The sequence below is a fragment of the Pomacea canaliculata genome, linkage group LG3, assembly GCF_003073045.1.
Source record: "Pomacea canaliculata isolate SZHN2017 linkage group LG3, ASM307304v1, whole genome shotgun sequence".
Classification (NCBI taxonomy): domain Eukaryota; kingdom Metazoa; phylum Mollusca; class Gastropoda; order Architaenioglossa; family Ampullariidae; genus Pomacea; species Pomacea canaliculata.
Genome location: NC_037592.1, coordinates 17,599,772 through 17,732,729, shown reverse-complemented (window position 1 = coordinate 17,732,729; position 132,958 = coordinate 17,599,772). Strand labels below are relative to the sequence as shown.

The following is a 132,958-nucleotide window of genomic DNA, read 5'->3' as shown; positions in this document are numbered from 1 at the left end:
CCTGGTTATCTCCCCACTTCAGCCTGTGATGGGAAGAGGGGGTGCACTGAACACAGTTGCAGGAGGCAGAATCCAGGCCCGTACCTTCTTGTGATCAAAGAATTTAAGAGTTTGAAGTCAGGTAAAACCTTTCTCGGAACAGCTCGATATTTTTAGCCAGCGTACGGTGCGCGCGAACTTGCGCGAAATCGTAGAAATGTGTTGAGACTATTATTTTTGTGTGAATTTTTTTTATTGCTTCTAAAGCTTAGTGTAGTTACAATGCTATTTGATAAAATTTAGGAGTTTTCGATTCAGCGTTTTGAATTTATTATTATTTTTTTTTTGGTCGCGATAATGCTGGCCTTAACCTTTGTCCCAGAATCTCTCACGAAGGTTGTCCTGGTCTCGCAAGAGTAGTAGAGTAGGAAGATGGTCGGCTTTGAGGCGAGGATGGGTGGATGGGTGTGTGGGGGTCAGGGTGCAAAGTCTTTGCTGACAATAAACGACTGTTCACATTCTTACCTCCTTAGTATCTTTTTTAAGGGGCAGCTTCCCCTCTTGCCTTCCACCCGTCCCCTGGTTCCTACCCCATTGAAGTGATGTAAGCTCGTGGAGTATGTGGTTCAGACGAGCATCGTCATAGTCGCACATATCTGCTGGGTCTAATTTAGTTTCTGTCCTAGTTACCACGAGTTGCATAAGAGGTAGGGCTTGGTTTCATATCGAGACGCATTTAAATGAATAAAATAATTGGCCTCCCCCAACCACCTCACACACTTAGTCTCTCTCTCTCGCACACACACACAAGGGCGCGTGTGCACGCACGCACTCAAACTCCAAAACGCACTTGCAGCTTTTTAAAATGTTAAACAAAGTCCTTTTTAACCACCAAGATCCTAAAATAAACCAGAGTTTGCGTGACCCAGGATCAACAGCCACCCGCACCTCTGGGGGTGGACACTGCAGAAACACTGCTTATGTAGTAATGTAGACAACTGTATCTACACCCACTGCTCTTCATCTCACGTTTAAGCAGCATTGTAACCTCCAGCCCCTCGAAAGGTGGCTCCCTCAACCCAGACGAGGAGAACGGAGCCCAAGAGAATGGACTTTATTGAGCCGGCGACAGGTCCAGCGTGGGCGTCCAGAAGGCAAAGAGCGGCACTTCACGCGCGTGCGTGGAAAAAAAGCTATTATCAAAAATCGACATTGGGGATCGAAGTCTACAAGTTCAAGCACAGGGTACTCCTTTCAAAAAATTTATTGCGCTTTTCCTCCCTAAGTGATAGCCTCATACACTCGTTCAATGTTGCTCTCCGCGAAAGTTCTCTCTTTTTTTTTTTTTTTGGAAGCAAAGGACAATAGTCTTTCGCAGATTGAAGAGGGATTAAGGTTAAACAACTGCTGCACTTTGTGAACATTTAACGTTAGTTACCTCCTTAAATTATTATATTGAAATTATTGAAATGCACGTACCCCCACCCCGTTTTATTATGTGTAATGAGACATAAGAGAGATACTTCAGTAAAAGGATTAAACAAAGAAATCCCTTCAATGACAATGAATACCAACAGTGGATGCAAAGTTCAGCTACTCATGCAATCACTCCAATAACCTCTGTGATAATTCAGTAAGTAAATACCCCATTGTGTTAATTGTGTAACTGTAAACCTAATGTTTACAATGGATCGTTTTATTGTATTCTCTTCAGATTATAAGAGAAGAATATAAAATTTTATTAAAGATTGTCTTGTGAAAATGTTCTTGCTCACATTTTTCCCTCTCAGTCCACGTGGACGCTGTTGTGTTGCTAGGTAGTGCTGTTGTTCTAGTAGGTTTGTGTTGATACAGTCATCCATTTATTTTCATTGCGAGTTACTCAATTACATATTGAGGAAATAATACATCACTTTTAAAATTTCACGCATGGATACTTGCCACTCACTGACAGGCCACACCTGCATGATCACGTGCTCACACATCAACCCTCAGAATGTTTCGATTACATTTATTTATCAGCAAGGCTGTCCGAATAAAATAAGTTTATTTGAATTTGTACAGTATTCACAGTCGTTTTCAGTACTTCTGCATCTGTAAGGTTAACACAACTTCGCAAACTTTGTTCTCTACGAAGCAGAGATAATAATTCATCAATAACATACTCGGTCATTGAACGTTACATGCACATCCACTTGTGACGTCATCTGGAAAACAGTCGTCGCCTCGGACGATGATAGCTGCGTCTTGTAGACACCATCTCCTGCAGCGACAACACTCGCCTTCCTAGGAGAGAGCATCGCCCTTCAGGCAGCACTATTCGCCTGGAGATAGCACTAGTCGCCTGGAGATAGCACTACCTTGTACTTAGCACTAGTTGCCTTGAGATAGCGCTAGTCGCCTTAAGATAGCACTAGTCGCCTGGAGATAGCACTACCTTGTACACAGCACTACCTTCTACTACTAGTCGCCTTGAGATAGCACTACCCTCTAGATAGCACTAGTTGCCTTGAGGTAGCACTACCTTGTACATAGCACTAGTCGCCTTTGTACCAGATAGCACTATATTAGAGGCGGTACTGCTAGCCTTGGAAGGAGAGACTATCCCCTGTAGGTTGCACTAGACACCCTAGAACGAGATAGCAGGATGCTATTCATGTTGGAAGGAAAGAGCAGGAAACACTACTCGCCTTGGAAAGAGAAAGCAGCACTTTATAGACGGCACTACCAGTGGACTAGCCTCAAGTAGTCAAGTAACTAGTCTCAAGTAGTCAAGTAACTAGTCTCAAGTAGTCAAGTAACTAGTCTCAAGTAGTCAAGTAACTAGTCTCAAGTAGTCAAGTAACTAGTCTCAAGTAGTCAAGTAACTAGCCTCAAGTAGTCAAGTAACTAGCTTCAAGTAGTCAAGTAACTAGCCTCAAGTAGTCAAGTAACTAGCTTCAAGTAGTCAAGTAACTAGTCTCAAGTAGTCAAGTAACTAGTCTCAAGTAGTCAAGTAACTAGTCTCAAGTAGTCTCTCACAGACAGCGCTACTCGCCTGGGAACAAGACACAGTGTCTTCAAGACAACACTATCCGTTCGGACAAAAAACATGGGATAGCGTGTGTTGTTGTTTTTTTTTTTTTTGACAGCTACAACCATCTTAACGGTGACATAATGGAATGTTGTAACGGCAAGGAATGTTGTCGTTGGGGGCTAAAGGCTACAGTACACGAGCGCCTCTACTGCAGCACAACATCGACACCGTCAGTCTGCTGGTGTCTGTGTCAGAGAGGTGTAGCTTTGTTGTGTTCAGTACAGGTAGGTATGTACACTTTGCCAACACTACAGTTCACGTAGCAACTGAAGGGTTGGGAGCAGCAGTTACCATGGTAACCATTGAATGATCCTGCATGCGACTCACAGCGATTTCGGCAGAGTTTTGCCCCCCTTTGTTGCCTTTTTTGTTTGCCTCGGGCTGACAACAGGAGCGGGACAAGGGAAGTGGTAGATAACTGGAGTAGAGAACAGCAGCGATGAGTCGTTACTTTGGAGGAAAACCAGGAGAAGCTTACATCAGCCGCGAGGATAGCTCCTACTGTAATGTCCGCCATTACCACCCGCACGAGCGTAATGTCACGTCACGTGACGTAAGCTGACAGCCGTGAGTGTAACACAATGCGACGTAACAGGCGACGGGGGAGTAACACAAGGTGTTTGTGAAGGGAAGTGTAAGGGACTCCGGGCTCTTGTCCGACTGGAGCTGTGGGGGAGCACGGCAATAACAAGTCCACGTGGACATTCCACAAACGTTCGCTTTGACTCGCTGAGCAGCAGCAGCAGCAGCAGTAGCCTCATATTCAAAGCAGGAAGGCACACAGGCCAGATGCGCATGACATGAAAATGTAATAACTGAGAAATAAAAGACTGGAAGAAAGACAAAACACAAAGAAATTCCTCAAAGCTTGCTTTGCAACACCGAGGCAAAGAGCGACAAGTCTGAAAAAAAGAGAAACAAAACATCACGTGCTCAGAAACCAGACAGCAGACAGAAGATCTTCTTTCAGATACCAGACAGAGTTGAGTCGCTAGATATCAGAATCATCACACCTTAGACCACAGAGGCCACATGATCTTTGTGCACTGTCTACAGGTGTACAAATAAACAGTTTATGAGTTGTCGACCTTTGAAGGTAGGTGTCAGATGATAACATGTCGGCATGTATTTTTTTAATCTTCTTAACTTAAAGGAACAAGGGGTGTGAAGGGTAGTCATGCTCAGTGAGTAGCAGTAAATTCCAACACCTAAACATTCATCACTGAAAATATTGAAAATCTCGACAGGAAACAAGATATATCACCAGAGTGGCAAGGTGCGGGATTCTATTGTTAGATGGACCGAGGGGATGACAGGTAACAGTTAATATTAAACGGGTTTTAAAGCAGAAGGTTTTAATGTTAAAGCAGAAGGAACACAACACCTTTGAACATTTAAGAAAAACCGCTAATTGGACCACAAACATTATTCAAGTGAACAAGTTCACTTGACTCAGAAAGAGTCTATAAAGAAAAGTATTGGTTTACCCTGCTAGGATAAGAGTTGGTGAGCCAGCAAGACTGACCAGTGGACTGTAGACACCAAGTAGAAATATCTAAGTTATGCCACCGGACTTTCTCACTACCAGCAGACATCTTGTCCCTCAGTTCAAAGTCTAACAAACCCTTCTTTAGGCATTGAGCTCCTTGTTGTTTGTAAGATCTGTTTGTAATCGAACTTTCTCGCATCTTTCTAAACATGTAGCTATATGTGGGTCCAAGAAAAGTTTTCATTCCGTTCTTGACGACTAATCTTCCAGAAAGAAAAGTTGCAAAGATTTTCTTTGCTGTCTACAAAGGGGACAACGAGTTGCTGGTGGACATTGTGGACTGTATTGCTGACTTCACAGATTCTAAATAACTATAGAAATTCGCCAGGGGTATGAGATTCCTTTGTAAAGAAAGTGGTTGAGCATAGTATGATTCCTATTGTTTAATTGTTATGAATCTTTGTTTACTGTTGGCTATGGTTGTTTGTGGCGCTCTCAGAGCACGGAGACTACAGTCATGGCGAGCTGGACACAAAACAGGGAAACAACTATTACATCGAGTTGACTGGATGAGGACAGCTTGAAGAAGATTGGCAACAGGTTTAACACATAAAAGTATGAGCCTCACAAGGAGCATTGATAGGACGAAGAAAGAAAGAAAACGAAGAAAAACGACTATATAAAGATTGTGAAGTTATTTGAGATCAATGGTCTTGCAGATTGTAGAAGTACAAGACAAAAGGATGTGGCCATCTTAGAGATGATGCGGGCAATTGTGTTCACAGAAGACAGTGGATGTAGACATTGATGATGTGCCGGGTTCTGGACATACAACACCGAGGCTACAACCCACTTAGAAGCTAATGGGGTGGAAGAGTGCAGCGACAGAAGAAACAGGTTGTTAGGAGTTCATGGGCCGGCAATTAGAAATGGCAGAAGACACAGTCTGTGGGGTTCTTAAAAGGTTAATGGTCTTGCAGATTGTGCTGAAGGACACACATGCAGACAGGAGTGATAGATGACAATGGTGAGACATTTTGTGGGTGAAATAAGACAAAGGTTGTCATGCTGGTGAAGGTTAATAGTCTAAGAGAGTGTCGGGATACGAAGGCTGGCTAAGGTTTGTGAAGCTGTTAGTGGTTAATAATTTGTCAAATGTCGGTAATTTTAGACAGAGTAATGCGTTAGTCAGATGGATGCTACATCGAAGAAGCCATAGTACGATCAAAGAGTGGCCTTTGTCTTGGTGGCCGAACCCTGGCTACTGTTTCGCAGGCCGTTATGCTGGCAGATGACTTGCAAGGCGCGACCAGAAGACCTCACCAGAGCAAGGAGCTTTAACGTGGTGGTAACCCTCGGTTACAAGTAAGGTCTCTCACGGAGACAGAATAGTGCATAACAAGATTAAGAACTAGTCAAACAGTCACCGACATCAGGTTGAAAACAAATTTGAGCATATTCGATAACACGTGACTCTTAATGGAGGTTAACCCTGTCAAATAATAAACTCAGCAAGAAGAAGCAACAATACGCACATCACGGTTCGAGTGTTCAGGGTGTAAACATCTGAATACGATAGGTATGGTCATGTGACTGCTGTGGAGGTAGAAGCTAGAAGCCAGTGATCGCGTTCCAGTAGATAAGGTGTATCCCGAAGCCTTACTGCCACCAGATAACAGTTGTCATGTCACGTGCTTTTCACAACTCGTGACCGTCGTGACTGTGAGATCCACCCGACTGCGCAGGTCGGTGGCCACGGAATGAAATCGTCTGTGACAACTTTCCGTCCAGACAGCAGGCTCATCCTTGGGACCAAGGGGCAGACAAGCGATATGAGGTTTCGTAGAAGGGGAGCGAAGCCGATGAAGAGGCCCGTGGTTGTGTGTGTGACCTGGGGTTGTCTGCCGGCCGGGTGCTGTGCAGTGACTTCCAAAAGCAGACGAGGACGCTGGGCGGACTGGCCGACAGAAGGAAGCGAGTCGATGGTCTGCAGGCTGTGGCTGGCACTGGAGACTTGCTGGCGTTGTCCTCACGGCTTCAGGGCTACCTGGGGGACTAGAGGGCAGCACTAGGAGTGGCTGATGAGCCCGAGCAGCTGAAGTATGGCGAGGAACTCATCTCTCTGGATTAAGTTGTCAGCTGTCAATAGATGGCAGAGAGCAGTGAACATTAACACGGGGTGAGCGGTCAACAACAGGTTGTTTATAGAAATAATGTCGTTATCAACCAATGGCAAAGAGCAGGAAACAGTTGTATAAGGGAGTGGGTGTCAACAACAGGTCTCTGACGCACACACACACAAACACACACACACACACACTCTACCTACACACTAGCATCATGCATACCGTTCATGTCGAAGAGACGGAACATCTTCTCGGCAAAGGCCTGCTCGTCCAGGTAGCGCGAGTGCCGCTGCATCAGGCGGTAGAAGGAGCCGAAGGCTCGGTTGGGTCGCTTGGCCACTTCCTGTGGCTGTTCTGCGCACACAAACATGACATCACTGTCAGAGTTCTTCGTAATAGGTGTGGTAGGTAAAGTTCACTGCGAGATATTTATCCCGACCTCTTCTCCCTCCTTCGCCTGCCACCGTTCTCGAGATTCAAGCCTACGAACCTCATCACGAGCAGAAAGAGGTCAACGACACGGACATCAGCATTGTACAGGGACACATGCATGTTATCAATGGAAAAACTGGAATCGTGTGTTAACAAGGTGTTTCTTGTACAAATGTGACGTCACGCTAGACAACTTTCTTTGCACATTAACTCTTGTAGGCGTGTATCTCGAGAACAGAAGAATTAGATTTTAAAGTAAAGAGTATCCTGCACTGAGCTATACTCACTCATTAAAAGAAACAAAAGTGTAATTTAGCTTTTGCTTTTTTTTTTTTGCTTTTAGCAAATCTCTTTTATCTCTAGTGCTCACCCTACATTGGTTTTAGTCTTGATGATGATGATGGTGATGATGGTGGTGGTGGTGATGAAGATAATGGTGATGATGGTGATAATGGTGGTAGTGGTGGTGATGATGATGACGATGACGGTGGTGGTGGTGATGATGAAGGGCCACTGACCTACTGACAGAGGACGGCGTGACGCGCGGCGGTGGGCGGCGCTGGTCAGGGGCGACAACTTGAGGCCGGACACGCTGGACATCAGCACAGATGCGGCAAACAACAGGCACCAGTGGCGCGCACACACTGTCCGCATAGCTGCCACACACACGCCAGGTCAGAGATCTTGAAAAACAAAGACAAATAATAAATGCGAAAAAAGAGTGAGAAACGATAAAGCAAGAAAAAAAAAAGAGAGAAAAGACAGAAAAATGGAAAGTACACAAATCATTGGTACTTAATTTCTCTCCTGAGAATGACAATAAAAGTCGACTAATGAAGTACTCATGAGTCACAAACACGCACATTGATACAGTTTGAGTGAGTGTGAGTACTTGACTGAGGTGAGTGACTGAGTGCCGAGGGTTGACAGGACTGTAGAGCAGCAACTGTTGCCTCCATAACTTCGCCCATTGCGCTATTTACCCGCAACACATTTACGGGATACTTTTCATCTGTGGGTCAGTCTCGGGCCCACCCCTCATGTTTTGATGAAAAACACGGGCAGGCGGCGAGAGTGGCCTTATTAATGTGTGTTTACTTCTCGCAGGAACCTCGTCAGCATCTCGCTCGTCGGCTGCTGGTGGAGGCCCACAGCTGCGTCTGTCTGTAGACATGCGCACTGCGTGTCACAGCGGGGAGCCACGTCTACAAGGAGGTGTTGTGTACCTGGCACACAGCCTGTGTGTGTGTGTGAGACTTTATAAAAACCAACTTTATCTTGTATCATTCTATATTTTGTAGCAGTCGTCAAAAAAAACCTTTCCTTTCCAGTGCGCGTCCTGGAGTATGTTTCAGGTCTCTGATTTTTGTCTTCTTTTAACCTGAAACTCTAATTTTAAAAAAAATCCCTCCATAATATGGGGCTATAAATGTGCTGGGGTCTGCCACACCTGCCCTCACCTACACTGACATATTCGCACGCGCTCAAGCGTACACGCATGATTTGAACTCCAAAACTTGAGGAAAGCAGACAGCGGACGAAGACTACTCATCTCCGGTTGGCGGATCGCGCGAGATGGATGGAGGAGTTGTCAGGCGGAAGTGGAGAGAGGGTGAACAGGACACTGGAATTAAACGCAGCGTCGCTAACTGCTAATGTGCTTTGGCAAAGGATCTTGTGCCTCCATTTCCAGGCCCCCGAACGAATGGAAGGTAGGGACAAAAGTATTGAAGAAACTCGGGAAGAATGAAAAAGTCCTAATGGCGGGTTAGAGCTAGGGAAGGTTAGTTTGAAAAACAAAGATTCCCACACATGAAGGCCAAAGATAAAGAAAATGGTAGAGAAGATACAAGTTGATGATTGACATTGTGAATTTTTTGTTTGTTTGTGGTTGTTAAATAAACGATTGACACACAAGTGTTCAAAACAACACCCTGACCCAGTCTATGGATACCACAAAGTTTCCCTACTTTTTCATTTAAACCTAGGATTTACGGCTTGCTTCTTTCAGAGCCAATTACGAACATCGTTATATTTTAAATTGTTTTTGCAGCTGTCTATATTCCTCCCTTTCCCTTTTTAATATTGTCTACATAAATAAAAAATTTGGATGGTTTGCCATGGAGACAACAACTCTTGTCTTGATTTCCCCATTTTATCTTCGTTTCATAATCACAGCCCAAGGATAGAAAGTGAGAAGGGTGGCCACTGGTGATACAGTCTAGATGACTATCATGTATTGCAGGTGCTGAGGATAGGACCAGGAATAGCCAGTGGCCTAGTCACACGCCGTACGAAGCTGTGGAGGAACAGAGCGAGATTCACAGAGAGACAGAGAGGATTAGTGCCGAGCTAAAATGACAGGAACAGATCCGCCGACAAATCTGTAGTTCAGATTAAGATGATACGGCTGACTCCATTCTGAGGAATAAAAAATTTGAAAACGAGAGATTGATGCACAAGTTGGTGTGGGAATTCAATCTTATTCCGCTTGGGCCGAGACCTCCTCAAGTGGCTGCGGCTGGCCCGCCAGACGCCTGGGCGGGTAGCGCGCTGGGTGGGCGGGTGGTGTGCTGGGTGGGAGGCAAGGGTGCACTCTCAGACTTCTGGGGGACGGGGTAGACCTTCCTCCCACCCACCCCCTACCCACCGCAACTGTAGATGTGGAGTACAGGAGGTGGGAGGGTGGTGTATAGGTCCTGGAGCCATCGACTCCCTGAATATGTCAGGTGCTGAAAGCAGGGTGTTTGTGTGTGCGGGTGTGTGTGTGGGAGGGTGGAGCACCTGGGTATCTCGTCCTTATCGTGTTGTGCTGATCCTCAAAGCCATGTCCGAGTCACTGACCTTACGGAGGTCACAGTTTATACCGAAAAATGTCTTCTATATATATTCTTGTCTTGAGCGGACACACTATTCTATAATATATAATGTATATTATACACTCCCTTGAACAAAGTACTTTGTATACACTACCTTGAACAGACAAAGTATTCCGTATACAGTGCATTGAACAAAGTATGCCTTGTCTTGAGTGAACACTGTACTCCGTGTGACTATCTTGAGCCTTTGGTGGCGCAGTGGCTGAGGTACCTGTCCCTGCCTCTCTCTGATAGTAACACCTGGCTACTGGGCTGACCGTCGGTGGTTGTGTGCGGGTGTCTCCTCCACTTTTCTCTCTCTCTCTCTGTGTTTTTACACCTTAAAAGGCGTGTTCTTGTGCACCTGTCTGTATGTTGGTAAAGCGCTTTGAACCCAACCACCTCTTGTGAAAGTGTCTGTATAAACAGTTCTGTATTATCAGGGGACACACCGTCTGGAGCGGACAACGATTCTAACCCTGACTCACAATTTTCACCGTTCTGGAAAAAAGCTTAAACATCTAACACACTTTGAGTTATTTGCTTATCAGCCTGCAATTGCCAGTCGACAGACACAATCAGGGTAAGAGCAAAATAAATAAATAGCCGGACACCTGGAACACGTTTTTGACTTATCCTGCTGTGATCAGGCAAATTAGATGATAAGTGATAATCTCGTTAGTGTGTTAATTATATATGATAATCTCATTGATGTTATGGGTGATTAGTGAAAATCTCCCTAATGCTATTTATAATTAGTGATCATTTTTACTTAGTAGGATAAATGGTACCATCGCTATAGTAATTAGTGTCTCAGCCTATCATTTGTGCTTCGATCAGTTGTGTAATTAGTGTTGTGCAGGTTGATTTGATTGAGTCTGATTGGCGGTGTCATTAGTCTTTGTTGTTTCGTCTACAAAATCTCGATTGAAATCATAATGATGTAGACAATAGTTTCTACAGCAACAGTAGACGCTATGGCTGTCATATGTACGTAGACATCATAGCCACTACAACGACAGTAGAGGTCCTTGCTATCACATAGAAGTAGACACCATAGGTTTCGCAGACACTATAACTTAGCCATGAGGTAGGTGCCATCATTAGGATATATATTTAATTACTCTCATATTAAATTATTTTTTAAATGGTTCCATGTTGTTAGCAGAACATTATCCGTCTTATTGGATGATGGGACTCAGAGAAGACGATGAGTGAAAAAGATGATATTTACAGCCGAGAATAATCGAGTATCCTGAATATAAAGGACAAGGCTAGTCACGACTGAGGCACTGCATAAACAGGAAGTGTGAGAGAACAATATCGTAGACACGAGCTGTCACTGAACTGTAGGAAAATCACAACCATTCGACGAAAATTACATTTTTCTCGCGCCGCTCACCGGTGATTAGGAACACGACAGGCTCAAAAAACGGAAACCAAAATTACAGTTTCTCTTGTTCTTCCATTCTCTGATGTTCATTCATACACCTTCGATAATGCTCGCATCTTTTCACTGATGTCCATAATCTTCCTTAATGTTCATAATCTTCACTAATGTTCATCTCTCTACTAATCGTCTCTTGCGATGTCGGAGTGTGTGGGAGTGTGTGGTTCATTTTACAGGATCGCCACGTGCATGTCTTGCAGGTACTCGTTGACCTCCCGTGGAGCGCAACAATCGAGGGTCCTGTCGTTTATTTTCTTGTTCTTCACGCAATCAATGACGAAGTAATGGCGAGCTGTCGCTGGCAGTGAGGCAAACATGGCGGCGCAGGAGGACATGTTCACAGTTAACCTGCGATCAATGTGTGGCCGGCCGCCAGGAGCGCTCTCTGCCGGAAGTGTCGTGTTCTCTCGGCCAAGGGAGCTATGTTTTCGCCACTCCACTCTCCTCTGCGACACGCCAGGTAGGTTTTTCTTGTCTGTCCCTCCTGGCTGTCACGTGAGGACAGATTTTAATTTTTATCCTTTCTCTCCCTCCCCCTCCAGAAAGAAAGAATCGTGTACCCGCTGATACAAGTGATGCAGAAAAAAAAAAAAAAAAAGATGCTGAATTTTTTCTGTTACGATTTTTTTCTCGGTGAATATTTTGCTTAGTTTTATAATATCCCTGTATTCCTTGGTGCGCAAATAACACAGAGGGGGAGTGAGAGAGGCTCGTGGAGGGATAGGAAGTAAGTTCTTGAAATTTCCTCTCCCGGCTCTTACTTTTCACATGCGTGCGTGTGTAAAAATATCCGTGCATGCATGCGTGTGTCTGTGCTTTTGAGCTCCCGGTCGTGTGTGTGTGTGTGTGCGAGAGACAGAAAGAAGGGCACGGGAGGAAAGTGATTCAGGTGGAAGGGTAGAGAAAAAATAGTAGGAAAAGAGAGAGAGAGAGAGGAAAAAAAGAGAGGCGAGTTCTTGAGGTTCTCTCTGTCCTGCAAACTTTCTGCAACTCTTCCCTAAACACTCTCTCTAATTCTCTTTCTCAAACAGAGTTCACTCCCCTCCCCCCTTTGGCACCAAATAAGATTTCACTTTCCCTCTCTCCCCAACCTCCCCATGGCCCTCATTATTTCCCCCTACCCTCCCACCACCCCTCTTTTAACTCAAAAGACGAGAAATAGGAGCTGCGACTGTAGGAGTGAATGGCGTCCGTACCCTGCACTACAAGGCTACACGGGGAGGCCATCCAATATTGACTTCCTGCACTCCAGCTTCACCTGTTGTTGGGCTGCAGCTAAAAATAGCCCGCCACGGCTCACTGACAGCACGCGTCCATTGATCTGTCGGCACCAACAGCATGCCAAGTCGACCGTGACTGACAGAACCCGTTGGATGTCTGTGTTGGAGGCGAGGGTGGAGGCGGGTGGATGAAGGGCTGCAGACCGCTCCTCATCCCGCCCTTGTCACCACCAGAGATTTATCTTTCGAATTTGTTGCCTGACCGGCACTTGACGCTGGTCAAAGGAATTTCTTTCACGATCATCGCTTGGGATTTATTATCTCAATTTCTTGCACGATCACCACTTATTTTATCGTGGGATTTTTTTTAAAGTTATCATCATCGGGCGTTTATGGGTTAACCCTCGCAAAAGATTCAAATTAAACTGTAAGTTATTGACAGGTTGGCAGAAAAAGAACTGTCGTTAGTTTGTCATGAAAACGTTTTGCGGTTTAAAAAATAAAATGGGAGATGTAGATGGGAATCGCACGCGAGGTGACCTTAATGATATCTTCTTGCACCATTTAATGACGAGGCGATGTGGAATGTTAATGAGGCGTTGCCATAGTAGAGAGTCTACTTTTGTGAAGTAGGAAATGAGATTTTGAGCCTCCTTTTTTTTTCCAAAAGGTACTTGAGAGGTTTTGTATCTTTCGAGCGGGAAGAGAAGATTTGAGTTATTAGCGTTTGTGATTAATCAGATTCTATCATTAAACAATTTCACACTCGTGTTTTCTTTTAAATGTGGCCATTCCCCGGCGAATTGTGCACCTCATGTCTCCAGACCGTGGAATTCGGATCCACACGCTGCCCAGGTGCCCAAAGAGATCCCTATCTTAGCACAGGTGAGGGAATCCAAGAAAGAATTCACTATCCGTTCGCCATCACTAGAAAAAAAAAATAGTGAAGTGCAGAATACGATCAATCGTAGGACTGGTGTATCTACACACACATCACAGGACTATCAAAGCTCCGATTTCCCTCGACATGGCAACACCTCCACTATCTCAGGATGCTGCTCGCTGCCAGATGAAAGCATCGCCGCTGTCGACTGCCCTCTCCTCTGGTCACGTGTCGGGATGACTTTATCACAGCATCTGGACACATACCTGAATGTGCTGCCCTGTGTCTACAGGTGCTGGTCAGCTCTTGTTACCACTGTACATGTTTGTTTACACTTTGTTTATAACTTTAGTGACTTTTAGTGTTAAAAGATTAAGCAACTTGGAACTGAAGCAAAATTGTTCCTTCATAGTGACATCTCACAAACACACACAGGCATGTAAGCACTCTCTATCACACACACACACACACGGAAAGCAATCAAAACCCCAAGCAAGTGAGCAAACTAATGATAATAAAATATCCTGAGGACAATTTTCATCTTGGAATCCGACATTTACTGTCGCTAAAAAACAAAAGTTAGCACTTTGCCAGGCTGGAAGATGCTTTTGTAACTATTGCAATCAACACGCAGATACCATCCCTCCCCCTACACACACACACACACGCGCGCATACACACTGACAAGAGCACCAAAACAGAAACAAAAGTTGCTTGGCTCCCGGTCACTTCCCTAGCGAAGTGCACGATGGGATTGGACAACTGGAAGAAGAGGTTCAACCACTTAGAAACTTGCGGGGTAGCCTAACCAGCGCAAATTGTCTCGAGTAGTTGTCATGGTAACTAGTTAGAGTGTGCTGCCGACACAAGCCTTCATCTTCGTGTTCGTGACCGCGTTCTTGCCAGAGCTGCACGATGTGTTACAGTGCAGGGGAACGACAGGAAGACAAGCGCGCCCTCTACTCAACACAGATGTACTTCCAAAATGAAAAGACGATTATCTTATCCAGAGAATCATCGCTGTCATCGCCATGTCACACGCGGTTCGCATGCCAGCCGCCAGGCGGTCGTGTGACTGTCCAACAGCGAAGGGGTTAAGCGAGTACCCGGTCCTCGCACAGTCCAGGGGCCGGGGTTCCACCCTTCACAAAGCTCAGCGTGAGTCCACGTCACTCTCATCGCCTGCCTCATCCAGGACGATGGCATCTCTCTGCTTCTGGAAAATTGGTCCTCGCCTTAAAAGCGGATCGAAAGGAGGTGATGGGGCAACCCTTTGAACGGGTTGTGTCGAGAGAGAGAGAAAGTATGTGTTCGGGGGATATGGTGTTGGAGGGTGGTGGGTAGAGACTAGAGAGCGGGTGGGGAGGGGCTGTGTTTGGAAGAACGATTTTCCGTTGTGGGCAGACGGTTTTCAAGTTCATCAAGATGTTGGGAGGCACGCGACGGAGCCGTTTGCCAGACAGGTGTGCTTATCACCCGTGATGACTACCGCTAGCGGGTTAGTTTGGTTGGAACAGGTGCACGTTAGGGGTTAGCGCCGTGTAAGCCCTCGGATGAACAGTTCTCGCCCAACATCTCGCTCTACGGCAGGGCACGGGGCAGAGACAGACAGAGCGAGAAGGGAGAAAGATGGCCGGACATACAAAGAAACAGGTTACAATAATTACAGGATAGTTACTGACAATACTTACAGAATAATAACTGACTATACTGACAGAATAATTACTAATAAAATTACTGAATAATTACTTGGAAAGGTTATTGAATTATTACTGAATAATTACTGACGATAATTACTGATTAAGGATTACGGACAATATTCACTGACAATAATAATTAAATAATTGCTGAATACTGCTGAAACGAAGCAGCTAAGTAGTGAACATCGGGTCTTAAATGTTAGAAGACATCGGACATGTCGTTACAAGATACGTCGTCAAGCAGCATCACAATCTAGAGATGATCGCTCGTCAAAGGACTGCAATATCTATTATAAATATTATATCTATCATAAACGGCCTCTCAACTTCCTCTCGCATACTTTTGACTGCAGTGAGTTTCTTTGCTTTTATTTATTTAAGAAAAAATCAAGTCGTCTGCCAAAGTCCAAGAGATCTGGTCATGTACATTATTCTGGAAACCAGTGAAACAATTCTCGCTTTACGGGCGCTTGGTGGCGCAGTGGGTAAGGCCCCTGTCACCACGAGAGTGCGAATAAGGTGTCGTGAGTTCGTATCTCGGCTCCGACATAAATTTTCTCGCTCTGTATTCTGACACCGGGCTGACTTTCGGTTATGCTACATAACATGTACCTTGAAATAAGTTGAGGTGTGTGTCACGTGGGTAGCATTCACACGGTCTGGGGCCCTTTGTGGTGCGAAGAAATATTATATACTTAAACACATTTTAAAATGAATCGTATTTTCTGTCATCACAGACTCAAAAAGAATTCTGCAGACAGGAGGCTCTATAGACAGAGACAGCAGAGCAGCTGAATAAAGAAGTTATGAACTCTGTATAAACACTGAGACTGACATTTGCTAGTTCCGTCCTTGTTGTCCCCAGGCCGTTAGTTATTGTGGCTTTGAACATCTTGCTGTTGAGAAATTTATTAACACGCGTTTTCACTTTACCTTTCTCAAGATTATGATACTTATTTTTTTTTTACAGAAGTTGAAAAAAGAATCCCATTATATTTTGTCATGTTTGTAATGTCCAGTACAGAACTCGTGTTTTGGATTGTTGTAATTGTTGTTGTTTGTTTGTTTGTTTGTTTTTATGTACTCTGTCTCGAGGAATTTTTTTCACTTTTCAAGATTCCGACATATTTTTTCCAGAAGAGTTTAAAAGAAACAAGAATCCGATTAAATGTTGTCATGTTTGTCATTTTTTCCCCTGTGTTTTGATATTTCCTTTTTTTTTTTTTCTCTCTCTCTCTGCGCGCCCACATGTATTTGCGTGTCAACAGCGCGCGTACACAAACATTCTATTCTATGATTTATTTGCTATTAATGGTTTATATCAAACGTGCAGCTCGCTTTCTCTATATATTTATTTCTCAATCATCACTACAGTATTTGATATCATGATGTCTTAATTGCCGTATTTAAGCTCCTACATCATCTTAAATGTCTTGACAGTGACATCCAATATTATTGTCTAAAGTCTGTCACTACAGCCATTGCTGTTGGTCATTCATTTCCTGTTTAGTTTGTTCCCCTCACACCTCCTCCATACTTCCTTCCAAACCTCCACAAGTAGCAAGATCAGCACCGTGCAGAAAAAACAGTAAAATCAACAGGTAATGACAGTAGACAGTGGACATCACACAAAATAAAATATTTAATGTGTGGGTGGTGAGTAGGTTCTAGCTTGAACCATGCAAAGCAACAAGACCTCTTTTCTTCTAACTATTATTAGTATAATTATTACATTTAGAAAATGTAGGTTAGAGAGCATAGAATTTCCTGTGTACAGAAACCTGGAGAACGTAGAAATACAGATATAGAGAAAGCTAAAAATCATATAAATAAATAAAATAATTATAAACAAGGATAAAAAAAACTTCAAAACATGGAGAAATCTGAGGGAAAGAGTCCCGGGACACTTGAATTGACAGGTGCTTCTCCTGATGTTGGTGCTGGCAATGGTGTACTCGTCTGCTGCGGTTGCTCTATCAACCGTCTGCCAGTGGCTGGTGTAGGACTCGTGCCGCCAGACCCGAGGTTCAGGCCTCAGTGGCAAGGGTCTGCCGCGGAACGCCGCGCGGCGAGAGAGCGGCACGGAGGGGCAGGCCCCCGCAGACCGGATGCGAACCAGCGTAACAAGCCGCTGGCACCCGGCACCCGACAGTAATTAGAGCCAGCCACTGCAGCCGAGCGTAAGAAAATGAAGAAATTCAACTTTTTACCGAAAACCTTCTGGCGGCACAAGTGGCAAGTGACGGAAGCTTTCGAAACCCCTCCCACTCACGGAGAAGTTTGTGTACCTGGGCAGGCGGTGGGTAGATGAGGGGTACCCGGGCAATCAGTCGGAGGATAAAGCTGAGGGGTACCTGAACGGGCGGGGGAGGCTGTGAATGGGGAAGGGTCCTGTGCAGACCTGAGAGTAAATGAACTGTTGTGGGGTGGGGTGAGTTGGTGGGGTGAGGTAGGTGAACGATACCAGCATTCTGCAAGTAAGAGCGAGACTTTGTCTCCAAGCATCTTCGTTATGCCAAGCATGTGAGAGCCGGCCGCTACTTCATTTTGTATCATCTGCGTTGTCAGACCACAGCCAGTGTCATAACATGTCATCTGTGCTATAGTGTATAGCTATATAGCTATAGCCACACAGCTAGTTTCATGTCATGTCATTTGGTGAAGGGTTTTCGTCTCGCTGATATAAGTACTTATCGTGCAAAATCGGCTAAGAATGAGTAAAAAAAAAATTAAATAATAAATCCGGAAAAAATAAACTAAAGAGAAATAGCTTGAAAACAAACAGAACAAACCTACATCACAGTTGCCACATTTTTTACTGTTTGTCGGGTAATGTCTAAACTGTTAGCAGCAAAGGAAGTCACCTGTAAGTGGCTCGTCTCGTCTGTGTGGAAAGCTGAGGCCAACCCCCTACTTTCCGTTAAGTGTAGATATTCACCCGGGAGTTCTCTCCCTACAACACTCCCTCACCCTGAGTCGGTGTCGAACCGGCGACCTTCTACCTTTCTACCGAGCACACTATTTGTACACACGTCTGCTGTATGCTTGGCTTACTATTTGTACACATGAGAAAGACAGCTGGATGCACACACCATACACATTCAGACCTAAACATCAGAATGGCTAATGTTTTCTTTCTGCTTGTAAGTGTGAATAAAAGCTTCAGCTTCCATCAGCAAAGCTTCGATGTTATGTCATAGTCATCATTACTCATCGTCATGCCGCTGATAACATTACTTCTAATTGCACTTAGGTGGCGATGAAGAAGGAAAGAGAATTGATTACGATTGCCTTTCTGTCTTTCAAAGAAGACCCCAGAGGTTTTCTAAACAATAAACAGGCCAGTCTCATGGGTAAAGACATTTGTTTTGCAAGAAAAGTGTCCACCCATGCTACAAGAAATTCCAGCACTATACACTTTTACAACCAACCAACCAACCAACCAACCAACCAACCAACCAACCAACCAACCAACCAACCAACCAACCAACCAACCAACCAACCAACCAACAACCAACCAACCAACAACCAAACAAACAAACAAACAAACAAACAAACAAACAAACAAACAAACAAACAAACAAACAAACAAACAAACAAACAAACAAACAAACAAACAAACAAACAAACAAACAAACAAACAAGAACCCTTAGACACCAAGACAGATCAATGGGTTGACGAGTCCCAGCACATCCACGGACTTTGAAATGTCGGATGACCCTCAACCTTAGACCTTCCTATTAACATAACGAGACAGCCGGATGACCTCTGACCCTGGACCTAGTCAATAACACAACCTAGAGACTCGGGTGGGTGGATGGGAGGAACTGCTGCGGAGTCCGTAATGACAGACCGAAACACCTGCTTCGTTTTTCTGTTTATGAGACATTTTCACTGCACTCCACGTTCACCTCGAGCTGGAAAAACGGTCTGATGCACACTTGTTGGAAAAGAGCCCATGTCGATCTGTTCTCAAAAAAAAAAAAAAAAAAAAAAAAGCAAGAGAAAGAATAAATTCACCCCACCTAACAACTGCAAACAAACTCGTCACCTTGTTTTTCCAAAGGTGGAGGCAGGCTCGGCGAGATCCATGGCAGAGCGCGCTGTCAATAAACATCTGTACAACACACCAGGGTGACTGCAGACACCAGCAACACCATGTTGTCAACAAATATATGATCATGCCTTGTCAGTAAAAGTGATAAACATGCACACGTTGTTAGTAAACTAGTAAACATGATACACATACACCCGTCAGATACACAAGTACAACAGGAAACATGTAAATAAACAAAGGAATGTGTTAACCACTACACGATTCTCCGCGTTGTTAGTAAACACGATAAACATTATCTGTTTCAGCGAGTAAAACATTATAAACCCTTTCCTCAATCCCTAACTGTTCTGTCGTGTAAAATATGTAAAGAAAACGGATTTCATGTGGATACACCTACTGACAGATACCAGGTGGAGGATTGTGCACACCCCATAATCCAACCATTGTAATGATGGAATCGCCAAGATGCAGAAAAGAGTATAGAGGAAACACCATAAATTAATTACTACATTACTGTCGAGTTTAATGGCAGGATGGCATTTCTCGCTTCCACAATCTAATATTGGAAGAAGATATCAAATCACATTGTAGGAACAACAAACTTCTGGAAATGACTGTGAGTTTTGTTTTTACTCTATCCATTATTTTTTTTTTTAGATATGTGAAGTTAAAAAAACCCACCTGAAACAATACCTATTATTGGTGCTATTGCAGTGGTGGTGGTGATGATGATGATGATGATGATGATGACGATGATGATGATGATGATGATGCACGCGCACTTCCTCTGTGTGCCCCGGCGCGTGCTGCTCCCCGCACTGGTTGTGCCCCGCGCCTCCCTGCTTCCTGCCCCACCGCAGCTGAGTCACTACAGCTGACAGCTGACAACTGCTCGTGCTCGTCACGATTTAAAAAACTTATTTCATTTGATTTTATTTATTTTAGCAATTTTTTCCTTTGCCGGGGTGGAGAAAAAAACAGTGTTTTCGTCTTCTTATCATCGCGGAGACAAAACAGTTTGAAGAGCTTGCTACCGATTTTTTAACGTGTTTACTCGTCGCCTCCTCCCCCGCCCCGCTCTCTGTGAGAGACAGAGACAGAAAGAGAAGGAGACGAAGACAGAGAGAGAGAGAGCCTATTCAGCAATTATCTAAACATATTTCTTCTGTGTTCATCTCTAAGACAATGGCCGAGGGACACACACACATACACATACATACACGCGCGCGCGTTGCTAAACTCGCAGGCAGACTCACCTGTGTACCTCACACATTCAGCGAGATGTATTCAGCAGTCAGGCTCCGTGGAGCTGACCAGAAAATTTACCGTCAGTGTCAGTGCGAACGTGAGATAAGATCCCTGCCAGAGCTGAGGCGACTTGCTTGAAACTCTTTTAATGTCTCTCTTTCTCTCCTTGTACCTAAGTGCATGTGTGTGTGTGTGTGCGCGCGCGCGTCTGTATATGCGTATATGTATATGCGTAAGTGCATTTGTGTCTATGTATATGCGTACGTGTATCTGTGTATGTGTCTATGTATACGCATCCGTTTATCTGTGTCTATGTATACGCGTACGCGTGTGTGTATGAATCTATGTATACGCGTACGTATGTATGTATATACGTCTATGTATACTCGTATGTGTATCTGTGAGTGTTTATGTATACGCGCTCGCGTGTCTGTGTGCCCTCTTGTACAAGTGTTTACTCCGTGTAACGATAAGAGTGTCAATTATTTGTCCATCGCTTTCCCCCAAGTAAATTTATGTTTTCTCCTCCAGCTTTCCGATTCTTCATTTGTTCCATCTGCAAACATTTGGCTTTGCCGCTAATGTCTGACTGTAGACCTTTTTTTTAAATTTATCCTTCGCTTGTTCTCATCTCATTCTTTTTGTCTCTCGCTTCTTACAGTATACTTTTGTACACCTTTCCTCTTGTCTTAGTTCCAGGTTAATTTATTTCGTATCTTTTGCTCATTCTCGTTTCAATCTGCTCCGTTGTTTACACATTATACATATGTCCATGTTTTTGTTTTTTTATCTTGTATACTTATCGCACAGATTGGATGCTGTGCACGTTAAGTAAAAGTTGTTATCATTCAAACTTTCATTGTTTTTAAGCCAAGCAGTCGGCAGTTTTAGCTTCGTGACAGGAACATCTAACATCTGTTTTCTTTGTTCATAACTGTCAGCAACAGCAAAAGCCGCAGCCAATGGTGGAGCCAGTTGTCTACTGATATACCAGCCACACTTACAGCCAAGCATCCGGACCTTGCACCGGGCCCAGCAACTACCCACTTATTTGTTGCATCTCGCAAAAGGCCAGCAGCCGACATCAGCGGTCTGGCGACAATGCCGGACCAGACGCGGATGGACAGAAGGAAGTATGGGATGAGATAACTCGCACCACACACGGCTACTTCCTCCCTCACAGAAGAGCAGGTAGCCGCTGGCTAGAGAAGGCAGAACATCCTCTTGTTCTCATATCCCATTACCACCAACATGACCTCCGGGGTTGTACGGTAAACAACTGTTTGATGTGACTGAGACAAATGGCAGTAACGGCCTCGGGCCGCAGACGAACGCAGCCTCGCTTTGGCTGCGAGACCTGTCCGTGCACGCGCCAGGCAGCAACGGCACGTAAAAGTCTGTTAATTACTAAACACAGACAATAACTGAGGAGGACCGAATGAGACAGATTTCATCTGTACCCAAATGCACCGGGTCTTTTTGCCCTCCATAAATATTTCATACTGTCGAAATCGCGAAAGACGAGATGGCTTAAAGCGAACAGCGCCACAGCAAACAAAAACCTCTTTCTTGCATTGCCAAAAACCTTTTTATCATCCCACAGAACAGACATCACTAAAAACTTATTAGAATCACAGAGTACAAACATACCACTAAAAATAAAATTATTAGAAGGCCACGAAAACCGGATAAACGAGAGGAACAATATGGTGTGTACCACATAACTGGTTATACAGACTGTGTATTACATATTGTGCACTAGATATTTCAACAACACTATACGGTGCTATCTATATGGCTATAAATACTATTATGGGCTAATATAATGAATAGTTCATAGTGTACGACGAGACTGACTTCCAAATTTATGAACTGTGTTTATTTTCATTTACAGATAATTTGTAGAGAGCATATCTGTGATATAGTTTCTGTTCTTTTCCAAAGAAGAGACATTAATTCTCATTCCTGACAATAAAAATATTTTGAAAAGGTTCTGCGTTCAGTTTTCGTACACAATGGAGAGCTCCCATCCACACACACACACAGACACACTCACACACACAGACACACTCACACAGTCGCTGTCTGTCCATCTCAGTAAGTACAATAGGTGTACATCACAGGAGACCAACTGTATAACCGTTTCCGTCACTGTTCACACACAACCTGCGCCGTGAAACTGTCCCCAGTGGCCTCCATTCTCTCGCACTTAAATATCTTTAAAAACAATCTTTTTTAACCCGTAGACAGTTTCCAAACTGAATGCACCTAGCCTACATCACCTGGGAATCATCCAGGCCTTCAGGCCCACATCAAACATGGGGCTTTCTCGCGGCGGGCTCGGAGTACGCTATAAACTTTCTGTGTCTGCAACAACTGTCTCAGCCCTTCTGCACCTGCCTGTCGGCGAGCGTCCCACAAAAGCATCTACACCTGTTTGCAGACCTTGCTCTCTTGCCAGCACTTTCCTCGACAGTTTTTCTCTCTCCAGCGGACTCTTGATCGTCCTCGCTGATTCCCACTTCGCCTCGGTTCTTGCTTGGAATCATTCTCACTTTGCGCCGTTCCCAAATCGTTCCGTACGAGTGGCGTGTGGCCGAGGGACTGTGGCACATCACCGCCGCCTGTGTGCACGTGCAGGCTACGCGCAGCTCCATTGAGCGGTGTGTACTCCATTCATATCCACCATCCCGCATTCCTCCGCTCATCTTTTTCTTCTTTTTCTAATCTCTCTCTATCGCTCGCAGCGCCAATCAGTGACGAAGGCACTTTGCTTTCCATGCTCCAGCTTTCTCAATAATTTACTTTCTTCAACCGAAAGAAGGCGAGATAACATCTAGTCGTGCGTCTGCAATATTTTAATTAGCTGCAAGGTAAGCTCTTCAGAGACAGCCCCTGCGCCATGCTGACAACCCTGAAGAAGCTGTTGTCGCCAGAAACAGTCCTTGTACCCAATATCCACATCAAACCCGGGTATACCCGGTATACCCATCATGCCGTTGAACTGCAGTAAAAGTTGCTGCTTCCATAAATCTGTGTTGTATTAGTGGCAACGATGTCAATACAAAAAGTCAGGTCGTGCGTGCAGTGGTTTACGGATGTATATCGCAGATACAAAGGAAAGCAAAAAGAGGAGATAGAAAGAGAAAAGAGATTGAGACAGAAGGTTGGAATGTGAAAATAATGGGGCACACGGGTGCAAGGTGGTAAGAGAATGAGACACAGCCATAGAACACGAAGAAAACAGAGAGAGTGAAAACATGAGAAAAGGAGAATGTGGAAAAATGAGAGATGGAAATTGTGAAAAATGGGACAGAGAGTGGAAATAATGGGACAGGAAGAGTAGGAAAACAGAACAGAATTCTCTAATGGACAAAATAAAATTGAACAGAGTGGGAACTGAAAAGAGAATGAAGCCCTGCCTGATGTGTAGTACAGGGTGATGTGGACATCAACAAGACCTTCAGACATCAGGGTCCAGGTAGAGCCCCAGCGGGTGGGTGTCCTGTGGTGCTGACGACAAACGGTAGGGTCCCTGTCTCATCTTGTCGTCCAAGCTGGTGCTCCGCATCCTTCATTGAGTCTGTCATTGCCACCGTTCAACGAAAACACGTTCCTCTTCAACTGTTATCTTGAATTCGCCTCTAACAGACGAGTTATCTCCCCCTCCTTCCTGAACTCCGTCTACCTGTTGATCGTGAAACTGAGAGTGTGTTGTACTTTTTTCTCTGTCTGTAATTACATTAGGGTCTGGAGACAGTCGGGATACCAAACACTTCTTGAGAAAATGAATGCTTTATGTTTTGTTTGAACTTGATAACTCAGTAAACTCTTGTAAAAAAAAAGTTTTTTATTTTAGATAAGTTGTTAGTTTTGTTTGTAACTTTTGAAGTGACATCCCTTAGTGGCCACGCAGCAGTCAGCATCAAGACTTCTCGCACATTCTACACTTTCTTTAGGCGTTGAGCAGTGAGCTGGATTGCCTTCTGTGCTTCCTCCAACTTAGAGACGTTGGTGTCGAGTCATCGTCGTCTTACTTTTGTCCTGAGAGGGACGAGCGGATAGCTGAGGAATCAGCGCGAGGGCGTCCGAACCCAAAGGCGGACTTGGTTTGATACGCGTGTAACGCAGCGGTCGTACTCCAGTACACCCAGCAGTGAACTGGCCTCTCGGATTAATACCTCGTCTCTATCGGATGCCGAATTGGTGGTACTACTTCACCGTTGCTGTTTGACTCTTTTCCAACCCGTCATATCTAGATGTCTCTATCTCTTTATTATTATCCGAGATCAGTTTGTTTTTCATTACTCGGCTTTCTCATGTTCTTTTCGTATAATCTGCTTTATATCACCACGAAAACCGCCGGCGACTGGAACTATTGACTACTGTCGAAGTCTGTCAGGGTTAATTCCAAGACGAATGTTCCCTCTTGGTGAGCACAGGTCGTATGAAAAGATGTCAACAGTCATTACAGTCAACTGTATTTTTGTTACATCTCAACACTGTCATGTCATCTCAGTGCTTCCTCGGGTGCTTGAAGCAATGGTCTGTCAGTGCAATGTGCACTCATCTACATTAACAATTATCATCTTAAGCCCGTCTGCACACCGCATGTCGCTTAGCACGTCTGCACACTGTCGCCAATGTTAGGGACGTGACGCATGCGTATATAAGGCTATATTTATCCCAGAGGGCAGTTAGATGCAGGTCTGTATGAAAGCACAACAACCAAACAACAATACTACATTCATATTCTCTTTTCTGAAGAGACTCATACAATCGTGGTTCAGGTTTTCGAACGTTAGCATCCTCCCACCATCACACCAACAGACATCGCTGACAGCATCAACATAATCGCCACACGACGAAAAGTTTCTGATACAATAGTCGGGCAATATCCACCACGTGAAGTGTGTTGCACAAACTAAATTAGCCAGTGTTAGATGTAAATTTGCCAGTGTTATCTATAATTTGCCAGTGTTATCTATAAATTGCCAGTGTTCGCTGTAAATTTGCCATCGCAACTTCACAGAGGTGTTTGTGAATGAGGGGACGGGGGACAGTGGAGACGCCTGTCCAGTTAGACCTAATCATTTTTCTTTCACAACTGCCGGACTTGTCTAACAAGAAGCAGCTCCCTGTTTGGACGGGTGTAAGATGCTATCTGAGAGTGCTCTATGGCTGTTTTGCTGTATCAGTTGTCTACCACATAGACAAGCCCCGAAGGAAAATGTGTAGACAGTAACGAGGTGGAGACTGTGCAAATTTATGATAGACACATCGTCAAAAATGGTGTAGACATGTGAAACAGAACGAAATATCCTTAAACACTGTAGAGACATAATGGAAGGTACCATCTATAAAGTGGAATAGACATACCAATAGATATACCAACAAAGATGTAGACATTTCGTAGGAAGGCGTGGCAGAGAATGTAACATACTGTTTGTATACACCTTAAAAGTAGAGGCGCCCCTTACAACATCGTGAAGCAAAATGACAGCTCATAGACATCACGAAGTAGAAATAAAAGCATCTGGAAACAGGTAAAAACTTAAGGAAACGGTAAAAAGATAAGACAAAGAAGGAACAGAATTAGTACAAAGTCAAGAAATATCAATGACAAGACAGTTTGACACTCATCAAATTAAGACATGAGAAATGTGGTCGGATAATTAGTCACCACGACGGATGAAGACCCAAACCTCTTTGCATGGATTTCCAACAGGTAGAAGAACCCTCGGCCAACTCTCGCAAGTCTTTCAAAACGACCCACAACTTACTGTCAGGTCTCCTCTCTTTGTAGTGAACAAGACAATGGTGTTAGTAAATTAGTAGCACCAGTCGCTTACCTTTCTCGAAAAATCTTGTTCTTTCAACCGGGAATCTTGGTAAGGCAGGTGGCGTTCAAAACCCAGAGGCAAAACCTCTCGACTGGAGAAGGCATTGCTAGTCCATAACCCTCTTCTTTAACAGAGCCTTAGCTTTTTCGGGGTTTTAATAACTTTAGCCTTATGAAGGACGAGCTGAGAGAGCGAGCGAGCGAGAGAGAGAGAGTGAGAGAGAGATGGTTGAGTGGGCGGATGGGTGGGGATATGATCAGTGGGTGTAGAGGCAGCACGACTGTTGCGGCAGCTGAGGTCGGCCTGCGGTGAGCCCGCCAGTAGCATTGCGCGCTTGGCGTACTGCCTGTCTGTACGGGAGTACGGGTGGTCATTATTACCTGGTCTCGGGTTTGTTTCCTCCGCTTTTCCCCCTCCCATGGCAGCCACGGTGCCGTCGCGTTTGCAGGGGTGGCTACGGCAACAGCAGCACCAACAGCAGCCGCTCCGCCAACCCACGAGGACTTCAGGCGCCATGTTGGGTGTCGTGGGGGGTAGGGGGGTGTACGTTGGGCCTGTTGTCTCCCGGCAGGTGACACGTTGGTGTGTCTTGTTGGTGACACTTCCATGAGTTTCGGTTTTAGTGGTGACACTTCCTGGTGTGTTTGATCTGTGACACGTCCATGTGTCTTTTCTTGGTGACACTTCCGTGTGTCTTGGGACAGAGTGCTGGCATCTGCATCGGTCCACAGCATTGGTCCTGAAGATGCCGAGCTTTGCGATGTACACCAAGTGTCGCTGGTCTGTAAAAGTCACGATGAGTCGCATTCTCTCCCGGCACTGATGATGCTCACTGATGCTGATGCAGACTGCAATTATTAAAGGTTGCTCTGCCTGTCTCCTGTTGTGAGGGAACACTGTCTCTCAGGTGTGATAAGCTCGACGAGTGGAAAACCTACACTTAACTACAAAATTTAGTTGGAGAATACCATCCACGTAGTTGCTGTAATGTGATATATATTTCATTACATATATATATATGTGTTGAATTGTTCGATTGTTGTCACGTGTGTGTGTGTGTGTGTCCGCGCGAGGAAGAGAGGTGGGGTGAAGGGCAGAGTTTGCATACCATGTGTTTAATTAGAAACTGGTAGTTACCCATCCTTGATTAGCTGAAATAATCTGACAATATTTTAAGATTTAAAGCACCAAGGCTGGCAATATCCATGTGTGCACGTTTGTGGGCTCTCGTGCTTGAGTGTGTAAATATGAACGTGGAGCAAACACAATGACAAGCTTGTAACAGAATCGCTAAATAATGGTGAAAATTCAATTTTTAAAATTTAAAGTTAAAGTAAACATTATCACACCGCTCCGACAGACATGTTGCTAAGTGGTCTGTCAGATCATTTACATCTCTTGTACAGACACACTACAGACACTCCTTCCATTGTCACAAGTTCTCCAACAGTCTCCCCACCGTCCTTACCATGACTATACAGTCTCACACCATGTCTGACTACTATCACACTTAGTCCATCTTCTCACTTCTACATTCTCAAACGGATTCAACAAACGGATCTGTCATCACTTGTCTGAGTCTGTACAGGGTATTGCGACTTTGCTGACCTCTGACCTCAAGGAACCTGCGGAATCTGACCAGGAGAAGACGAGAGACACATCACGGACTCTCAGCCAGAGTAAGTCAAGTGTGCTCTCCATCATCTCGAGGTCTCATCGTGGCAACGAGGTTCTGAGTGTGTGGTTGTGGCTTTCTCACCACCGACTGTACCCTGCACTGCAGAAACCATTACGAAAGAAATTCGCCTAATCAACCTCGGGGCGAGGCAGGGGGCAAGTGCGGGAGGAGGTGGTAGGAGTGTGTGTTTGGGAAACAAAACACATTGGCAAATGTTCTGGAGCTGACAGAAAAGTGGGAGCAGGAGTGATATTATGTATTATGTTGTAAGCTATTATACAATATTACTTCGTTCTAGACATACTAAATTGATGTAAATATTTATAACCAGAAAAGAATCAGAAAAATATTCTTGAATTGAGCACTGGTGGGTGTTACAATATGTTGAATGAGGATGCTGATGATGACGACGATAACGACAAATAGATGATGATGATAATGATGAGGATAAGGATGAGGATGAGGATGAGGATGAGGATGAGGATGATAAGTAAGATTAAGGAGTAAGAGGCATAGTGGGCAAACATCAACATCCAGACGAACTGCAGGTAGCTGCTGAATAGTCACCAACGTAGCCACCCAGTCTCGTTGGAGACCGGTCATTTACGAAGAAAGTTTCTTTTTTCAGAATCTTCTTGTACGTGGAGAGAGGGTCATTAAGTACACGAGATAACAAAAAAAAAAAAAAAAAAAAAACAGTTTGTTTTTCTCCCACTAAAAGACATCCAAGTGCAGAAATGTTATCCTTTGATGACACGACGCTGCGGACGCCGCTTTGTCTCTTTGCCTTCTGGTGCACGACTGGTGCTCACCATGCACACCTAGCAACTATAACAACTGTGCATAGTCAGTCTAACAAGTGCTCTAACATAAAACATACAACACACCTCAGGATTTCGACATTTTCCACATCACAATCTTTACCTTCGCGAAGTGACTGGCAAGACCACCTCAGTCCTGTCCTCCTGTCCTCCCAGCCTTGACACACTTCGTGCTGTCCATTCCTGTCCACACTAATTAACAGGTTGTAATCAATGAGCCGATGTCGTGCCAATAAGCCATAACACCAAAGAATGGTTATTTCCTCTTGAAGCACTGTTGTTAAGTTCTTGCTATTTTGCTCAGTGTGCAGTTTCTGTTCTCTCTTGCAGATGGCGCCGTGGCTCGGTGGGAGCGAGAGACGGATAAAGTTAAAGGTGAGCAGAGAGGAAGAGTACTTTGCAGCTGACAGAACGTGATGATGTACAACACACGGAAATATCACAATATATGTTTATGACCAATCCCGTGGTGTTGTGTTTCGTGGTGAGAATATTATCTCTTGTATAAAACAATAGTTTAATGTCACGGGATCGTTTGCTGACATCAATGGTAACCACACAACCCTGGGTGTAAAATACACGGCTATTCCATGACACCAAGGGGCATCAGTAAAGACAATGTACACACTCAAGAACTGAGTCATTTGAGGGAATATATCTAATGATATGGTCACACCTTTGGTTTTATACTGCGGTGACCATTCCATAGAATCCGCCAAGAATCGTCCTTCACTAACTCCTCAGAAAAGACAGAAAGAATTCATTCTTAACTTGTAGTTCTCAAAATCAGCACTTTTAAAATATCTGTAAGATATAAAATAAAATTTGCAATTTTGCATCTGCTGTTGTTTCAAATATTTCAAGAAATATGATCACAAAATTCTCTTTGTTAAACTTGTCTTACTTTTCCTAAACCGTCAGGATTTAAGGTGTCATCGAGAATGCCAAATACATAACTTTAAAGTTTAAAAGTTTTGATTACAGATTTTTGTAACAAAAGAAATTGAAGGAAAAAGTTTGAAAAGTTATTACAGCCGGCATAAGATATGGCTTAAATCGTAACCATATAGGACCGGCTTTTGCTTCTCGCTTCTGATGATGATAAAAAATAATTGCACTCACCTTTGTGACGGCCAGTGGATCAGTCGTACTTAAACTGCTGAATACAAACATATTTTTTTTTGTTCTTCTTCCTCATCGTCGTCGCCGTCATTAACATCGTGATCATCGATGTCCTCATCATGGTACATGACTGTGCGCCTCTCCTCGTGTCAGTCATGTCAGAGTTCTGAGGTTTACTTTGGATGAAGTCGTCTTTTGCAGACGACATATCTTTGTTGCTGTTTCGAAGAAATTCTATAGAAATTCAATGAAATCTGTGGCGCTGGCCCGTTAGACTTCTATCCCCGACAGAAGATTCTGCTCGAGCTCATCACAGTTTCTGTCTCTTCGGAAGAATCCTCTACAAAGCTTTACACTTTCGTGCGCAGTCGTTTAAATACGCCCATTAATCCGTCTGTGAACCATATTATGAACAAAACATTTTGTCTGCCCTTTTCTCACTTTTGCAAAAGGCAGACCCAGACTATAGGTTAGAGGCCAATAAAATAATTCGTGTCCTTTTTCCTTCTGAATTTCTTTTAGTTTAAAACTTCCGCTCTACGATTGTTAGTTCTTTATAGTTTGCAACAGCGAGCGTATAGGACAACAAGAAAATCATAGCAGGAAGCTTTGTCACTGCTCATTTATTTTTCAAATTAATATAATCTCCTTACAAAATATTAGACAATCGTGCATCTTGCCACCAACCCCCCACACAACGGTGTGTTAGTTAATATGTCTGTCACACGTCTGTTTACTGACTATACAAGAGCAGAGATAAATAGACTAACATGATGGTACACACATAACACCCAACCCACCCATCCGTTCACTCTCTCACTGTAGAGAAAAATACCTCTTGTGTAAAATTTCAGAGTAAATATCTCTTTAATTGGCAGCTCGAGCCCTGAAATGCGGTTTATTGTGCAGCAAATGAGGCACAGCTGTAAAGTGCAATTCCATATTTTTCTCTCATCAACCATCTTTCGAGACAGGTTTCACAGGTCCTAGTCACAGGTTCTGACGAATGTCCTGCTATTCCACGTGGACAGTGCTGCTCCGGAGTAAAAATACCGGCAACGACAGGGTAGGGGAGTTACGGGTTGGGGGATTCTTACCCAACTTCAGTCTCCCTACTTCCAGCCACATTTAGTCTTGCGGCCACCCGACCTCTGATCTCCCCTCACTAACCCTCTCCGCACCTAGTGACGGTTTAGCGGCTTTTGATGCAGCAACATGGCGACGACAGACCTGCCTGCCCTCCCGTAACCCCCAGCCTCCAGAAAGAGAGGGAGAAAGAGAGAGAGAAAGAGAGAGAGAAAGAGAGAGAGAAAGAGAGAGAGAACTCTCCTTCCTTCCTGGACGCCGACGCGGTCTTGACCGATGTGAAGGAAGAGCGCAGGACGAGAACGAGTTTATTGGGATGCGCACGCATCCCTGGCGGCTGTCCGTGCCCGGTGCCATAGACAGGTAGAGAGCTCCCCTCCTCAGTCCCCTCCCACACCACCCCTCCCCCACCCACCAAAACCCTTCTCCATTGCTCTTACACCTGTCTGCCGGCGTTTCCGCTCTTTTTTGTTCCCATTTCCAACAGAAACTCTTAGAGAAAATTGTTAGCTGGAAAAGCAAAACTTTAAAACAGACATGAGATTCCTTCTTCTGCGGTTTTCCCCCGCCAGAGGGCGGCATTTTTGTGGCACAATTTCCAGTCCTTCTCCCCCACTCACCCTTAACCCTGCTCTATTAGTTGTGGTCCTGCTTTATCAGCCCCATGGTTGTGGTTTGTTTTTTTTTTTTTTTTTTTTGCGCAAGTGACGACTTTCATTCATTCATTCTTTCATTCATTCATTCAGACTCTGCGTTCATTGGTAAGAGAGCCAGAATGGACGGGTATACAAGATGGCTGCCACCCGCCCCTAGAGTAATTCGACAGTTACATTCCAGAATTTCCACTCTGCTACAACCTGACTCCGTTGTTTAATTCAGTAAATATAGCCTTGGCCCTTCTTTCTTTTCAACACAGATCAAAATGTTTCACCCAGGTGCCGAATAAAAGGCGATCGTATTCAGAAAAACATTTCGATTTCTGCACAAAATTTCGATATTTACTTCAGATAAACATACGTTTGAAATATGTTTCTTCTTTCCAGATGTCCAGCGTTGAGAATTGAAACTGATAATAGATCATGGAGGACAGGTTTCGAGTGGGGAGCAGGATTTCATTGAGACAAACATCAAAGGACAAGGCTGAGTGAGCAAGCTGTCTCCTGTAAACTCCTTTTGCCAGGAGGCCAAAATGTCCTGTCGTGTAGTTTTGACCAGGTGTGGTAGACAGACAGACAGACAGACAGACAGACAGACAGACAGACAGACAGACAGACACACAGACAGACAGACAGACTAGCCACTGAAAGTCATTTGGTGGTAGTGAAGAGACACAAGAACCACTCTCTCCGTGACGCCGAATCCTTCACTCAATTATGTTTCTCCAGGAATTTCCCATCCAATGCACGAAGCACAACTCAGTTCTCAACAGACCATTTTTTCTTTAAAAGCAGGCAGCAAGAGTGTGTACCTAGGCGACCATCCCGCAACTCGTGCCATGAATTTAGTGCTGCTGTAGTGTTTGTGATGCGGGAGCATGGAAAGTCAGTGTGATCGCCATCGTCTGGGTCGGCTGACAGAGTGAGAGCAGGTGTGTGGGTACTACACCTCGGGGGCACGGCGGTGTAACGGGGCGATACCACACATGAAGTATGCCGCAGCATGTCGGGTAGGTCCCTCCCGAGTTTACACACTCTTACACCGTCTTACAGACTTACAGTCAATACAGTCTCCTTACAGTCTTACAGTCTCCTTACACAGTCTCCTTACACAGTCTCCTTACACAGTCTCCTTACACAGTCTCCTTACACATTCTTACAGTCTTACAGACTTACATACTTACACAGTCAATACAGTCTCCTTACACAGTCTCTTTACTTATTCTTACAGTCTTACAGTCTCCTCACACAGTCTCCTTACACAGTCTTACAAACTTACACAATCTTCTTACACAGTCTTACATACTTACACAGTCTCATTACACAGTGTTACAGTCTTACACAGTCTTACAGACTTAATACAGTCTCTTTACACAGTCTCATTACATGATCCTAGTTTACTTTAGTCTTCTGTTTTGTTCAGTTTTTTTTAAACAGAAATCCTCCAGGTGTTGTACCTGACCGCGGTAAGATCTGGAGTGTTTAACTGTCTGCCATTCAAGCCATAACTTCTCTGTCGCTGCTCTGTATTCACACACTTCTGTTCACCCAGTTTCCTAACCTGTCTATGTCAGTGTTAGTAAATTGTAATAACCAGTATATATATATACCCAGAAGGAGCTCTGTTTCCCCCGTGCGATGGTAACGATCTCGCCACATCCGTGACACATATCGTGAGTTGATGTTTCATGAACACTCAGGTCTCTCCAGTTACAGGAACTGTAACCGCCGCAGACACTACCAGACACTAGAACTCCTCATCAACTGAGCTCAAGTTTTGCAAAAAGTCGTCCAAGATGAGAAAAATGAAGCCAGCTATCAGGTTTCAGAAGCGGTCGGTCTCTGGGTATACTTACAAAAAAAAAAAAAAAAAAGAGAGAAAGAAAGAAAATGGGAGGAAATTTGGGGCGAAAATCAGACATTCTGTTTTGGACTACACTAGTAAAATAGGAGCAGGTGTGCAGTGGAACTCCTTTTTCTGAACTGGACTTAAAGGTGATTTTCTTGTTCCACTCGGGTGAGGACGAGAATGCGAGGCATGCATCATCAATTGGGCGAACTCCTCGTCTTGTATTGTGAACACGTGTAAGCATTCGACATTATGGCCGACCGCGAGTTCCCTCTGTGGGTTTTAAAAAAAGGAAAGAAAGTGTGGAGCATTGTAAACTCAAGATGTATACACACTTGCACAGCAGTCTGGCTAGTCGTGCCAAGGTGCTGCAGGTGATCAGCAACAAGGTGCAACAGGGAAACTGCTTTAAGTCGCTGACTTCATCTCAAGAGGACATGGGCGTGACAGATACACACGTGTAGAACACAAACAGAAAAAAGGAGGAAAGCATAAACTAACAACAACAACAACAACAACAACAACAACAACAACAACAACAACAAAAGTCAAAAAAAATTCCTATCGCAAGAAATAAAGAAAATGTGAAAAAAAAATCAAACAAGAAATCTAAGAAAGATGCAAACAATCGAGAAACTAAGAAACAAAGAAAGTATAATGAATGAATGAAGTATCAATGAGAAAAAAAGAATGTATGAAAGGGTCAGAAAGGGGGAATCAAGACTAGAACAAATAAGACTTCGTACGTGTGTAATATTTGATAAACATGTCATTCTTGTAAGCTATTGTTTGTGCGAGAAGTTGTGTAATCTGACTGGATGGGAAAAAAATGTTTGTGGAAACTTCATGAACTTTCCGTCAGAGGAAGACATAGCTTATAATAATAATAATAATAATAATAATAATAATAATAATAATAATAATAATATAAAAAATAATTATAAACAACTGACCCAAACGGCCTTTGTAATTGATGAGATTGATGATGACTTTAATAATACAATGTTAGATGATTCAAGCCCAGCGCACGGAGGCTCGCCACCAGGTAGTCGGGCGGCTGTCGGATGCAGTACTCAGCAGCAGCAGCAGCAGCAGCAGCACAGCAGATCCACGCCGGCACGTCAGCAGTATACTGTTCTTGGTGCAGCTGTGGAAGTGCTTCTGAGCATGACAGGTGACCCCGATGATTGCCCACCCCACCCTGAGGACGTGGCTTGGGTGGCGTTGGTCCGTGTAGCGCGGACACGCGTGAGGCGCACGCGGCACAGCTTCCGGTTCCTCTTCCCCCTCCCGCTACTCTTACCTCAATCGGTACCTCCCGCCATTCTTCACCTCGCTCAACTCTCTCACACACTTCTGACACTTGTACCCCTTCTCCGACCCTCCACACACACACACGGACGCCTTGAACACGCACACATACACACATAAATACGCCTTGTAAACACACACACCCACACACACCTCTCTCTCTCAGTCAGTATGACCCACCGACGCACGCACGCACCCACACACGCACGTCAACTTTGTAGTCTCCCCTACACATGGCGGTACGGGGTGGGCTGCTGTCGGGGTACGAGGGCCGGCCCATCACAGCCACAAGTGGCGGCGGCAGGCCTCTTACCCAAAACCAAGCCACCCGCCTGGACCTGTCGACTAAAATTTATTCGCAAGTAACGGGTTCGGAGAGTTTAAGTGGAAATGAAACTGTCAGGGCCTGTACTGCCTTTTTTTTTTCTCCCGAGGAAGAACTGGAAGAAAACTTTGGGCGGGGAAAAGGGGTTGGCGTGGGGTGCAGAGAAATCGAGGCAAACTGCACGGTAATGGAGAACTGAGACTCTGACACCCAGTCTGATAGTGCCAACCCCCCTGCTGCAGGAAACAAAGGCCCGACAGAGCGCCATGCTGGGATCCGCACTCCAGGCCCAGTCTGTCCGGTCGGTGGCGGAGGACACTGCAGGTGAGGCACGACAGGTGGGAGACTCGGTGCTGGCACAGCAGGTGGGGGCAGGTGTACACCTAGAAATGGTTCCCCCCTCCTACCACCACAACCACCACCACCTCCTCTACGACAGGTTAGAGAAAAGAGGGTTAGGGGTAATCACAAACTTTATAGAAAGAAAAAACACGCAAAAAAAAAAAAAATAAATAAAATTCATGTTCTGCGTCAGATAACAGATAAGCTATGTATAACAATGGATCAGCCGAATACCCGAGTCCTTTAATTATTCATAATACAGGAAATGAAATACAATAACATAAGAACGTGCTTACACTGTCTGACCGCTCGAAGTTTCCTGATTGAGAATTACAATCTGTCAATCAGCAGAAAAAAGATACTTATGTTTTTAATGTCTGTACATAATAAAAGGCTAATCTTGCTTATCAAGTTTATTAATGTTGGTTTTGCCAGTGACATCAAAAGGCAGAAAAACATAAGGTGATCAACAATGGGTCATGTTGAGCGGTGTAAGTTGTCTGTTCCTGCTCCGCTGTTTACCTCCCTTTGCGCATCTATCAAGAGATTTTGTTTCTCAAGCTTGCAATTTTTATTTCAACACATCGCAATAAAACATTGTATTATGTTGTATAGAGACTTGACTAGTGTTAATATTTCGACGATTGACGGGTTATTTGTAGAATTGTCAGTCTTATTTCAATACCACTACTAATAATAGAGTTGCATGAGTGAGCTACAGTCACTGTATAGTGTTTAATGGCTTTTGTGCACATTCTGTTGTGTACTTGTTTCACTCTACGTGGTCGTTTGAGTCCTTCAGAAGATTATTAAACAGACACATATCACATTACAAACATTTCATCACACGATGACGGCGACACCAAATTAATGAGGAAGTAGACACAAAGATTGCAGTGCCGGACGTAAGCAATATTTTGTAATGAGAATATCATATTACAAGGGTAATACTAGAGAGACTGAAGAAGGCACTAGACAAGAGACTGAGACCAGAATAAGAAAGGTTTCGCCGGGTTAGGTCTTGCACTGACCACATTGCCTCTCCATATCATCACTGAGATTTTATTGAGTGGCAATCCTCCCTTTGTATAACTTTTGTGGACCATGAGAAGGTCTTTGAGAGTGTAGACAGGAATGTCATCTGGAGGCTGATGATCCACTATGGCAGTGATGCCCAACCTTTTTCGGCCTGCGGGCCATTTCCATTTCCGACACGCGTTTCACGGGCCGCTTCACCGCAAAAATCAAGAATGAAATCCATCGAAAGATTGAGAGACGCGCCTACGTAGGGATAAATACTTCTTCTTCCCTTTTTTCCCTTTTCTTTTTTTTTTATTTTCGGTTTTTTTATTACTAACATGCTGATTTCCTGTACTGTGGGCAGAAGCTTCGCGGGTTCGGGCGGCACCGCGTCGCGGGCCGGATATGGCCCGCGGGCCGTAGGTTGGGCATCCCTGCACTATGGTATTCCGTCTAAGCTCATAAACATTATCCTGGGTTGTACGAAGACTCGTCCTGTCAAGTTATCCACAATGGCAAACTCATTGAATCTTTTGTAACGAAGACAGGCTTAACGCAGGGTTGCATATTATCACCAATAATCTTCCTGATGATCATAGACTGGATTATGTGCAAGACGATCCAAGACAACAACACCGCTATTCAGTGGACCTTCACCAAACAGCTAGAGAACCTGAACTTTGCAGATGGCATTAGTAACCTATCTCATCAACGGAGAAGACTGGCTTAAAGGTCAACAGGAAAAAGATTTAAATGATGAGAATCAACAACAAGCAGGAATTCCAATCTAACTTCAAGTAGAGAACATCCTGGAAACCGATCGCTTCGTGTATCTGGAAGCATTGTCAACAAGGATGGTGGAGCGGACGATGACATCAATAACCGCATCAACAAGGTCAGGCATGCTTTCAGCAGCCTTGAACTCCCGAGAATTATCCTTCTGCGGTAAGATTCGCATTTTCAACACAAATGTGAAAGCTGTCCTACTGTATGGTTCTGAAACCGGGAGAGTGACAAACACCATCAACAACAAGCTCAGACCTTTACCAACCGATGCCTACGCCGTATTCTGGGAATAAGATGGCCTGAAAAAATCTCTAACAGCAGCCTGTGGAAAGAGAACCAAGCAGAATACCACTAGCCAGACACCAAAAAGCTCAAATGGGGATGGATGGGACACACCCTGACCAAACCAGCTGACACCATTGCCAGTCCGGCACGTGACTGGAACCCTCAGGAAAGAGGAGAGTTGAGATGTATATTTCGAGAACAGAAGGGATGAATTCATTCAGATTTTTGCAATTAGTATCTTTTTACCTAGATTTACCCTGTAAGTAGAAAAAAAAACAATTTGCAGCCACTAGATCTTTAGGAGGACAATTAAGAAACTCAAATAAATATATTTATAAGAGTACTTTTGGAAAATATATAGCTTTGCTAACATCCCTAAACGTAGGGGTCAATGTAACAAGTCTGAAATGAATTGTCTGAGTCAGGGCAACAGTATCTCCAGTGTCAAAGAGGAGAAAGAAACAAAATGAGAAATAAGGGAAGACACGAAAGAAGGAAAGAATAAGAGAAAAAGAACGAAGGAAGGTAAAGGAAGAAAGAAAGACGAGATGAACGAAAGAAAAAAGAGAAAGAAAGAGCGCATGAAAGAAATGATGAATGAAAAAAAAAATAGACGAAAGAAAGAAGCATGGAAAACGACAAACAACACCAAAAGAAAAAAGAAATCAAAAGATAGGAAAAATAAGTTTATTTTCGCAACATCTGCTATTATTAAGACTTGGTTTTGCGCTGGCAAAATGGTGTCGACCGCCACAGCTCCGAGTCGCGACAACCTGGTGTCTTGCGAAACCCAACAGGAAAAACCAATAAAAAAAAAAACAAACTAATCTCTAGCATGAGGACGAAGATCACTTTCAAGTGTTGTTGTCATTTTGCACCTATTTTGTTTCCTTGAGAGTCGCAAAATAAAATAGGATAGAATTACAAAAGCGGAGTAGGCCATCTAGTCTAGACTATCAAGCGTTCAGACACGTCTCACAAAAAGCTAGAGGCTAGGTCCATGGCGATCCCTGATTGTAAAAAAACACATTTAAGCGAATTTAAGATGTTTAAATGCTATGTGGGGGTGCAATCACTTAAACACCTGAGCTATGTACAGGTATATGCATGTCCGTTACTAACGAGCTCAAAATGACTAATTAGCTGACATTCGAGGTACAGGTGTGTCTACACCAATGTGCATAAACATCCTCCCAAACTAACTGTTGGCGTTTTGCTATTGCAAATACATATCAAATAAAATGAACATTGAGATAAAATTTTATTTCTCTGATGTGTTTTCAGGAGTAGGTAGCGAGAGGAGACATCAGTGTTCTCACTATGCACACTCTGAACAAGGACGTGTGTAGGTGGATTGCTGTCTGTCTGCCAAGACCAACGCTAAGCCTCTAGCGAAGTTCTCCGCTGTTAGTCTCGGCGAGCCGTAACAAAGAATGTGAATAAACCGGAAGCTTTGTCGTCTAAAGCCTCGTTTTAGTAGTTAACTGGGAAAAAAATCGTCTGCCAGCAGTCCAGGGATATTAGTTCGTGCTCTGAACTTCCATCGCTTTGAGGGAGAACATCTTCTTTTTCCAGTCCTGTAGACAAACAATTGTAAACTTCCGAAAAATAACATGGAAACAAAAATTCACAAAACATTTCTTTTATTGGAAGACATGGTCAGTAGAAGAATCCACAGAAGTACTTGAATATGCAAAATCTGCGTGCACACATTCGTGTACACATCTGAAGTTCAATGGATTATCTTCATTGAGTTTAAGAGTTTGTTTGTGTCACATACTGTTGGATGTTATAAGAACATTAAAGCACTGGCATGAAGAACAATGTGTATTTATAATTCATAACACGGCTAGTCATTTTACACACTTGTCACATCTATCACCTTTCGGAGTCACTGAACAATCATGGAAGTGTGCACAGTTCATGAAAAAGGACTTTTCACTCCATGCACGCTTCAAGCATGTAGACATGCCACCTCCTTCTTCACTCAAAAGTTGCTTGGAACTTTTAATCATCATGAAAATCAAGTCTAACATGTTCTGGAAAATGATTTACCTTAACTGTGATGCATGCACTAACCGCCAAAAGAGCATTGTAGAGCAATGACACTAACTTGCATTGACATCTTGACTTCAAGCCATACTTTTCGGGCAACTTTTTTGCAAAAAGTTGATTGTGAGAAACCAGAAACACTATTATATTGAAATCGGAGAAGGACAGTTGCTGAAAATAGATGAAAATCTGGGAAATTTATCAGGCACCCAGAATTGTGCGCTATGAATACATGCAAGACTGGTTTTCTTTTCGAACCCCTGGTAATAATGAATCACAGTATGTACATCAGTAGCATCAGTAAAATGGTGTCAGTAGCCAGTCACATGTTGCAGTTAATGTCTTTCTAAAAGTGGTCAACGTCTTTATATGAACTCGTATATCTATTGTTTACAGTCAGAACAAGTACAACCTTAATGCAAACATCCTTCTCCTGCATCTCCACCACATGACAGAGGGCTGACCCTGGGGTCGCACGCATGGACTAAAGGTAAACCACTCGGAGGCACCCACGGTCCATAGTTATAGTCCCTGGCAAGACTAGACAAATAACAAAAAAGTTGTATGAAAGTGATTTTCCAGATGACTGGACACAGCCGAGGACGTTATGCTGGTGGCAGTCCGTATGCGAGTTTGTTCATATAATAACGTGTAGACACAGCTTCACCGTCTGGCTGACCGGCCTCAGGAGAGGCGTCTTCCACGGCAGTCCTAGTCTTATTCCCCAAGCTGGTAATTTCGAGGGCTATTACTATAGCAACATGAACGCTTGTGCACTTCACAAGTCTACCATGTAACCGAACACTAATTGTATTTGAAGCCTGTCCGTACAACAGACCAGGTTATATGCCATAAATGTCTGTACCAATTTAGGAAAAAAGATGCAGATGTCCTGGAAAATCGACTATATATATATATGCATGATTTGCCCTTTGGAAGGTCGGCGTCCCAGGCGAGCGACATCAAGAGAACTGAAAACGAGGCTGAAGAAGAGGGCAGGAAGTGGGAGAGAAGTTGCCGAAGCCTTCAGAACTCGACGCCACTGACAACAGCTTCTGAACTTCTGCTTTACCATGGTTCTGTACCAGCCAGTGGTCAGTGTGGACAAGTATTAGCCACACACAAGACTGTTATTGTTTTTTTAGGCAAAAGTCAGCAGTGACATGTAACAGAACGAAAACACATCTAGGCCTGGCGGTTCCAGTTCACTGGAAACAAAATAATGTTTATGTCTGACTGACAAAAACTTTTTAGTTAAATATATCCTATCAAATTATATGTGAATTCATCATATACATTTATGTACACACATACATTACAGATATAGTAGTTGTATAATATACACTATATATAATACAGATATCGCCTACCAAATCGGTATTCGACCAGGAAATTCGAGAAAATTTTGTCTTGGAATCCGAACAAATACTTGGAACTCGAACATCCGAACGTCCGAGATGAGCGAGTTGAGCCGAATGGCGTTCATTGGCCCGCGCGCCTTGCTTGCGTCATCAGTGTGAGTGCAGAGAGAGAGAGTCACGTTTTTGTGGAGAGAGTCATGAAATGTGTGCAAAATGGCAGAAATCGCAATTTTGTTGAACAACATCACCCTGATAAAGTAGCAATAGAGCAGTTAACATTTTTACAATGTTATGTACACTTTCCGCAAAATTTTGCAAAGGAGAAAAAAACAGCAAACAATTGACAAATTCTTCCGTAAAGAAATCAGACAAGCAGCTGCAGAGCAAGATTCTGATTCTCCTCATACAGAGAACAGAAACACCCGAAGAGCAGTTACCCTCTGTTTTTATTGGTCCCCCTTCAAAACTGTACTGTACTGTACAGTACATTTTATTTATTTATTTTTTTGTTTTAATAAATACACTTTTTATTTCTTATTTCTTGTTGAGACTCATGTTTTTCTACATATTATATACAAATTAGGCCAGTAATAGGCATTTTCTGGGGCTTGGAACGAATTAATCCAGTTTCCATTATTTCATGGGTTTCATTGCTTCGGTTCTCGAAACAATTTGTACCGTCCTCCCGGAACGAATTATGTTCGAGAACCGAGGTATCACTGTATATTTATATAATCACGTCTATTTGGTACACAGCAACCATTTATTTAATTTTACTGAGTACTAGCCTTTATTATTATCCTGACTTTAGGCTTTAACTATGAAACTTTTTTTTAATTCGTGAAAAGCCAGGACAGGAGCAACTATTCATAGTTTGTAAAATATCTTCTGTTGCAAATCTTATTTTAAAATGTTGTAGGATGATTTAAAAGTAGTAAAACTGCGTTTTAACAAATAAATATCTCATTTCTAAATTAATGTAGTTTAAAAGATTGTAACACATGAGACCCAGCAAGAAACAGAGCAACGGGGTTTCAAACTGATCAAGTGAAAGGTCAGACAGATCAAAACATTTTAGGGGACCAGTGGTGGGTGGGTAACTAGAGCAGAGCAAGAAGTTGCTTTTTGTGCGACTTGCCACAGGTGTGCAGACGTCAACATTCTTGTATCTGTAAATGTAAGACGATTGATCCACAATGTTTTTACTCTGTGCCTTGGGCTGATGAACCATTTGCATCTGTTGCCACCAACTTCTGGTAAAGTTACCTCGTCAGTTCTATCACTTTGAAACAAAATGGAATCGCAGAGTATCACAAAGACTGGGTGAGGAGGATGCGCCAGAAGCCTGGGTCCCCTCCATGAAGACCTAGTCATCAAGCGCTCATACAAGGCAGATACAATACAGAATTTTAAACACTGCAAAAAAGAAATATTGTTTGTCGAGGTATTGCGAAATAAAGCGAAGTCAGTGATGAATACAATTGAATAATACTTGTGTGTGTTACTCTGTCTCATCTCACATGCGTGTTTCAACATGAATATGACAGAACGGGGAGAATTTTTATTCTAATCAAAACTTACATAGGTACTTAAATCTTTCCACTAAAGCTATTCCTAGTTGTTACTTGCTCTATTTCATTCATTTATTTACCATGTTTATTATTCATTTACCTTTAAAGTACTATGTGCATTTATCCACTAACGTGTGTAATCATAACTAAACTTTCTTTCACAGAAAAAAAAAAATAAAGTGTGTTTAATTAACAATTACATTCAAGGAAACTTTATACAAATGTACACTTAGCAAAACTTTTTTTTTCACACAACTTCTCTTGGACTCTTTCATAAAATACTTGCTTGCAAAAGCAGACTTTGTCTTTAGCATTGTTTTTGTCATTCGGTTTTGCTGCGTTAAACAGACAACTCTGTCGCCCGTTAAGGTCAAAGGTTGGTAAATGTTTGTTGTTTTTATATCACCCACGTTTAAATCATGGTATCAGCTTGCGAGAGACTACTTGTCTGTCTGTACTTATAGCATCTTCCTTTTGCTTGGCATTCTAGTTCTCCCCTCCCACTTGCCCACTAGCTAGTAGGAGTGATAGGTGAGTTATCTACTTTTTAATCTGTCAACCTTATCTTCCGAAGATGAAACAGAAGCGTCCAGATAACAAATAAATCAAACTTTGAGCACGAAAATTCAGATGTTGTCAACCCAAATTGTGGACAGATTTGTTTCTTTTGAAAAACTTTTTTTAAGCAATGGAAATAAAGGTTTTGAGGTGGAGATGGGGTGTGTGGAAGCCAGCCAGTTTGGCAAGCGGCGGTAACTCCATCCTGCTGTACGGGTAGCGAGCATCGCGACTTGGCACCGACTGGGTGGCTACCAGGGTGAAGTCGCATCTCGAGTGCATCCATCATCTCTTCCTGTCTACGTCACCGAGCGAGGAGGCACTTCACTTCAACACAACTTGCAGCGCCACCTGCGTGCACATCCCTTTGGCCTCTTCATCAGCTGCAGTCGATGGAGCGGGGCATGCCTGCTGTGTATGTTGACAGTGGTTGTTGTTGTTGTGATGTCTGTGCTTCACCTTCACTGCTGGTGATTTGTGTTTCCCTGTGAGAGAGAGAGAGAGCGTGTGTCTGTATGTACATCTGTGTGTAAATACAAAGGTATCTAATGTATACAATGATTTCCTTCGTCCGTTGAAACATATTGAATAAAAATAATTATATTAATATATTAATAATGTTATGAGTTGTGACGATGTTCCACACGAAGATCACATGACTGTTTTAGAAGAAATGTAGATTTTTGTATATAAAAGAAGACAGGGTTATGTCCCTCTTTTGGTGCAAAAATTAGTATGACCGTTGTCTTCTTTTCGGGGAAAATAAATAGAGAATAAATACAGTAGTCGCGGTACTATAACAGTGATAGATTTATTTATGTTTATCGATGCTTTATATACTTGAACTGGTCAGGGTGCCCGGCTCTGCATCCTGTCTCCGTGTAAAATCGTTGTCCAAAAAAAACCCTCTCCTGGATGGACTCTTGTTCTTCGCCATAACTGCATTCAGGCTGGCGAGCTGGGATAGATATCAAGATCGACTACGTTGAAAACGAGGGGTAAGGACCCGGGCGGACATTTACATCCGACAATCTGATTCATCAACACTTGTCTCTCAGTTCCCTCTTCTTACCTGCAAAGGCCATTCTGCCCCTCCCGCCGTCTCTCTCTCTCACACACTCACATGCCATTAAACTATAGTCAATAAAGTTTGTGACTGTAGGGACACTTTTATAATTGTGCATCTCGATCATATTTAACACTTTTAGATTTTCATTAGTTAGTGTTTCCTTCATGTGGTTATAATATTTTTGTTTTTCTCTTTAGGGCAAAGGTTAGCTGTAAAAAGAACATTGTCCTGTTTTTGTTATGACTCTCTTTATTAAATAATTGTCCTTCTCTCCCTCTCCCTCTCTCTCTCCCTCTCTCTCCCTCACTCTCTCTCTTCATCTTTCCACGCGACAGCTTCTGGTGTCCACAGCCATCACATCGTGAACTCAAGGAAACTGCACGACATCCACCCAGCCGTCCATCCAGTACAGCAGGAGGATCAGCGGGCAGCGCCGCGTCGGACGGTCAGCGTCTGGCACCTGCAGCGGCAGCACGTGTCCATTTCCGGCGACAAACACCAGAGGGCGCGGCGAGCCCTGGCGGCTGCCCTGTCCTTGCTGCACAGACCCCAGTCGGTGGTGTGCAGACAAACAGGGGAGCGGCGGGCTGATGGCGTTCGGTTGTCGGTGGCGCGACTTCCGGGTGCGCGGCGCCTGCAGGAAGCGGCGTGTGGCCAGATTGGGACGCAAATAATTGCTGACACCTAGCGACACATCCGCGGCAAGGGCAGGCGTGGCTAAATGTAGACCAGACGGTAATGAAGTGACCTGTACCGGTGCACAACATAGCGAATCCTGTCGATCGGTCTGATGACGGAGGGAAAGCTGTTCATGTCGGAAGGCAGGAGAGGGGAAGGAAGCAGATAGTCACGTCCACAGACTCACAGAAAAATGCAGCCCGTGAGAGCTCGTATCCATGATTGGTCTTTTATTTTTCCTTGACGGAACTGCAAGTATTTCCTTTGTGTGTGTTTGTGTGTGTGAGAGAGAGAGAGAGAGCGAGCGAGAGAGAGAGAGATATTAATTTCATGATTGAGTTAGCTCCCTTTGAAGGGTTGTGTAAGATCACAGCGAATATGATACAGACTTGTGAAAAAACGTAAAGGCTGGTTCTTTAAATCTGTACACCTGAAGTAATCAGCAAAAGTATTTCCATTTATAACAGACAGACAGATAGACAGAAAGAAAGAAAGGAAGAAAAAAGAAAGAAAGAAAGAAAGAAAGGAAGAAAGAAAGAAAGAAAGAAAGAAAGAAAGAAAGAAAGAAAGAAAGAAAGAAAGAGAGAAGGAGAGAAAGAGCGAGTGTAAAACACAGACCATCGTTATCAAGGACAGACATCGCCTCAAACTGTAATAAAAACCATTCGTCGAATATATTTCATTATTTTACAAATATTGACAGAAGCAATAAGGTATGGCCGCTACACCTTTTTTTTTCCCTGGTCATAGGCGTGGGCGGTGTGAGAGTGGTTGTCTATGTCATTAATACATGGATCACTGGGTGAGGCTTACTCACATCCAGGGTCTCCTGACCTCTTGACCGCGAATAATTACAAAGTCGCTGAGAATTGGAAAACTAGGTTCCGGTTGTCTACCATGCTTGTAATTTCATTTCATTTATAGAAACATTCTAGTTCTTTATAATGAGGAAATGTTTTCGGGAAACATTATGAGACGGAATTATTCTAATTTGTGATGGAAGATCTGCAGTTCATCCTCCTACAGTAAAAGAGGATGGCCGAACGAGACAATGTGCTTATTATGATAATAATAATTGTACTGCGGTCTCTTGTGCATACTGCTTTTGTACTTCGGTCCCCCTGTGCATAGCAACTGTAACTTCGGTCCATTGCTACGCGACAGAAGAAAGTTCCATGTCCTAAACTATTCATAGTAACACGCATGGCGGCAAGGGTTTGCCAACTGGACTAAAGGATCTCAATTTTAGCTTTAAAACTTTATAAAATCGGGTTCGGCGAAAGGCACAATATTTCGTGAAAATTTGTAGATTCTTTTCAGGAGTTGGGTCAGAAATGACCCCAAAATTTGAACAAAAACAACTCATGTTGCCAGAATTTCCAGCCTGCGACAAGTTGGAAATGACTTTCATAAAACTTGAGATTAAGTTTTTTCATGCTGTCAGACTGTCACGAGTGCATAGACAACTGTTTCAGTGTAATACGAGATCAAGGATGGCAGGACATGGATGTCTCGACAAGCCCTTTGTGCACCAGGTGATGGCAACGATGTAGGTTGTCACCCAAAACATCTACTCACGCGACATCAGCGCTCCGTCGCCTCCCACCTTCCTAGCAAGTGGAAACCAGGTAGTCTAGGGAACCAGGTGTTTCTAAACACATACCTTTATTTTGCGTCGAAAGAAAACAACAAACTCTTTCTCACTGCGTCAGCAAGAAAAATATTTAAATTTTAATATTTGAAACCTGATGTTACAAATTATTATTTCCTATTTTTGCAATGACATTATGTTTAAGGAAGTATCACTATATATATATATAGTACCTACGCTATGTTTCAGGTGCACTGACTGGAGTCACAAGATAAATTTGAAACTTTTGTTTGATTAGAAAAGTTGTCGGTTTAACACATATGCTTGCTATTTTTTTTTTTATTATTTTTTTTTAGGCATGTGCGAGTTCCACTTTCACATTGCCTCTCCTGTGTGCGTACGTGCGTCTGTCTTCTGTATTTTATTGTAAACCACAGTCCCCTGCCGCCACCAGCTTCATTCTCTCAGATAACACTCTCCTCTTTTGATCAGTATTTTGTTCGGACCCTAAAGTTGTACCTTAATACAAACAGGTGCATCTAAGAAAATAAAAAAAAAGGCCAGTCGATAGGCTTTGATCAGGGTTAGAAGCCGCACATCTAATAGTCATCAGGAAGAAGGCGCTTTCAATCTGATGGGTTCCGAAAGTCGTTTTGCCTCTTTACTTTACGTGTTAGGCGAAGGGACTCTACTCCCAGTCCAGATGCTGGAAAGTCCGAACCTTTTTAACTTATATTTTCACACACAGTAATGCAAAACTAATATAAAGACTCAAGACATAATATGTATTCCTTTCCCAGGTCTATGGTGATGATAATTCCCTTTTAAAGTATATGGAAGTAAGTTATGTGTGCGTAACATGTAGTTTCAATCTAACACAATGACAAAGTTACAGCAAAGATCAGAAATAATAACTAAGTCATGCTGACAGGTTAGACCGAGAGTCGAAGTTCATAAAATCTTGCTTTGTTTTTATTAAGAATAGTCTGCGTTTCTGTGCTTGTTGCTATGGTTACTATTCTACACCTGGGTGGAAGTTACGAGTACGAAGCGTTCAAACAATATCCGGGAATATCTCGCTGGCATGTCCTCAGTACCGCACCCCTAAACAGCTTGCAGGTGAAGGGAGCAGTCACCTGCCGGGCCACCCGAGGTGTGAGCCGTGCTCACCCTCAACCCGCTGACACGCGTCAGCGCCGCCACATTGTGTCCTGGCGTGTGCCGTAAGTTTTAATTTCCTCCCCTCCCTGCTCTGCCTCCCAAGGCAGGAAATTTGTTATGTCGGCGATCAGCGCAGCTCACCTTCACTTAATATATCAACTATCACACAAACTTCATCTCCACCGTCTTGCTTTCTCTCCTCTCTGATACCCTCTTGTCGTGCCCTTTGTACGCTCGCGAGTTAACCTTTAGGCTCACCCGTCACCCAACCTTACACACAGTTTACAGACAGATATCGGTGCTGTCATGTAAAAGGGAGGAAAAATTATAGACTTAGGAAGATTTTAGGTTCTTTGAAACACTGCTACTCACTTTCACAGACATAAGGTCAATACCTGTTTTTGTAAACATAATGATTTAAAAAAAAAAAAGTTATTCACAATATCTTTATAGTGATGTGTACTAATTCTTGGTTGGATCACTTATAAGTGGCTCTCTTGTTGTTTGATCCCTTTATTAACATTTGTCTATAATATTAATAATCTATCTCTCTTCTCTTTTTCAACCACTATTCTGATAAATTTTGCTTCTTTGAAATATCTAATATGAAAACGCTAGACAATATAGTTACACTATAGACTGATAGTCTTTTTATTTCTGTATAGCCGAAACAAAAACAAATTAATTTGAATAGTTTTAATTCGAAAACTTGACTATGCAATGTTTAGGGTATTGTGTGCTCAAAATTACTATAACAGGAACATTATGCATTATTTTGTATTTATGTTTGCTTCCTGATGAGATGAAGCTGTTTCTTTAGTAGTATCAACGCGGCTTATTGGAATTCACCAATCTGTGTTGCCTGATAGTCATAGATATAAACTCTCTGATTCCAACTGAATGAACACGTCTATTCATTTACATTCTGCTCCACTTTGTTAATATTATTCTTGACTATTACCATTGTCATACTAACTGTGAGTCAATAATATCAATGCGATCACATGTCCAGTCTCTCTTGCGTCAATCGCCCCACAATCTTTTTCACAACCATCCACTGCCTTTATGTTTTCAGCTTCTGCTTAACTTTTAATAGAGTTTCATTCTCGTAGTAGACACAACTGACTAGCAGTTAGTACGGTCGTCGTGGTTGAGGCAATGGCCGACTGTCTGAAGCCGTGGTGAGCAGGTCCTGTATGGAACGACCAACTCTTTTCTTCACGTCTGCCGACTAGTTCTTCCTCTGCCCATGTTGGGTCGACCCTTCTCCAAGATATTCTGAAGGACAGTTTTAGACAGAGCTTGGTTTCGGGCCGAACCAGACAAACTTGCGCTGGTTCACTAATGGGAGAAGGGATTCCTGGTGTCTTCGTGCATGAAAGTGTAAACTTGGTGACATTGTGAGGCCAGTTGGTAGTCTTCAGTACATTGGTCACTTTGGTCGCCCTCGCTAATGTTTTTGTAGAGGTATAGCGCTCTTCAAATGGTCTTCAGTCGAAGATATAATGACAGTATATTTCATACTTTAATCAAAAGGATGCGGAGTATACTTCTCACAGGATAGATTGCACTGTCAAATGTATATTAAAATGTAATTGAAGGAATACTGATACCTGCCTATAGATGCAAGACCTACTTTTTATGAGACGTGCAGTCTGGGTCACAGGAATGTCGCAGAAATCTTATACATGTACCAGGTAAATACCAACTGTAATGGATTAATCGTCAGGATAAGAAGTCGCTAATTATTGGACTTTTGTAGATAAAAACAAAATCTAATCTCGCCAGACACCAGAGAAGGAGGGAAGGGAGTAAACATGCGCACGTGACAAGTTTGTGTGAAACTTCGATAGGAGGTGAAAGTCCTCGATATGAGATTTTTGTTGGTATGCTCAAGACTTCTCACATTACAGGATGAAAAGCATTACTAAATAGCGATTTCTTTTCTTGGTGCTTCGTCAGACAAATGCTCAATTTACAGTTGGTGTATTCTCGGATTTCTGTGACATTGCTATGACCCAGACTGTCCGTCTGTTCTCTGATGTTCGCTGTGACCACAGGTGTACAGAAGTTCCAACGTGCGGGAACTTTGTCGTTGTGTTAGATTGGAGCTTCATGTTACGCACATAAAACTTACTTCCTTTAAAAGGGAATCACCATCATCATATACCCGGCAAAGTAATAAATATTATTTTTCATATGTTTTGCATTACTGTGTGAAATAAATTAGAGAGGCTCGAACTTCGTCTAACAGGCTTGAGGGGTCAGCTCTCCACATTTTCAGTTTCTTCTTGGATTTGTGGTGTTTTTAATGGCTGTTGTACCCACCTGTACTTCTATGACGTCATCGACATTGTCTTTGACTGTTTACTTGCTTGTCGCCTTTGTTTTTCCCCTTTTTCTGACATCGACTCTCTTATCTCCGTTAGTCGTCTGTGGCTAACGCCATCACAGTTTCTTCGTTTTTACGAGGCTTTCCTGCGATAAACTGTTTATCAGTGCCAAACAATCACGTGTTTCAACATTGTAATGAAATTTCTGCTTTGTGATCATCTCCTATTTGAATTTTGTCTGTCTTATGTTGTTTTGTTTTTGTTTTTTGGTTTGTAGTGCGCGGAGAACCTGGCTTTGGCTGGGATACCGCGCAATAAAAGCTCACATCATCATAATAATCATCATTATTATACTAGTGCCAGGTCACAAATGCATTTCACTTGTCTCAGGACATGCGACACTCACTCAATCGTCCTTAATAAAACAAAATCAGGAACTGGAACAGGACAGAAAGAAACAGAACTAGACGGAGACCTGCAATCCCTAGGTAATAGGTAGGCCTCACGCACATGTAACAGTCAGATAGGAACACTATTCTCAGGTCATCATCAGGTCGGCAACAGCCTCAACTCACACTACAGCATGCTAACCGTTAGCAAGTCATGCCATCGCATCGCGGCCAAGAGCGACTAGTTGAGTCAGTAACACATCACTACCAAACATCAGAATTGATTTGCCCGACTGCACATAAAAAACAAACAAAAAAAAAAAAAAAAACAACAAACAAGCAAAACCCTCCCCCCACACACACAACACAACCACAAAAAATCTTCTCACATGAATTCTGATTTTCTCTTCTCTTTCCTGCTTGTAAGAGATACCACATCAAGTTCCCAAAAGTAACTGAACATTAACCAATAATTTTTTTTCCGACGACTACTCTTGTATGTCATCTTTATGTTTTCGGTATACCTATAGTACCTCACTGACTTCTGGCTATCTTTCATTTCTCATGACTGGGTCTGCGCAGTGTGCGATCTAAGTCGTGATGCTGCTCGTTATAAGTTCCCATGGCGACGACGACGGACGACGACGACATAGTTTTGGTGAAAGTAGTGTGTGAAGGCCACCGGAAACCAATGGTTGTTGTGATCAAACAATCGGGAAAGTGGAACTTTGGTCAACGTACTGAGTCCAGACTTGTTTGCCAGTACATTTGCCAATAGAGTGGGACTTTATGATTATTTTGTTCAGAGCTTAACCCAGCCACTTTAAAATAAACTCACTTTGGAAGACCTTTTATTAACATACACGATATTTCACATCATCATACCAACCGTTATTCACATCATCTGCATATTGTTAAGCAATGAGAATGTCTGCACGAAATGCAAAGTCTTAATAAAAAGTGGGTGTCCTTTTGTATCGGTTTCTAAACTGAGCGCCAAACTGAAAAATGGCATTTGAAGTCATGCTAGCTCTTCTTTTCAGATTAGTGATTTTAATTTTAAGCCTTTTTAGACTCTTACCGTTTAGTTGTTTGCAGTTTACAAATTCAGGTGTTGATTTTTTCGCCCAAGACATATCTCGAAAATGTGTCAGGCGGATTGCAAAGGATAAGCTACCAATAAGTGTCTGCTTCGGTGTTCCTAAACGACACGCTAACATCATCCGAGATTTTATATTACTATACTTGAGTTTTGTATAGAGTGGGCTAAACTGTTCATTTCACAATCGCTTTAAGTCTATGAACTAACATTAAAATCATTACGGGATGTTAAAAGTAACATTTTCCATGAACTGGAAAGAAAACTAAATCCCATCTTATTAATCGTCTGGCGACTGGATTGATGCACGCGTTTGAAAAGTAAAAAACCTGTTTGAACAGGAATCACAGTCTGCCGGAGAAGGAAAAGTGGGAAAAAAAAACCCCCAAACGAACAATGGCAACAGACACTAAACGCCTAGTCAGTGGAACATAAAGTTTAAAAAACAATTTGTAGGAGTTGAACTAATCGGAGATGATACTGCAGCTTCACTGCGATGGTAAAAATCACATCTAAATAAATTGATTGTTTTTCCTCAGCAATGACGTCACTGAGGGGGAGTCGGCTGCTGTCACTAACCGCCGCAGCGACACAGAAACCGGCGAGTCAGCAAAAATGCCGGTTAAATAGAAAAAGATAAAAGCCACCAGAAACAACAGGTAGACAGCAACTGAATTTGAGAACGTGAAAAAGTGCACGTTCAGATGTTCCATCATAACTTGAACCCCGCGCAGACGCCAGGTACAGGTTTGCTTTTTGATATTATCACTGAAATAGAAAGTAGTTTTGTTTTTAAAGTAACAATTTTAAGTTTGGGTGTCACTAAATGGAGTATTGTGATGCAGCGTTTGCGTTTTTTTCTGACCAAAGGGGACAAGCATCAAGGAATTGCCTCCCTCCCCCCACCACTACCAAAAAAAAAAAAAAAAAAGAAAAACCCAAACCAAAAAAAAAAACAAACTCAAAGGCTTCAAATAACGAGATACGGACCCCTTCCTGAAATTTGAAGCAAGCGTTTTTAGAAAGTATTAATAAAAATCGCCCACTTTAATTCATAAAAAGATCCTGCGTTTTCATGATCTTTACAACTTTCAACTCTGCCACAAAATAGTCTCCTGGTCCAGACAACTCTGTATCCTCCTCTCGGCCCTATGCCAGTATTCTGGATACGTCATGCTCAGCTTCAACACGCCCTGCCATACAAGGCAGCCTTAACCATGGCTCATCGTTGGAAGTACATCTTGATCAAGGCATCTTTCTCGGCATCACACTTCTCCAGCTCCTGCAATAAGACAGAATTAGAAGAGTCTTTACTATCCTCTCAAACTTTACCCTGACACAGTCTTCAACATGATGCTAGCATCATTGTCGGCTATGGACTAGTAATGCCAGACAGTGAAACCTTTCTGGTCTTTGTATGCGGCACAAGTTCCTGAAAGGTTGGAAAATTCGATTTACAAGTTATGATCTTCCTAATATCGCATAACCCTGGAAACTTTACACATTCTGCATCTGCATGCACGACGAAGAACCATAAGGTTCACAAAATCAACTTTGCTCTCTTCTGGAAGTTTATGACCAATAATTATCACGTTTAAAACCATCTGAGTCAAACAGCAACCATGATGTCAAGGTATACCATACACTGCTTATTATGAGGAGCTTTTACCAGCCACTTCAGCTTACTTTGTAGCACACTGCTTAACCTTTGCCTGTACTATATTTGGCACAGCACAAGTAAGCTGCCTCTTGGACCTGCAGTCTCCCCCTCAACTGATGAGAACAACCTGTGAGGTACATTACCTGACAGCCGGCTGCCTTGGCCATTTCAGAAACCTTCTGAACAAACTGCGCCACTTGCTCTTTCTTCAGCTCCAGCATGAACCTGTCACCACAATGTGTAAGCATGACTACAGTTGGAAGGGAATCAGGACTAGCACCTGCACGCTCATCTAACTTGTTTGCTTGTTAATTTAACTCTATGACAGCTTTACCCTCCACACTGCTCCAGGTTGTGTAGACATTTTTTTATTGTACTGCATTTCTATCATCAATCTTTTGTACGTGCCTTTATACGTACCCTGCACTAGTTTGTAATCACGTGGGCCTTATAAATCTTATAGGCAAAACTCACAGGGCTGATTCCAGTAGCACTGTACAGTGATCCGCAAATACTGCATTGAATTCTGGAGTCAAGTAGTGAACCAGGCTGAAAAAAAGAAGACGTCTCTTTGGCCTTTTGTTAGACTTTTCCCCTTTTACTCTTCATTGGTGATCATGTATAGCATAAGCATAAAGATTTATTGAGCATCTATTATCATCTGCATGTGTGTCAGTATTGTAGGAATCAGGGGGGCAAAAGGAGCAATCAATCCCCTCGAAAAAGACTGTCAGCATGAAGTTTGCCCCACCCACCACCCAATGCACAGCATCTTCATACTCCACTGTGTGTGTATGTGTGTGCATGCACTTAATAAATCCTGCAACATATATGTGCTCATAACTCTTTGAGGCCCATAAACATTTTGTAATCAAAATCCTTAGCTAAAAATCTCTTAACCATGAAGAACCTGAATTACCAAATGAAAAATCTACAGTGAAGAGAGGTAGAGAAGTACATATTATCAAGACTAACCTATTGGCAATATAGACCACATCAAACGTCTTTTGAAATTTACCACGCTTTGGCAGTTCTGGAGCTGAACCAATGGGAAGAAAAGTGATGGTAACTCCATCCAGAGCAAGAGATTCTGAAAGCACAAAGTTCACTCCCTTCACGGACATGATTTTCTAAGTGCATTTTATCAAACAAAATCAACATCCTCCTTCTATCAAACAAAATGTCAGGGTACAGTCAGGCAAGAGGAATTTACCATTAAGTTCATGATGCATGATATGAATATTTTTTCTTTTTGGTAACTTTCCCACCCAAGAAAAAATAACTCACCATGCAAAGGTATTTTAAGAACACAAAACTCTGAAAATTTATTATCAGTGCTTGTTCAGGTATATTTAGTGCAAAGTACTTTAATCAAGTATGGTGTGCTGACTCTACAATAATATGCAGCCCACATAGCCATAAGATTTCTTGGCATTTGTGTGCAAAGCACATACACACACACACACACAAACACAGAAGAATGCCTTAGGTGTAAGGCAGCAGTGCACAATGTTCAGTATTTTAAAAATGTTCTTATCATGCTGCAGCCTTCAATACATTTAATCTTTATCATGCTCTATCCTGTTTCATTGCATGATTCTTATTTCATATTTCATATTTCATGTTTTCCATAGATTTATGTCATTCCAGTCATTTTTTTATTTTGTAGCCTTTACCATAATCTTAATTTATGTGGTAATTCCTGTCAATATAACTTACATGATGGTGGTGGTGGTGATGATGATGAAAGCAAATAGATCCATGTAGACAAACACAAGAATGTAGAGAGGAGTCAAAACTCAAGCAGTTAGGCTAAGAGACATCTCAAGTAATCCTTACCATACTCTAGATCCAAGGGATGAAATGAAGATCCAGTCACACCTTCCTGCTCTTCATGATCTCCCTTGTGAATTTTGTCACTGCTGGGTGCTTGTGGTAAATCAGCATCTGCTTCTTCTTCCTCCTCGATCTCTACAACAGTTACATTGTGCACTCACATTGTCTCCTTACTGTTTGTTAAGTCTGCTTTCTAAGAAAATTAGGTATCTAGCTATGGAACTGATTTGTGTTTATTATAACTGTAACAGGATGAACCGTTAAATTATTTTCCTGTATATGACACACACAAAGTGTCTCTCATTTCCATCATAATAACTCTGCACCATTTCTGGATTAGCATGATCGTGCATGTAGATGCCATTTGCTTCCAGCTCTTCTGTAATTCTTTCTATGACATTGGCACATCTTCTATTAATGAAGTTGAAAGGAAAAAAAAAATTATGCTTTAAGGTAGAGGTAGAGGACACACCTTGCAGCTTTGGTGTTTCACTTGTCTGTGACTGGGCCAGGGGTAGATGTGGTAAGAAGGTATTTCTGATGTGTTGCCAGCTCATGGAACATGGACATCACATTGAACTCTGCTACATCTTGGGCACACTAATACAGAAGAATAAAATTAACATCTCCAACAGGTCCTAATGTCAGATTTCAGTTTTTTTTTCTCTCCCAAATGTAAAGGATTAAAGAAATATTAGTTTGAAAGGACATTATGCTGATAGCTCATATACCTTTAACTTCTAGCTATAACAAGAAAAGGAGAAATCAACCTTAGCATATACTCCATTTTGCTTCTTGAAGAACGATTTTTCTTCAGATTCTGTTCCCAAAGCTATATAAGGACTGACAAGGATGTCACCCCAGTAACCAAGGCGCACAAATCTGTCTCCCTCCTGAAAAGTGAAAAATAGCAGCTTTGGAGGAAACAAATATGACTATGACAAAATGCATTTGCTCACATGTAGACATTTTTTAAGATAACTGGGAAGCAATATACCACTATCCATATTCACTCTACTACATGCTGTCTACAAATGCAGATAACTTAAGACATGCTCTCTACAACTGTAGATTACACAACATATCCACATTTGTTAAGGAAAAATGCACAGAAAAAAAACCCAACAAAAATGATTTAAATAACCAAAATAATTACTTCCACTGTCATATAGGTGGGCAGTAAAAGAAAAAATACCTAAACTGCTTTAACATAGTTTTAAATAATAGATTAAATGTCAGAAGGGCACTATCTATTGTGTAAACTTAACATCTAACACATAAACCAGCATTAAAAAGGAACACGTACATGTTTCAGCACTCTGGTGGAGGCCAGGCTTAAATTTGGGACATCATACGTTCCTTCTCGAACCTGAAATGCCACACCATTGTTTCTCCAGCTCTTGTACTCATGGATGTTTACAATGTCACCCTGAAACAAAATGAAATGCAGACAACTAAAGCTTATCAAACTTTTAAACAAAATCTGTATGTTATAATTCTCAGAGTTATTTAGTTTTAAATCATCTGCCAAAAAATAAAACCCCCAAATCTTCAATAAAGTCTAGAAATTTATTTTTCCCAGTAGTCTGAATGTTTGAACAACTGCTTCCCTGTTCCCAACAAAAATTATCTCTGATTTAGCACCACACAACTCACCCCTCTCTCAATCAGATTCATGGAATGGTCCCAATCAAAAACATTGAGTCTTGAATCATACCGCACTCCCAGGTACTGACGCAAGCGCAGATCCCTGCCATGAGACAAAAATCCACGAGCTGTCATATTCTGAATGAACATGTCATGTGCCGAAATAAATGCATGTAATAAGCAACCAGTCAATAATTTCCTCTAAAAAGAAATAAAACTTTTCTCAACAATGTTTTCTCTTTTTTAAAATAGGCTGTGTAACAAATTCCTGTTACTTCACATGGGCAAAGTTATGGTATACAAAAAAAATAAATAAAATAAAAATAAATAAATAAAAAGGAGAGGATGGTAAATTAAAACATGCACAGTTCAAAGAATATGTAAAATACATATGAATGATTTATAAGGTTCCATATAATTGCTATGAAGATTTAAAAAATTGACTCTTTACTGACCAACACTTCTTTGCATCAAAAGCCTTAAGGTCAAATTTTCGCCAAAACTTAAAGATTCCCTCCATAAAGTCCCTCTCTTTGAACTGCAACAAATGTCAAGATAATCGCATGATCGAAAAAATGCAATGCTGCTTTGCTGAAATGTCTTTTGCCAACAAATAAAAATAAATTAAACAGTCTAGTTCTCTTTTAAAAAAACAAATCCTACTATGTCAATCAAGCTGTTTTACCATTTCCTGAGATGTAAGCTTTATTAAACTGATGCACAATTTTTTTTTTTGCAGAAGACCTTTTTGGTTGTGATGTCAAATGTGCACTTTGACATCACAAAATACAAACCTTAAGATGAGAAAGGTCTAAACACGGCAACTTTTTTTCCAGATAGTTGAAATCAGTAACCATCCTGTTCAGAGAAAAGAACACACTCAAAACTTGTATTGTTGCTTCTGAAGTTTTAAGTTTTGTTCAAATATTTTGCTTTTAATGTCTATGATACAAGTTTGTGTGTGCTTGTGAGAGAAAGTCTGCCTGCATGCAGTTATGTACACTGTGCATGTGCAGATGTAAAACAAAGGCAAAATAAGATCTGAAGTGCTGGATATAAAAATCATTGTCAAGATATAAACATATTTATCATAGTTATCAGTAGGACCAATCTTTGGAAACAAGCATGTGCTTGTGGCATGTCGCATTCACATTCTTTATAAAGTAGTATGACATGCAAAAACAAATACACTAAGCATTCCTATACTGGAAAAAATAAATATGAAATGTACATATTTAGCTACAGGTCTTCGCTGGTACTTACTACATTACTGTAGTAAATCTACTTTTTTAACTTCAAATTATCCTTTGCACTATGTATCATTGCGATAACACCTTTTAGGCAGGGGAAAAAAAAGAAAGGCTTACTTGATAAAGTCTGGGGCCATTTTCTGTATGTAATCAGCAGTTTGCTTACGTACCAAAATATTACCAAACAGTTCCAGAAAAAGCTCTGTCTTCTCTGTGGACAGAGTAAGGTTTGGTTTATCAACAACTTTCACTTATACTTCACAAATCTATCATCTGAGTCACAACAGAAATATGCTTGCAATTTATTTGAGACTGGGCTGACTACCCTGTGCTGCCTGTGCAGTTTTAACAGATCACTCTATACATATTAGCTCTATATCATGCATCAGAGTAAGGATCTCTTTGATGAACATGCCTACATAGACTTTTGCACATAAGCATAAACATAGATACACACATCTTGATTAAAAAAAGACCTCTATGTGAGCTGGGAACTTGGAATTGACAGAACTCTGCCATCTGCTTGAAAGCAAAAGAATTTTAGAGAAACATGAGAGAAAAATCAACTAATAATAAGCTTCAAAAGCAAAGCCAGCATCACTTGCATTTCATTCTCTGTTTAAGTGGAAACAGTTTAGCTTCTTCAGCAAATTTTTCAAGACATAAGTCAAAAAGATTTAATTATTTTGTTGACACACCCTGAAGTCCCATACGTTTCTGTGCTTCCAGGGCAACAGTCAAAAGCAGCATGTGGCGTGCATATAGTTCAAGTGAAGATTCCACAATGTAAAACTGAAAAGAAAGAAATTATGTGTATGGACACTTTTATGATAAATTATTTGCTGCATCAAAATATTGTATTAACTTGTATTCTATGTAAAAATAGTGTTTTGAAGCTTAACTTCCCATAGATATATGTGCACACAACACACAATTGATATATCATTTTATCATATCCCTATTTTTCCAATCCAGAGCCTTGTTTGGGAAACAAGAAAATTGGCATGAGGAGAGAGAAATATCCAGCTGTAAGTTATGAACTAGGACAGATACTATAAAAGCTTATCAAAAGTCATACATGGAGTTTTCTCTGAGGATGTCTGTAGCAATGTGCAAGTGTGGTCAGCACATGTCGCAGGTCTCCTGACCCAATTATCAGCAACCGTATGGTATCTGCAGTTACAACACCTAAGAGTTATATTTTCCTCTCTGCTGTTTTATTATAAATTATATCTGCAAGCAATCATGTGAGTGTTAAACCAGTGCTTTCAAGTTTTTTTAAAGGACTTTTACTTGGTAACTATAAACTGAATCAGCAGCAGAAAATAACTTTATGATTTTGATTCAGTTATAACCACATGGGTGTGGCCCTATGCTTCTTGCAAAGGACTAAATTAACTAAAGTAAACTATAACCACATGGGCTACAGTAGAGTAGCTGGTTAACTCAAAATGTTAGCAATCTTTTAAATCATCTAGAACATTTTACTGTAATTTTTTATATATTCCTCTTATTTATAATTCTACTTAAGACTATGCATATGTTGTTCGGTAAATAACGTTTTATTACCTTTGTTTTTGTTTATTGCCAGTTTATTCATCAGCTGGTTCACACCTACGAAAAAATACATGCAGATACAATAAACTTTATCACACACTTTAAGAAAAAGTATGAGATATTAGTTATCACTGATATAATTCTTATCTGCTCAAATAATCAACTTTTAAAAAAAAAAGACATTAATCTTGCATATACACATGCGGACACACACACACAATGTCTTGCTGCTATTTTTTTAATCAATCTATGATAAGGAACGATCAAGAAATAACAGATCAAAGTATATAATTAACTTATTCCAACTAAATAAAGAAAAGGTTTTAACCTCAACAAAGGCTTTTAATGTCAATCATCCTAAAAATATTACCCATCTCTTGCAAGTCGAGAGCTGGACTGAAGCCCCACCAAGTTATTGTTCCAAACCCATCCATTTTATTATTGCCTGCCTTAATGAACTTAGAATGATGAATGATAACTGTGGTGTGTATCAGATTCAGACTTAAAAGTTTATACAAGTTCAAGCATGCTCTCGTTTAACGACTCTAAGGCGCCATATTTCAACAAACATGTGTCGGTCTCAATAAGAAATATAATATTACACTTTTTAGTTTAATGAAATGAAAATTCCAATAAAATAATTATTTTAATATTATAAATATGTCTCATAATGATTTTTTTTAAAAAAATTTGTTTTATTTTATTCGATACTATTTCCGGTATAAAAAAGCAGAGACTGTTGTTGGCGCTACTTTCATTTCTGAAAATGGCTTCTAAACAACTAAGAGTGTGAGAACAATATCACTCTTCTTTCTATTATTTCTTACATTTCCAGAATAAATAGTTAATAAAAATCAAGCTACTTTTTTTTCTTCCTTTCTCTCCTTATGTATAGGACGAGGGCCAAATGTACAAAAGCATATGCTTATTCTACTATATCTTTGCATATAAATTGTCTCACTCTCCTCTCCCTCCCGTAGCACCTGATAGCGACATCTGCATCAAAGTCAAGGAAAATGCAATGTGCTAGAAAGTTAATTCCATACTCAGCTTTAAGCAATGCAGTTGTGGGATTTGTATGGAATGTGGTGCTTGACTGGACATGTTTAGCACAAATATTACAGTTCAAATGATAATTTGTAACATCTTCGCCATCCTTCTGTTTGCAGCTTTCTCATTAACCAGTATGAATTAGGAAGTTGTTATATATTTTTTCCAGGCTAGTTTGTGGGGATGTTGAAGGAAACATATCACAGCTGTATAACAGAGTCAACACCATTCAGAAGAAGAGCGGAAACTTTGATGTATGTTGGTTTTTGTATATGTTTTAGTCTTAACAAAATCTGTTGATATACAACCCCCTTTTGATCTCTTTGGTTGTAATTTTTGGTAAAGTAATTGATTGCTTTAACACCAATATGAAAGTTGTCCTACTATGTGGTTCTGAAACCTGGAGAGAGACAAACACCATCTATAACAAGCTCATGACCTTTACCAACCGATGCCTATGCCATATCCTGGGAATAAGATGGCACTTGACTGGAACTCTCAGGGGAAGAGGATAGTTGGGAAACCAAAGCAGACTTGGAAAAGAGCAGTAGAAAGTGAGGCAAAGAACGTCGGAACCAGATGGGCCCAAAACTGGGTCCACTGGCAAGGTGTTTTTGTGGCCCTATGCTCCTCGAGGAGTAACAAGTTATAAACTAAACTAAAACTAATTCATTACTTTGACAATGCCTAGGTTTGACATTATATGTCCTGTGCAGCTGGTGCATACATGCTATTGTTATACAATTTCCATTGGTATATTTTCATTATGACTTTGTAGTTTAAATTGACATTTTTTTTCCTGCAGAATATATCTAGTTTCCATGAAATTTGAAAGCTTTGGGTCTGAAAGTGAGAACAAAAAGGAGAAATGTTAGATGCATACATGGCTGTATAAAATACTGTGCTTTTTTTCTAAATATAAAATATTTGCTTTTCAGACCACATAGACAAATATACCCATGTGACTTTGAAGGTAAAGTACAATAAAGCCTTAGAATTTTTTTAAAAAGTGTTGAATTCTTCCAGATTCTTCTTTGTGTTGGTGATTTTTTTTCTGGAGATGGAACAGATTGGGAGTCCTATAAGACAGGAAAACAAACAGGTGATCATGAAGGACACTTAGTTCTCTTTCCTCTTGGATACCCATAGAGTAATATTTACAAATATATGCAAGATAGATGCTAAAATGTGTGCCAAACATTGAATGTAGCACATGGAGGATAGACTTTAACAATGAGGTAGGGGAAGGGGTTGGAAAAAATCTTTGCATGTTAAAGCTGTTTAGCATAAATCTTGGTCATTTTAGAACAGATCTTTTAGGAATTTAAATGATTTTAATTGTCACCGATATAAAGTATTGTTTGTCATTAAAAAATTTTTTTATCTTTATGTCTTGTGATTATGCATCAAATGCATGTGGACACACACACACTTGCCTCGGTATATCTCTGAAAATCTTAGTAGGGTCATTTCTGGTCATATTCCTAAACAGCACCAATATCAACATTAATCCTGGGGCCCTGTAAGCCTGAGCTGGACATCTACTTTCCAGGCCCAGAGGGTGGAGAGCTTTGTCCTAATATTATATACTTAGGTGAGTTTTTTCCAAGTACAGTAAAACCTTATCATTAATAAGATCTTCCGTTGTACAACTCCCTCATAGATACCACCCAACATTTTTCAAGGACCTATTTTGCTATATAACAACTGACAGTTTGTGCTCTGTTTTGACTAAGTCAGGTGCTAAAAACATAAAGTACGTTTTTAAAATACAGTGCTTGTCAACTGCTTGTTCATTGTGTCACTTGTCATTTTGACCCAAAACCATATCAACAACCCATCTCAAATCAACCCCGATCATGACCATATGGTCCCATGGAAGACTACATCAACCAGGTTGAAAGATGAACCAATCATTAAGCTATTAATGTCAATTATTACTGACAGAGTCATGCGAACACGTTCAGCCATTATCTTACTGAACATATACATGGCTGCTTGGCAATACAGATGCAGAGAACAAATCTCACAATGGCACATAAACACAATTTTCTCTGTAATCAATTAATAGAAACCTTAGGGCAAAATTAGAAACTCAAGAAAAAGTGTCTTGTTTTGAAAATTATAGAGTGATGTCCAGACTTTCCCTTCCCAGAGAGCACTTCATGTTTCTTTATCCCTGAGCACCTGCTTTATAACTAGGGCTTCGGGAGTAAAACAATATCTGCAGGGTCTGTACACCAACTGATAATTTTGGAAACAAGATTCTTGTCGTTGAGTTACCCATGTTGCCCTCATTTCATAACTACCACCCCTGGATAGTTCCATCTTGATTATGAGGTATTATAGCATGTCTTAATAACGAATTGTTATGGTACTTCAAACATACGATGACAAATATAAATACCTTGACAGCACACAATCAACTAACACAGGTAAATGTGTCTTATACCAGTGCCAAATTTGTTTCTCATAGATGATGATGTCTCTGACATGGCACTCTTTCGTTCTCTATACTTGTCTATCATTCGCTGGCCCCTCTCCCATTGCACGCTTCACACTCACATTCATTGTGCAACATTCTCTATGATGTAAATTTAAAATTTGTGATATATGTATGCAAAATTTAATTTTAGTACTTATTGATTATAAGATTGTTTACAGTTGTATTAATTATCTTTCTTTTTTTGGGGGGTGGGGGGTTGTAGGGCGAAAGGGAAGATATATAGAAAGTGCAGGTTTACAGATTGCTTATCTGAGTGGCATTGAGGGCCCAGGTGAGCGTGGAGAAGCCCACACGTTTGGCTCCCAGGATGTGTCTGACCTAATGTCACCTGTGGTTAATGATTCTCGATACAAGGGAGTCGATATCCTCCTGACATGTCAGTGGCCAAAGGGTGTGGACAAATATGCAACATCTTTGGTAAATTGAAGACAGAGATTCTCAGTTATTTTATCAGTGATTATTATTTGCTTAGATGATCCCTAGTAAAAACTTAAACTGTGCTGATTGAAACTCTTTTAGTGGCTTGGTGAAAATGTCAGCATTTCAAGCATTGTAAACATTACAATCAGGTTTATGTATTTCAATTTATTTTATTTTATTTTGTATTTGTAATCTATATTTTATGTTTACTTATAATTTTTGTCATATTTGACTGTAGACTTTTGTTTCGCTGGCAGAGCTAGATAGTTTTGAAGTTGGATCGATACAACCGAAACTCTTTGTGTGAATGAGAGAGTGTGTGTGCATAAATGTGCATGATCATCTGTGAATTCATGCTTTAATGTTTGTCAGGAAGCTTGGGTTTTTTTTTTCAATTTCCTAATTTAAAAAATAGAGAATAACTCTTTGTCAAGCTTTTAGAGTTTTTTTTTAAAAAAATCATTATAAGCCAAACACAGTGGTAAACAACAGGAATAAACTGTATAATGTAGGAAAGAAAGACAGAAAAGGACTCCTTGACCATTGGTGAAGTGGCACGTATTCTTCGACCTCGCTATCACTTTGCTGGGATGGAGGGTATATTTTATGAAAGACAGCCATACAGGTAGTTAAATCTGTGTATTTATGCAAGTCTACTTATAATTACTTTACATATGCAAAGTTCTGATACTCATTTTTCCCTTTATTGTGCACTAGCCATAAAGTCCACCCAACTTGGATTGATTTCAATGCCTAAGTTTTCATCTTTATTTGTGAATTTTATATTCCATTCACCATCAAATCTCTGTCTTTAATGTTTGTTGTGTTTGCTAAAGTGATTATCACTTGCTATGCTGAAAAATCACCCTTATGCAGTTGCCTTTACTAGAATAATCTAGATGGTGTTTGTTGCAGAAACCACCAAGTACTTATTGAATCAGCACGACATGTGACCAGGTTCATAGGGCTTGCTAATGTTGCCAACAAGAAAAAAGAAAAAGTAATTGTTTTTTTTATGTTCGTATATGAATCGTTTCACTCTGAGCTTTAACATAATAAATTATAATTGAAATTAGCAACTGAAGCAGCAAGTGATGAATGTTGTAATGTTTCAAGAATAGTGTACCTGTTAGTGATAAGAAAAGTACTGTGTTTCATTATGCACTAGTTCGTTTAAACAAAGAATTCAATTTTTGCCAAGTGACATAGCACAGCAAAGTCCTAATATTGGCCACCACTCAATAAATATCAATCACATATATCCACACTCCCAGACCCCACTACATGCATCATCATGCCTACACTACTATATGTGTACTGTGTGTATACTATTATATTACACTATTATAATTATGTGGCGGTGTTGGATTGGAAGTGGGGGGGGGAGGTTTTAGGGAAGCATCAGCTGACAGACTTCTCCATTGTAAATTCTGGTAGTAAGAAGTTTGAGCATGTAGTGGTCTGTACATACCATTTGCACACATCCTGCCAAAAACAAATCTTTATTGAAATACAAACTGGCTGGCACCTTCTACAGTAGCATGTGCTTTTGTGTTAAGAGAAAGGATAAGCCCCAATCCAATATTTCCTAGGTATTAGCTCCATATTAAAATATGATCGAAAGCTACCGATTAAATGCAGGGCAGAAAGAGATGTCTGAATTTTGATGTACTCTTTTTTCTTGTACGTTTCAGTACCTGTATGCTTTCAGTATAACACCCCTATCACTGATGGAAGCAGCTGAGTTGATCAAACAGCCCACTGATGTAACAGAATGTCCATATTCAGAAACAGTCAGGGCACTTCAGTCCCAGAAGGTTGGTCTAGCTGTCCCCTTCATAAAGAGAGATAGAGTTCCCCCTTTTCCCCTGACAGCATTAGAAAGAATGTTAAGAAATTTGCAAACAGGGAGTCACTGTTCCATGTCAAACCATGGTACACAATAGACATATTTTGTGTATTGTTAATAGGTGGCAAAAGTATTTAAGATGTGAACGTTTGCAGATGCTAACTCTGCTTATATCAGGCAATAATGAACAAAGTTATTGAGTATTTTTAAATTGACTTAAGGGTTCAGCTGGAATGATGTGTAGGTTTAATCTTTGATATTTTTTTCACAGAGCTTTTCATAAAATGCAGACTGGTTACTGTTCAGTCAGTGGATACTCAGCATCAGAATAGTGAAGATATAGTCATCTGCATTCATGCAAAATTATGAAGATGTAACAGCTTTCTTTAGATACATTTCTTATGAGAAAAACAGTCATCACCACAACCACTATAATCATGATTGTTGCTACCATTGTCAATCAATGTCAGCATCATAATCTTAATTCTCTATGACTCAGAAATATAATTTACATGATAGGAGGAAGAAGGACCACAATTCTTCTATGACATGAACAGCAGACCTGAAGACAAAAAAGGCACAAAGAGACATCATCAGTCCTCAAGAGCACAATATGATGCCAAGAAACCCCAAAAAACAGGTATTTGACGTCTGTGCCAATTGACGTCTGTTTTTTAGGGTATATTCATGTGTGCTATTTTGCCATGTTTTGCACCAGACATCTTGCATTTTAGCATTTTTAGAGAGTATCTTTGTTTGCTACAACTAGTATTTTCACTGCACATCTTGTGTTTTGCTGTTCAGATAATGTTCACTGCCAGTGAATTATGCTGTCAAAAACAAGGGATTAATATTGTGTACCCAGTTACAGGTCATTTACTCAAGGCTATAGAATCATTACCTTTTACTTTATAACATGTTTTGTAACTTTTGTGGCATGTTGTCTTTGCATTTCTTTGTTTCTATCTGGAAAATACTTTTTATTAACAGCTGAGGCAGCAGGGCCATGCTGGTTCTGCTTGGGCAGTGCAGAGGTGGAGAAACATCTAGTTGTCAGTGTAGGTAACCTGGTGAGTGGAACATCCTTAGATATAAAATAACATTCAGAGAAAGCATCCTCTAAGAACATGTCATAATAAGATACAAATCATGTAGCTGTATTTGGGTATTCTTTTATATTACCATTATGTGAATGGCTGGTCAGGTATTGCAATGGTTAGTGCCTGTAACCAATACAATGAAAACTGACCGACCTGGGTTCAGATCTCATCTGTTACATTGCTTTTTTTTCGGCCTGTGGCACCTGCTTACAGGGCTGCCTCCTTACCATGATAAAGCTTTAGCTGTTGGCTCAGCATAAAATCTCCAGCCCCACCCACCCTTCCCATGATATACAAATTTGGAGTGATGTCCCTTTTGCCTTACAGCAGGGGTGGGCAACTTCTCCGGTCGGCGGGCCGGATATGGGGAAATGAAGTCCTTGGCGGGCCAGATTACTGGATCAATACCTTAATCGCGTATTTATCTAACTAGGCAAGGAATAAATCATGTTTAATGTAAACTCGTAAACTTTAATTTTAAAGCATAGAGAACGAAAACAGTATTTAATGATGTTAAGGTAATGTACTTCAACAGCTGCTGAAGTCAATGAGACAGCTGCGGTCGATCAAAGTTGTCAACAAGTTGCTTGAACTCTGGCTGCATGTCGGACGTAGACATCCTCAGTAAAGACTGCACGTGAACATCAGTTACATCGGAACGCAGATTGGTCTTGTTAATGTTCATGGTCGAAAATGTTTGCTCACAAATGTATGTAGACCCGAACAGAACAAGTAGTTTCATGGCCATCTTTCTCAGGTTGGCAAACTCGGACTCATTCAGTGAGGCATAAAGTTTGTCAATGCTTTCAGATTGGAATTTCTCTTTCAGGGTAGAGTCACACTGCAGGTCAGTCAATTCCAGCTGTAGAGCATCCGGCACCTTTTCAAAGTCAGTTGTAAACGGGGATGACAAGATATCAAACTCAGCAGCAAGTTTCTGGAAGTCCGCAAAACGACGAGCAAATTCATTGTCTAGTGTAGATATCATATTGGTGTATTTCTCGGTTGACATCATCTGGGGTGCCATAGTTTCGAGTGTTGGAAAGTGTGTTGTGATATTCTGACTGAGCTGGCGAGAAAACAGTTTTAGCTTCATCCTGAATGCCTTCACTGTTGAGTACATTTCGTGAGCAAAAGTGCCCTTCCCTTGAAGTCTGGTGTTCAATTCATTCATATGTCCAAAGAGATCAACTGCAAACACCAGCTCTGATTGACATTCGGATTCTCTGAGTTGAGGATATTCTGCATTTTTTCCCTTTGATCTCCAAAAATAATAAATTTCCGTTTTCAGGCCCCAGACACGCCTCAGAACTTTCCCCAAACTCAGCCAGCGCACAGCGGTCTGATACAAAGCATCACTGTGATCCGAGCCGCAATCTTCCAGAAGTGTGATAAACTGTCTGTGATTTAGACCTCTCGCCTGATGACATTAACAATTTTCACAACTGGATCCACAACATGTTTCATGTCAAGCACACTGTTACATAGCGCTTTGGTGTATTATGCAATGTAGAAATATCAGCTCCCTGGTGCAAGCGACCTCTGCAACACGGTCACCCAACCTCTTCAGTAGACCAACTTTCTTTCCTGTCAAAGATGGACAACCATCCGTAGTAATACATGTGTACTGACCATTTTCTGCCATGGTAATTGCATTGTATGCATGGCATTTTCCACACATTCAAAAATATCTTCCCCGGTAGTAGTGTCTTTCATTGATTCCATTGACAGCAATTCTTCTGTGCTTCAATTTTTTCTGAAATGCCTCGTACAAAGATGAGCAACTGTACAGTGTCATCGATGCCAGTGCTTTCATCCAATGCCAAGGAAAACAGCTGAAATGAAGATACCTGCCTTTTCAGTTGTGATGTCAGGTCTTCACCAATTGCTTCAATGCGGCGAACCCCAGTTCTTCTCGACAAACTGACTTCTTCAAACTTCTTTCTTTGCTGTGGACAGACTTGATCAGCTACATGGAGCATCACTTGTTGACAAATTCACCATCACTGAACGATTTGCTGTGCTTGGCAATGTTGTATGCGACTACAAAGCTGGCATGAGTAGCAGCTTTCTGGGCTACTTTGGTTGTGACGAATACATTCATCTGCTTTACAAGTTTTCTGTCCAGTTCTGTTGCTCTTGTTTGCCGTTCCGCTGCTGATAAAGTCCTGCCATAGCCTGCCATAATACTCCCATAGCCTGCCATAGTCCTGCCATAGCCTGCCATAGCCTGTCATAGCCTGCATGTTTCGTCGCATCATGGTGGCTAACGTTGTACTCTCTCATCACGGCAACACTTTCACTGTACAACAAACATACTGCTTTCTTGCCGACTTCTAAATCTAATTCTAACTGAAAACAAAGAACCAAAATAACTAACAGTCACTAGTATTCGACGCAGTGAGCAAGTAAGTAGTACATGTAGTGGGAGATCGCGGCAGAGTGTGGCCGCGGGCCACATTATCATGTACGACCAGAAACAGTCTGCGGGCCAGTCAAAATCCCGTCGCGGGCCGGATTCGGCCCGCGGGCCGTATGTTGCCCACCCCTGCCTTACAGGCTTGAGGAAGGCAGCTCTCTGCATTTTTATATTGCTTGATTTGTTCCCCTTTGTATAGACCAGTGCTTTTTTCTTTTTTCTGGGGGGGGGAGGGGGGGGCATTAATAGCTTTCATGTTTCCTGTCAACTGCCAGTCTTTTCTATCTGATGCCAGTCGTCACTGCTATAGACCTACTTCGTGTTTTGTATTTGTAAAGCATGGTGAGCCTGACTTTGGCTGGGGTGCTGTGGTATGAAAAGATCACCGGTTATTATCATTTTGAAACATTTTCCAAGCATAGTCCTGTATTTATTAGGGTTATCTAAGGAGAAGAATTAAACTGTAAATACTTTTATAAAGAGGACTGATGTATGTCATAAATGTATAATAATTATGCAGGGGAAGATTTATAAGAATATTATAAATCTGATGCTCTGCAAAATAAGCCATGAAATCTTTTAAAACAGTAAGTGGGATTTCCTCTTCCAGTTGTGACACTGATCAATAATTACTTTTAAAGGGGTTTGCATTTCTGTCAGAACTTTTATAGTTTGCAATTACCTGAATAAACTAGACTTATTTGTCAATATATCTGATTATGCAAAGTATGCAAATGTTTGTACATACTGCTATGGTCTCTATGATGCAGATGAACTGGAGTCCAAGCAGTTACAGCATGTTGATATTCATCTATGGCTATTAGTGAACTTACTCATTGTGTGTGGATGATTATCTGATTTTAGGAGTAGGTACTCACAAAGAACCAGATGCATTGCAGCCAGTGCATTGTGTGTTCCTATATACTATTTTTCCATACAATCTGCCTGCAGACATATCTTGCCCTAGCAAAGGGTGGACTCGTGCCAGATCATGTGTTGATCCTTCCAATACACCATCATCAGTCCACTGTTGCTGCTTCATCAGATATCCTAGAAGAAATTGAGAAATATCCTTTTTATAGAAGTCTTCAATACAAAATTACATATAATAACTTTTTCAATTTTCAGAGTGGAAGTGAGTTATAAATGCTGTTTAACATATATTTTCTTTTTAGTGTTGTCATGAATCTTTTCTTTTGGCTGCAATTTTAACATCCTGTAATCAAACTCCACTGTCTATTTTTTATATTGATGACTTTTTATTATGCTTAAAACCTGTTTTCTTTTCTAGACAAATGTAGGTAACATGTTGAAGATAATAGTGATATCACACGAACATATATTCTCACACACACTCAGATACAAACAAGCTTTTGAGACTTTCAGAAAAGTTTAATAATCATTTTAATAATTTTTTTTCTTGGAGACAAGTTGCTTTGTTCATTTTCAATGGGAACTAAACTGTTAAAGCCAGATATAGTAACCACACCCAAACTGGTACACAAAGATTTACGTGATTATGCATCAGGAGTCTTATTGAAGACCAAATGCCACTTAACTAGTATTTTCTAGTGTTGACATTTATCAAGAATTATACCTATATATTTTTATACATTTTGTGTTCTTAAATTTCTTAGTTTATCCTTAAAGTATTTACATACAAAACCTCATTAAGAAAATGCTTCAAGATGGATGGTAAAGCAACAGTGTTTTTTGAAAGAAATTACAAAACACAGCATCTGCAAATTCAGGTATTGTGTGCTTGTCTCTTTCTTTTATTGTGATGAGATTCCTTAATATGATCATATATTCACATGACCAAAATGCGTGTGTAGATAAATGGGTGCAAAGTGCAGGGCTTATCTAAGATGTGTTAATGGTTCTAAAATATATGGGAAAAAATCATGCATTTTGGAAGTTCTGCAAAATTTGCACGTTTGAATTTTCTGTTCTCCCTATTACCACCATTTGCCGGACAAGCAGTAAGCAGCATATTACCAGACAGATATATCCTGTTTCAGGCAGTTCCAGTTCCCAAGGACTCGGTACCAGATGTCAAAGATACATTCATGCAATGTGCAGAAAGTGAGGGTATTGAGCTCCATGAAATTCCCAAACATTCTGATTTAAAACAAGTGAGGAATCAGCACTGTTCATTAGCTCTGCTAAACATTTTAAGCTCCAGTATGCTTAGAATACTGTGAGTAAACACCATGTCCTTGCCAGCAGTGTTGTGATTGCATAGGAAGAACCAGCTAGGCCCTACCAAAATCAGAATGTTGCTTACATTTGATAAGCTTGTGTTTTTTGTTGTTCAATCTTTTCTAAAATATTATATGTATGACACCTAGAAGATGCCAGATATTGTGTGGTTAAAGTGATGTACTTCACCCAACTGCTCTCCATTTCTTGTCTTTGCCAAGAGATTTGTATCACACTTTGTGTCCACCATTCATTGGTACTTCTGTTACACTGGATGGTTTATCTGTACCTGAACCCAGTTGCTTCCTTTTATAGACTACTTCTTTGTCTGTCTTTTCATCCTTGTTCTCTGTCATCATTATTTGTGATGACTGAGATTTGTGAAACATCCTGAGCTTGCCCATAGAGCTGGGGTATGACACTATATCGCAAGCTTTATTATTGCCATCTTGCTGCTGCTTTGCTTTTGGATGCCTGTGTCAGTGACATATATTTAACTGTGAATTTTCCCATGACTGTTGATGCAACTGCTATGCCGCTCATTGTTGTAAGAGCCAGAATTGACAGCTGTGTCTCGTTTTTGTTGGAGTTTTGCGTTTGTGTGCATTGCAACATCTCTGTATTTTCTGCCACTTCATCCTCACCTTTTGTGTTCACACTATCTACCAGTCATTTTTATTTTACACTGCATTGCCCTGGTATGCTTCCTTTGCAGATTTTTCTGTCTTCTGTTTATGGTCATTAATGTCTCTGTTTGTGGGCATGTGTTGGTCTGTGTCTATATGTGTGCTATGTGAATTTTGTGTCTTTGTATCACCCTTTTTTAAGGCACATTGAGTCTTTTGTTAGAGAAATGTGCTGTATACATTTCCTTTATTATTATTATTAAAGAGAAATGAAATACTTTTCATAAAATGTGTTTAGGCTTTGTATTCCTAAAAATAACAGAGATTCAAGTTTACATAAACTGCTTGACATAGTTCCTATTCATTTTTTTAAACCATGCAAATAGAAGACTTGAAAACACAGATCAGACTGTTTAACATATTTTGTAGATTGTACCAGCTGGTGCACCTTACTTCTATGCTGAGCTACCCTCAGGAGACAGACTGCTTCACAGAATAGAAAAGAAATTTCCTCTTCAATTTGGCAGGTACACATTCCTTAAAATATCGAGTTTCCTATTTCCTCATTGAATACATGTCTTTGGTTATAAGATATTCATAGGGTGTAACTTCAATAACCCCTTACACCACCCACCCCTCCAAAAAAAAACCCCATGAAATATAGGGAATATGGGAGCAAGGAGGTGAACTCTTACTGATGTGTTTGACTATGGGTTCTGTACATTTTTCAACAGAAAACATTAATACTAATATTACAGGATTAGATTGCTCACATAGCCTTGAATCACATCCAGTTGTTGTATGGTAAATGGTCATTTTTCTATGGCAGGGGAAGGAAACCTTTTTTTTTTCTGCCATTTGGATCTTTATGGCATCTTGTGCATGCCATACAAAATTATTAACTTAAACGTTGGCCGGCTAGATTTGGCCAAGCCATAGTTTTGTCACAGTGTATTAACACTTTTGCAATGGAGACCTTTCCATCCTGCCTGTCACCGACTGTCTTCTTGGTCACTGCAATACAGGCAGCTGACAAGAAGTACATGCGCCTGTCCTTTCATGTGCTCTGCTGTGTCCTGTCCCATAATGGACGTTCTTTTCTCGCACTTGGGAAACAAGCTGTGTCATGCATCATTAAATCTGTGAATTTTGGTTATCTTTATGGAGGTAAATGCAGTGTCAATGACTTACGAGAGGTGTATAATGCAACTCTACAATCCTTTTATCCCCTGTTTACTAACAATGTGTATATGTGTGTGTGTGTGCACGTGTGGGTTCTTGTGACATATTTTCATACAGGGAAGTGTTGGGAGAACCAGCGATCCTCAATATGCCAGAACGAGTAGACTGGAGAAGTTGCAAATCAAGTAAAGAAGAGGAGTCGTCTATGGCAGCTGTATTTAAGGAGAAATTCAGAGCTTTTGATTTTAACTTTTTCTGATGTGTCACACAAATGGCAATTGTTCATGTAAGCCTTGTGATGTGCAGCTGATAAAATGTAGGTTTTACACTGTGAAAGTATGCATGTTCCTTGTAATAAAATTCAAATTCAGTAAACTTCTTGGAAAAAGTCCATTTCAGAGTCTGTATGTCAATAATATGTTTGTGAAATATGGGACTGTAGATGCATTAATGTCAGTGCTCAGATATGCCTGCTCATACTACCAGATGACAAGCAACTATCACCATTTTTAATGTCCTTGTAATGACTCTAATCCAAACCCTAATCTTGCAACATTTAACTTTTCAAGCATTATATTGTTATTACTACTCAGGCATACGATTAGATTTTTGAGAATAGGGCTGTTTGAGGTGAATGCTCTTTACGACCTTAGACCCTAGCAACAAAGATTAAATCTTTAACAGAATGCACAAAATATCTGTTTCACACCTCTAGAACAAAAAATTTATTAGTGCAAAAATTTATATATGCACCTTTCACATCACAAATCATGCCATTAGTCCTTTGATATTGGCAGCTAGGGTCTTCCAACTTGTTAATTAACAAGGTTTGGCCTTGATACTTGATGGCTGAGGTAAGCGCATGTCTGCCATTTCCACGTCTAAGTCAAAGAAGGATGTTGGTGTATAATGAAACAATTGCTCTGCCATGTACTTGACTGAACCTGTTGAAGAAAGAAACATTTACTGTGTAAATATCCATTCGCTATGTGGCATAAATGGTGTTACAGCTATTTGCACTTTGTGGAAGATGCAGGAATTCAATGCTTAAATGTTCTTACAACTACTTGCACTTATGTAAGCATTGGATTACCTCATCCACCACATTTTCTGTGGCATAAATGTTCTAATCAACCCAGTTTTTACCCCCTGGAAAATTCCAGGGACATGCATCCTCTAGATGTGACAGTTTCCCAAGTATGCTGTAGTAGACAAACTTGTATCTGACGTCAGCATGTGACAGAAAGTTAGCAGGCTGCTTTGCATCTTAATCATTGATATAAAACTACTGCTAGCTTCAGAGCAGAGGTTATAAGTAGCATGATGACAAGGAATAACCTCCATGTCAGCTCAAACTTCTAACATCTGTTGAAGATAGGATCTACCACGTCAGAATTAAAGGACAAAGAAAGCATTCCAAAAACTGACAAGCCTTCAGATGTCGCCAGTACGCTAGCAGGTTTATTCTGAGTCTAGCATTATCACTTGATTAAATAATTTTTATAAAATTCTGCACTTATTAAATATAACTGATTCTATATACTGCTTTTCTTATAATTATTAATAATAATGAGGACTGATATAGCGCCTTTCCAAAGAATTGCTTACAGTGCTTTACATAAAGCATACGCAATCATGCACCCACATTTGTAGACACACAGGCGCTCACTTCTGCAACACACAGTCATGCACATAATTACAGACACGTTATGCATGCTTATGGTCAGGAGAGGGTCACAGAGAAGTCGTTCTGAAAAGATGCGTCTTAAGTTTAGACTTAAAGTGGTAAGAAAATCAGAGTGACAAAAGGCTGACTGCTAATCTGTTCCAAGTTAATGGGCTTGGTAGGAGAAAGACCTCTGTCCATACGTCTTTGTCTTGACTAGTGGGACCCAAAGAAGCTTGGTGTCGGAAGTTGAACGAAGAAGTTGTGTAAGTGAATAGATGGAAGTGAGTTCTGAGAGAAACTGAGGACTGGTGCCAGAAACTGGAGTAAATCAAAGTGGAAAGTTTGTAGGCTATATGGTCCATGACTGCAGCCAGTGAAGAGCGCATATAATTGGGGATCTATGTCTACATCTAGATGGTCTGCAGATGAGATGAGTAGCCTTATTCTGAATCCTTTGAAGTATGTCAAGAAGATATTTGGATACTTCAGATATTTGGATACTTCAAATATTTCATATTAAAAAAACTCAAAGATGTCGGGGGTAAAAGTACTAACACTTATTTTTCTGTGCTCACATTTATTGTAGACTGAAATATTTAAAAATTATAATAACACAGTGTATGGAATTATCTAGCAGTAATTGTGGCCATTCTGCTCCCATGGGTTGTCTGTTAGATACCTTCTTTTTGTTTGTCATTCTATATTGCAGAAAAATTGTCTTGCATCTAGACGACACAGTAACACAAGACAAGCCCATTTCCTCGTCCCCATCCTACTGCTAAAGCATTCCTTTTCATTTGAGTTTGGTTTTTTAAAAACTAATTTACCCCACCCCTCTCCAAAATTTAACTTATCAATCATACTATATTACAACAGATACAACATTCTATTCACAGTTCAGACTGCCTGCTTCACTGTGAGATATAATCTCTCTTTTTGGTTTCTTTTATGAAACTGGAGCAAACAATGATAAATGATCATTTTTCTCTTTATTTGTCATTTGCCTGAGATCTGTGTGTCCTAGTCTCACTCCCTTCTCTCCCCACACCACCTAAAAAATATTTTCAGAAAATATAACAATTTAGATTGTTTTTTTAAAAAAAAAGGGTATGCAAGTTGGCATTGAATTCTTTTCACATTTTCAGATCTTCGTAATACAAGTATTAAATAAAAATTAAAGATCCATCATAATTGCTTAGTTTCTTACCTGCAGCTGGTGCTACAGGCTTTTCTGGACTTGCAGGCTTTTCTGGACTTGCAGGCTTTTCTGGACTTGCAGACTTTTGCTCTGCTGGAGGTTGACTGGAAGATTTTACAGAATCACCTTGACTACCATAGTTACAAGCAGCAAGCTGTAAGCGTGCCGGCTTGAAAATCTAGAAAATAAAGATGGCTACTATTTTATAAACATGTATTTCTGATACAACACATTACCCAGAAACATTATATGTAAAACTCATAACCACAATAATTAAAACCACTGATATCTGAGTCTGTGGATAACATTCAAAATCTTTGTTACGTTTTGAAAATCCTCTGGCTTGTACTGTTGTACATATCTAAAAACCGAAAATAGATAGACCTGCTTATCTACAATTTAAGAGTCGGGTGGGAGACTTGTTAAAGAATTGATGTTATCAAGTTGCCAACATTTTGTAACTATGATTTTGCTCTCATTGTAAAACTAACTCAGATGTATTGTCTGCTACATACTCAATAATTTTTACAAATGAAATATTTTAATAAAAGGGATAAAACTCTACCGTTTAACTAGGAGAACCATTTTGATAGCTCTGTCCCTTAGGATGGGAATCAAAATGCATTTAATGGAATATATGAATTTTTCCAGATGGCCCTTTCTTTTTTAAGAAAAATGGCATGAGCAATCATGTCAACATAACTGCTGGTTGTAAACAAGTATTACTTGAGGCTTTAGATGGCATGGGTTCCTTAGAAGAAGAAAAGTGCTATGATTGTGAAGATTTTTGTGATTCAGATATAGATAAAAACCTTGATATTATCAGAATAAAATTATATATTGTGTGATTTTAAAAAAATCCAGTCTGTTGGATAAACACTACAAAAGGGAAATACTGGAAACTTGGTTCATGGAAACAGCAACATTTTACGATAGATCATAAAAACAACTTGTAATAAGCTTAATGGATGTAACTCATACTTCTTAATCTTCAGTGATCTGTTTGCTCATTATTCTTTATCAGGACTTTCATGGTAGTATTCACATCCAGACAACACTAATGCTATTGCACAGTGGCATTTTTCACCTTTTTAGAGCCTGTTTAATACACTAGAGCTTTTTATCATCATCATAACTGAAGTTTGTTTATTCCTGATGGTCTGTGGTATTAGAATCCAGACTAAACAGCCCAGTAATCATATTTTATGAAGCCTTTTGTCCAAAGATAATTTTCAAAAATGTAATTGGGTATACCTATTTCCCCCTTGATTTTCAAGATAGTGCTGCGTCAAGATGGATTAAGGTTGGAACAGTCTATTTCTGCATACTTTAGACTTTAATTATATTTCTTATATTCGTATGCAACAGACATCCTCACTTCTAAAACATACACCCGCTCATTCACCAAGCAAATTACAGACACAAGTTATACACGCTCAGGGTCACAGCGAAGTCACCGTTCTAAAGATGCGTATTAAGTTTAGACCACGTAAGCAATGACCATTGCTTAGCAAGAAATTTCAAATTACTTAAAATGGTTTGTATGGTCGATATAAGCAAACATAAAAAAATTAAAGAAATGAAATACTGGATAACAGTGTACAAATAAATCACTATATACAGCGGTAGCTTGGCGAAGCGTCCTTGCAGACATATTCAGGGGTGGCTACTCTCACACATCAGCCCCTGCAAGGGAAACGTGTGAACCCCGTTCCGGTCTTTTCCTCACTCGTTCACCATGGCGGAACAGGTATGTTAGAACATGCAATAAGTTTCTCCGATGGCTGTCTTATTATTTAGTTTATCCATGACTTAGAATTTAGTGAAACTCTTGTTAATAAGCAACTTTTTAAAAAGTTGAAGATCGGAATGCTGCAGTTTGAATTATAAAAGTTTAGGCCCGTGCGAAGTATGACCACGCTGCTGTTTTTAGGTACACAACGATACTATCATTGGATGTCTTACAGAACCATGAGCGATTTTAACTTAGTATAATTTTTATTTTTATGTAACATGGGTTAATAGTTACAATGACATATCTATTTATTGCGAAAAATTCTCGACCACAAACTGGCAATGATGAGAATAATCACGATGGTCTTCATATGTAAAGAGCAGTGATGAACGTTATCCAGAGCTGAGCCAGAACTTAGGGTCATACAGCATATTATTACTGAGATGATTAACACTTTAAAGCTTAAGACTTGCTTGTTTTACAGTGGTTGAGATGTTATTCTCTAGTCAAACTATTGTACGAAATAGGTGTGAATTTTGCGAATAAGAAACTGATGTTGAAACAGTCAAAGACAGTTAAGAAATAACGAATCGATAACATGAGACATCTACTAACCACCCATCACTGACACTAGAGCTACAAATAAAGCATTCAGTTAAGTTATCACTGCATATATCTTACTATTAAAATATCAGCTTATAATATCCTGACACCAGTCTTGCTAATATTAGATTGTAGCACAGTGCAGCAAATATTCAATGTATCACTGGGGCAACACAACATGATCATTTTAGCTGTTTCAATTACTGGCAGTGATGAGAATATCACGATGGTCTTCTTAACCATTGAGTGCTGATGAATGTTATCCAGAACTGAGCCGGTTAATCCTTACAGCACTGCATATAAGTATTAACAAGGATGATAGTGGTTAATAACTGAAGATTGTGATGACTGTGTGATGTTTGTTTTTATTATTGATGGTCTCGGGTAAGTATTACACTAAGAAACCTTCACATTTTTGGAAAGTGGCAAGCTTAAACTTTGCAATAGAAGTAATGAAAATTGTGTTCCCTGGCAAAGCCATGATCTTGACTCGTGCTCTAAGGGTTAAGCGATAACAGCAGTGATAAATGTTAAGCTAATGAGCGCTGAAGAAACGACAGGCTTTCTCAAGCTTTAATCACGAATTGCTGGCAGTGATGAGAACATCACGATGGTCTTCTTAACCATTGAGTGCTGATGAATGTTATCCAGAACTGAGCCGGTTAATTCTTACAGCACTGCATATAAGTATTAAAAAAAACAATAGCTAATAACTGAAGACTGAGTACGACTGTGATTTTTGTTTTTATTATTGATGGTCTTGGGTAGGTATTACACCAAGAAACTTGCACCTTTATGGAAAGTGGCAAGCTTAAACTTTGCAATAGAAGTAATTAAAATTGCGTTCCCTGGCAAAGCCATGATCCTGGCTCATTGGGCTCTAAGCGTCGAAGATAGCAGTAATAAATGTTTAGCTGAAGAAACAATATGCTTATTCAAGCTTTGATCACAAATTGCTGGCAGTGATGAAAACATCACGATGGTCTTCTTAACCATTGAGTGTTGATGAATGTTATCCAGAACTGAGTCAGTCGTAGGTAGTGATAAACATTCAGCTTAAGAGTTGGATGCTGAGACAACATACAATTTAGCTAACAAGATCCTGTAAAGAAGGTTCTTTTGTCGATGGTTTTTTATGCCACACTTTTTTTCTGTTTTCAGACAGAGAGGTCCTTTCAGAGGCAGCCAACTGTATTTCTTAATAAAAAGTCCATCCTGACCGGGAAGTCCAAGAAAAATTTGCGCTATGTTCGCAATGTTGGCCTTGGCTTCAAAACACCACGTGAGGTAGTAGATCAGTCCATCTTGGTTTTTGATCAAAAGGCAGTTGGTTATTTTCAGTAAAAGCATGTTCATGTAATGATAAAGTTAACTTGTTCGCATACTTGTAGCCAGAAAATTGTTGTCTGTGATGAGATAATTTTCATGACAGTATTTAGCTCTATAACTGCACTGATGAAGGATGGTCCTTCTGGGACAATCGTGTAAAGATGGTAAATCTTTTGAACTAAGGCAGCATCCTTCTTTGTGTTTTGCCTTAAAGGATTAAGTGCCAGGCTGGAAAGATTATTAAACTTTCTCTTTTGTTATATGTAGGCTATTGTGGGAACCTACATTGACAAGAAATGTCCCTTCACTGGCAACGTAAGCATTCGTGGCGCATCTTATCTGGGGTGGTGCTCAAGATGAAAATGCAGCGCACAATTGTCATTCGTCGGCAATACCTGCACTACGTTAAGAAGTACAATCGCTTTGAAAAGCGACACAGAAACATGTCTGTTCACCTCAGTCCGTGCTTCAGGTAGGTGATCTTATTGCTGTTCATGATGGATATGACATACTAGACCAATCATATTGCCACAAGTCTTTTTGCAGCTTTATCAGCTTCAAAAATGCTTTTCTTTTGCCTATTGTATATTTAAAGAATGGTTAACATTAAAGCTTCACTTTCTGATTTTATTTGCATGTAATCACCTTTATTTTTGGCTATTGATACCAGGAGAGTGGCTTGCAGAAGACATTTCTATTGAGCATTTTGGTCCTTGTCTGTTAAAGTAGCACTGAATGCTAAAAAGAACAACTTCAGCTGTGCAGATGTGTTTTTCCGTAACTCCACCCATAGACATCTATTAATGCTTGGTTTGTTGATATTGTCTATGTAATTCTTTTCTTGTTTTCATGCTGGCTAAATGTGTTTTTCCTCTGATATGTGTGCAGAGATGTGAAAGTCGGTGATGTGGTCACTGTTGGAGAGTGCAGGCCTCTAAGCAAGACCGTGCGGTACAATGTTCTTAAAGTGACAGCCAAGTCTGGAGCCAAGAAGGGTTTCCAGAAATTCTAATGGTATTGGCTCGTTCTTCTGAAAGGAATTGGAGGTTCTGTGTGCATTTTGACATTAACGTTCAGCAGAAATGGCATGGTATGTACATCTATCACTGTGCAGTTTTGCTGCATCCATGGAAAGTGCAGAGCTCTGATGTCCTGTCAACTTAAATGCATCATCATTCAGATGATTTTTTGTTCCCACAAATAAAGTCATCTGCAAATGGGTTTATCATCAATTGCTTGTTTTTGTTTAAAGTACTGGGGGTGGAACTTGCGTTTGGTAAAAAGTCTGTTTCTGTTTTCTGAATTCCCGTTAGCAGGAACAGTAAAAAGCATGCATGCTGAAAAATTTTATTTCAGTGTGTATTTACTGTAGAAGCTATCGGGTTCTGTCATACAGTGAGGTGTGTTTCAACACTTTGTTTAATCTCAAAACTATATGAAGGAAATGAAAATAGTTTTATTTTAAATCAAAGAGTTGAATTAGTTGTGACATTAAAGTTTGACGTTTGCAAGTAAAATGTGTATGGTGGCACCTTTGCAACATATCTTGAAGGCACTACTGAAGTAGGACGTGCACACTGAAGGCTACCAGACAACCAATTATTTCCCCTTGAAGTTCAGATGTAGGTTTCGCTGAATTAAGTCTTCAGTAAACTTTTGTGTGAACAAAGCTGGCTTGTTGCACACAGTCCTGGCTGAATTGCCTCCATTGGACTAATAGCAGTGTAATTACAGGAAAAACATTGCTTTTGGCTGAGCAATGTGATCTATTATGCTTTCAAACATAAGTGCCGAGTGATTAGTATTGAGCGAAAAAAGAGGTAACACTAGGTGCAAATTTCTTACGATGAACTCAGTTTGAATGCATGCTTAAAGAAAAAAATTTGTTTGTGCCTGAGGAATCCCATAGCAAGAACTAATCGTTAATCAACAAAGGAAGACGAACAGGGAAATAGCAATAAACGGGGAGGGTGGGTGACAGGAGCAGAATCCTGTGGAGTGATGCTCAAAGAAAAAGTGTCTGTAAGAATGAATAGGTAGTCAATAGAGGAGTGACATATCCTGTTTCCTAGTTCTAAGCATCAGACCTGCAGCAGAGTTCTGTTTGGAGATAATGAATGAGGTATAGGGGTTAACCAGCCATCAAGCCTAGAAAGACCGCACAGACAAGAGTGTTGGTAGTGTGTCTGGACAGAATGTGACGGGTGGCGCTGATCTTACGTTTCTCGGCCATCATCTCTGGCTAAATGTACTATTTCCTTTTGCGAATAAATTCCAACAAACCGAAGAGCACAAACGTCCCACGAAAAAGAAAATACGTGGTTACATCGTGTTTTAATGGCAGTGTTAATGGTAGATATAATAGACAAGCAGCCTTGCATTACTGTGAGGAGTGTGCACCAAACAGTATTTAATTCTCAAATGTACATCTCTGTGTAACGCTCTACGCACTGCACACTGATTGGTGATGTCATCAAAACTTGTTGTCCAACTGAACAAAGAACACTTATCAGCATGTACAAAGTTCACCGGTCTCGCCTCATTTTAATTTGAACCTAACACACACTCCCTAGCGCCCACAAAATACAGACTTTATGCTCATCCCATTTATGCTTTGTCAACAGTAATTTGAGTTTGTCTATTTCTATGAAGTATGCAGCACATGTAAACATAGAAATCTAATAGAAAATACTTTTAATTAGTAACGATCGTATAGTGTTAAAATTCCAACCTAATACATGTACATTTCAAGTGTATTTCAATCACGGATGCAGGTGGCTAAAACATTTTTTCAACTGCTGTCTGTACCATGAACTGCAGTTAGCGTTAGATTCACTCCTCCCAGAGAAAGCAACGTTTACACTTTATTTTAATAAGTATATAGGTCACATCGAGCACCTTTTCTGAGCAAACTGTCCACATTGAGCAGCTAAATCAATTTGTTCATATATTTTTGACTCCCAAAATTCTTCCTGCCTACAATTAGAAGCATCGCCCCCCCCCCCCAAAAAAAAAAAACCAACAAAACAAACAACAAAAACACAGAGCAATCTTTGTTTTCTAAAATAAAAGTAAATAAATACAATTGTTATTGGAATGCCATTTTTTTTAAAGTCTAGCTCTGACCATTTTAAACAACTATGTCACACACACAAGAGCCTCTGTCTCAAACAGAACTCGCTTACAGTCAGAAAAGACAAAGAAAATACCGATGCCCACTACTGCTGTTCGCCATTTTACAAAATTCAAGAGAACAGTTGAAAGGTGGGTTTCCTTTCTTGGACAGTTTTTGATCTTTTTAAGTTTTCTGTGCTTACACCTTAAATTTCCGTTGTTTGGTGCCCGAAAAATGCGGGGAGAAACTGAGTCAACAGAGTTTTCTCCCTCTTGTCATGTGATGGGGCAGAAAGTGTGTGTGTGGGGGGGGGAAGTGTACTCATTGACATTACAATTATAATTATGTACCCTACCCTAATGCTGTACTAAGGGAGTGAAGCGCCATCCAGTTTTGGAAACGACCCTTCTTTTTCCCTCCGTTGAAAACAGTTTGATGCATTTCATTTGATGTTTATGTTTCATCCCTCTTTAATTAACGTAACACACCCGGATGTGGCTAGAACTGCACATGCGTAGAGACCTACACAAGGGTTTCGAGAGCATTCTCCTCGCTGTGCATGGAGCTCAGTCCCGTGTCCTGAGAGCTGCAGTCATCGTCCAGTAGCCGATGGCCGTCCAAGTCCATGAAACGCACAGTCTTTGACGCGTGGAGTCGCCACCTGCAATCTATTTGCACTACAGGTGGGTGGTCTCCACCCGCCGTTCACCTGGCTGTCTTTGAACATGTGGCGCTGTCCTGCTGGAATGATGCAGCCAGCAGTCTTAGTCTGATCAGCAAACACGGTTACAGGGTCAAGGTCTCTGCCGTGCAGCCCCGCGCCATTTACTAACGATTTTCTATGAGGCTCGCCTTCAAAAAACACGTGACCGTCGGCGCTCGATTTCATTGGCCAGGAATCTGAGACATTCCAATCTGGAGGAACGCCTTTCTGGGACGAAGGGTGTAGCGACTGGTGACAATCCACAACAGAGCTTCCGTTGGCATGGAGTCTCGTAAACTTGCAGGTGGTATCCAGCACCAGATCGCACGGTGCCTGAACAGCACGACTCGGGGGCTGCTGGGGTTCCAAGCCCGGCATGCAACTCTCGGAACTGGAGTCGCTAGTGGCCAGACCACTGTCGTCTGGTGTCGCTAGCGCTGGCCTGTCCTCAGCCGCCCTCCGGTATTCCACAATAATGTCAGGCACGTAGACGAGGCGGTGGCTTTCGTATCCTGTCATCTTATAGTTTTGTTGCGAAAATGCCCCTGGCAAATTGGGATACTCGTGACTGAGCACGACTGATGGTTTGTCCCTTTCCAAAGGATTCTCCGTTCTTCGATCGACTTCAACAGTGGGCTTGTCATTCGTGTCCACAGGTCGTACATTGTGTCTGTGCACAGAGTGGAGGTGTGTGTCTAAGAGGTGGTGCTCACCCTTATATTGATCGTTTGTTTGTGAGTGTTCTGACGTAAGATGCTCGGTGAGCGAGTTGTCAAGTTCTTGAAACTGCGAACCCGAAGGAAAGTGCGAGCTACTGTGGAAACCAGATGACAATGCCAAATCCATCTCCTCAGCTTCGTGCAGCTCTGCGACTAGCAGCTGCAGTTGCTGCCCTTTGCTGGCAAGCTGTGCGTCGAGGTGGCTCAGCTCCCGTGCCACTTCCATTTCCTGCTGCTGCTGTAGGACACTGGTAGCCACCGCACGCACCAGCTGCACGCGGAGAGCCTCCGCTTCTCCAGCCTCCTTCCGTTCCCCTGGCCACGCCGCCGCCGCCGCCGCCGTCCGCACCTTGGCCGTGTGGAGTTCCTCCGTCAGATTGTGCGCCAGCTGCCGCAGGTACGTCAGACGCTCCACGAGGTCATGCAGGCGCGCGCAGAGGTCTAGGTACTCGTCCAGCGACTCCTCGTCAAGGGAGAGAAGCAGGCTGTCTAGGCTGTCTTCACCTGCTGCTGCCACCTCATCGTTTTCACCGCGGCCGCTGTCGAGGTGCAGGTAGGCGTGCTGCACGTAGTCCTGGCCGTCTCGCTGCACGCGCGTCAGATGCAGGCGCGACTCGTACTGCGCGATCTTGCACTCCGTCTCGCTCACCCGTCGGTGCACTTCCTGCAGGTGCTGCTCCTGCCGCACCACTTGCTGCGCCAGCTGCTCCAGGGTGCGCTGCTTTTCGCAGTGCGTACACGAGCGTCTCCCGGTGCACCTATCGAGAGAAACGATCCACGTGAGAGGTGTGTATACTAAGACATCCTGTGGTATGCGCGTGCGCAGTTTTGAACCTGCTTGGTGACATCGAGTTTTATATTTTATTTTTGACAAATAACAAACCAAACAATTAAATTTTTTTAAAAAGACGTGTACATCTGCAATCAAGAAATAAGAAATCGATCAAACTTTTTTATGCTCTGCCACACTAAAGCGCACGTGCAAGCGAAAAAAAACATCGCTTATCTTGCTGAGAGGTGTCTGACCTGGAGGACTGGGGATGACGCAGACAATGGCGGCTGGAGCGCCGATGACGTCGACGAGACCGCGCGTCGGGCCCTGGCGGCAGGAAGTAGTCGTCCAGTCGCCGTAGCATCAGCTGCACATCGGGCTGCTGCGCGCCCCAGGACGTCCAGACCTTGACGATCTTGGTACGGCCTGCCAGGGGGCGCTCCACCGCCCGCCAGCGCTCGAAGACAGCGTAGTTGGCCGTGCTGTCCGTCTCCAGCTGCCCGCGCGAGTACAGCAGTGCGTAGATGACGTCATCGCAGGTGGTGCGGCGCGTCAGGCCCGTCATCCACTTCTGCACTCCCTCCACCACGATGGGGATGTCGCCCACCCACGCGTCGGCCGCCATACCTGCGCGCTCACCTGTCGGCCACCGTCAGCGGCACTGCTCCAAGGCATCAGCGTCCTGCCACGAGAAAGAACGAAAGGCTTGAACCAACAACTAGCTCTCTAGTATTGCAGTTTCCGGAATACAAGATCCAACAAACACATTGCCGAAAAAAGAGATTTTTTTTTTAACACCACCGTCATAGAAAATGCCATTAATACATATTCAACAAATGTGTCCATAGAAGAAGGCGCTTTTTGTTTTTGGAATACGGCAAGGGTCATTTCTCCACAGTTAACATCTACCACAACCTCCAAGTCGTGGCCACTTTCCAGAAAGGCTCATCCTGTGTTCGCGAACCACCAAGCCACCTGACTATAACACATAGCCTTCTGTTGTCTGTTGGATCGCCCTCAGGACTCACATTCAGTTCCAGTGATTGAAATCTTTGTAATGGCGGCAGGCCTGGGAACGCCATACGCTCTTGTGAAACAATTTGGAACAGCCCGGTAGAATGCAGTTGTTAAAGAAGAAAGGCACCACTCTAAAAGGAGAGGGGTGGATTACCAAACCCGTCAGGGTGAGGCTCGTTTGTGACGTCACCACCTATGTCCACTATATTCCACCCCTCCTCACCTCTACACGTAGTCTGTCATGACTGTAGACACCCACAATGAAAGATAACCAGCTTAGCCTCAAAAGATTTTTTGTGAGATTTATGATATAACAAAACTGAATGTGTAACTAGGGTGACATGCTATTATGTTTGCGGTCATCAGAAAAAAAATTGTCATGGTAACATATTCGACCGTGAGTCCTGGTTAAGATGGTCCTTAACACCGGCACACGCGCCAGCCTGGGTTCAAAGGCAGGTGTTGGAGGGTGGCAGGAAGTCTTCTCGCTGTTGGCCACGGCAGGAAGGCGCTCACCACCCGGCCACAGTGACAACTCCGCTATGCCACACTTGAGGCTGCCCCGCTGGCAGGCTTGCAGGAAGCGCAGTACTACCCCTTTAATCCCTCTCAGGTCAACAGCGGGCCGCCACAGGCCCACCCAAGTCCAAGTAATCCCACCCAGCTGCAGTCAGCGCCCACTCTCACCCATCGGTACTGGGGTACATTGCGCGGAACTACTGTCTTGTCACCTGTCAGCTTTTCTTGGAGTTGACTAGGGAGAGAGGAACGAGCATGTCTGTGGTGTTGAGAGAGCCACGGCCATGATCTCTCGCTGTGTCCGTCGCCTGTATTACAAGAATGCACACACACACATGTAGATCGACACAGACATCTGAACAAATGTAAAAATTAATGCGTAGATAACGTACGATGAAATCTCAAACGAGCATGAAGGTACGCGCACACACATGCTCGCACATTACGAGTGACTAATTATGAGGCTTACTGCCACAAATCATTGAGAGCAAGCACGCTCGGGACGAGTGAGACGAGGGTTGGGAGGAGAACCTCAAATTAATTAAAAGCAACCATTAACCTCTAAGCCTTTTCTCCAGTTCTAGAGCAAGTGTGCGCGTGCACAAACACACTTATTAAGTCCGTGCATTCTTATGTTTTTGCAATCAAAGTGTAGGTTGTTCCCAACACTATGACTGACCAACGCTGTGTGCCATGAGGGTAGAGCTACCCCAGGGTGGAACCACCAGTGTCTATCACATCTCTAAGCCGAAGTGACTTACGAGCTGCCAAGACTACCCGTACCTTGTAGGCAGACCGAGAGCTGAGAGTGAGAGAAAGAGAGAGTACAGGTTCGAGAACACACTTCAGCTGTCTAAACGCTCTTGATGTACACCTGTATCTCGAAGGATTTTGCCCACCCATGTTCCCTCCCCCTCCCCACTCTCTTAGCGGGTCATTAAAAACAACTTCCCTCCGATACCGTGTGTGTGGTGAAGGCGTTGTGCTCCGATCGCTTTGTCCCCGCAGATAAGGTCGGCACGAGGGCTGGCAACATGTCAGGGAACTGCAGGTTGTGGCAGAGGTCGGTGTCAGGTGAACCTCACTCCCCCAGTGGTGAATGTAGCTCCGAAACAACGATGTGAACACATCTCTTAATACTGGTCGAAGCAGTTAAATGTAGACGAATGTTTGATCAAGTTTACTAAAGTTATTACACATCTGTCACCAGAAAAAGCTTTGCCAATTTTGGTCAAAGGTCCAGCGACATGTGTCTGGTTAAGAAAGGACTTGAAGGATAGTATGTGCCAGCGCATCTTCGTGGGACGAGATGGAAGATTATGTCCAAACCATTTTTGAACACTTGCAGCACCTGATGTCGGGGCTCTAGAGACAACTGGTTAAAAAAAAAACACCGCACAGCTGTAGTTGGCCATCATGTCTTTCTCCAGCAAGCTTTCTTACATGTTAATAATGAACAAGAAAATATACGGACCAGCAACAACGTGGGCACACCTTTCAGAAACTTAGCGAATGTACCTAAAATTTTCCACCTTACTCCAACAGTCGTCGGACAGCCGTAAAACCTCAGCTTGGTTGCTGATGAAATGTTTTTTTGTGTCAGAACAACACTTAGCGACAGCAAGGCTGCCAGACGCCAGGCCATAAAAAAACAACAAAACAACAGTCGGAAGCGTTGTTGTCGCAGTGTTGGGAGTCAAGGTGAGGGTCCTGGGCGAGTGCAGCGCGGGAGGAGCTGCGGGGGGTGAGCAAGCGAGCCAGCCTAACTGCAGCAACAAAATGTCATTAACTGAGTGGCTGTCATCCACTGCCCCCGATGCCCGGGTCGCCAGCCGCCACCGAGCGCATTAACCTCGAGAGTCACCTTGCCCTCGGTTCATGTCACTGCAGTCTTAGTGTGTTAATTGTGGCTGGTGTAGGGGTGGTCGGAGGGTTGTTGCTGGTGGTAAGGGAGTGTCATACCCAGAGGGAAAAATAAGAAGGTGGAATTCTGGTCAATGCAGCGTGTTGCTACATGATGTTACCGTGTTGCTACTCAACATACAGACATCATTTCAAAAGCTTAACTAGTTATTCTTACCAGATTTATAATGCTGCGCTGGGTATTTGCCAACAAGTACAGACCATGCAGCTTACCAAAATTATTAATAATAATATAATAAATTTGTATGCATGCGCTTCTCAAGGTAGCCATGTCTGTCCCACTTGTTACAATATGCAGTTATTGTGGATTAGACTACTTCTTTGTAGATGTTCTACAGTCGACACCAGGGAAGGTCTCCAGCCCCGAGTTTAGGATCAGAGGTCAGGCCCACTGGTATGGGTTACTTCACTCCTCACCTGCTGCACTCACTGGTGCATGATTTCCATTTTCACTTTTGGCGAGACAGTGTGTAAATGTCTGCCGCTCAAGGCGGTTGGCAAAAACCGTGTGACATTTATCGGAAGGACATTAAATCCCGTTCGTAGAAGCAAGTAACCAGATGCATACATATGACGATGCACCCGCAATAATGCATGCATATTCAAGCAGGATAACACACACGTGAAATGTTTCAGACTCGTTGGCATGAAGGAGCGAACAACGGTGTAACGGTCCGCTCACAGTTCTTACTAGTACCTCGAAGTCGCAAGATCAAGGAGGGTTTCAAGGTGGATTTATGCTGTAATTATCTCTCGATATCGGAAATGAAAAAGGCCGTTTGCCAGTGGTTTATATGGGTTACATAACCGGTGTCGATGATGGTAATGTAAAGCCATTCGTTATTAGGAAGTTCAGAATACGCCCCAGTGTGTACATGTGAACATGATTGGAATAAGGCACGATGCGTAAAGGAAAATCGCATCACGATGCATGATGGTCGCTACTTTTGTCACCTCCGCACCAAAATTCAAAATCATCGGCTACTTCCATCAGTAAGCATAGCTTGCATTAAGCCCTTTCTTGTCGTGGTGGTGTGTTCAGAACCGTACATACTTCACTTTGATTGCAGACCTCAATTATTCCTAGACGGGTTAACTGGGGCAAACGATGTCTGGTCCATGACTGGTGGAGTTCGTCAAATGTTATTGCTAGTAGGCAACAGAGAGACAAAGACTAAGAAAAAAAAAGTCAGAATAAAGAGGTCAAGTTCACACATCTAGAATTAGGGTGCTAGCATCGCTGAAGCAAATCTTCCTTCCTGTATAACGAACTGCATCATATTGTTGAGGTAAATTTCCTTTATTTACAGTGAAGTGAATGTTGTAAAGGTAATTCTCCACTCTGCTATTATGACAGACGACTGACTACGTGAACGCAAGGTGCACGCGTTTGGACATCTTCGCCGCTGTATGCCACGATTATAAATATTCCAAACATGGAATTTCCATCTTTTAGCTCGGGTGCCTATCAGCCCCAGATGTCCTACTTCTTCCTGTTAACCCCCACCCCTAGCCACCCTCTACACCCACTGGCAGGTTGGCGGGTAGAGAGCCCATTACCATATTCAATCTGCATGCTCTCACAAGCCGGCAGGAAACGGGCCACTCCAGGGGTCGTCTGGCTGTTTGCAAAATTCAGGGCTGACATGCGATGCAAAGGACTGATGATAAATTTATGGGCAAGGACTCAGGCAAGGGTTTGCCAGTTATTACAAAGGTTGTATCACCCAGGCTGTTACAAACAAAAAACCTGCCGGGCCATTCATTACTGTTTAAAAAAGTCTTTACTGATAAAGTGTTATCAAGGTAGGACCTCGAGACGTATATCGGGGATCTACTCTTCTGAGAAAATAATTGTTTACTATGTATTTCATTTCCCGTAGATACACACAAAAGCAAGACATGATAGTTTGATGTGTAACTATGTGTATAGAGAAAGTAGCAAAAGTGTGAGAGACTGGACACTTTTTGTATGTCTCTCGTGCACGCACATACAGTGTGACCAACATCTGTGGTCGGTTGAATTATAATTCTAAGGTTACAGCTGCGCTGGGGTCTGTGAGAAGACAAGAACAACCTTCCTTAGATGGCGCAAAGCAAACTGCATCGTCAGCATCCCAACGGTGTAATGCTATGGAAACATGATGTAGGCGCCATGACACAGATGTAGTAGATGGCAGTCATTACCACTTGTCATGGCTGGACATCAGGAGGGACAAACAAGGATGGCAACAAAAGACAGCAATAGTTGTGGCATCGCAGCGATTACCGAAATGTGAGAGGGGAGAGGAAACACCACGTGACAGCATTACAAACGTTACCGAGGAAACATGAAACAGCGAGCCGTGCACTGTAGTCAAAGAAGGGCGGGAGCTTCCGACATTACAGCTGTTATTAAGCTGTTACTAAGACCACCAGACTGTAGTAGTAGTAGAACCGTCCAGTTTCTGGCTGTACACAGATTCCCTAATTAGGATTGCGTTTACATCCTCTGAATGGCTCGGTCCTGGTGTCGAACCATTCCACGCGCATGCGCAGACTCTAGCGACCTTTACGGTCTGTAGCCTCCTTGAAAGCCAAATACAAAAAAGTTGTCATGTCTGAGACGTGGTGGGTCGGCTGGCCTCAGTGGCGGTGACCTACGCCATGACACTGCTGGGCGCATGTCAGAGCACACCAACAATCATGGACACCGAGGGTGAATGGGTGACTGGAGGAGTCAGGAGGAGATGGATCCTAGGGACCGATCTTCCCGATCTCTAATTTGCTGCCCCCCTCCCCCACTCTCTCACTCTTTTCTTATCAGAGAGCATCTTCCATACAAACATGCCTTCTCTCTTTCGTCACCTTTTGTCCTCTTTCTTTCTGTTTATCAAACTCACACACACTTTACGCTCCATTTCAATTATTTTTTATTTGTTGACTCATCGATGTGCGTCTTTAACATCAAAGATGACTTTCGTTTTTAGCTACAGGAGGAAATTGCCTGTCTATTGTTATCGAGTGAGAACTGAGACTCTAAGCTCCAATAGAAGACTGCAGAAGTTCTTGAAGGATGATGAGATGAGAAAGACAGAAAAACAGAGGAAGGGGGAAAGATGACAGCAAAGGAAAGGAAGAGAGCGGAAGAAATTCAACAAACTCGTTAATCTCGAGGTGTAGCCTGCTGGTGAAGTAAAAAGCGAACAAAAGGTTGCAATTAGACCTTTGGTCTTAACAAACCTTTCTATTATTTGCATATTTGGAAGACACAAGAATCAGAGAACGTTTACATGTGCAACAGAAATTTCAAGCATCCAAGGGTTCACCAGCTTCCTCATCACTGGCGCATGGCTTCCTCCATATATGGTGCTGCACGAACAGTGTCTCCCCCACATCCCCCAGCCCCTACCCCCTCACACATCCCACAGCTGACTTGAGCAGCCTCATTGTTCAGCCTTTTCTGCCATCGTTCGTTCCTCAGTCGCATGTATCCTGAACACTGCGCAGCGACAACACCTGACATTTACCTGGAGCACACGGCGGGTGCAAGCGTTTTCCTCCACCTCCTCTCCCACATCCCTCTTCCATCCCTTATCGTCCTCTTTGGCAGGTAACGTCCCGAGTCAGCAGACGTGACGTCAGCGGCACACCAACGTATGCACAGCTTAGGAACGACAAGACAGCGCGCGCGGTCAAGCCTCGGAACATGCTGAGGATGCTAGAGCAGGTAAAAGATAAACTACTGCAAGTGGGAGAGCAGAGATCAGGTGACAGTACCAGCACTCCTGTACACTCGTCAGACCTTCACTGGAACCCGACGAAACGGTCGACCGGTCGCTAGTAACCGACAGAACAGCGACCACTTCTGGTCGTGAGACTGAATGGCACGCGCCCACTTAACTAAGCATCCCAAGTCTGTGTCCGCCCCTCCCCAATCCAACAAAAAGATCATGCAGCTTGAATGTAAAACATCTAACGCTGCCTGTCTCCCAGCCTCTCTTCCTCCTTCCCTCTCTTCTCCCTCTTTGTAAATTCTCAAACCTGCCCTCTCCTCCCCAACACATTTCAACCTGTCAGCGTGCGGTGCATTGCTCACATTGTCCAAGGTGTAAGCCTGGTGTGCATTTCCTTGCGTTTACAATGGGGTGGGATAACACCTTGCTGATCACCCAGAACCTCGTATTTCGTCGACCCGTTGGGGCGTGTGAGGAAGCGTGTGTTCACCACCTTGCTGAGCACGCGTGGACGCCGGCGCCATGTTGTGACGATCCGTTGCGCACCGCGGGAGAGGATGGGAGGAATCTGCAGTGGTGTAGAAACTTCTGGTACATACGTCACAGCAACCATTCCTCCTGCGCACATATCCTCACAAAAATGTGCAGACAGTACCCACCAGCGTCCAAAAGCATCTGTGGTTCCAGGAACCTTCAGATCATCAGGAGGCTTCAAAAATCTTCACGTGGATCAGGTTTCAGAACCGTCAAGGGATTCACTGCAGTCATAACGACATCTTCATAACCTTTTTCCATGCATCAAAAACTTTTATATGAAAGCTTTTTTTTCTTATCACCTTCAAGCAATATACGGATATAGGTGGGTAGACAGAACTGGGTGATACAATGTGATACAGAGGAAGGTCAAAGACCACTTTAGAGGTATGCCGATTTACCTGGCAACCTTTTCGTGCACATCTGTGACACGTTGACCTGACGACAGTCACACAGCTGTCAACACAGACCAAACAATGTGAGGTGCATTCAAGATATGGCAGTTAAAAGTTTAAAAAACGGTTTATCAATATGAAACATCTCATGTTAGGTCAGCTCTCACCAAATGACTGTAACTGTCTACATACAGCCAAGAGAGGTTCTCGGGGACAGTTACGTTGCTATGGGCAACCGACATTCTCAGTGCTGTCAGTTACCAACGCTATTTTGAGTGTCCCTGTGAAGATAAATCAGATTAAAAGTGTTACTGTCGAGAGATAACATTATGTTTGTTCTTGTCAGTAACAGTAATGTTAGTAATCTCATGACACCGATAATTGAAAACCTATAATAAATCAAGCAGAGTGTGGCGGTGTGTGTTTGTGACGAATAGTGATTAAAACCTTGGCATATCCGCACCATTTGAACGATTCCCATCGAAGCTGGCATGAAAATTTGGCTTAATTGTTGCTCGGTCATAGACTATGTTTGTACGCCTATGCTGCTTGGAGCAAGTTTTTTGTTTGTTTCTGTTCTAAGATGTTACCGGTGCTCCAAATAAAAACAAAGCAGAAAAAAAGTTGAGTGGTACCTCTACATTGCAGAACAAACGTGGACAACTCGTAAGTTTGAGACGGTTCCGATGAGAAAGAATGAGAGAGACAGAAGACGGGAAGGAGTGAGGCAAGCGAGAGACAGTCAAAAGAGGTAGAGAGAAAAAAGGAAAGAGTTGTAGGGCAGGTAGCACCATCCACAATAATTAGTCTCTCCGTCTTCACTCGAAACTTCGTACCTCCGCTGCCGAACATGAACTGTCAACCTGTCAAGCTATGGAAGAAACATCAAGAGTACAAGTATTTTACTATATCACAAAACTGACACCCGTGCATAAATATGTGCTCCTCAAATACAGTGACAAATTAAAAGTTGACAATCACATCACAGCTGGAAGTGTCAAGCGGGAGAAGCCTGATACCCCAGATACCTCAGAAAGTCAGATCCTCTGCCTGTCTTGAGCTGGTTGCCGTAGTTTGTAAAAAACCAGGCCTAATCTGAAAGATATGAAAGGCAGCCATACAGCAGTCACGACCTTTCGCGGCCGTGGCAGGTATTGGTGGATGATGGCTTTAGGAGGGGAAGACCTTAAGCCGGGTGTTTCGACACAAACCTCCCAAGCCTGGGTGGCGAGTACAAGTAAAGGAAGGGTTAGCTGCTCGCACTCACCGTCGCCGTTCAGGCGCCGAGGCGCTCGTCTTGCTGTGCAGCCAGGCATCGAGTGCGCCTGACATTTGCGTCACCTGCAAGCAGCCCTGCGAGACGCACCCGTGACCCGCGGTGACCCCGGCATCTCGCCTCGTTCTGACAGCTTGGGTAAACGTGCCGACGCCGAGGGTATCGCAGAGCGCGATCGGCTCAGTTATTGCCCCTCGTCACCCTCAGTCAAACCTGTCCCGAACTTTGTCACGCCTTCGTCTAGTGGACCAGCTCTCATCCAACAGCGGGAATCGTTGTGAATGGCACTCTTAATTGTATACACATCCTCGATTAAGTAAATATGAAACAGCAGACGACGGTCAAGTGGACGTGTGCACATCGTTATCACAAAAAAACATTTGTTCCAGTTGTTAAACGACATGCGTGGACGAATGTTTGACAGTTTGGAAAAGTTTGTAAATAACCGTCACGCCAAACGTTTGCCAAGATAAGTCCGTTAAACAATGGCTTAAAGAAAATTCTGCGATACAACGCAGAACTCACAAAGCGACATGGCTCTCAGTTACTCTCCAGGAAGGTGGAAATTGTTGGCGAACAATGAACCTTTCTCAACAAGAGCCTCATAAACCTGAAAGATTGGACTTCACGGTAACCTAAAACTGATAACACCCGGGGTGTGTGTGTGAGAGAGAGAGAGGTGCATTTGATGCTGAAAGGGTGTGTGATCGTGCGTATGTATATAAATGTATACTATATACATATAATATTTATATTATACAGAGCTTCGAGCTTCTCAGGTTTGGTGTTGTGGAAAAGGCGCTGTATAAATTGAAAATTGAATATCCTTGCCGAGCATATCATTGGAAATTATTAAAAATGTTTAGCTCTGTGCTGTTGGTATTTAACGACCCTTAAAGTTTAGCTGAGGGAAAGTTTAATGCTTCGTAAAATTTTTTAAAATGTTTTGCTGTAAGTCAGGTAGGCACGTGAAGGAGGCAAACACAATACAACAATACACAGTCTTAGCTTGACACCAGTTATTTCTTCATCTCCGTCTCTCGCCAGATTAGGTTTACTATCGAATTATCCTCCTTTGTGCAGGAGGATGGCGGCAGGAAAACGAGTTAGTAGGACATAATTATACAATCCCTGAGCAAATGAACGTACGGTAGGTCTAGTATAACAAAAGTCTTCTTTTTATTTCAAGGATATAAGCTCTTGTAATTGTGTCTATACAGTGCCATGATCCACATAAAAAAAAATTCTTAGTGTTGTTACTAAGTACTATGTTTAGCGAAGAAGAGCGAAAAAATTGAGAAAGGTACAAAACAGATTGGGCGGGAAAAGTTACCAGTATTATCTGGTAGAAGTTCTAGTCATGCTCCACAAACTTGTGACATTTGCCAAAACAAGTGGAGGGCGGACGTGGAGGATAAACCAGTCAGCATGGTCACTGCATTCACATTCAATGATATTAGCTGAAGCCACGAAACGAAACAAAAATTAATTGGACAGAAGAGACGAGGAAAAAAAAAAGGAGAGAGAAGACAGCGAACTTCGCTGCTAAGAAACGAAACACAAAATAATTGGGAACAAATTACCATAAGCATTCAGTAGCCTGACACAATCAGAACAATACCTTGGACGAGAAAAGAACTTTAAAAAATGAAAACAAGGCAAGCGAGGAATTTTTTTTAAACCCATTCAAAGACTAGCAGAAGAGCTTTGCTATAAGGGATGGGGGTGTGACACGTGACCTACTGGCACTAGACACTCTACCTGTCAGTGGTCGTGACCGGCGAAGTGGACCTAAATATGAGATGAGCGAGGAGACAGACGGAGGACTGTCTTGGGACCAGTGCCAAGATAGTCCTCCTGTCAGTTTAATTCTATTTCCAAAACCCGCGGCCATTACATTGTCTAAAACACGTTTTTGCAAAAACGAAACACATGTTCACGAGATGTACACACCAAAACCTTCGCCAGCTATACGTCACATTTATTTTTCTATTTTCTACATGATCTCCCTATTAAAATTAGTTTACAACTTTCTGTGCTTATGCATGATCCAAGTGCGATTCCATTTATTAACATTACTAATAACAGACTTTGTACGGGTATTTTTTCGAGCTCCACGTGCTGTACACGAAACACTGCCAAGGAACCGAGAGTTCACCAAACACGAAACACATTACGTCAGCAAACGGCAGACAGCGCGTGATAAGCGTTGTACTGCCTGACGTCAGAGAACTGTGTTCAGCCTGAGGTGCTTTCACCTGAAGCCTTTTTAGTTTTGCAAAGAGTCCTCATTGCCTCGACATAAACCTGTCACTGCACCAGCAGTGTTAAGCCAACGTGTTTAAAAGAGTTTTTGTGGCGGACTAGGTTAAGTATCCAACAGCAAAACACTTTGTCGTGGGACTCCCAAATTAACGACAAAAATATAAGCTTGGATGAACCCAAACACGTGTCACTACAGTGCCCGCGACAAAGGGAAACTGTAACAAAGTACTAACCACCTACTGGCCAGGAAGAAAACTGTGTCAGTCAAAACACTTCATACCTAACACAGTTGCATGTGATTGTAATGAGACTCCGAATAAGAAAGTTAAAGCACGACTTTAAAGAAGTTGCTTCCTTTTGCTAACAAATTGAAGAACCGTCCCTGAAGTTTTTTTTCACCAATTTTTTTTTCGCTACAGAAATGCAAGGTCATAGTCAAGTGGACCATCCGCCCTCCCCCACCTGTCTGGTCTTTACCATGACGTGTCCTCGTCAAAACTCACAAAGACCGTTATTGTTCAGGGTATCAAGGATGTGAGTGACGTCCTCCTGATACTCAGGACCCATTGCCATGCACAATGAGCTCAATAATCGCAACATTCCTTGCAAGATCCTACAGAAAAGCGGAGAAAAATGAAAAAAAGAGATTGAACCAGGACAGATGACAACAGCTTTGCTCTGCTTTGATTGTTCTTACCTGCACGACAAGCTTGTTAAGTATTCAGGACATTGCTCTCTAAATCTTGTTAGCGATGCAGACCCTTGCTCCTTTCGTAATCGTCCAAACTCGGACGCATGCGGTTCGATAACCGTGTGTCGCAGAGACCCCTTCCTTCTTCTTTCACAAGCAAACCTGCCGTTGAATGGGTACCTGACTCCGAAGAATGTTGGAGGAGGTAAGGCAGCGAATGAACCACCCTCATCAAACGCAGGCTCCGCCGAAAATGATGATCACCCTCACGAAGGAGCATGCACTTAGCTTAAGAGAAGTAAGAGATGTGGACAGAATACTTTGGAGTGAAAGGAGAAAGTATGCAGATAAGTAATTTTAAAAACATACAGAAGACACAAAAAGGAACAAGGGAACAAATAACAGGGATGATGAGTGTCATAAATCTGCAGAGTAAGACGAGCAGACGGACTAGTCAGCTGACTGTAATCACAACTACTGACAGCTGTGTCGGTTGGTGTTGGGAGTAGTGTTCGTGGAACAGGTGTGTTTTAGTGCATGTTAATGGATTCGATGGTGGGTAGATGGCGGATATGTGCGTAAAGTGAGTTTTGTTCTGAAGCACAGTAACTAAACCCCGGTGATCATGTGGTTGTCATGGTGACAGGGACAGAGAGCGTGCGGTCATCAGACGAAGAACCGAGTTATCCTGGTGTTGAGAGCAGAGTGAGACTCAGGTGTGTCGAGCAGTACAACTGAGTATCATCGAGAAATATCAACAATCCATAATGAATGATGAAACTGGTTTTGTGCGTGAGGTCTTAGGCATCTGCAACTCGACCAGAACCCATCAGGCCCTAAAACACACAGGGTCTGTCATAAAATAGTAATTTCGCCTCACTGAGGGTCACCGAACATTTCCACTTTCTTGACATCTCCAACCCAAGATCGCCAACGCCTATGAGGGCAAACAGGGGTTGTTTGGACAAGAAATGACTTTTTAAGCGGGTACTTCACGTTAATCTACTTATCTCTGACAACTGTCTGTTGTCCTGTTAATGATGGCGTGATTATGGGCAGACATGGCGCCCTCCGCAGGTTGTTTAGTGCGCATGTCACAGCACACATCAGCCTAGCTTACAGGCTGCAGCTTTTATATTTTTTTTTTTTTTTTTTCACGGTGTTAGTTTGAAATGCAGCTGTAAGACATCACTTTAGAGCTCTTACAGGTGTGAACCTTCCCGCCAACAGGTGTGTCCTCTAGTGACGTACACACAGCGTGATGTTACATATCAAATGTGACATTGCATCCTACATATTACACATACGATTTAAGGCAGTGTTATACAATTGCTGTACGATATGTTTCACTTTATCATATAACTTCGTTCAGATACAAAATTTCTTCTGGGAAAAATGATGAAGAACTTCACCTGTACTGGAGCATCCGGCACCCTCGTTTCTTCTGTGAGGCACCCAACCTGCGACCTGGCCCCTTCCCTCCAACCCCTCAACCCTCAGTCTCCCTCCTCTCATCGCCTCATAGACAAATGGTGTCACACAAGACAAATGCTACATAATGAGACAAAAGGTATGTACACACCTGGTCTGATTGCAGCCACAGGCCAAACAGCCTGTAAGGTTCCAGCAGGAGTAAATCACAAAGCGACCGTTGCCTTTTCAAACCTCTCCAGCCTGTTCGGGAGGTTTTAAGTTACCAACGGTAAAAATCAATGGCTGCTTTGAACACCGTGAAGTTCCCGTGTGCCTCATAAATTTCCCGAGTCTCGAACCACGTCAGCGGGGACAGTTCTAATCGATGGGAAATGATTATGTTCTGTTTTGCCTGATAAGTCGGGTGATTCGACAGCAACACATTGAAAATGCCAGATACTGGAGCTGAATGTGCACGATGTATATGTGTGTTGGACTGGGGTTTATTATGAAAGATATACGACTTCGGAAATAATGGCCAGTAGAGCAGAAATATGTTAAAAATATAATGAATCTAGGGTGTAAGACAAAAAAAAAGGTTATTAAAAAAATTCAGCAGAAACACAGAACAGTGCAAGGAAAGCACATAAAAGTCATAAGAAAGGACAACAACCACGACACATAACAAAATATTATGTAGAATTTCGTGAAATATTTCCAGCACATAGAGTATTTTTGAAAGTATTTGCATTTTAATCATAGCAACTCCATTTAATACTCAAAGGCAAAAGCACGATGTCATTCTTTGCTTCTGAAGCTGGGCCAAGTAAGACATCCATTCTAAACAAGTTATGAAGGGAGCACTATGATTTTTTACGTTAGCTTAAGTGGACGAGTCCAGCTCACAAAGTGAAACACAACAGTCTCTCATGAAATTCCTTTTCCACAGCAATAATTATAGGGAGTGGAACGTTGACTCACGATCGAGAACAACCTGACTGCATTCCTATCATAGTTCTGAGGCTGCCAAAATGGCCTCTGACGCCAGAACCCTTCACAGATCGTCATAGCCAGAGACCTGTGTACCCTCCTTCCTACCTCGTGTGGTACTGACAACAGCAAACATTGGTGCGGTACCAGCTCGTGTGGTACTGATAACACCTGAGAGGAAACTCCCACACACAGGCACAACACCTAATGGTGGTGACAACTGCCAAACGTCAAGTTCTGTTCACAGCCAGGTGAGACCCTCGGACACCAGGATCAATACCACTCTTGTCCAAGTGGAAACAGCTTGTAGAGCATAGATATCCCCTCCTGATCTACCCTTCACACGATCTCCTCCAACTATGAAAACGCCTTTTGACACCCATCATGGTGTCCACTTTAGGCTAAACCTTCCACTTCGGGGTCTCGAGACCGTTGACAGGCATGTTAAGGGTTACAGTGCGTGCACAGCGACACAGACAGGTAAACTCATACATACATACGTGGTGGAGGACAGGTAAGCAAGGGGGTCACGTGTTCCGCAATTTTGTTGGCTGAAAAACCAACTTCTCGTAGTAATAGTCAAAAATTTCTCAACGATGCAAAGACTAAAGATAGTTCCAAAACATTTGAACAAGTGTAAACACTTTTCATGTTAGTGTCACAAAATTCATCTTTTTTTCTTCACATGGAATGGTGATGCAATAATGGTTATCTACTCAGATTTTGTAACAAACAAAATTTACAAAATCAAAACAGCCTCATATGAGTCTTATCGAAAGTTTCTCATACTGATCTGAAATGCAATACTCGCAGACTCCTTGTCAACAGAACATTTTCACGAAGACAACAATAACTGTTTATACATCCACCATACGCAACCAATGTGTCAAATCGTTTGACAGACTACCTCCGCGTGAACCTGCTAGGTAAAATCACAGCCACGACCCTTTGTAACCCACTGCACAGTCCGTCAATTTAGGAACAACAGACTACCTGTGTGTCGTCGAGAGATCTTAGTTCTTTACCTAATATCATAAACCTTTCTCTAACCCAGACTCCCACCCCTCCTTCCTACCCACCCCTTGAGGCTGCTCGACGCCTTTAGCTGCACTAAACGCTTTGGGCAACGACACCGCCGATCTTCCCAACGCTAAGCATACAACAGACTGTTGTCGTTCTTTCTGTTCAAACTGCCACACACTTGCCACCTGTCTGTCAATCACCTTTGGCGGCGAGAGCTAAAGAAAGACGAGGTTTGTTGAGGGCCGCGGGCAGGCTGGCGATGGTCCCGCGCAGAAGATCACGCTTCTGAGAAGCTTGCGGGCCACCTCGTGTCACCTAGCGGGGACTGTTCCCATGAGTTAATTAATGTAGTCGCAACTAATTCCACGTGCCTTACTGTCATGGACGCGAAAAAGCACTCTGAAAGAATTCAGGAAAGGAATTCTGATCACTATGTTGCTACTACTATAAGCAAGAATGCGTGCACGCGTACGCTGCATGTGCGTTTGTAATTGTACCTACATACATACTACATAGACATGCATATGCAAACATAATATTAAGATAGTAGTCTCGTCATAATGAGACAGTTTATTAGGATTATAAGAGCGTCTTTACCCACTGTTAACCTATCACCTTTCAGTGTTTTTAAAGGCCCTTCATAATCAGACAAACATGGACGAACGTTTGACCAAGTTTGGTAAAGTTTTTCTTCATCATCCACTGTGCACAGGATATACTGTGTGTGTATTTACAGTGTGTGGTGTGTGCGCGCAATATATATATATTAATTAGTTTTCAATACTGTTTCATTTATGTAATGGTTAGGTGACGAATCCCTCTCTGTTTTCTCTATTTACAAATCATGCCATTAACATATGGATTATATTATAATAAAATATCAAGTTGAAAAATAATGTATATTGCATATATACCAACTTGAATATATTGATATGACTTTGCTCACACTCGTCAACTGCAGGTCGATCTTTGATGTTCCTCGCCGACTAAGAGAGAGGACATGGCGAAGATGTAAAACTGTATTATCATCGCTTTCTCCTCAACAGGACAAGCAGCCATTAGACACGAGGAGTAAGTCCTGGTAAATATGAGAAGGTGACGACTAGCGCCTTGTCACTGGTGTCTGGTTTCGACCCGCGCTGTTTCACATTGTGCACCAAATAAAAAAATTCTGCAAAAACCACTTCAGGAATGTTTACTACCTGAAGCGAACATAAAGAATCTTTCTAAACAATAGGTTCAGGAGCAATAAACTTCAAGATTATGTTGTGTTGTGTCTTTCTTTAGCTCTTGCAAAAATTATTCTGGTTTATGCTGTATATTTTGTCTACATTATTGACAAACAATCAAATGTGTACAAGATGTAACTGAATATACTGTTAGGTTTTGGCGAGAACAGCCGGGAACAAGAAGCCTCAAAATCTCAAAGTGCCAATCACCAAACAGAAATATTTCTCAAAGCCACAGAACAGAGAAACTGGACACCGGTGTATTCCAACAGAACACTGTTCCTCCCAAACCTTCCGAAAGTTCGTGAAACCATCCACTAACACTATTACAACCCAAGATTCCACTACACACGACCTATCAAGATGCGCCCTCAAAAGATACTTGAAGCTCAGCTCAACATCTGAGGACCTTGATTGTAGTCAGCAACGACCATATCAAGCTGACAGGCCATGGTGTCAGTCAGTTTGGGTGCTTGTAGCCCCACCTTACAGCTGCTGAACGGCCAGACACGAAGGCGGTGCTGTGTGGGCTGATGGAAACGACTAAACTCATTTGTCTGAAACCTTATCATGGCTGCCTAACTCCATCAGGAAGTGTTTCCTTTGTTTAGGCGCCATTACACCCACACATGATCAGCCAACGATGAAAGCTTCAGTCGGCCGCACACAGACAAGACCACCTTTGAGCTGGTCGGGTGGATACAATTCTGTAGCTGAATGACCACGAAGCACGGCTTAGGTCCTGCTGTCTGGGAGGATTTAGCTCGAAACAAGCATCCAGAAATATATATTTTAACCGATATTCAACAGCAGAATAGTTCACTCTTTACTGTTTAAGATACCAGTGTAACAAACTCCAGCTAACATAAACAGTGAGCATGATTCACAGCGAGATATGAAAGAAACAGTGTGAGAACTCGGACCTACAGTGCTTCTCTCGTCCTACAGAGATTAGATTGAACCACTCGACAAACACTTCAGATGGATTTGCAAGTCAGATGATGCGAGGATGACATCAACTAGCGAAGCTCCACCACTGGAGAAATAGAAATACTCGTCTGCCAGCGGAGTAATGAATGGAGGGCAGCAAACTCTCTGAAATACCCGGCTTTAGAAAGTTGGTTACAATGAATAATGCAGCAGGAGTAATAAAATGGTTTTCGTGGGTCATTGGGAAGCTTAATTTCATGCACACCAAGGACCCTTCAACATTGAACCTGAGGGTCCAGCTCCAAATCTCAGCTATTTCACTTCTTGGGGCGGGTGTATAAACTCTATATGGATGATAAACTGTGAATATTTCAAAGTGATTTTACCTGCCTGCTACATAGCATCCAGCTAGGGTGATTTTGCACCCGGCCCTTGAAAAGTGTGGATGTGAATGGCTCTCTTGCATAGACCACACAGTTGTAGTATCACTGTCATTACTGATGTAATAAGGTGTGTAAACAAACTGAACGGGTAACAGCTGGATATTCGTCGACAGCTGCAACACAAGACTCAGTGAGACGACCCAACGCACTTATTTTGCACCACATCACCCGTATTAATTTTGATTGTCGTTTCACCCGGTGTTGCACCCTGCAAGTTCATCGGGTGTTGCACGCGGCAATCTCATTCAGTTTATAGACTTTGGTCACAAAGAATTAACGTTTTCACGCAATGCCACCTCTTTAATTGGCTCTTAGAGAAGTCGGGTAGGTTCACCAGGTGCCGTGCTATGTTCCACCCAGAATGGCGCCATTCTGGCGAAGGCGACGGTAATTGTGAAAATAAAAGAAAAAAGAGTTAAAGCATACTACAATAGTATGAACAGAACCCCATGTGACACACAGTTATTACTGCTGACAATTATGTTGAAACCAAGGTCTACTCAGTCGGCTCTTTGTTTAACCCGAGGAAACTTTCTTCCCCTTTCTCTCTCTCTCACACACACAGACACACGCAAAGAATAGAAACCTACGCACTCACTCATTAGTAATGAGTTACCCGCGTTTGTCACGAGTAACCGTTCAACGAATGAAGTAAACGAAGGATGTGTGAAAGATGGCACACACCAGTGCTTGTGTGACAGTTGGTACAACCGTGAACACATGACTGACTTACCTGTGAACATGGACGACTAACTCGGCAGCTCACACTTTCGGTTGTTCGCTTCCATGTCAGATAATCACTACCAGGTCACTGCTAATTTTCTCTCCCTGAATACTTGCACAGATCGTGAGAAATAATCCCAATCCATACGCCGGAGGTAGTTATTCCCACGTCATGACTGCCAGGCGACTAGTCTCATGTCATGACTTCCTGCACTTACTGGTGTTGGCCTTGTAAGCCAATAATTTCACGTCCATTCTTCAGCAACCTTCTGGCTGGCTGTGATGAGGTAGTCATCAGTGTCGCTGCCCAGTCGTCAACACAACCATTCTCTCTTGAACCTGCGAGAACTTGGCAGCCTGGCATGGCACCTGTCTGTCCCCCCAGGTGGAGGGGTGATGTCGTCTTTCAGCAGCCGGCGCTGGCAGCCTATCCACTTGACGACCCACTTCTCGCTCCGTTTACTGCTCGAGCGCCGCCGATACTCCGCAGGTGAACGCCTGCAGTCGTCGTATAACGGTCGTCCGAGGCGGGAAGACCGTTACTCAACGGTGTGCAGACGACAGCTCCGCTGGGTGCACACGGCCCGCTGCTGTTCTGCGCATGCCGGGACAAGTGCGCGCGCAACTCTGTTCGAAAGCAGGTGACGCGGTGCGCTCACAACGGTCCTCTCGCTTCTACGCACTGCTGGCTGTGACGAGTGGAGGACACTTGACACCTTTCAGTTTTTCTAGATCCTTTGGCAGATAAACACATACACACCCCGGCAGACAGGTTGTAAGGTCCTTCACAGAGTTCAGCCATAACTGTGCTTTTATCACAAAAAGTTACTTTTCGCTTTTTGTGTCATAAATTGTTAGCAGGGTCCACAGACTTGTTATACAGTTTCAAAAGAGATATTTTGTGTGAAAATTATGAATGGTAATGTTCATTTTATATTATGGTTACAACAGCAGTAATAAGTATAAGACAGGTATAATTCTAAACACGTATATCACAAGTTTCAAACTACATGTGAGAATCTCTCAAACTTTTACCGATTGTCAACATCCTTCGCCGCATGACAGTGGCTCGGTTCAGCCAACAAAGATTTCGGATTTTACTTCCGGAAAGTTTTGTATTGTTGAAGTGTGTTTTTACTGTAAGATGTGTTAATCTCCACATTGAAGCAAAACATTGTTCTTTCAGTGATGAATCATGCCTCGTGAGTCTTTAAAAGATTGGTTACCTTAAAGTGTGGCCAGTCACGGATGGCCTGCCTTCTGTCTGGTCCGCCCATCATGACTAGGGATCTTGACATTCTTCTCAATTCCTCTGATGCATGAGCACAGAGAAGAACGGAATCCATTAATGTATGACATTCTGGAATGTTACAGACGTTTAGTCAGGATGGTCATACATATTGCTGCAGGTTTGCGATCTTTGTTTTTTTGTGATGTTCTGACCTGCTATGACAACCAAACAACAACAGGTAAAATGATAGCCATTGTGTCTATGTTTAGGGTGTTTATCTCATGACCTTTCTTTTTTTAGCTTTATTTAAATATGTCCTACAAAAATCAGTAGGTCTTTGTGAAACGAAAAGGCGTTCCTTACAGATGCCAGATTAAGAAATATGTCTGTAGTTTGACTGTTACAGAGAGCTAATTAGAGGTTTAGTGGTCGAGGTCGAAGGATCTGGCGGCGGTAATTGTTCAGAACATGAATTAGCTGCGCCATGACAATAATCGACTCGGAAAAATAACAACATCCGTGGTTGGAATCTCTGCTGATGGTTGAGATAGTTGTCGCAAAGTGACTCGACCTTTTTTTCAAGAAACGTCTGGCTGAGCTGTTCTAGGCACCTAAATATACTTAAAAAATAATAAGAGGAACTAAAATTACATAAAACATGATAATGTTGCAAAACACACCAACTCATGTCCTGACATTTTGGAGCTATAAGAAGTCATAGTTTGTCGTGTCTATCCGTTTTTCTCTGTCACACACACACGCACGCACGCACGCACGCACGCAAGTTTACCGATACGAGCTATTAATATGGTATCTGACTTCTTTGATCCCTTGGATGTTTAAAAAAAAATATTGTAATTATCTGTAGATCAATTTGAGGGGAAGACGAGGGTTGCCATCGGCGATAAGATATTCACATCACAAGACTTGGCTAGGCGATCAAGGAGGTACGCCACACACAAGGAGACTCGGAAACAACATAAGGCTTGGGGCAGCGAGTGGAGGGGCACCTTACGAGGTGTACGTCACGTGCCAGGGTAAGTCTTTGCCCTGGGGACAACACGGGGCAACTCGAGGACAACCGTCTTGTTTCCGAAAGTATAAAGAGGAGTCCACAAGTTTTTTAACCCATGGAACCGTAGTTATAAAGCGATAGCAAAGGTGTCCTCGTGTAAAGTAGCAAGAAGTAGTGTCCGGGTGGTCTGGACACCTGTTAAACTTCAGAAACAAGACGCTTTTCCTTGAGTTCCCCATTTTGTCCTGGGGAAACAGCTTACTCTCCCTTTATAACTACGACCCACAGAGACTTGCAAAAAAAGAAATCACAAGACATGGATCAGTGAGGACGTGAGTGATGAGGTGTGCGTCACGCAAAAGAATTTTAATTATCATGTGGCTTGGCGCGATTAAGGAGAAACTGGTATACGTTACGCGCCAAAAAGCTAACCGACACGAGGTTACATCACACACCACCGATCAGTGAGGCAGGGTGCGAGTCACACTCCAGTTATCTCGTTAACATCACAACAACACTTGGGTCAGTGAGGTCGAGAAATGGAGGGAACGGTTTGGTGGGGGCTCTGAGGCACACGTCACACGGCAGTCCACTAGGAGAACAACCTGAGAACGTATGGCGCAGCTGATGAAACCTTATCTATTTAGAGAAATGAGAATCGCGATTTATTTGTCTACAGCTAGCGAGCTCTCGCCGGTGCCACTCACCATGAGCGGTGCGATGTTGAGACATGTCTGATTTATGTGCTCTCCTAACACCAGCTGTGCTTTCAGAACAGATCAGAACCCGTTAACAAATAATCTTAAAAAAATAAAATTGCACGGTGGATCGGGGCTATTCGTCACGCCTTCCTTCACAGGTATAATTATAGCCGGTGAGTAATAGGACTACTCTCTCCTTCTTGCTCTTTGTGTGTGTGTTTGCGGGCGTGTATTGGTAATTATGTGTTCAGATGTCTGAAAACATTGATGGATTCCGCACAATGTTAAACACAATCAAAGGTACCCACATTCTTTCCTTTACAGAGGACGCAACTTATATAATAACTTATATAAAAACGTATATAATAAGCTAGATGTGAAACCTCACACCTCATTCAGACCCCTGTTCTCCGGTGTTAGTGCTCTTAAATGTTTGGGTGGAGAGAGGGGAAAAAAAAAGCAAAAAAAAAGCAGCAGTCACTGGAGCTTTGGACGTGTATCCACACGTCTTCCTTCCTTCCGTATTTTATGAAGTGTTTGTAGAACCATTCGGACAAAGACCAAAGTAGTGTGACCGTGTGACCTAAAGAGACACACCATTATATCAGCGATATACGCATTTCAAAACTTCTTCGGCTCCGTGGTTTGATACAATGTGCGGCAATCATCGCTCTCCAGCACAGCCGTAGTGGAACTGACAAAGAAGCAAATTAACCGTCCCCGACATAGACCATTGCCAGATGGAAAATTGGAAAGCAGCTAAAGTCAATTTAACACAATGTTCCTCCAGAAACTCCAGTCACAAGCTTTGACAGCACTGAACCGTCAACTCAGTCCATCAACAGAAATCCGAGTTCCATGGAAACGATTCCATAAGGTGCAGAGAGACTGATACCACAGTTTGGCTTTTACATTTGAGGAATAGGAGGCCAGGCACAAATGGGAATTTGGATGTTTTTGATGGAGCTACTGCAACAACTAACGTTCTCGAGGTGCAAAAGGATTTCAGTTTAAAGTGCTCCGAGAATGCGGCTATTCTCTATCATGTATATGAACATTTAATTTTATAAATGGAAAGGAAATAGAAAGCCAATTTTGCAATCCTTGCGAGCAGCCCTGGACCATATCGAACAATAAATCTGATCGAATAAATCAGAGGAAAATGTGCCCAACTTGTATGTAGGGCTTTATCAAACTACATCATGGCCTTCCTTTACAGAAAGAAAATAATGGGATGGGCATGATCAATCTTTGGCTGATAAACAATTTTTTTATTTGTTCAAGTCTTACTAGACCAAGAACAAGAAAATTTGAAACTGCTATTGTTCTTGTAGTACATAGTCGTTATTAGCTACAAATGAAAACAAGATTAGAAAATATTTCGCTGAAATGTGAAGAATTGCTTATGAGTTCATTAAAGCTTTAATAACAACAGTAAATGTAAAATAATAGTTTTATTGATAGCATAATGGAGACATAAGTTTTAAAAGGAAAAACTAAATCTTGAAAAACGAAATTTTCTCGGCGAATGAGGTTACTGAAAATGCTTAACAGACGGACAAGGGAGAGCACGGGAACACGAACTTCAGTCGAATTACTTCCCTTTCCTTGTGAAAGTTTAAACCGAGATTCAGCCTCACGTATAAATAAAACGAGACAGACAGAAGCTGAGAGAAAAGAAAGGAACACCGACCAACCCAACCCACTATCTCTGAGGTGTTTTAAACTAAACACGAGAGCGCCAAAGAGTGTTTCATGGGTAAGAAATTGTATTAAGTGAGAATGACTTAAATAAAAGATTTCGATTACTGTGTACTAATTTACAAACCTGAGTAAAGAAACGTCCCAGAGCTCCTACCATAGCAACAAATTTTGCTTTAGGTTCTTCACAGGCTATATATTGACTTCTGTGACCCCCTAATATGCTCCAAGAAGGCATTTTTCTATTTCAGCAGGTACTCGACACTTCTTTTCCGTTCTCATACTCTTATACTCTTAATTATTCTTTTTTTTTTAAAAGAAGAAAATCGGAATGAAAACGGGAACGGACATCAGCTGTGTGATAACCTTCGCTCAAAGACGTGTCTTAGTCATCATCCGGAATAAAAGAGTCCTTAAGTTAATGCAAGTGCGGTATGCGTAGGGACAAATAATTAGGACTAAAACTAAATTAATGTAGTGGACAGTTCAATGAAGTCACCAAAGCAATTAAACATTTTATCTACCACTTTTGTTATTACTAACATGGGATGGTTTGATCTTTCTCCGAAAATGGGGTTTCCCTTCCCTTATAAGTGGAATTTTATTGGCGAAATGTTTCGTCAGCCACAGAGAAGGCGAGCTATGACGAGACTAGTTATCCCCCTTGAGAAGACTCGCCTGTCTGGAGTCAAGAAGTGCTCAAAGATGGCTTGCCGGCTGTTAGATAAGTCGTCTGCTGAAGAACTCATCCACACTACTGACAATTTTCTTTTTGACTGTGATGGTACGTACGAATATACGACATTTATTAAAGAAATACGAATGCATTGCTGTCCCTAGAGTGGATCATGACTTGCAGAAAAGATTCAGTAGGTGATGAAAGCACCTTCCGAGTTGATTGGAGTGCTTTGACTCGAGATGTATAGTCTAATACGGCCGAGTGATCTACTGTACACAACATTCTACTTTGGATCATTTTAAAACAAACTTTGAACATTCTTCTTCAGATATCGATTGTGGTCACCATGTGAGTAGAAGAGGGATTAAATAAGGTGTGCTTCAGACTTGCTAGTAATGGTAACAGCCCAGTCTGATAGACGATTCACACGTTTTAGTTAGCATCCATTAAATATTACATCATATGAGATACTTACCCCTTTTAACCAGAATTAGTATTTATATGTGTGAGCCCATGTTACTTAAGTGTTCTGGAATTACAGTTAGAACATCTACATTGAATAGCTTAGTTCAACAATAAAATATCGACTTCAGGTCGATCAATTTCAAGACAGACATTTGCAAGCAGATTTGGTATCCCTATTAAATAATGCATCGGTGGCAACATCATTCATTTCTTTCAAATCGAAAGGTACAAGAAAATTACCATACTACCTTACACTCATTCATCATATACTATGGTCACATATATATTCATGAGTACTTTTCTTACTTGTAAAGGTGTGCTATGGGATGGTAAAGGTGTGATTCCTGGAAGCCCTGAAACCATCGCAAAATTGAAAGCTTTGGTATGTAGATTTTTAAAAAAGAGAAATTGAAAACAAGTATATATGTTTGAGGTTGAGAGTGAACATGTGAGTTATCTGGGGAAAAAATGCATAATGTAAATAGAACACTGATCAAGAAAAACTTAATTTTTGATTCTATGTATCTTAATGGGAAGTTCTGCATCTTATTCTGCAAGCACGATGACAATTATTATTATTTAGTAATGTCCTGATGCTTTATTTTTGATAATGAAATAAAATCATTCATTTCAGTTTCTGAATTTTGTAAATTTTGTTTGCACTATTACATGCGTATCATTATTTGTTAAATTATTTGTATGACTGACATTATTAAAACATTTTAACAGCTGTCATTACCATGAAAAGTAATTTTCATAAGGTCAAAGGTTTAGAACAGCTCATTTTCCTTTATAAAATTAATCTTATGCATATTTGTTGTTTAAGGGAAAAAGAGTGTTTTATGTCACTAACAACAGTTCAAAGACAAGGAAAGAATATGTGTTGCAGTGCCAAAAGTTTGGCTTTGATGCTACAGAGGTAATAACTTTTACAGTAAAAAAGTTTTACTACTGGTGATAATTCAAAATTTATTTTTATTTAAGAGTAATAATTGAGAAGTAAAGGTGAGGTAGTATGATGGTCATTTACTGTAACTATATTATGACCTATATAAATGGCATATACTACCAGATTATGTGTAGGGAGAAGATTAGCATTTTGTTTTGTGTAAATTTTTAAGCATGATCATTGTAAATCATTGCCTAGTCAGTTGATCTCATAAATCATTATAACATCAAAGAATTATAAATTTTGCTATCTAAATATTACTCGATTAAATTCTGTATAAAACAGGAAGAGTTTGCATCAACGTCCTATGTATCAGCACTTTATTTGAAAAATCTGGACTTTAAAGACAAGGTGTATGTTGTTGGTAATCCAGCCATGGCTACAGAATTGGATGCATGTGGTATTAAATACACAGGCATTGGGGTAAGCATTCATTTCTTAAAATAAGAATTATAAGAGAAGAGAACTGACTAGTTTAGTTATATTTTATCAACATTGATTTTGATTTCTTGATATAAAAGTTTTAATATAAAACTGCTATCTATATTTGCTTTCATTTCAAAATGGTATGGTTCTATAAAGACAATGAATATGTTTAGAAATTTCATTCCAGTGATTGTGTAAACATGTTTGTAATGTTTTGCTTGTATTTTATTTAATATTTTAAGCCAGATCCACTTCATGGGAACTTGGATGACTGGCTTAAAATGGAGCTTGACCCTCAGGTAATAATGATAAGCAGAAATCTCTTCTAATTTCTAATCTAACTTCTTTAAGTTAGTGATATCAGAGACATCACAGGCCTCATAAAAGAACCATTTTTTTATTCCTTCAGATTCTGTGCAAATCTCCTACAAAAATAACAATAAATGGTCTGCTTGGCAGGTAAAATATGTTTTAGTGTTATATGCTATGAAGATAAATCTGTAAGCTGCATATGTACACAAATTAATTTTCAAATTTTTGAAGGTAATTTTACAAAATTTTATACTGGTGAAATGATGTAGGTGGTTGCAGGTGCTGATAGGTTGACTAGTTGGGGAGATGATGTTGTGGGCTGCATATTAATTTTTATAATGAATATATTGTATTCATCTGATGTGCATTTGTACTGGCAGGTAAAGTGCGTACTTGTTGGCTTTGACAGTCATCTTAGCTACATGAAGATCATGAAGGCAGCTACTTACTTGCAAAATCCAGACTGCCTTTTTCTGGCTACTAATGAGGATACCCACCTGCCTGTCAACAACTGCCCTATTCGCATTCCAGGTAAATCTTTTAGGGAGACCATGGCATTTATGTGCATGTGTTTACACATGCTAGCCATGCATGTACATGTATTTAAAATATCATGCTACCAGTAGTAAAATATAAAAAAACCTTTAACCATCTAGGAGTCTAGAAGTTATAATGAGGGATCATGGGTTTTCTGCAGTCAGCACTGATAAAAGGTAGTGCGAGAGCAAATGAATTTGTAAGAACATAAAAATCCTGTAAATATATAAAAAAAAGTATTAGGTATGCTTTGTACTTTGAAGAAACTTTAATACCCATCAAGAGAGGGTGCTGTGCTCTAGTAGAAAGACGAGAAGTGTAAGGGAGTGTGGAGACTCTGAAGAACCAATGCACATTAATTAGTACATGTCGGCTATGTGGACAGGAACTGGGACCATGGTTAAGGCAGTTGCATGGCCAGCCCAGCGAGAACCAGTAGTGATGGGCAAGCCGGAGCCAAGCATGTTTGAAGTGCTGAGAAAAACACATGGCCTTGATCCTGCTCGCACTGTTATGGTTGGAGACAGGTATGGCTGAACACATTAAGCTAAATGATAAGTGCTTAATAAAGCAAAGGGAGATGGTACAGTCTTAAAAATGAAGAACAGCAGAAAAATAAACAAGAAAGTTAATTGTTAAGATATCACTCCTAAAAAAGTAATGTTAGATTTTGTGTTTGAGGAGTTCATGTGTGAGCCCACAATATTTATATGTAGAAGTTGTATTTATATTTTTATTTTGCTTTTAAGATCTTTCTACTAATGCATTCTTACTTGAACATGCTTTTTTTTCTTTTTTTTATTTATATTCAGATTGAACACAGACATTGGTTTGGCCAAGGTGTGCGGACTGAAGTCTCTGTTAGTCTTGACAGGAGTGGCCAAGATGAGTGACCTCCCCAAGAACAATGTGGAGAAGAGTTGTGGAGTAGGGGATTGTTCCGAACTTCCTGATCTTTATACTTCCAGTCTAGGCAACTTGGGTGCTTTTATATGAAGGCTTTATAGATGTGCAGGACTGTGATTTCCCTACGTGATGGTGATCAAGCACCATAAACAGTCTTTCATTGTATTCAATAAGTTTCAACAGTATTTAACACTCTACCCCATTTGTCTGCTATAGCATCCACCGTTTTCTATGACAATGGTCAATTTAATGTAGGACTATTTTGTAGCTACCATTGCTGAATCATAAGTCCTCATAATTTATGTGTACTAATTTTAGACAATCTGGAGACTAAAAAGAGGTTTGAAAGCTATGAAAATCTGTGTATTTGGTTTTTGTTTTGTCTTCAGCTTACCATGATCATGCAAAGCACTTGTCTCGGTGGGTTTTGCATACAGATATCTATTTAACCTAGAGCAATATTTGATTTAGAACTTATTTTCCAATGAAAGAACGGTCATAGCGTCAGAACAGTTTTGCGAAAGAGAAGTCATAGCTTCAGAATAGAAGGTTCAAAACTCATATAGGCCCAGAAAATGACAATTTATACACAAGATATATATCTATACACCATACACACTTTACATGCCATACAACAGAGCCGGCGTTAGGAAGATGTGGTGCCTTGGGCAAATATAACTGCGGGGTCTCTTGAAGCCTGCACGACATTCGCAGGAGGGCAATAAAAAATTTATGTCTCATCCTGGGGTACCCTTGTTAGCGCGGGGCCTTGGGCGGTCGCCCCTGCTCGTCACCCACCAGCGACATATAATATTCAATATTTGCCATTCACATAATTACAAGTTGAGAAATATATATTTTCATCTACAGACTGTTAATAAGTGAACTCAGGATTGCTAAATTTTCCATTCGTTTTTGTTTGTGCTATTTTAAATCGTGCATGCACCCTTAAGATTAACATGGTTGTAGACGTTAAACACCTTTGTTGACTTGTGTCATAACATTACATTGTTGTCCAGCATCAGACGCTTGATATCAGAAGCAATTCTTTATACTAGTGAGTCTGATATCTTGTGCTACACCTTAATTGCTGGTCTGGGTGAACGACATTATGAGGGGCGGTCAATTCTCGTTTATCTTGCATGCAAATATTGGCTGACGAGGGTCGCCATTAGCAGCCTGGCGATTTTTTGTTTTGTTTCTTTGGCAGTGGCGTACACTAGGAGAGAGGCCAACTTCGGGTTATCTGCTTGACTAAATATGGAAAAGGTCCAAATTTCAGCCACTCCTTTAACGTCGATCTGAATACCAGAACCTTTCGGTCTGTGTGCATCACTTTTCTGTCCCTCTCTAGTTGTCGCAGGTGATAACCGAGAGGAAAGAGGGGGGCAGGGCTGGATGAATCAACGGAAAGGAGGGACACACTGGGGCGGCACTTCCGAGGGGCAGAAAACTGTTGTGGCGCCTAACATCGTTATTAGGACGCAAACTGGCGAGAGCCCTGTTCACCTGAACACATTTAATCTGCATCGACAATCCCATCGACGCCTTGCACTCCCTGTCGTCGACACCTTTCGCGGGCTTTCCCTATCTCCCTATTACATCAAAGTATCCACGAGTTTCAGAGAACAAACAGCCAAGGTTTGGTGCTAAAGCCACACACGTGGCTGTTTAAAAATTGTTTGTGTATTTTTCGTTCCATTCAAATACAATCAATCACTTGCAATATTGTGTAACATTGTGACAAGGCTACTTATTAGGTCAAGATTTGAAATATTTAAAAATGTTTAAAAAGGTGGATAATCCTATGATGGTAACTACACCTTTGTGAGTCGGAAGGGCACAAGTTGAGTTTGTTATTTACCGGTGGTTTTAGTAAACATTTGTATTTGCACAGTGACCTCAGGTCTGAACATTTCCACCTCACCCAAGGTTAGCGCTCGTTCAGTTGTCCGTTGTCAGTGGGTCCCATCCCATCGTAATCCTAATCATCCACAGCAAACTTTCGGGGGCTAAACAACATCCGAGGTAAAACAGATTAGGCAGGACTGGGAAGACGGGACGAGCTTGATGGATGTGTCATATGGGAAGTATAGCCAAACACCCAAACATATTTAGCGACCATCTGTACTGCTCATGACATCTTGTGATGTAGCTGTGGGCTGGAATTCTAATCGCTGACCAGGAATTCCGTAGAGAGGAGAAAAGTGAGAAGAAAGTAGGTAAAACTGAGGAAGACTGGTGTAGATTTTTAAGTTGGTTTGTTGGTAGAATGTCGACGGCAGCTTCTCGGTCTGTTGTAGATGATTATCATAAATGTTCCCGTTCCCGTACCCGTACCCGTCGCGCTAGAGCTCAGTCTCAAACTTTTGTAACCTTTACTTCAGCACTCTGTCAGACGAGAATGAACTGGAACGATTGCATTACCTGACATCGTAATTCAACTTACGGCATGTCGCGACAAAGAAACTGGCTTTCATCCACGTGAGGCCAACATGTCACCGGTGCGTGACAAACAACAACATCGTCGACTCTGCAGCCTCTTGGTGACCCGGTGACCGGAGTAGGGCATCGTGTCTCTCCACCACGCCCGCGCCACCTGTCGTCGTCATCATCGTCAAACGATACGTGAGACTGCGCTAATGGGCTGAGCGACACTCACCCAATACATCGTGATGGCACCCACCCTGTCCTCCACAGGCGAAAGACGAGAAAGAAGAATGAGGCTGGGATGTGCGAAGGGTTGGGTTTGTTTATTGGAGCATGGCGCCCGTCCAGACTGCCAAACCCCGGGTAGATTATCAGTTCTACAACACAGAGCATTAAATTGTCATTGTATGTAATTTATTTAAATTAATCGGTTAATCGATCTCGATTAAAAGCTGAAGTTCGCACTGCGATAAGTGTATTTCTAACATCAATAACAAATAATTTAAAGTTCATAACTGTTTTCGAATCCAATAATTTCTACCAAGGAGCGGTATGTAGTAAAATAAAATTTAAAAAAAAAGCACAACAGAAAAAAACAAACAAACCAGGAAACCTAATTGTTAATTTTCTAAAACTTTATAGTAATTGACATATGAGTATGCAGGGCTGAGTTAAAGCAGGCGTACCTGTAAATGTAGGTGTCATCTTTGTGTTTTTTGTTCGGGTTTTTTAGTGGCCTTTTTTGGTTCTGAATTTAATCAATGATTAGTTAGTTTCTTATTTATAAGTGACCTAGGTTTAATTTGCCCAAATCTGTAAGTGACACATCGAACAATGTCTGTACCTTAAGAGCGTTTGCTGAGCGGTCATCATCATGCGAAGACATGGATGCGGCTAATATAATGTCTTTATTAATTGTTATTTTATTTGTGAATTGAGTTCAATAACCTTCTTCGACGTTTTCGACCCTGACGCGAGGGCTCAAGAGAGGTCAGCCAGTCAAGGGTCAACAAGCAACATAAAGGACTCCTTTAAGATATGACTTTATTTATTGTTTATCCAAGAGGCAATTATTATGCTGTATTTTTGGAACCTTTTCCCACCCTGAACCTATTAGATGATTATAATCGGATCGTCGTTAAGGCACCTATACTTCCTAATTAAAAAAATGGAATCGATGTTACTCGCTGATCCTAAAGCAGGTTATAACCGAGATATCTCTCCAAGTTCAGACATTGCCAAGTACACCCAAAGGTAGGTGGGTGTGCATCTCAAGTGACATTCCTAATAAAGAGAAACATGAGCAGACTCTGTGATCAAGTCTGTTGCAACTTGCTCAGCAGGCCGATGACATCACTGGTGAGGGTTCAGTTTGTTGGTGTCACCAGTCATTAGTGTTCGCCTTCTTTTATCCCCCTTCCTCTATCCCCACACACTCCACCTCATATTTTGTTTTTCTTCTCATGCAGAACCACTTGTAGCGATTAAAGATCTCGATTTAATTTTAACTATCATATTTTCTTCTACCTGGACTATCATTTTAAAATGGTTACAGAGGGAAAGTGGCTTGTTATTCTACAGCTGAGGTTGACACGGTTACATCACTGAGAACGATGAAGAATAGAAGAGCAACACGACAGTAATTATAATATTATTCATAACGATGAATTATAATACTATTCATAACGATGTTGATGACAATAGATCATGGAGATACCAGATGCCTGTCAGAGACTGCAACAACGACAATGTGTCGTGTTACTGACCACGGCGGTCCGGCAATGGACTTGATGTTGAGAGGCCTAACATCAGACAGAGTCACGCACGACACGTGCTGAGAGCTTATTGGTCCGTGCATCCCATGGACTGCGGATCCCGAACCAGTTGCTCCTTACCTGTCCTCACCTGTCCTCACCTCTCCGGATGCCGGACGGCCATCAGCGGTCCGCTTACGACCCGCCCGAGACACAAACATGCTGTTTAGTCAAACTTCTTATACCTGCTTCATCTCTTCTTTTGCCTTCAAAGCACTTCCCCTCCCCAACCTTGTAGCTTCTTCCCTTTCCCCCCCTTCCCCTCCCGTGCTGACCACGGACAGTAGATGGATGTAGTTGGCATCATCGTTTCCCCCCTCTCCTCTTCACCACTCCCCGACTTCCTCGCCAAGCATCTGTTTCTTCATCCTGTTGTGAAGAAACTGTTAGCAACAGCTGCCCCACCTCCCGGCTGTCTATAAAGTCTTCTACAGTTTGGGGGCGTGCGGCAAACAACCTTCGACTTCCCGGACAGTTTGTAAGTTTGGGTTCCATTCCCTAGAGCAGACGCTTCTTCATACAAGCAACAAGGTACGCCCGGTCTTTCGTCCCCACTTCAAGTATTCATGACTTTTTGAATTATAAATAAAGTGATTCAAGAAGTTTAATTGTAACTGTGATTTTACGCTAATAGTAAGCAGAAAATATTTCAACCGATCTTTGTATGAGACTGCGTCCAGTATAAAAATGTTGTGATTTACATCAAGCGTCTAAAATTCTTGAAGAGATAACAGTTATGAAAGATTTCTCATTGACTGTTTGCAGATGACTGGGTCCTTGTCTTGTCAGAAGGCTGGAGAAATGCTCGGTCCTGGTGCGCACTGCTCACTCTCGTCACGGTCTTCGCCGGCGTGAGAGGTACGAGAGTGCGAGGGTTCCTGAACGCTGACAGAGTCAAGCACGAGAAAAAATATTTGATGAGTTTAATTAACCATTTTTTTATCAAACAGCCTCAATGGGAAAAACAAAATTCTGAGGCGATCTTTCTTTCTTTCTTATTTTTAATTGTTAATTTTATGAGAATGCTGCTCTGTGTCCTGTCACAAATTTGAAGTTAAAAAAATAGACGAGTAAACTTTTAGGAGAATTGCTAAACGTTTATGTTACCACCTGTTTGTAGGTGTGTGCTTATGTTTCCTTACCTTTTTGGTTTTGTACCTTTGTGTCTGTGTGTAAGCGGTTGTGTGTGTGTGTGTGTAGTAGATAATAAACGTAGATGTAGGTGAAATACATTTCTGTTATGTCTGTAATTTGGATTTTTTTTTCTCTCGCTTTAATCTGTACAGTCTACATTATACACTATCTGATTGGCAATTTTTATTCTTTCCTTGTCTCAGGTCACAACTGGATGGGTGGCGGGTGGAGATACCCGCTATTGAGCACTGGAGACAGTAGCGAGGAGATGTCTGTCTTGCACTCTCCTGGCTACAGCAGCTACGCACGTGCTGGGTACAACACTGGCTACAACAATGGTTACAACACGAGACATAACCACAATTATCCTGGCCAGCCTTCCATCTCAGGCTACAACCCAGGTTACGGAAGACACTCGTGGTACGGGTACAGCAACCACCCTGTCGGTATAGGGTGGGGTCAGCAAAACAGCGGCGGGAGCGCAATGTCTAGGACAACGTGGGGTCACGGTCTGGGGTCAAAAAGCGGCGATTCCAGTGCACAAGGAGGGGCTAGCGCAGGAAGATTTGCTGGAGGGGATTCCAGCAGCGAAGATGACACCACTTCCTTTCTGGGCGGCCTGCTGGCCGGTTTAGGCGGGGGTGGCTCGTCCAACAAAGAGCGCTACCCGTTGACTTCTGAAATATTGGCAAGAGCGGGTGGGGGCAATGACGGGTCACAGAGTGCTGATGTCAGTCTCGCCGGCAGTGACGATGAAGGGGACGTGAGTGATGATGTCGCAGAGGTGGTCGTGGGCGGCAGGCAGGCTGAGGACAGAGGTGACTCCAACAGCTCCGAGGGAGACGATGTCGGCGATAATGACAGCAGTGACAGATCAGGCCTCCACGTCGCTAGCTACCCGACAATCAGTAAATACTTTTATCTTTCTTCCGTTTGACATTCGCAGTGAGCGTTTAGTTAGCGGTTTATTTTTCTCCTCCCTCAATTGCTTCTGTGAATTTTCTTTTAATCTTTACTTTCTTTGTTTGCTTGTCTTTCTCGCTCGCTCTTAAGCGATCATTGCTCGAAAAAGATTAGAGCACACCTGAGAACCGTTTACATGACAGGTGGGCTGGGAAGACGGAGATGTTGGATGATGTTAACCCAGGCTGGCTTTGAGCCGGCATCAGTCTGCTGTCAGACTCTCTGTGTCCTCCATCAGTCACTTGGACCTTTGAACTGTAACAGGCTCAACCAGTTCTTTGCCTGTAACACTCCCCGCCTCCCTCTTTCTCTCGTTCTCTTCTCTCTCTAAGAAATCTTCACCACGAAATAAATGCTGCCTTTTTGAACGGTAATTTTGAGTTAACCAAGTCTCTTTGCTGTAATCATCTTTAAAAAATCTCTGCACACTAAGTGGCAAATGACTAATCAGTTAATCAGTTAATCAGCAAATGACTAATCAGTGTGCATATGTTAAATGTGATGATTTGCACGATAATTATAAATAATTTAAATAATAAATAAAATATTATAAATAAAGGAGTCTCGTTAAATAATTTTACAGAATAGACTAGACATGGACATAAGTATTCATTCACACACACACACAAACGTACGTCATCTCTGTCAACCACTATTGTCATGACAGATTGCCAGGCAGCCATGGATGTAGCTGTGCTGGTAGATTTATCCCAGAGGGCGTCGGCGCCGGATGTGACGCAAGTGCGGACCTCCCTGGGGGACCTGGTGGACAACCTGCACGTGCAGAGCGGAGGTCGGCACATGGCGGTCATGACCTACGGCTCGCAGGTGCGCCTGACGTCAGCTTTGAGCGGCAACGCTGGACAGCTCAAGACCGACATAGCGCGACTGACGCCGGCAGGTGGCGCCGCTGACATGGCACTGGCTCTACAGAGCATGCGCGATTTGCTGACGTCACAGGGCCGCCCTAGCGTATCCAAAGTGAGTGTGTGTTTGTTCGTGCGTGTGTGTGCGTGTGTGTTTAAGCGCATTACACAATGTTTTTGACAAACTAGTTCCTGATTAGACTAAGCGGACAAGCATCAAACAGACGACACCTGTCTGTTGTGACGTGTGTCTGTACCCACCTGTCTGTTGTGACCTATGTCTCTACCCTCTGTTCTGCAGGCCTGTGTCCTCATCACTGACGAGCGGGCGACCAGCAGCCAGATGGCGGCCCGACAGGCGGCGCTGGCACGCATGGCTGGCATACAGATGCTGGTGGTGGCCGTGGGGCAGGACCTCGGATGTTGGTGACCTTAGGCAGGTGGCGGACGACGATGATTATCACCTGCTGTTTGCGGAAGGCTACCTGGACTTAGGTTGGCCTCACGAGTCTCATCTCAAGCACTTGTGCTCAGGTAAGTCTCATCTTCTCACCTGGTAAGTCTGCCTCCGCCATAACCAGCTCTGTGAGTTTGTATTTCGGAAAGTGCCGAGCGGTTTCTTGTACAACTTGTATTTCTTATAAGGCTTTTTATGCTTTTAATAACCGCTACCTTTCTTAAAAGGAGTTTACTGGGAAGCTTGCATGATGATTTGAATTACTATTGTCCAATTAAAGAATTTCTATGCTGTGGTTAATATTAATGGATTGTTTAATGTCTACTTTGCATTCTAACTCAAGTACTAATGGGGTTTCATTGCTGTCATACTAATAAATGGCTGACTAAAATTATCGTTATAGGATTTCATTTACTAACTGCATGTTTATTTCCATTTCCCAAAGCCAATGACAACAGGGCGAACTTTACAGAAAGTCCCTATCCTGAAATTACAGAAAATCCCCCGACTGAACAAACAAAAATACCATTTACTAGAGAGACAGAAATAACATACACAGAGAAAACAAAAGCTCCACTGACTAAAGAGACAGACGCACCTGTTACTGAAGAGACAGAGGAGCCATATACGGAAGAGACAGACCCACCTGTTACTGAAGAGACAGAAGAGACAGACCCACCTGTTACTGAAGAGACAGAAGAGACAGACCCACCTGTTACTGAAGAGACGGAAGAACCACCTACCAGAAGAGACAGACCCACCTGTTACTGAAGAGACAGAAGAGACAGACCCACCTGTTACTGAAGAGACAGAAGAGACAGACCCACCTGTTACTGAAGAGACAGAAGAACCGTACACGGAAGAGACAGACCCACCTGTGACCACCACGACCACTTCAGACACGACAGAACGTCCACACAATGACACAGGTGGCGCTGTCGTGACGTCCATCATCCACCCGGGTGCAGGAAACACACGTGACGCAAAGCTCGGGTGGGGTGCAGAGTACCGGGCCCTCTGGGACACTTACATCCCTCTCAACACCATCATCCCATCTTCAGACAGACATTGCGCCAACCCACACCAGCACAGACACAGCATCTTCTCCCCCTACTGCGGACACAACACCTTCTACTCATTCACCACAGACACCGCATCTTTCACATTTACTTGCTCTACGTTTACTCCGAGTTCGCCTAACGTGGCAGTCTGGCCTTCATCTTTCACCCTCTACCTACCCGGGTACCCGCCCCCGTCACAGCCTGTCCTTGCGCTTTTGAAACTACACGGGGCTGCCCCTGCCGGTGGTGTCTGTGACATTCTACCCGCTCCCCGTTTCTTCTTGCGGTGTTTCACAAGCACCTGCGGTTTCCCAAGTACCCAGTCAGATAGTACCCCGGTAATCCACCCACTGTCCACAATGACGACCGGTATCCCACCCTCTCCTCCGTCCGGTGACACAGACGCCGACCGCCAATCCGGACGTGGACACGACCCGCGCCCACCCTGATTCTACCGGTGGTCAGTCTCCATCACTTTCATCGTCACGTGACGCATTTCTGTCGACAGTCGCCACTTACAGAACGCCAGGTGTGACCTCTGTGCGTGCGCGTGTGTGTGTGTGCATGTTAGAGCTCAAGTTTCTATACTAACCTTTGTATGTTTGCATGTTGCTTCTTTTTTTTTTAATGATTAAAAATATTGTGTAGTTTAAAAATATACTCTTTGATTGGATGCGTGTGTAGATGAGTTTTATACACTGTTGACCCCTCCCGCAAAGACCTTTCTCCACCACCATGACCTCTGACCTTGTTCGGAAATGACGATAGCAATCTTAGATGAGACACAAAATGAATATGATGGCGGTGTCACAATTTTTTTAACAAGCTTTGAGGACTTCCGGTAGGCCAGCAACGTCAGCAACAAAGACACTCACAAGGATCCCCCAACTAACGTCTAAACAGACCGTTAGGCCAACTACCCTGATGCCCTCCTCGAGACCTGTCTCTCAAAACCCGAGTACAAGTAGCTCACGAGTGCCGTCAGCAAAGACCAGCTCGGGTCCCATTGAAAGTACCCAGTGGACTACCTCAGAGAAGATTACCCCACCGAGTACCCAGAGGCCGACCCCAAGTACCCAAAGACCTACTCCAAGTACCCAGAGGCCGATTCCAAGTACCCAGAGGCCGATTCCAAGTACCCAGAGGCCGCTTCCAAGTACTCAAAGGCCGACTCCAAGTACCCAGAGGCCGACTCCAAGTACCCAGAGGCCGATTCCAAGTACTCAAAGGCCGACTCCAAGTACCCAGAGGCCTACTCCAAGTACCCAGAGGCCTACTCCAAGTACCCAAAGACCGACTCCAAGTACTCAAAGACCGACTCCAAGTACCCAGAGGCCTACTCCAAGTACCCAAAGACCGACTCCAAGTACTCAAAGACCGACTCCAAGTACCCAGAGGCCAACTACAAGTACCCAAAGACCGACTCCAAGTACTCAAAGGCCGACTCCAAGTACTCAAAGACCGACTCCAAGTACTCAAAGACCGACTCCAAGTACCCAAAGACCGACTCCAAGTACTAAACCGACGACACCAGAACAGGTAACTACTCAAAGACCATCCACGCACCAACTACGAGGAGAACCATCGCACCGTCCACCCCGAAGCTGTCTACAAGTACTCCTCATATTACACCAGAAAAGACGACCGTGTCTCCCACCCAGCGACCCTCCACACCCCGAGTGACACCAGAAAAGACAGCTGCACCAACTACTCAGCAACCGACAAGAGCGAGCACTCCGACAGTGACATCACCAGTACCCGAACAAACGACCATGACACAGAGGATTCCAGGTGGGTAATGATGACTCTAAAAATATCCTTTTGTTTTTTGTAATCTTGTTCACACTCTTCCTTCTACACTCTCTCTTTGTCTTCTCTTTTTTGTTTATGGGAATATCTAGAATAATCTTAATACTTGGAGACATACAGCGCACCACCCGATCCTGCTGTGTGTATAGCACGTGCTTGACCAGGTCGTGTTTCTCCAGAGATCTGTGACGGGTGCACCATGGTCAACGGGGTGGGGTACAAGGCGCACTGGAGTGCGTGTGACCTGTTCGTGCAGTGCGTCATCGCAGCAGACGGCAGCGCCACGGTGAGCATCCGGCAGTGTCCGCATGGCCTGCACTGGGACCAGGTGGCTCTCACCTGCAACCGCCCCTCCCTTGCCGCGTGTCCGCAAGGTGAGTGGTCAGAGCTTCTGGACATTGCATGCATGTATACATACTACAGAATGTACATATCCTGAATGTCCACTACTGGATGGACGCGAACTTTGACCTATTGCAATAAAGCTCCGAACATAAGTGTAAATATTCAACTCGTGTATCCACTATTTTCCATTTCATATCTTATGTATTTTACATTACGTATTGTTTCTAGTATTCTGTATTCTAAGTAATGACTGATAATTTTGAGGCCAAGAGGATTTATTGTCATTAACCAGAGCAAAAATCTTTTCGAAATCGTCATTTCCTGATTAGAACTGACCCTGATGTCTGTTCGTAAAATTTGTTTTGAATATATGACAGATATGTGCCGACAACCAGGGTACGTCGTGTACCCGGCTACCAGTAACTGTCGAGGTTTCTGGGCGTGTGAGGGAGGAGTATCGGAGGGTAAATGTTGTCCACCTGGGTACGCCTTCAGTATGGACGGGGAGTGCGTGCCCAGTCCTCCTGTCAGGATCCCTGTGGTGTGGCCCCGACTATCACAAGTAAGGCCGGGTATTATGAGTAGTATGAGTACCCGTCATGTGTGTGTAGCGGGAGTCTATAATTAGTTTGAACACGAGAAAATGTTACCAACTTGAACCTGTGTTTTAAATCCGTAATTATTTTGAACTATTTGTTCAGTCTATAATTATTTTCCGCTCCATCTTTAATCAGCTAGACAGTTTTTACTGCGCAGTGATTTGAAGTAGTAGTAGTGTGGCTGTGATGTAACTTATGTGACGTCAGTGAGGTGACTTATGTGACGACAGTGGTGTGACTAATGTGATGCTCTGTGTGTCTAAGACAACGTGTGCGACAAGCGGGCGGTGGCGACGATGCCGCTGGTGTTCGAGCAGTACGTGGCGGGGGCGGGCTGGCAGCTGATGTTCTGCGCCCCCGGCACCGCCTACAACCACAGCCAGTGCGCCTGCACCGACCCCAACCCCGCCGCCTTTGAACCGCCAGGTAAGGGAGGAGATGGCTGTCTAACCATGAAACCCACAGTACCTTTTCTGAATAATGTTCTGTAATCAAAGTGTTCTATTCTGTGAACACGTTCACTGTTCTGTTATCAGTGTGTTTACCAAACTTGCTCTGTCGCCAGAGTGTCGCGCGGAGCTGTACATCCCCTTCAACGACGGCGAGGCGCGGGACGAGTCCGGCAACAACAACTTCGTGCAGAACGACGGGGTCAAGGTCAGCGGTGGGGTCGGCTACTTCGACGGCAGCGCTGTGCTGCGGGTGCCGCGCTTCTCCAACAGCGACTACGGCGACGTGCTGCTGGTTCGACTTCGCTACAAGCAGGACACGGCGGGCACCACGTCGTCGTCGCAGGCGCTGGTGGCCAACGGCGACTGCCTCAAGCCCAGCTCGCTGTACCTGGCCGCCGACCACCAGGGTGTCCACTTCGGGATGCGCACCAGCACGGGGCAGAGTCCCACGTCGTCGTCCCGGAGCTGGTGAGTTGCGCTCACTGCACGTCGACGTACGTCACACGTATGGGAGTCACTGAGTGTTTGGTTTACAGCGTACGTCACATGTCAGGGATTCAACGCGACACTAGGAGGAAACTCTTTAAAAGTGTTCATACCAACAAACAAACAAACAAACAAACAAACAAACAAACAAACAAACAAACAACAACAACAACAAAAAACTGCTCAAAAACCAATGTTTGAGAACTGTGTACGCTGTGTATGTGTGTCTGTGTGTGGGAGGAGGCCTCTAGGGAGGATGATGAAGAGAGAGTGAGGGAGGAGAAATCTTGATGTGTTCCTCGTTGTGTTTGAACAGTCTGTGGGCTGGAAGGAAGCCGTGCTGTACATAGACCGCCAGCTGCTGACAGGCAGTGTCAACAACTTCTCCAAGCAGACTTTGTTCACAGGTAGGACAGTCCCGTCCTGTTCATAGGTAGGTCGGCAAAATATTTTCACAGCCGGGTGACGGAGACTCCTTGCAGAACCGGAAACTCTAGACAGTGATCATCACGATAAGAGGGAATCCCAGTGCCCTCAGGTTTCGCCAATTACTACTACAACAACAACAACAACAACAACAACAACAACAACAACAACAACAACAACAGAAACATAATTTTCGAGTTTTGACGCTGACCTCATGATAAAACAGCTCACAAAAATCAATCCTCTGTTAAACTATGAGATTAATATAGAAGTTCATTGAGTGTAATTATAGCCAGCTATTTTGTTCATAATGACAGACTCATTTTGTAATTTATAAAATAAATAATCTTCAGTAACCACAGTGGGAAAATAGTCACCTCCTATTCGTCGGCGATTGCCTCCGTTTTGTAGCAGGTGGAGGATCAAATGGGAAACACTCTCCCCACCCACATAAAATTAAAATGTATGCAGATTAAGATGCCCCAAGGTGTGACATCTGTAGACTGTTAAGGTACTGAAGCTGCCAGAAGCAGGGAGTCAGTTGAAATGTTTTTTTCAGGCTCGTTGGACTCCAGCAAGTGCGCCCTTCAGATCGGCCGAGGGACTAACTTCCAGAATTTCAAAGGCCTTATGGATGATGTAAGCAAAAATGTTTCTTGAGAATTGTAGTCCATGTCACTCATGAGGATTGCCAATCTCATTGTCAGTCTCGGTATCAATGCACCCGTTCCAGTGTCATGTCAGTACAAGTGTCACTCGTTTCTACGAGCGAAAGATAGGAAATAAAAATAAAAAGAGTGCGATGGTGTATTGTATTTTGAAACATTTAACAATTGGCTGACCCTCTTCTGCTCTAATGTCACTCTTTTAATTGTGTCTTTAATGAGAAGCACATGGATACGAAGAAACATAATCGATGACGTAGCATGTCATGTTTTATTTTTTCGATGATTTTCTACGATTTAATTAATTAACATGTTTTATTTTCTTCTTGCATGTTTCAGATTACAGTCTACCTGTGTCGACCAAAGACGCTGTGAAGGAGAGAGAGAGAAGCCTGACCGGTGAAAACAACCGAAGGCGCGTTAAACATTGTTATGTCAATAGTGCAAAGTTTTAACATGTACAAGCATTGCATTTGTATAAAGACCAATATTTATTCATTTCCTTGCAGTGTTAGTGGCTTTATTATTTTGGTGGCTTTACAATTGTACTTTACAATATCAGACATAATGTTTAGCTGCACGATACGGTCATCATCAACATGTTGCGCCGTGTAGAAAAACCACAGGTCCGATCGCAACCTGTTGCGCGAGGTACAAACACGAGAGGTTGTCAGTCTGCCCTCAGGGTCGTACCACGTGATGCACGCGTCGCACAAGTTGCTGCTCTATACACACGGTGACGTCATCGCTTTAGAACCAATCGTAGGCCAGCACACTTCGTGTTGACACCAACGTTTCTTTAGTAGTTTCGCCAACACTAGTCGTAATGGTAAACAGGGTTGTTGGACCGTTTTAACCTTCATTTCGATCATTTGTTTACAGTACTCAAGAGTTATTTATCACGAGAACGACAGTAAAATATCTATTTACGACTTCACTGTGAAAGTGTCTCATGGATGGATGGATATATGATTTGTTTACCCACCCATCCACACACTCACCTACCCACCCCCGGCGCAAATATCTACACCACACAAACATGGGGTCACTGGCGTGTGATCTTTCTTTCAACAAACAACTCATCCTCTTCACGTGGGCTTCTCGTCTGTATTTTCAAACCCTTCTCTACTCCCCTAAAAAAAATGGCTTGGTGTTATTCTGACTTTGGTTATTTTCTTTTCTCTATATTTATGTAATACCGTTTAGATTTTCTGTTATCGAATGCCTCGATCCGTATCATATGTTAGCGAGCTGACAGCTTGTCGACAGTGCAGATCACCGGGGATCGAATCCCCCATTACTCGAGGCGCACGTGATCACGTTTCTCCCACTCGCACACACTACTCACTGATATACTAATGCACGCTCACTGACAAGCCAAACCGCATGTCACACACACTCTCACACACACATTCGATGTTTGATCTGTGCTTTCTGTGTAAAAGGATAATGTAACTTTTATGTGGTTCATAGTATCTAAAGTATCCTCAGTATCAGGGACCACGAACTAAGCAAAGTTACTCTGGGTCAGAACCAATCAGGTGCTCGTGTAGCAATTTGATGTTCACACGAGCTGTGACAGACTGTTGAGTACTCAGTACAGAACATAAAAAGACGGAGTTCAAGAACCACATTACAAAGAACACGAAAAGATACAAAGATATCTATTACTATGTACAGGGCATACAGGACTAGTACAGACATCAGAGACATTTTGCAGGATGTCAAACAATTGAGAACAGACATTCCCTGTCAATGAGTATCAATGTTCTTGGTGCTCAGACAATAAATACAACAAAGTGACGGACTTCAGGTCTAGTGTGTACAACTGCCAGCCATTGTACACAAACCAACCCCAAGAAGGATGTGGCTACCACACATGTCGCACAGGATACACCTATCAACACCTATCACAGTTCCTGACACTTCAGATATGATGACATGCTCCCTTCATACAGCACAGGTCTACAACAACGATTAGTCAGCACTCGGTACTAAACTAAAATTATTTTGGTATTTCTTGACTTAAAAGTATTTGTTCCCCTTTCCCTGACAGTGAAGGTGTTTATTAACACGTAGCCAGTGGCGACAAACATATTTTAGTTGATCTGCGACACTTGTAGACAGAACTCGTGCTTTCTCACGGTTGTAAGGTGGTGATACAAATAGTTCCAAAGGATGGAGCATGTTACAGGCTCAGCAGTATAAATACAAATTTTGCTTGCAGGACCCAGGTTCACAAAGAGTCGTTGTCAGAGAACAATCTGACGTTTGTTGTTGACAGTGATCACAGTAATCAGTAATTTGATGACTAATCTGACGAATCCGTGTTTTGTGAAAGACACACACACAAGTGTAATTTCTTTCTAGTGACTCTAGTTTGTAGGCACGTGTCGCGAGAATGATACTCACCCACATGTGGGGAGACACTGTTTTAAACTGATCTTTGCCCAATCGCTAAAAATATTTTCACCACACCAGTCCTTTACAACAAGCTGCTCATAAAAACAAGCGGCAGTTCGTGAACAGTATACACTGTTGTGTAGCGCATTTTGTTTGCACACATTACTTGATGTATACTTCTTTGATATACACTCCTGTAGGCCAGAAATATCCTTACTTAAAAAATGAAACATTTCCCTGTTATTTTGTTTCACATTTTTTTTTTTTTTAATCCTGACTGACTTGACTGTGAGTAGTTCCTGGTGTATATCAATTATTTACCTATGACTGTTGTGTTCTTCCGCTATTTTTTTTTTTTTTTTTGTTACAATAGGGACAAAAAGATGTGATACAATCCAGAAATTAAACAAAGTGGACTTTGTTTGTGACTCATTTAACTTCTTTGTTTATGAGTGACTGATATATTTTCGTTTAAAAATACCTTCACCTCAACTCTGAGCCAATGATTGACAACATACAAGTGACTGATCATCGAAAACGCAGAAAAGTTTGATAACATAGACACACAGTGAAAGCAAGAGTTAATAGCAGAAGCCAGAGGTAGTCCTGAATGACGTCACAGCAGGGTAACGGTACAGCCTCGCAAACGTTAGTTCTCTCGGGAACTCTCGCTGGCAGGAGTGAAGGCTGCAAAGCGGAAATGGAAACATGGTGTGAGCCCCGACAGGCTCTCACGGTGACAAGGAAGTCTCTGTCACTGCCAGTGACGATGGGCGCGGGGACTGGTGTCGGGATCTGAACTCTGTAGCGGAAGTGAACAGGAAAAGCCGACGGTTATCACGCCCATGCAGATGGCGGACGTCAACGTACAGGCAACACCGCGACTTCTGTATCGTTCGATCTGCGTAGACCTGTGCAGCTGCCGCGGGATGTAGCAGCGTTTTCTGCTGTGGGATTTTCTCTCCTGTTGTTAGACAACTGCACGGACGTGTCGGAATGCATGTCATTACTTTCTTGGCGGCAAAGAAAGGGTTTTAGCTGGAAAAAAAAACTTTTAAAAATATATATTAAAAAAAGAAAAGGGAAGACTCGATCGCTGACCTATGGATACACGATACATCTTGTAGCTGTTCGTGGGATGTTGTTGAAGTCTTCACCAGGTTTCCTTGACCGCGCCTTGGAGGATCTCAGAGACGTGAGATAATGTTTGTATGTTCGCTACTTCATGTAACAACTTCCTAAGTGAAGATCTTTTCTGCCAGTTGTTCCGTGTCACCAAAACCCCATTTTGTCGGAGACAGGGGCATGAGTTTAGTAGCAAAGGTTAGGTAAGGTTAACGTGCTGGAACACGTAGCTGGAGTGGTGCCCACTTACTCGTCGGTCTGATCACGTAGAAACGACGTAGAGATGATCATTAAGCCTATCAGTATAGCGGCGTACGTCTTGACGGTTGTGGCTGTGATCCTACTGCTGGCAGCCTTTATCCCACCGAGTTGGTGCGTTGTCTACAGGCCCAACATGGCGGACCAGCGCTGGCACGGGCTGTGGTCACAGAAGAAGTGCGACAGCGACGGCGACTGCAAGACGATCGCCACTGGTTTCGAGATCGAAGGAGGCCGAGGTATGATTCCATGACACTCTTCCATGCACTCAGTGACCCTAGATACTCCATGACTCTCCTCTCTCATCAATTCCCTAGGTACTCAATGACATTTCTCATAATGTCACTGGAGGATATCTCTCTTGCCACGTGGTTTTAAAGCGTCTCTTTTTTTTTCATTGTCTTCTTGTATTTTGCATTCTCTCATCTAGTCTTTCTGAGTATTTTAATAGTCTATAGAGTGGTCATTGCTGTAAATAAAAGTGCATTACTGAAGTTTTAAACCTAAAAGCACCGTCAAAGTTCAAAAGTAAATATGTACCTTCCATTCTAATCCGATTCCAGGCTATTTGTAAGATCTCAAGTGGGACTTAGAGATAAACAAACTTTTTAAAGTGTGAAACTTACAAAACTAGCCGTTGGTTGGTGTGCATATGAGGTACTGAACATGAGTCTGGTCACCAGTCTCAAGTGCAAGTCAACTTCGTTAAGTTTGGTCTGAGTTAACTTCCTCTTCGTCCTATTTCGATGAAAATCCGTTGAGCTGCTCTCTGTCTCAACATTTGAACAAAGACACTTTAGCTTTCTTGGACGCATTCTGTGGTTAGATTATTTCTATTTGCTTTTCCGCACACCGAGAGAGAGAGGAGAGGCAGAGAGAGTCAGGAAGAGGCAGAGAGTGATGGAGGGAGAGAGAATCAGTATCACTTTATTGAACAGGTTGTCGGCCTATTTGAGAGAGAAGCATAATAAAATCATCACAGTTATATCATACCTATATACCTAGTGGGCAATGGGATTGTCATCAACACGAAGTTATTTACATTTAAGAAAGCCACTGTGCTTTTTTACAATTACAAAAGATATACCAAGTAACATGTGATAAATTTTAAAAAAAAAAAAATAGTTACACAGAGACACACACTATTTTAGGGACTTGTCTCTACGGTTCAATGCTTTGAAAAAAAATGCATCTAGAGATTTAGAAATATTAGTTCTAGTGTAAACATTCCAACAAGTAAAGTTCTCAGCTAGGATATTTAAGACACAATAATCACTACAATGAGTGACGCAGTGTACTTTCACACACTCGCTTCGTGGCCACCCTTGTTTGTGTGTAGTCTTGCTACTGGACATGGCTGATCGCTACTCACCTCGTTGTCTGTCTTCCAGAGTTCTTCTTTATCGTCAAGATCTTCCACCTTCTGGCGCTGGTGCTGGCGGCCCTGGGACTGCTACTACACACTGTATATCCGTGCGCAAGTCCCGCCTGCGGCAGGTCGTTATCTACACGCTGGGCGCAGCAGGTACGTGCCATGTACGGCCTGATCACGTAGCATGCCATGTTCTTCCTTATGACTGGTTCTTCGGGGATTCGTCAATCTATGCGCGTGCCTAACCCTGTCATCCTTAAAGCGCACGCTAACCAATAGGTCAACATAGCAAGGCAGGGGTCGAAATTAAATTCTGAAAAAAAAAACTTTTTTGGAGGGTAGCAACGCGTAAACGTTTTTTTCTCCTCCTCGTAAAACTGGCTATAAATGTAGACGTACTCCATGGACTCTTTACGGTATAAGTTGATAATTATATCATATAATGATAACTATATATCGTATATTGCAGGCCTATTCCTGCTTCTCTCTGCCATCATCTTCGCCGCCATGGTCGGTCGTCTGCGGGATGGCGGCTCCCAGAGTGTGGACCTGGGCCCCTGCTTCCCGCTGTCACTGCTGGCCGCCATTGTGTCGCTGACTGCCTCAGCCATGACCGCGTGGGCGTCTGTGCGCAAGGCCAACAATGCCGACGACGACATGGATGAGGCTCCCATGATGATGAAGAGCGACCAGTAGTCCGGGGCTGCTCAGCGCATGCGCAGAGCTCCCGCCACAGAGGACAGCCAACTGTCGCACCCAGACTTTTCCCGCGGTGCAGTGACTGTCTTCGCAAGGCCCTTCTTAAAAGGATAAATATTGATAAAGCACTTAGCAAGTCTGGCAAATGTTTTATATGACTGTCTAGTAAAAGTTTTGTCAAACTTGCTCAAATGTTCGTCTGTATTATATTTGGCCGGCTTACAAAGGAGCAGACTACTTCAAGAACAGTGTAGAATCGGAGTGCTTGCCATCATAAAAAAAGACTTTTGTTCATCCTGTTTGCTGTGTCTGTAACCAGATATGGAACTTCTTTAAGCATGTTCATTTGCTACATAAACAATGTTGCATGCAATGAACCATTGCTTGATGCAATATACAAGGTCTATAAGAGATAGTGGCGGATATAGCGACCCAAAGACGGTAATTTACAGTATAATTACTGGGGAACGTGAACTGTGTAAAAACATGATCACCAGTTGATATCGGGTTTCTAACAAAGATATGTTGACTTCTCTGGTTAAAACAAATGTTGTAGCGTGTCAGAAGTCTAGGGAAATAGATGTCGGTCAGAATTTAGTATTGATGATTGATGATTGATTGCAGAGGACTGGATAGCCACCACATCGAAAAGGTCTCTCTGGAAATAACCAATATCCCAAATGAAATTAAATAAATGCCGAGACTCAGTCAAAGAATGACTTTATTCCTGTTTTTTTTTTTTATTTATTTATTTATTTAACTTGAGCTTTTAATGGGCATTAAATGATTGTTTGATTTGTTGAATGATGTCGATCTCACCCCGCAATCGTCTGCGGTGTGTGCGTGTGCGTGTGCGTGTGCGTGTGCGTGAGTGTTTCTGCACGCACGATAGTACAATGCTGCTTTGCTTTTTTTTTTTTTAACATCAGATAG

The 132,958-nt window shown here is 42.3% G+C and overlaps 9 protein-coding genes, 1 long non-coding RNA gene and 1 other non-coding gene across 16 annotated transcripts; 7 read left to right on the top strand and 4 right to left on the bottom strand.

Moving 5' to 3' along the window:
• Positions 1–1,984: 1,984 nt before the first annotated feature.
• LOC112560731 lies at positions 1,985–27,170 on the bottom strand. Of its 2 annotated transcripts, none has more exons than XR_003098578.1 (4): positions 26,372–27,170; positions 7,621–7,785; positions 6,893–7,024; positions 1,985–6,683 (listed from the first exon to the last, which is right to left on the bottom strand). It is a non-coding gene; the product is annotated as an uncharacterized LOC112560731 (long non-coding RNA). The 2 variants fall into 2 exon arrangements; XR_003098577.1 differs by having other exon boundaries at positions 7,621–7,758.
• Positions 27,171–52,537: 25,367 nt separating this feature from the next.
• Positions 52,538–60,018, bottom strand: LOC112558988 (dynein assembly factor 3, axonemal-like). Its single transcript, XM_025229777.1, has 17 exons — positions 59,826–60,018; positions 59,468–59,512; positions 58,977–59,071; positions 58,597–58,690; positions 58,016–58,109; positions 57,443–57,506; positions 57,104–57,186; positions 56,658–56,751; positions 56,308–56,430; positions 55,772–55,894; positions 55,495–55,601; positions 55,321–55,412; positions 55,005–55,136; positions 54,141–54,255; positions 53,640–53,714; positions 53,309–53,390; positions 52,538–52,787 (listed from the first exon to the last, which is right to left on the bottom strand). The coding sequence occupies exons 1-17, from the start codon at positions 59,887–59,889 to the stop codon at positions 52,728–52,730; spliced, it is 1,542 nt and encodes a 513-aa protein (XP_025085562.1). The 5' UTR covers positions 59,890–60,018; the 3' UTR covers positions 52,538–52,727.
• Positions 60,019–60,176: 158 nt separating this feature from the next.
• Positions 60,177–73,200, top strand: LOC112559373 (CWF19-like protein 1). Its single transcript, XM_025230559.1, has 15 exons — positions 60,177–60,244; positions 60,675–60,759; positions 61,532–61,607; positions 61,998–62,099; positions 63,214–63,428; positions 63,944–64,056; positions 64,347–64,431; positions 65,126–65,248; positions 65,800–65,920; positions 66,271–66,350; positions 69,751–69,866; positions 70,457–70,550; positions 70,821–70,934; positions 72,057–72,154; positions 72,927–73,200. Exons 1-15 carry the CDS (start codon positions 60,222–60,224, stop codon positions 73,066–73,068), a joined length of 1,587 nt encoding a protein of 528 aa, XP_025086344.1. The 5' UTR covers positions 60,177–60,221; the 3' UTR covers positions 73,069–73,200.
• Positions 73,201–73,510: 310 nt separating this feature from the next.
• Positions 73,511–77,378, bottom strand: LOC112559375 (neurofilament medium polypeptide-like). 2 transcript variants are annotated; one of them, XM_025230562.1, is made up of 3 exons: positions 77,298–77,378; positions 75,686–75,854; positions 73,511–73,753 (listed from the first exon to the last, which is right to left on the bottom strand). In XM_025230562.1, the coding sequence occupies exons 1-3, from the start codon at positions 77,328–77,330 to the stop codon at positions 73,629–73,631; spliced, it is 327 nt and encodes a 108-aa protein (XP_025086347.1). In that variant the 5' UTR covers positions 77,331–77,378; the 3' UTR covers positions 73,511–73,628. The 2 variants fall into 2 exon arrangements, with proteins under 2 accessions (XP_025086347.1, XP_025086346.1); XM_025230561.1 differs by having other exon boundaries at positions 77,265–77,365.
• Positions 77,331–80,566, top strand: LOC112559374 (40S ribosomal protein S11-like). Its single transcript, XM_025230560.1, is given in 5 exon segments — positions 77,331–77,426; positions 79,176–79,301; positions 79,611–79,671; positions 79,674–79,815; positions 80,232–80,566. Coding segments are annotated over 5 exon segments (465 nt in total). The 5' UTR covers positions 77,331–77,414; the 3' UTR covers positions 80,356–80,566.
• Positions 77,748–77,826, top strand: LOC112560938. Its single transcript, XR_003098632.1, has one exon. It is a non-coding gene; the product is annotated as a small nucleolar RNA SNORD35 (small nucleolar RNA).
• A 1,454-nt stretch (positions 80,567–82,020) lies between the features above and the next one.
• LOC112559371 (ras association domain-containing protein 9-like) lies at positions 82,021–104,513 on the bottom strand. 2 transcript variants are annotated; one of them, XM_025230556.1, is made up of 3 exons: positions 103,750–104,513; positions 84,907–85,334; positions 82,021–84,638 (listed from the first exon to the last, which is right to left on the bottom strand). In XM_025230556.1, the coding sequence occupies exons 2-3, from the start codon at positions 85,275–85,277 to the stop codon at positions 83,051–83,053; spliced, it is 1,959 nt and encodes a 652-aa protein (XP_025086341.1). In that variant the 5' UTR covers positions 85,278–85,334; positions 103,750–104,513; the 3' UTR covers positions 82,021–83,050. The 2 variants fall into 2 exon arrangements, with proteins under 2 accessions (XP_025086341.1, XP_025086343.1); XM_025230558.1 differs by lacking the exon at positions 103,750–104,513 and adding an exon at positions 85,681–85,876.
• A 659-nt stretch (positions 104,514–105,172) lies between these two features.
• On the top strand, positions 105,173–113,021 carry LOC112560730 (glycerol-3-phosphate phosphatase-like). Of its 3 annotated transcripts, XM_025232754.1 has the most exons (9): positions 105,173–105,208; positions 105,839–106,007; positions 109,846–109,913; positions 110,358–110,450; positions 110,766–110,903; positions 111,149–111,205; positions 111,599–111,749; positions 112,141–112,282; positions 112,568–113,021. In XM_025232754.1, the coding sequence occupies exons 1-9, from the start codon at positions 105,188–105,190 to the stop codon at positions 112,749–112,751; spliced, it is 1,023 nt and encodes a 340-aa protein (XP_025088539.1). In that variant the 5' UTR covers positions 105,173–105,187; the 3' UTR covers positions 112,752–113,021. The 3 variants fall into 3 exon arrangements, with proteins under 3 accessions (XP_025088539.1, XP_025088541.1, XP_025088540.1); XM_025232756.1 differs by lacking the exons at positions 105,173–105,208; positions 105,839–106,007 and adding an exon at positions 108,375–108,445; XM_025232755.1 differs by lacking the exons at positions 105,173–105,208; positions 105,839–106,007 and adding an exon at positions 109,012–109,171.
• Positions 113,022–116,914: 3,893 nt separating this feature from the next.
• LOC112560818 lies at positions 116,915–122,343 on the top strand. Its single transcript, XM_025232881.1, has 6 exons — positions 116,915–117,436; positions 117,671–117,763; positions 118,243–118,947; positions 119,670–119,983; positions 120,170–120,402; positions 122,213–122,343. The coding sequence occupies exons 3-5, from the start codon at positions 118,254–118,256 to the stop codon at positions 120,296–120,298; spliced, it is 1,137 nt and encodes a 378-aa protein (XP_025088666.1). The 5' UTR covers positions 116,915–117,436; positions 117,671–117,763; positions 118,243–118,253; the 3' UTR covers positions 120,299–120,402; positions 122,213–122,343.
• A 1,085-nt stretch (positions 122,344–123,428) lies between these two features.
• Positions 123,429–126,543, top strand: LOC112558987 (protein PIF-like). The gene is given in 8 exon segments (XM_025229776.1): positions 123,429–123,569; positions 123,918–124,102; positions 124,404–124,565; positions 124,705–124,904; positions 124,907–125,059; positions 125,394–125,484; positions 126,063–126,142; positions 126,508–126,543. Coding segments are annotated over 7 exon segments (816 nt in total). The 5' UTR covers positions 123,429–123,569; positions 123,918–124,008.
• Positions 126,544–129,382: 2,839 nt separating this feature from the next.
• Positions 129,383–132,741, top strand: LOC112560149. The gene is made up of 3 exons (XM_025231758.1): positions 129,383–130,193; positions 131,346–131,479; positions 131,796–132,741. Exons 1-3 carry the CDS (start codon positions 129,980–129,982, stop codon positions 131,922–131,924), a joined length of 477 nt encoding a protein of 158 aa, XP_025087543.1. The 5' UTR covers positions 129,383–129,979; the 3' UTR covers positions 131,925–132,741.
• The last annotated feature ends 217 nt before the right edge of the window (positions 132,742–132,958 follow it).

Coding starts and splice junctions, on each gene's coding strand:
- LOC112560149 (XM_025231758.1), top strand. CDS start 129,980: ATGATCATTAAGCCTATCAGTATAGCGGCGTACGTCTTGACGGTTGTG. Junction 130,194..131,345: donor CGAGATCGAAGGAGGCCGAG/GTATGATTCCAT, acceptor TCTGTCTTCCAG/AGTTCTTCTTTATCGTCAAG. Junction 131,480..131,795: donor CTACACGCTGGGCGCAGCAG/GTACGTGCCATG, acceptor CGTATATTGCAG/GCCTATTCCTGCTTCTCTCT.
- LOC112559375 (XM_025230561.1), bottom strand. CDS start 77,330: ATGTCTGCAAGGACGCTTCGCCAAGCTACCGCTGTATATAGTGATTTA. Junction 75,855..77,264: donor TATTTGTACACTGTTATCCA/GTATTTCATTTC, acceptor TTTATTTTCTAG/ATTTTCAAGCCGGCACGCTT. Junction 73,754..75,685: donor GCCTGTAGCACCAGCTGCAG/GTAAGAAACTAA, acceptor TTTCTTCAACAG/GTTCAGTCAAGTACATGGCA.
- LOC112560730 (XM_025232754.1), top strand. CDS start 105,188: ATGACAACCAAACAACAACAG. Junction 106,008..109,845: donor GGTGTACGTCACGTGCCAGG/GTAAGTCTTTGC, acceptor TTACTTGTAAAG/GTGTGCTATGGGATGGTAAA. Junction 111,750..112,140: donor CTGCCCTATTCGCATTCCAG/GTAAATCTTTTA, acceptor CTATGTGGACAG/GAACTGGGACCATGGTTAAG.
- LOC112558988 (XM_025229777.1), bottom strand. CDS start 59,889: ATGGATGGGTTTGGAACAATAACTTGGTGGGGCTTCAGTCCAGCTCTC. Junction 59,513..59,825: donor TCTCGACTTGCAAGAGATGG/GTAATATTTTTA, acceptor ATTTTTTCGTAG/GTGTGAACCAGCTGATGAAT. Junction 53,715..54,140: donor GTGGTCTATATTGCCAATAG/GTTAGTCTTGAT, acceptor TCTTTTTTTCAG/CCTGGTTCACTACTTGACTC.
- LOC112560818 (XM_025232881.1), top strand. CDS start 118,254: ATGGGTGGCGGGTGGAGATACCCGCTATTGAGCACTGGAGACAGTAGC. Junction 118,948..119,669: donor CGCTAGCTACCCGACAATCA/GTAAATACTTTT, acceptor TTGTCATGACAG/ATTGCCAGGCAGCCATGGAT. Junction 119,984..120,169: donor GCCGCCCTAGCGTATCCAAA/GTGAGTGTGTGT, acceptor TCTGTTCTGCAG/GCCTGTGTCCTCATCACTGA.
- LOC112559373 (XM_025230559.1), top strand. CDS start 60,222: ATGGCTTCTAAACAACTAAGAGT. Junction 60,245..60,674: donor GCTTCTAAACAACTAAGAGT/GTGAGAACAATA, acceptor TATTTTTTCCAG/GCTAGTTTGTGGGGATGTTG. Junction 60,760..61,531: donor AGAAGAGCGGAAACTTTGAT/GTATGTTGGTTT, acceptor GAATTCTTCCAG/ATTCTTCTTTGTGTTGGTGA.
- LOC112559371 (XM_025230556.1), bottom strand. CDS start 85,277: ATGGCGGCCGACGCGTGGGTGGGCGACATCCCCATCGTGGTGGAGGGA. Junction 84,639..84,906: donor CGTCATCCCCAGTCCTCCAG/GTCAGACACCTC, acceptor TTCTCTCGATAG/GTGCACCGGGAGACGCTCGT.